General features: G+C 43.4%; 4 protein-coding genes across 4 annotated transcripts; 3 read left to right on the top strand and 1 right to left on the bottom strand.

Moving 5' to 3' along the window:
• Nucleotides 1-9,027: 9,027 nt before the first annotated feature.
• LOC128437178 (nephronectin) lies at nucleotides 9,028-15,493 on the top strand. The gene is made up of 7 exons (XM_053419228.1): nucleotides 9,028-9,246; nucleotides 10,567-10,691; nucleotides 11,653-11,745; nucleotides 11,868-11,990; nucleotides 12,509-12,628; nucleotides 13,835-13,969; nucleotides 14,633-15,493. Exons 1-7 carry the CDS (start codon nucleotides 9,182-9,184, stop codon nucleotides 14,839-14,841), a joined length of 870 nt encoding a protein of 289 aa, XP_053275203.1. The 5' UTR covers nucleotides 9,028-9,181; the 3' UTR covers nucleotides 14,842-15,493.
• A 17,448-nt stretch (nucleotides 15,494-32,941) lies between these two features.
• Nucleotides 32,942-49,460, top strand: smad1 (SMAD family member 1). The gene is made up of 7 exons (XM_053419225.1): nucleotides 32,942-33,043; nucleotides 40,557-41,145; nucleotides 43,593-43,856; nucleotides 43,957-44,073; nucleotides 46,592-46,813; nucleotides 46,970-47,226; nucleotides 47,864-49,460. Exons 2-7 carry the CDS (start codon nucleotides 40,746-40,748, stop codon nucleotides 48,005-48,007), a joined length of 1,404 nt encoding a protein of 467 aa, XP_053275200.1. The 5' UTR covers nucleotides 32,942-33,043; nucleotides 40,557-40,745; the 3' UTR covers nucleotides 48,008-49,460.
• Nucleotides 49,461-50,834: 1,374 nt separating this feature from the next.
• On the top strand, nucleotides 50,835-57,710 carry mmaa (metabolism of cobalamin associated A). Its single transcript, XM_053417949.1, has 7 exons — nucleotides 50,835-50,868; nucleotides 51,370-51,784; nucleotides 52,223-52,345; nucleotides 52,430-52,600; nucleotides 53,309-53,394; nucleotides 54,473-54,622; nucleotides 56,700-57,710. The coding sequence occupies exons 2-7, from the start codon at nucleotides 51,379-51,381 to the stop codon at nucleotides 56,994-56,996; spliced, it is 1,233 nt and encodes a 410-aa protein (XP_053273924.1). The 5' UTR covers nucleotides 50,835-50,868; nucleotides 51,370-51,378; the 3' UTR covers nucleotides 56,997-57,710.
• Nucleotides 57,711-71,336: 13,626 nt separating this feature from the next.
• On the bottom strand, nucleotides 71,337-118,989 carry znf827 (zinc finger protein 827). Its single transcript, XM_053417952.1, has 14 exons — nucleotides 118,935-118,989; nucleotides 113,017-114,282; nucleotides 110,466-110,638; nucleotides 109,719-110,214; nucleotides 102,123-102,401; nucleotides 91,658-91,900; nucleotides 88,098-88,152; nucleotides 87,869-87,969; nucleotides 83,144-83,281; nucleotides 81,341-81,512; nucleotides 80,161-80,327; nucleotides 77,432-77,641; nucleotides 76,602-76,779; nucleotides 71,337-73,536 (listed from the first exon to the last, which is right to left on the bottom strand). The coding sequence occupies exons 1-14, from the start codon at nucleotides 118,987-118,989 to the stop codon at nucleotides 72,531-72,533; spliced, it is 4,539 nt and encodes a 1,512-aa protein (XP_053273927.1). The 3' UTR covers nucleotides 71,337-72,530.
• Nucleotides 118,990-144,179: the final 25,190 nt, after the last annotated feature.

The following is a 144,179-nucleotide window of genomic DNA, read 5'->3' as shown; positions in this document are numbered from 1 at the left end:
TCCGCCGCCTCACTAACCTCTCGGCTTATCGCATAACACAACAAACCGCACTGGGCGACCACCTGGGAGCAGGTTATGGTGGGTGGATGTAGACTGTTGCTTTTAGTCGGCTTTTCTAATTAACGGGGGGGATTTTCTCCTCCCGCTGCCTTCACACCTCCTCGGTTCAGACCTCTGTATTGCTGTATCTCCCCCCCTTCCTGAAGCAGTTCCTCTTCTCCTCTCTACATCAGCTCTGCAATTCATCCTTGTCCTCCTCATCATCCCTCCATCCACTCTTCATTCCATCATCCCCCCCCCCTCTCCTTCCTCAATTTTTCGGCTCCTGGATTCAGAGCTTGTTTACTCTCCCGGACCACAGCACTGACTCGCATCCATGAAATGATGCAATTAAGGTTCCCACTGGGGCTCAATCTGTCATGTTAACACATGCTAAACCCCCACGGAGGGCTGAGAGCAGCAGAGTGTTGGGCGACAGGTAAGACTGATGGGGATGAGGGGTGGTTTATAAAAATAAGAGGTGAGTTTGAGGTCCTGGGCTTCGGAGGGAACAAACTGTAACAGGGAAAATTTGTGGAAAACGGTGCTTACGCGGAATATTTAAAGGAGAACCCTCAGGTGTGTGTGTTAGTGGTTAGTGTGTGTGTGTCAGTAAATGGGTTTCTGAAGGTTTCATGATCTATTTCTTGCTGGTTGGGTTGTGTTCTGTGCTTTTTTTGTGAGGAGACACTGAGGACATGGTCACACATATGCAAATATATCAGTGGTGAACCTTGTCTCCTGCTCGAGCGAGGGCCCGAAATAAAAAACAAATAAAACACACAAATCCGCGGTGGGGCTTCGCGTGGAGTTCAACCTTGGTGAACTTTGACCCGGGACGTCACAGCCTCAAACAAAACCAACCAACCAAAGCGTATGTCCGTCAACTTCTCCTCCTCCTCACCGACAACAACGACAGCATCTCACTCGGCTCTTCACGGCACATTATCTCGCAACCCAGTAGAAAACGCTCGTCCATCATTCATCCAATAACCACGACGTCTGACAGACTACAGACCACACAACTGATTTCTGTGTGTATCTCATCCTCCACATTCAGTGAGGGATGATACGTCATTTTAGATAGATAGATAGATAGATAGAGAGATAGAGAGATAGATAGATATAAATATAGATAGATAGACAAATAGATAGATAGATAGTTAGATAGATAGATGGATAGATAGATGGATGGATGGATAGATAGATAGATAGATAGATAGATAGATAGATAGATAGATAGATGATTGCATGTTACCTCCTGACATAAGTAATTCTTGATCAGTTGTCGTGCTACCCAAAAATGTGTTTAAAAACCAAAACACACGTGAGTTAAAAGCAAAAGTAAATGTAGCTGTGAGTGTATATGAACAGTGGCAGGAAGGTCCATCATCGCATGTGACAACATTGTATCGTACACTTCTGTGTGTTCGATCTATACAAATGTGCGTCGCTCGCTGTCTGCTCCCCGGTGTGTGTGATCCTCAGCAGGGCTAGGTAAACAACTGATGCCGGCGGGAATGGACCACCTAGGTATAAGTTTCCATGTGTGTGTGTGTGTGTGTGTGTCTGTGTGGGGGTGGGGGGGTATCTCCTCAAAGCAAAGCAAGAAAATTTTCCAAAACACTTTAAAAAGAGTTATGCAAATGGTTTACGGCGGCGCTCGTGTGGCTGCATTGTTATATTAATCTGTATACACTGTGGCTCATCTTGGCAGGGCCCTTTGTTTGCCTTCACTCTTAATCTGCAAAGCTCATCTCGAGCTTACATCACTCAGAGTCAACAGAGGGACATCCGCCGCAGCCTCGCCGCTAACACTCGAGCTAACACCGGGGTCAAACAGTGCGTGTGTGTGTTTGTATTAACTATGTTGAATGGGAAAAAACTAGAAAAGGGCCGCACGTTGGTTCAAAGTGCCCACCCATGTAACGGGCACCTGACCACGGCGGCAGATAAAACTTAATCTAATAAATTGAGTAAATTCCAATACAAAATTGTGCCACAGCAATTTTCATCCCCTTTTCGTAGCCAATATTAATTGTGCGTCGACCATGTTCTCAGACATATCTGCTCTAGAAACACCAACTTTCCCCTCAGAATGTTCCTGCCCTACAGTGGCCTTGTTATCGGTGCAGGCACGGCCCCCGTTCTGCTGCGCTGTGTGGGCCAACCGGTTCATCACACAAGAGGTCGACCGTTTGCACAAGTGCTGGCATACACACAAACACACCACAGAGAGGACACATCCATTAACACAAGTGTACGTAGATCATCCAGCATCAAACAACAATCTGCACTCTTCCAACTCGACCAACTCCTTCAACATAAAATATATAAAATCAAGATTCACAGCCTTCTAAGGTCAATTCTCTCTCCTACCTGTGCTATCACCTGAATGTTCACCAAACACGAGCAAAACAAACAAACAATTAGTAGAAACAAACACATGGGCAGGGTCATATGATACATACAATGTTAAGGATATTTAGTTAAGGATATTTATGGCACTTGAGGTTTCTACTTTACAGAGGGACTATATAGCGCCTCCCAGAGCTCAAAGTCTCAAACTGGCTGAGAAGAGGATGGGAGCTCTGCCAGGATTCTCGCTGTCTTCTTTCTGTGTGGGTTTTGTTTATATTTTGGTTTCCATTGACACAATCCCTCTCATTGACTCTAGCACAAATATGAGTTTAATAATTTTGTTTTTTAGTGAAACTATTGAATGCATTGCCTTTATATCAGGTTCTAGTATTTACTAAATGCAAAAAGTCCCAGATGTATAATATATCATTTTTTATTTTTGGACTTATTAGTAAATATCAGCACGCTAACATGCTAAACTAAGATATGAACAATATGTCTGTTTAATATCATTAACATGTGAATAGGCCGACTCCAGTAATGAGCTCAAAGCACCAGTACAGTACAGCCTTGAACAGCACTAACATGTTTCTGCAAGACAAGCAAATGTCTAAGTTTAGGGTTTGAGAAACCATTTTTAATGAGTTAACATTCAAAATAAAAAGAATTGTCCAATAAATCCACGTTTACTGTGAAACAAAAAGCCAAGAACGTCTGGGTAAACTGAAAAAAAGCAGATTTTTATGGCTCAGCGCAGTCAAACCCACACAATCACACAATCACACAATCACAGCCTCACAACTCCACCTCCAGCGCCACAGTGCACTCTACCAAATTAGCCGTAAATAAAGCAAGTCACTGTTATTCCAGAAATGGAAGATTCCTGCGTAAACATTTCCTTTTTTCCCCCTCAGTGAAATATTGAACTGAATTATAAATTTTCCTCATTCCTTCTGTGTAGATATTGGCCACTCATCAGTAGGTAAAAGCACATATGGCTCGGGTGCCTCTGCACGGTGAAGCGTTGTTTGGTGCTGCTGCCTTCGCCGCCTCACAAAGACCTAATCCTCAGTTTGGTACCGACACAGCCTGTGGTGGTTGGTTTGCATCTTAATCTCTGCAAAGCTCTGTGTCTAATGGCTGCACTGCCTCTCCGTACACTGTGTGCTCCCAGTTTAGCTATAACCTAACAGGCATGACAAAGTGGTGACAGGAAGAGGTTGTTACGCAAACAAACTGGGAAGGAGGGATGGAAGGAAGGAATGAAGGAAGGAGGGGATTTTTTGATTACAGAAATTATATAATCATACAGTTCATAACCATAATATCTCATCGTGTAAGACAAAACATTCTCGGTTTTACATGTGTGGTGGTTAATGTTACTGTTGTGACTGTTGTGAATTACTCAGGCATTGTTGTGTAGTCTCCATTATAAAAAGAGCTGTCAATCAATTGCAAGGGTTTAATCCAGTCTTGTGTTGAATGAATTGTGTTGTAATAGGGGTTCACCTTTTTTTAATGATGCAACTATGATAATTATTTATTGGATTTAGTCTTCAAATAATAACCAGTGTGAACTCTTAGGATTAGGGTTGACGCTAGGCTTGAAGTTGGGGTTGAAGTTAGGGGTTAGGGTAGCTGAGCCTTTCTCCTGTGGCAGGAAACAGGAAGTGATCCCTCCTTCCCCAGGATGCTCCCTCCCCCCTGGTCCCAGGTGTGCTGATGGCTCCGCCCCCTGCCATAACACACCTTTGTCCAGGTTAAATTAAAAGTTTGGGGAAAAGGGTTTGACCTTAATTCTTCAAATGTTCAAAATGCCCTGAATCCAAACCAGCGAATCTTGCTTTAAATTATTCTTGATCATTGAATACATTTTAGAAGTCACTCAGAGCTGTGTTGGTTATTGTTGTCACGACCTGTTGGAACATATGAATAACATGAAGACATTGAGTCACATTAATGTCCATGAAATGAACAAATGTAGTTTTTTCTTCCTAGTACATTGAACCATTGAAATTTAAAAAATGTGGAATATTGCCCCCAGTCGTGTTCAATAACCCTGAACTACCCACAGAGCTACTTTACAGAGACTTCAATCACAGATGAGTTTTGTTCATTTCAATGAGGGAATTTAAATGAATGTAATATTAAGGCTTGTCCTGTTAATCCAATAATGAGTCTACTTGTGGTTTGACATGAACCCTCACCGCCTGGATCAGACTGAGGCAGATGATTTCAGATGGTCCATCTGCAGCCATGCAAGTGATCAGCAGCATGGTGATGGATGGCGTGAGGTGTCCACCCGATTTTCTGCCTTCAAATCTGTTACATCGTCCTCGTTCCACATCACTGCTGTCCTCATCAGGCCCTCGCAGGTGTCCCGTCCGCTGACCTCACCCCCCGACCTCCACCCTCTCACCCCTCACACCTGACCTCCAGCAGCTCACCCCTCACACCTGGACGACCCCCCTTCTGCAGACCCCCTCAGAACTCTGACCCCAGACTGTCCATCATTCTGAGGTCACCTGTGAAAAACATTAAGCAAAAAAACGATAGTTGCTCGGTGGTGATGAAAGTCTCGACACAGCTACACCCAAATCTGAGAAACACACCATCCACCCACGATCACCACGGCCAGAGAATTTCTCTTTCTCTAAGTACAAAGATATTCCACTCTCACGACTTCCAGGTTGTGTAGGGGGCGCTCTCTGGGTGGTCCAGAATGAATGGGGGCCTATGGAGCTACAGCCCTAAAACAAATTGGTCTTTATGTTTTCGGTATAATAGAAACAACAGATCTAGTTCATTTAGATTAGATGTGTGCTTTTTCAATCCATTCTATACCGTTCTGGGACATCATGCACCACATGAAACTTAACGAGCCTGTTTTTTACGTGCACGTGGAATATGGTCATTAACGCCAGAGTGCATGACCCATTAGCAGCTGCTACATAACCCCCCGATTTCCATTTGTCTTAACTCCTCATCCTCCTCATCGTCATTTCATTGTGATGTGACTTCACCTCTTGTAGAAATGTTTAATAAAATGTTTGGCTTTTAATCAAGAAGAATGTGTATATGATTCATTTAGTTATTTAGCTCCATTCTCTCCAGTTCATTTAGAACTACCTTCCTCCAGCTGAATTTCAGCCATTAATAGGAAAGGGGACAAACTCTCCATAGATGGGCTCTGATAGGAATGTTACAGGACTTACATCCCCAAAAGGACATCCACCAAGGATTATGGTTATTAATTTATTCATCACCATGTTGTACACCACACTTCCTCCTCAGATCTTAATAAAAAATATGTTGAGTAATATCAGTTTCTTGCATTTCACAAAAAAAGGAGTGAAAGAAAACACGCACATACCAGTATGATCTTTACATATTCATTCTTACATACTGCACATTCATAATGTACATTCATGTATGTGTATTAAAACCAGATGTACTTCTGCACTTTTCCATGTGTGGACTTCTGCTTACAAGCGCATACATGGATAAAGACAAGGAAGTAGTTTACACTATCTGCAGTTTGTTTGTCATGTGAGAGGGATATGAAAAAAGCCTTTTCTACCAGTGTCCTTGTTTATCTCAGGTCTCTCCAGTGGGAATAGACAACCTATACCCACAGTTTTATATGAAGTGGTGGTAAATCTTAAACTTGTAAATTCTATAAGGATACACTGCATTCCCATTTACTTATCAATTAATACATTTTAAGTTTATAATGTTTCACATCTACCTACAACTCCATACACTTCTGTTTGTCTTTCTGTCTGTATGTGGAACTGTTCCTCTCATCAGTTTCAGGGCCTGAGGAGGCTCAGTGCCTGATTTGGTGTATTTCCGCCACACGCTCAGCAGCAACAGCAGCAGTTGGGACTTCTCAATGTAAGAGATGACGATGATCAGGACAACAACAAGTTTATAATGATTGATTCTCCAGTTCGTGGTTCTGCTTTGTTCCCCTGAACTCTCAATGAACAGGTGAACAGCTCTTTGTGCAGCAGCGGTGTTGCAGCTTCAGGGTTTTGTGAACTGGGTCCATGCAGCTGATATATATTTGGCTTGACCCAATCCCCCAATCACTGCAGGTCACTTTCACAGTATTAGACAGAAAGCTGCAACCAGCATCACCACCGGCCAAACTAACCTGGAACTGCCCAAGTGGATTTAAACTTGTATCTTCCTTGGAAAGTGTCAATATTTCAGTGACTCCAACATATAAAGCATTAAAAGGATTAAAGGGGAAGGGAGCAGAGAGTTACTGCCATGTTAATATTTAGCAGCCTCTTGACATTTCAAGTCCAAATAAAGTCATTAGTGTCTGTGTTTAACTCTGAGACGACGGTGAGCAGTTATAACATTAAATTTAATTTGACTTTCCAGTGAGCTGCTGGGTATTTTTCTTTTACTGCTCGGTTACCTCAAGCAAAATTTGCAAATGCATCTGAATTCTCTGAACGTAGTGCAGCCGCCTGCCAGCACCCCATAGGAACAAGTAGAATTTAATGAGAGCAGAAGGGGCTGCCTATATGTGCCGTGTGTGACTGACCACCAACACTGTTCCAGGAATCTTATTTTCACATTGTGTGGGGGGAGGGGGGGATTCACTCCAACCTCATCATTTATGAACGATATGTAATATTCTTTGAGCAGGTGGGGGTGGGTGGGGGGAAGGCCCCTTGAAATGACATCTGATTCCTTTGTGGGGCATCCCTTTTCAATTTGAGGAATCAAAGACCACCAGTGCGTTACACCTCTAATGTGGTCGAAAGGGAGATCTGCAGATTTGGCACGGACACACATTGGAAATCTCAGTCCTCTCCCACCACGTCCATGCTGGCAGACGGTGGAGAGCCCACAGCGCAGCTCTCAGATCAGCAGCCCCTTGCACTTGCCACACACTGCGCTCGCACCGACAACGTTTATCATTCCGTTTTTTACTGTTGACGGCCACTTTCTTTTTCTTTCACTCCGTTTCCCTCGCTCCTTTCCCCTTTGGCAGGCGGGATTAAGTTTAATTGTATCGTTTATGACAGATATGGAGTGAGGTCTGGCTCTAATTCAAGGCAGACCATGCAGAGCTATTTTATGGTTTCTTTCCACCTCGCTCGCTGATGTGTGGTGGTGACACATTTGACAAAAAACAGTCAAGACAGAGGTTTGGGCGGAGGAACAGAGTGTGTGTCTGTGTGTGTGTGGTTGGGGAGAGATACAGAGTTGAAACTGAACTCAGACACACAAGTTTAACACACACACACGTCACCTTTAACAGACACCAGCTCTTGTCGTCCATCCCCTCATACAGTCACGTTTTGATCGGTTGAATCTAAAACCTGGGAGCGCCTCTCCGCTCTGGTCTCCTCTGCAGCGGTGACACCCCGGGGCCACCTACCCCAAAAAAGTAATCTCACAATTAGCTGAGTGGCTTTTGGGAGAAGCTGCCAGAGATCTGCCACTTGTTGTTTTGAGGTCGCACAATTTTCGGCGTCAATTGAGAGCAGAAGAGTCTGGTTTGCTGTAAACTGGTTAAACAGGCAAAATAACATTGGCCCTGGTGTGTAGAGGTCTAATCAGATCCTTCAGTGGCCCTGAAGGGAAGCGAAAGCATGACATCAAGTTCCTAACAGCTGATGTTCATTCATTAGACAGACGCAGCATGGCCCTGTCTGTGTGTGCGTGCGTGTGTGTGTGTGTGTGTGTCTGTGTGGTGAGTGGACCACCAGGCGTCCAGACAAGGACTCCGCCTTTGAGCTTAATACAACTGATTGCACTCTGATCAGAGCTGGTAATGGTTACGGCTTCAAAGGCCCGACCTCTGAGGCTGCCAGCGCTTATTTCCGACCCTGAGACCTCGGCCCCAGTCTTTATAAAACACTTAGTCATCCTCTGTGTTCGTCTTGGAGTCTAAGTATTCCTTTATTGTTTTAATAAAACCTATTTTCATGTAATAAGCAGCAAACAAAAGGAAGAGTGATTGAGTGCGTGATTGAACTTTGGAAAATGTCAGAAAATGTGGACTCCTTTGCTTTTCACATATGAGGATCATACCAGGAGATTCTCCGGGTCAGACACATTCACCACATTGAGGCGAGGGCACCTGGGTGAAGCAAGCAGACGACAGCATGTCTGTCTTTATTACCTAAAGCTCTCAAATGTCTTTGTCTTTACAAGTTGGCATCTTCATCTGTGTCTTCGGCTCTGATTTATGTTCTCACATGCAGCCCCTCAGCACGATGTCCCGGACCTGGAGGTCTAAAAGCAGCTTTGGTCGTGTTTCCGTGTTCTCTGACTATTCAGAAAAGTTTGATAATCACCTCTTTATCTGCATCCGAGTTTCCATTGACACCAGAAGACATGACAGTTACTATTTGTTGGTTCTTGTTGGTGATGGAGAAGTGGACCTTGAGCAGATCATTGTTTCACCATCAGGTTATTTAACTGGTGTTTTCTTTGCATTCTCCAACACATATTCCTCTGAAGTCCTTCTCATCCCCCCCCCCCCCCCCCCTTTGTCCCCCTTTGTTTTGCACACAGGTGAGCTGTCACTCCTCCTTCTCTCAGCACCTTACAATTACACCATGTGACCCCCCCCCCCCCCCCCCCGGAACACACACACCTCAAACACTCACACCGACACAAACCCATCCAAAATTACCTTTTAAACACACACACACACATCAGGAACCGAGCGCCTCTGTGACAGAGCGAAGGTGTCGGAGCAAAGAGGAAGCGAATATGAACTTAAAAGGTTAAAACGTGGTGGAAGAAGATGGTTGAAATAAGCCGGCGGGTCTTTGTGGTGACGGTGCATTTCATCAGCATCTCTGTGGCAAGGTAAGAAAGAAGAATTTTTGACTTTTAACTGTTTTTTAAAGTTATTCAAACAATATGGACTCCTTAAGTTTTCCGGAGATACATATTGCGTGAGGATGATGAGGGTTTGTGTATTTCTCTCTCGGACACACACATGTGAAATAAACCTACTTGGCCTCGGTCGAATCATTTAATAGGCTCTTATAGCTGTGTGGGTGTGAGGAGATTTAACAGCAGCTATGAGTGAAGCCCGTTCAGTGCTTTTGAATGCCATGTAGTTTATTGCACTTTTGTTTATGACAGCAGATTTTAATGATGCAGGAATTATTACTGTTCAGAATTTCTTTCTGTTTTCGGAGAAATTCAATAAGGGAATGAGGAAGGTGTTTCATAATAACAGTGGTTTCCAGTGCACGGATCTGCCAACATCCTGTTATACGTGGTTAGAATATGTGTGTAATCAAAGATGTGAAAGACTGGAATAAACAAATCCTCTGAAGAAAAATTGGAAAACTTGATCTATTCAACATCAACATAATGGATATTGCAGTTGAAATGGGAGCACAAGAAGAAGTTTGACTTTTAATAGGGAGAAAAGTTAGAATGAGTAAATGTGCAAGCGCCCCACACACAGAGGCATGAATCCTCCTGCAGCGGTCGAGGGTTCAATGCCCCCCCCGACCTTTTGCTGTTTGTCTTCTCCCAGCAAAAGGAAGTCACCATTTCATGTTTGTCAATAAAGGGTGAAAAAACTACCAAAAAGGTTTTTGAAGAAGAAGATTTCAAGGTTTCGATCAGGGAAAAAGTTAAATATTTCAATAGTTAAGTCAATAGTTACACAATTCTGGATATAAGTGCAAATGTCCTATATGATGTCAACCTTTTACTGTCGAATGTTTAGAGGAATAAAGCAGAAATGGCCCAAAACTAAGAAATATATTTAATTTGCACTAAATTGCTAGAAACAAATACAAACGATTTAAGTGAACTATCATGTGTTTGTGTTATTTTGCGCAGTGAGTGTAAAATGTATGCACATTATATTGTGCCTTTAATAAAGCCCCACTAAAGAGGTGAATGTAAGTAATCTGACAGCTATCTTACAGTATGTGTGCATCCACCATATTGATCCATTGTACATTTTGCTTTAGATTTATCATCTTTTGTGATTTGCAATCGCTTTTCCTTTTTCAGAGTTACACAACTGCTTCCAAAAACACCAAAAAGTGTCTTCAGACGATTGGGAATGAAATATAAAGTCTTTGTCCAGGAGTCTGAGTTGGGAATGTGAACCCCTGAGGGCGAGACGATGCTTAATGATCTGATAACCTTCTGTCCCAGTGTCCACAGGTCAGTGGAGGATGTGCTGGAGCACAGCGGGGGTCGCGCCCGTCCGGGACTCTGCAGCTATGGTCAAACTACTTCCTGTTGTGTGGGATGGAGGAATGTTAACGGCATTTGTCAGCGTAAGTCGCTCTGCCGATCAGTGACGGCTACAATGACACAGACCCAGAGTTCACAGGTTATCAGTGCAGCATCTCAGCAAAACAACAAAGGAAATGAATGTAAAGGACACAGTTCTTGGCAACTTCCTTCATATAAATTGTTTTACCCTCATGTCGAAGCACCTTTTCCTCTTTATCAGTATCAGCAAATAAGTAAATGTACCTAAAAACTACACTTAGGTATATGTCTTTTTACTTCTACAGCAAACAAGTACATTAAAAACTGCATGTTACATTTGCATCACTAATAATCTATTGTAATGTGATACACTAAAATAATGAAATTCACAAGACAATTTTGCTGTTTCTTTGCCAAGTAGATTTTTTTTATAAATTCAATACTTAATTTATTACATCTACAATTTTGTTATATTGCCAAAGCATCAAATTACTAAATGTAATGAGAACGATGTCAGCTGCCCCCCCCCCCCCCCCCCCCCCGAAGCTCCACAGAGTGTTTTAACATATTTAAGTTTTCTTGTTTTTTACAGAATAAAGATGGACGAAACAACAGTTCCCCAAAAGTAAAGCCTAATTATAATGATCGCCTCCTAGTGGCTGGCTACAGTATAGGTCATAATCCATGTCACCTCTATGTTAGTAGATGAGACATGGAAGAAAGTAAAAATGCATCTGAAATCATTTTAGTTGGTGCTTATCACAGCGATGATATGTATATGTTTGTTTTTCCTGTACGATTGTTTTTAATAAACTATTTAAATCTTGTTTAATGACGTCCAACGTGCAAGATGGCGGCACACCAGGATATTTTTAGCTGGAGAAACCTCCATTGATCAGCATTTAAGTAGACAACTGATTGCCAACGCAGTTACTATATAAACAAAAACATATGTGGCGCTTTAATTATGACATCTATTATCAATATATTTATTTTTTCATATTTGTCCGTTGTCGTCCACAGCTGTGTGCGAGCAGTCGTGCATACATGGAGAATGTGTGATACCAGACAAGTGTTTGTGCTCCAGCGGCTACAAAGGCCCCCTGTGTGATGAAGGTAGAGTATAACCATTATCGGACCTATGGTTTTAATTTCTCCACCATTACCTGTGTTGCTCTGCATCATTTAGCACCAGGACTTCTATACGCTGCTTGAACAATGTTTCCTATTGACTCCAGATGTGAACGAATGCGGTTTGCCGGAGAGGCCGTGTACCCAGCGCTGCATGAACACACACGGTAGCTACCGCTGTTACTGCGAACCTGGATTCACGCTCGGCCCAGATGGATCCACCTGCACCAGTGAGTCATTTCCTCTTTAAACAGAACATTTAAAACTAACAAGCCGGTATTTAAAAAAAAACCACATGAAGGAAATCTCTGAGCTGACGGATGATTTTTCTGACGTTGCATAATTTTCTCCACGAAAAGCCCATCTGCCATCTTTATACCATAATTGGAGATTAAAGTATCCGAGGACTTGGCACCGAGTTTGCACACCTTGCTTAGCTCACGTAAATGTTTAGATATTCACAGTTTATATTATAGAATGTGATATCATAACATAGCTTTGTGGTGAGGTGGTATTTCAAGTGCAGCAATGTAAATGTGTGATTTATGTAAGATGCAGATGTTTGGTCACCATTTTTTGTTCACGGCTTCATTACTGCTCCCAGTGCTGCCGGGCCTGCACTCGTGTGTGTGTGTGTGTGTGTGTGTGTGTGTGTGTGTGTTTGTGTGTGTATGTTGTGTGTGTGTGACATCCAGTGGCCCATTTCTCGGTTGGATCCTCAGCCAGTGTTTCCCTGTTTGTCTTCCAGGAGCGGCCGCATGTTCCTCTCCCCGCTGCCAGTTTGCTTTCCAGATGGAGAGGGGGGGAGAGCCGCGCTGCCTGTGTCCCCCCGGCCTCCACCTGGCCGCTGACAACAAGACCTGTGAAGGTAGAGCCTCTTCTGAAAACACCCCCTCAGCTCATTAGCACGGTGAACCCCTCACAGCTACTGTAGATAGACGCCTCACATGTTTAGATGTGTAACTTCTCACGTTTCTTAGCCTTGGCAGCAGATTCTTCCAGGTTGTATTCCCACCTCCTCTTTTGGGATAGGTTTTCAAAATGTCTTCATTTGCATACACATGTCCTCTACCTGCAGCTGACTCTCCGATGGCACATCCGCAGTGGGACTGTCCACCTACAAAACAAAAAGCCTTTAATTACCTGATGTTAAAAAACAACAGGACCCTGTACTCCCTCCTTTATGACAGAAGTCCCTCTCGATACCTCGGCAGCAGCCGGCGCCTCCTGTCCTGTAATGAACTGATCCTTCCTCAGCCTCTCTCACGGCTGTTAAAGAGACATTCTATCACACAGTGGGGAAGCTCAAGCAGTAATCCACGCTTTTGTCTTTGTCTCGAAAAAGAGATAACCTCATGTAGAAGAGACTATTCTGTTCAAATAATAATAAATAAGGATAATTCACTTAGGTGGTGGTTGAACCGATTTCAGAAAACTGGTGTGAGATTATTTCAAGAGCTGTATCTGTTCATTACTAAGAAATGTACAGTGTGTAAGTCTCGAGGGACACAACACCTCAAGAAAAACATTTGTGCATTTGGGTCACTCCCCTGTTTCTGAACAGCAGTGTGTCTTTCAAAGCTCCAGAACAAAGAGGTGGTTGAAGGTCAGAGTACTAATTTGTGCCCCTCGAGACTTTTTGAAGGTAATTATTGTTTTGAGCAGAGACAAGAAACATTTGGGCACCTTGTCCTTGAGAGGTGAGTGTGTGTGTGTGTGTGTGTATTTGTGTGTTTGTGTGTGTGTGCATTTGTAGGACCTTTTCGAGGATAAACAGCAACCTTGTCAGGACCAGTAGACCTCATGGCGACCAAAGCCCTGTCATAATAGGGCAGGATGTAATTTCTGAGGTCCTGGTTAAGGTTTGGGGTAAGATGAGAGCTGTGGTTGGGTTAAGACATGAACTAGTCGTGGTTGAGGTTAGAGATAATATCTTGGTTAAGCTGTTCACAATGAGAGCCAATGCAAAGTATTGTGTGTTTACAAGGACAGAAAGTTTGTACTGCTCCTCTTCACAATGAAATGAAACAAACCCTGTTTCTGGTGTCGGACACGTGTGTGTGTTTTGTTGCAGATGTGGATGAGTGTCAGCGGGAGACTGACGCGTGTCCACCGCGGCAGAGATGCAGGAACACGTTTGGCAGCTACACGTGTGTGTGTCAGGACGGTTTTGTGACGGGGACGCTCAAGGGCTCGCTGCGATGTCGAGGTAAACGTACCCCCCCTCTGTTTGTTGGTGCAGATGGTTTCTCATCTACACTATGTGAGGACGTGCTTGAATATAAGATGTATGCTCTTTTCATTTTGACATAATTTGCGTCAATAAACACTGAACTTGAGGGGAAGCTCTCCGATGTGTTGCATGTTGAGATGATGTGCTATCCGAACCCCGGACCCGCTCACAGGGACGCCCATGAGCAAGATATTTTTGAAGCCACATTCAGACCGGTTCCATGTCAGCCCTTGCAAACGACTGAATGGATCAGAGCACGGCTCCACATGTTCTCCTCATCTGCCTTAATTGGCAGAGAGGGGGATCAAGTGAAGATGTGCTTTGGCAGCGGAGGATCCACAAACCATGTTTATTTGATGAGCGCTCGCAGATCACCCACTCAGCTGTGGGCTCACACACGAGCTGTTTTCTGTTTTCATCCATGTGATGAGCATTGCAACATTATCTCTCCAGCAGGTTTGAAACAGACGGCTCTGGAAAAAAACCTATTCCCTTCAACACACTGATCTATTGTGACTTTACAATGAAGCAGCTTTGGCTTAAAATCATGCTGCGAAAATAAATAAACAGGATGATTAAATATCTCACAAGCACTAGTCACCTATTCACATTCTAATCTCCTTCTATTCCCCTGCCCAGATAAGGACGAATGTTTAACCGGGTCTCACCGGTGCAGCCGCCACGCTCAGTGTGTCAACACAGATGGTTCCTACACCTGTCAGTGTTTGGGGGACTACTTTGGCAACGGACGCACCTGCTGGCCCAGGAGAGCCCCGCAGTCCAAGGCTCTCATGTACTTCAACTACAAACTCTCCAGAAGGACGAAGACAAGACCACCTCCGTCTTAGAGCCACCGCTCCAACCTTCCATGGCTCAAACCAAAGGGACATTAAACTCAAGAGAATCATTTAAAAACCATTTACGCAACGTTGAGGAGTTTCAGAACATACTGGCTAATCTTTTTTGTCAAGTAATGTTGAAAATGCTTTGAGACAAATGGAAATATTTTGGCCTGTAAACCTGTTATCTCTCTCCCTGTTCAGCAAGGCTTCGTTGTGTTGCCTGTTTGTCTCCTGTTGAAGAAACCCATCATTTAACAAACACACAACAACAGGGACGTACTCTGTACTTTGCTTGTGAGCCCCGAACCAAATGCACTGTGATGACAGAGGGGTCTTTACACTGGCATCACCGGTGTCACAGGAACTTCAACCCTGTTATTGCCGGTGGGACGAACTTTGTAGCCGACAACAACCTGCTGTGCAGAAGATGCAAAACACTGCACGCGCATCATTTGTAATTTATTTAATATTCCAGAAAGTGTGAGTTTTCTTCAGGGTTCAAACGCAGCGCATTCGAATTTGTCAATAAAAGGCTGACCTCTGGTGGCTAGATAAGGAACAATGTCTCTAAACTTAGGAATTTGGGTGAAAAGACACTTACTGTGATTTTGAAATAAAGAATTTGAACAATTGAATAAAACAAAAAGATGGATTGAAAGGTTTTGCAGGCATGTGTTCAACGCTGCTAGCACCCAGACTGATGTTTTCATACCTCACTGTTGATCCTCTGCCCTCTTCCTCTGTTGTGCCACAGGGAATGTTTTCAGACCCACTAAGTCACTACCACACAGCGAGAGAGCGCAGACAGGTCAGACCAACCAAATACCAAGTATCTGTGTCTGTCAGCAGCTGTCTGGAAACCTCTTCCTGTGTTCAGAGAGGGCAAGCCTGGAAATTGAAGTTTGTTTTTGATGTTTTTTCCCCAGGTCAATTTCACATTTCCTTCCGAACGCTTAGGATCGTGACCCCAGGAGAGGCGGAATGGCAATACTTGAAGATAATAACTGTAATGATGGGAGATGGTGGAAAGGAGGGCACTATGTGTCGCCGAGTCAGGGCCTCAGTGGTCGTCGTGCAGGCATTAGAGCGCCGTGAGAGTCGAGCTTTGCAGTGAGAACAAGCAGCTGCTGCCTGCTGAAGGGCCCTGCCACTGACCCTATTCATCCCAACAGCAGGTGTCACACCAAGTCCCCGCCGCGGCCTCGCGCACACACACTCACACATGTGCTCCCCGCTCGCGCACACACACACACGCCCATGTGCAAAATCACCGAGCCCAGCGCACATTAGGGGGGACCTGGAACTACTTACAGAGAACAAAGAGGGAAATCAGACAAAAATGCAGCCTCTTCGAATAAATCTCACCACAATGCTGAGAAAAATCCCCGACCTCACCCCCAGAAATGCAAGAAAAACCTGGTTTCTCCCTTTTCAAAGCAGTCAAAAGTGTCTTACAAAAGCAGAAATAGAAAACATTTTGGATAAAAGGATCCAGGCCCCTTTCTGAAAAGGACCTCACACCAAGTTGTGTGTAATTCCAACCAGAACCTGGTTTATTTACCAAAAAATAATAAGATTTAATGCCAAAGCACTTAGCGCTACAAATAAAGGACAACAAGTGGTGGGCACACTGAAGGGATCGAGGGAGGGGGGAAAAAAAGAAGACGACGCCGGGGTGAAAATGTTCCCTTTTCTTGTGCTTGTTATTTTCTGGTCCTCTGTTTACACGACACACAGGATTTCACATGGAGGCGCTGCAACAGGAGCGGTGGCGCTGGCGCAGAATAGCCTCTGCAACATAAAAGAAAACAGTAAACATGTCAGAGGAATTTGGACGTCTGCAGTGACACGAGCTCTCGCACCGAGGCCACGGCAATTTCACGAATCAAAGCGCTGCTGCCTCGGCTCTCCCCGCATAAAGCAAAATCAACATTTATCCTGAGAAAGTGAGCAATGATGCTGACAAGTGCACAGAGCCAATGGCAACACAATAGCAGAGATGCTAGGAACAACCGTGCCACCCACGATGCTGAAAGAGCGCGCTTTCAGAACGCCACCGCTGAACTGTAAAAACCACTAAAACCCCTGTCCTGCCCATACTGTCCTTTTCACTTTAGCTTGAAATAAGCCAGTCCTTGTTTCCCCGTGCTCCGTCGGAGAAGTCTTTTCCACAGCAAATTCTCTTGTTATGCTCCTATAAGGGAGAAAACAGTGCAGTGTTTCCATGAATGAATTGCAATTAGAAATGCTGACCACTCCCACTCAGGGGTGATTATAAATCTTCTTAGGAAGCCATTTTCCCTCGCTTGCCTTTGCCTACTAGCGGTGTAGAGACTGTGACGGCTCGCTGCCTCCAGCAACCTCCTCAGATTCCTTTTTATACACACAACTGAATGTTGCTAAAATGAGCCGAACTAAATAAAACTGAGCTTATTGGCTCCTTTGCCACATCATTCCCTGTGTTTGTGAATCTCGGCCCAAAATAAAAGAGCTAAATAAAGGAAATAAACGAGGCGCATTTGTTTCAGTTTCTCACCACAGCAGCTTAAACCAACCTTCAACCATGGGGATAATTCCAGCTTCCTGTTATCTTGAAGGCAGCCGTGTCCTCACAGTCACTTTTAAATCACATTATGTAGAGTAATGCATTTGAGTCACGCTCTCCTGCGTGACCCCAGGAGGGAAAAGGCTTCATGTGCATCATGTTTTTTCTTGTAATTCTCTATGTAGTCCTGATAAAAATCCTGATTGTTGTGTGTGTATGTGTGTGTGAGTGTGTGTGTGTGTGTGTGTTTGTATGTGTGTGTGTGTCTGTTTTCCAGGTATTATCATGTTGTGGAGAGCTAAATATGTTCATACAGTCACTTTATCGGGTCATTTCTTTCGTATGGGGACAAAAAACAAGTCCCAATGATATTCATCATTACATTTTAAGGTGAAGACATGTTTTTATGTTTTAATGTTAGGTTAAGGTCAAGTTAAGGTTAGTTTCAGGTAAGGTTTAGGTTTAGGTTAAGGTTAGGGTTAGAGCAAGTAATCACTATGGTTAAGGTAAGTCTCCAGAAAATCAATTCAAGTCAATGTTATGTCTTCTGGAGTCATGGAAACACCACTATGTGTGTGCGTGTGTGGGCCTGTGCGTGCGTGTGTGTGTGTGTGTGTGTGTGTGTGTGTGTGTGTGTGTGTGTGTCAAAGGCTGAAGGAAAACAACCTGATGTGGAAATATCCGTAAGACCTCAAACGTCTTAAAAATGGAACTCCCAGACACCCTTGTTCGAGACACACACACACACACACACACACACACACACACTTCCTCTTTCTTTCAGACAGACTGAGCGTCAGTGTATCACTGACCTTAATTCATGTTTCAAGTCCACGTGATGACTTTGAACTCTGTTTGAACAGTAAAAAAAAACACAGCCCTATTTTTCCTCTCCTCTCTTCTGTCTGCTCATATTCTCCCCACAAGGTCCATATAACAACTGGAACCGCCACGTCGTAACATGAAAGTGGAGACTTGACCTGACCGGAATCCACTGTGCCTAAATCATTCTTAATATGAGAGCCGGGCGGCCTTGTTCGGGGGGGATTATCCTCGATAGGACAGGAACGATTTCCAGCTAATCTATACAGGAATGCCCACTCCGGAGAAGGTGAGGGGAAGTGGGGAGCTGGGACCAAAGAGGCCAACACACTTCATTATTCTTTTGTGCCGCAATTAGAGCCCAACCGCTGAGGAAGGCAATATGTTTCTGTTCTTTTCACATCGTGTGCGTCCTCAAAGGTGCAGAGAGAAGAGTTTTCTTTCTGGTTTAGTGCAACATCAAGTCGATTTGTTGATTTATCATTTGATCAAAAAAACAGTCAATAATTGCCAAGCATTCTGGTTACAGCTCGATTTGCCGCCATTGTCGGGGAAGATTTGATGGGCATTCATCACTTTTCTGAAATTCTACACAAACAATTGGTTGAATTAATAAATTAAACATCAATAAAAATGCTTATGTGATCCATAGACATGTATATAAAGATGGACGACATGGCACCTCCTCAAACGTGAAACGCCAAAGGGTCAAGATCACCACCTGGTGGCTGGTCATAAATCCTGCCTCCCAAATGTTAGTCGATGGAACATGGACCAAATTGAAAAGTGTAAGTACTGGTCAAATATTTTTCTCAAAGACGTTTTTCTATCATTGAAGCTTTCATTCCACTGATGAGAACTAAAATCAATTGTGTGAAAGGTCTTGATTGACAGCTTAGACTGACTTGTGATTGGTCGAGTGCGTGTCTAGATGGGACCATGCTACTGCAGCTTCAGTTCCATCTGGGTTTGTTTCCTGAAAAGCTTAATTTCTGGATGGTAAGAGGAGGTGGAGATGTGTCGTCATGTGATGAACACACAACTCTTCCCTACGACTCTACAGATCCTTTTAGCTTCTTTCAGCTCATTGTTTTGGTTCTATCGCCTGCAGGTTTGTTTTGCCTTGAGGAGATTACAGCTCTCACAGCTCTGAGATCAGACACAGATCTGATGAAACCTCCATACTAAACCTGATCAAAGTTAGCAACTATAGTCGGTGAATACAGTGGAGACTTCAAATGAATTATAATGTTAGTCATTGTCTTCTAAAGATGTCTCATCAACATCAGACGATGATAATATATCATTGTTGTGTTGACAGCCGGTTCTCCTGCCCCCAAACAATCAGTAGAGCAAGCAACAGTGAATTAATTCAACTCAGCTGCTGCGGTGGGAGGGCTGGGATGCATATAGATACGTATAGATGCATGTTAGCATGTATGTGAGTGTTTAAGAGAAAGTTCTGGCTGGAGGAGAGGTGGGCACAGTTTTAATCATCGCTCCTCTGGAAGCTGGAACAGTGGAATCGTTGTGGAAAAGGCCACAACAGCTGCAGTGGCTGTTTGCCGGCTGCCCAACAGAGATCTCACTCCCACCGTGCACCCGTCCAGCTACTTCTCTCTCTTTCTCCTCCACTCCTGTGCTAGTTCAGGTGTCTGGGGCAAGCGAAGGAAGAAGCACTGGGTGGCATCTACCCAGACTGGCCGAGCTGGCAGCGGGGACCATGTTGAGGAATGTATGAGAGGCTTGCTGGCAGGCTCGTCACTTGGCAGGTCATCCCGCAGGGGAATCACTCAGTGAGAGCAGAGTGCGGCCAATTCCCTGTCAGTGGCCGGTGATCTCACAAGGGCAGTCGTCCGGGGAACATAGACCTCGACACAGAGAGCGACTGTAGTCCCGCTGTGTAATACCTTCCCATCCGTCTGCCGCGCCGCCACCACACCCTGTCCCCTGTAGAGACTCACTCTAAGTTCTCACAGTGGAATTGAGAAATTAAAAACTGTGTGTTCTTCTAAAAACATCAGTGGGTGGAAATTGTTTTACTACACCAGAGGCGCTCAGTTTGTGTGTTCGTTGCACTTGATCTGAAGGCCACTGTAACAGTTGTGACAGGAACAGGAGCAGAGCACAACATGATTCATGTGTTTACAGGATTTTGAGGAAGACATAATTTGATGCTGTGTTAATTGCTCATATGGATCTTGGGCCAAAGCAAAGGAGACAAAGTGTTGCTCAATGAAACTTCCCCATTTCCTGATGCATTTCTGAAAGCCTGACGAGCCGGGCCAAACCGAACCTCAGTTTCCACTTAAGCTAAACTTGAGGAGGAACCGACAACCTCAAAACCTCACCTCAACCCGACCGCACTGCAACCATCGCTGGCACTGGGTCCCATCGCGGAGACATTATGAACCATCGGTGGAGATATTGTTTTACTTTAGGCTTCACTCTGTCTACTTTGGCTCCACAGAGATCAACACTGTCATCCACGTTAGCGCCGTGATTTATTGGCAAAATGTTTCAGTTTAAAAAAATAAGTTTGTCTATTTTGACGGAAAAGTTTAAATAGTTTGATGTGGAATGTTTCGTGAAGCAAGAGTCTGATTTTCCATCCAAAAGAACCAATGTTTAGCTTCGACTCACGTGCTGCCAAGAGACTCCTCAAGGCGCCTCTGACACGGCCTCCTGGAGCATGGGAACGGTCCGCAGTGCAACACTGACATCTTATGGACAACTGGCACATGTGCATACAAACATCAACAACTTGTTGATGACGCACCTGGAACTGGTGTTATTATCCTATAAGAAATTACCTTTTCTGGCCAGAATGCTCTTACAGCTCTGCAGCAAGTTTGTGTGTGTTTATACATCCAACACGTCTCTCATGCTTATTTGCACCCTCACCACTGACTTTACTGTATATTTTGTTCATTCTGGCATTAAATATTCTAATATATATATAAAAAAAAACCTTCTTCCTGTGTCTTCCTCTGGTCTGTCATGGCTCTAGAGCAGAGTCTTAACACTCTGCAGCTTCATGAAAATCTGAACAAACACAGTTTAATGTGAGTAAGATTTAGGTCAAATGGAGATACTGGCAGAAAATGTATATATCATTACTATATATCCTAGTAATGTTAATTAGTGTGTTTCCTTTAATTGTGCAAATTCCTGTTTTCATTCCCCTAGAATGGGCCTTTTATATTTAAATACTTTATATTTACTTTAGGAGCGGGTCCTCTCTAAGTTGTGTGTTTTACAGGAGCCCAAACTGGACAAACTAGCTTTTGAGTTTTTATGACAACTGAAGGTCAACACAGCTTATCTCTAATGTTTGCAAGGGGAGGGGGAGGTGAGGGGTATTCAGCTGCAATACGCATATCCACCACTAGATCAAATTGGCGCCCTTCAACATACACGCGCAAACTATCATGCATCCCCAAGGACTTTTGGACTGTAAACAGATGCACACACAGGCAGACAAATTTGTAAGCTATAAAAAAAACAATAAAAATATAATAAAAGATATCAAAAGAGTCCTGTACTGATAGCCTATCATGTCATTTCGACACAAATAAACATGAATGATGTCTACAATCGGGGTGATTCTTACCTCTATATTGTTCTTTCTTCTCCTCCTCTACTTTGCGGTGCTTTCTGAATTGTGCACCTAATAATTTAATATTTTTTTGATTCATCATCCTGCTATGAGGAACTGTTGTGAAGTGAAATGAGACTCCCTTCTTTTTTCTTCTGTTCATGCTGAAATAAAGTGGATTCACTTTGTCCGACGTTTTCGATAACATCTTTATAAAACACCTCATTAGCTTCACACTACAAACCCTATGGTGGTGGTGGGGGGGGGGGGGGGGGGGGGGTTGAGAGAAGATTCCAGATTCATTCACTAGACTGGCACTCAGTAGAGCTCAACAGAGCCGTATAGGTTCATCTCTGATCCATGCAGCTTCCTTCTACCAAGTTGTGTGGTTATTGGTTCAGAAGTTTTTACATAAACCTGTTGACTAACAAATCAGAGATGAAAACATAACCTCCTTAGCAGAGGTAATAAAACCTCTACCCATTTATCAAGGAAACGTCACCAACATTAATAATTATTAGAAACACAACAGGAAATTAAAAGTAGAATGAAATGTTTCGAGAATATCTAAAAAGTTGACGGGTAATTTTCTGTTGGTCGGCTTATCAATTCATTTATTAAAAGCTTATTTTCCCCTGCTACTTAGTCTATAGGGTTTTTATATCGTGTTCTATTTACATTGTATATATTGGTTTATTTTTGCCGTGCACTGATTGCTGGTTGTACATCAAATTGACCTGTGGGAGGATGGAGCTGACAGAAGCAGCATGGAGGTGAACACAGAGGGAAACTACAGGTTCTTCACATGTTCTGCAAAATGTGCTTTCCTCTCCACTAGTTAGTCTTACAAGAATGGTTACTATTTTTGATAATGATATCATTTTAAATAAATAATGAGCAAATAAACACCATTGAGGAGAGTATACAGAGTTTGTAAGAAGATATAATTTACATTTTTTCCTTTCAGTATTTTTGGAGTTCATTTAAGTATCAATAAAATATAAATTGCATAATAGATACTTCCACTAGACAAGGGTGATTATTTGGGTAAATTCCTTCATGTACCATTAAAGCTTGATTCATGTGATTCTGAGAAGCTTGAAGCCTGGAGACAAAATATTGTAATGACCAGACTTGGTCACTAAGTGATGCTCAGAATCTACTTCAACATCCTCTTGTGTATAAGGGTTCAGTTCCATCTGTTCACATAATCATTGTTTGATTTCTGAAAGACACAAATGAATAATGGTAAAGAATGAGTTACATTTTATAACTATGTCAAGCGAATTTAAATCGTCACTATTTAATTTTTAACACTTTATTTGTATATTATCAATACGTGTATTAAATGTATCTCTGGTTCATGCAATTATTTTGATACTGTTTGTATGTATTAGTACAATGTTATAAAATATGCATCTTGTATCCCCCTCAAAATACACACACACACACCTACCTTCAGTACACACACATACCACATTACCTTTACCAATCCACAGTTTTTACTATGAGCAACTCATCGTCATCCTTGTTTGGATTTCTTGCCTTTTTTATTAATGTATTTGTTGATTTCTCAATTTTGATTCTTCATTTCGGTTGTTTGTCTTATTTCGCTTTGTTGTTGTTCTTAATTTTCACAAGTTGTTTGGTTATTGCACAATAACACGAAAATAAATTCTTTAAATTGTTTTTCTCTGCAGGGACACTTACAATCAAACTTACACACTTAAACAAAATTTAAATGATTGAGAAAAATGTTCAATTCAGTCTTGTTGTATTTACATATGTAGGTGAAAGTTAATGCCCCATATATTCATCTAATCATTCCAAGGACTATGTGACTATATCAATCAAAAATTTAGCCATAGAAATGTGTTTATCATTCTTACAAGTTGAACAATGTCTAATACACAAATCCTCACAGTGTTGACGAAGGTGTGTCAGCTGACTGGACAGAGCAGGAGTGAACAATCGATGGGTGATGTCCCCCAGGGGCCAAGTCTTTAAACTGAGGACGGAGGAGAGGAGGAGTCAGGAGATGGAGAAAGCAACTCACACATGAGCGAAATGGTTGAGAGGTGACATTGTCTCGAAGGCAGCAGATGTTCTGTAAAAGTTTGATCCTGTTCAAGTCCCTATTAAACCTCCACACACACACACATAAACAGATTTACACACACACACGTCTGACCTTGTCACATGAATGCTGTAACCGCAGGGATCAATTAATGATTGGTGACATCATCAAAGTGTCTGGGTACGGTTTCTGTCCCCAGGTGCATGATGGGAGGGAATTCCCAGGTCGATCGTGTGTGTGCTTTACTTCATGTTCTGATTTGTGACTCTTTGCTGTTCCTGGTCTCAAGTAAGACCCAGCTCACAAAACATATTTTACAGCCATGTATGTTGCATGGTGGCAACATTCAGTTGATATCATGTCAGACTCAGTGTCCTGTTGCCTTCCCCAAAACATTTTTACCATTTGCTTTTCTATAAATGACCAGTACAATATGTCTATTTGCCTTTTCGAATATGTTTTCATAAGTGAATGTTTAAACGATTGTCTGTAAAATAAGATTCTACAGCAAAACATGCAGTTCTATGAGACAGTCCCGAAGAATACAGACGCTTTAGAGGATAAATCTTTCAAGTGAACGTTTGCATGTCAACATTCAAGTTTTGCAAGCTTTAACCATGGTAAAATGATAAAAGCTCTAAATTTATATATGACTGTACAGAACAGGTTATCGCCATTCACCCATTCCCACACAGTACATCTATCTTGGCACAAGACTGGGAAGCTAGATTGTCATTAGTTTTGCAGGAATATTGCAGGTATACAAAGTTAAAGTCAATCCTGAGGGGGGGACATGGGTATTTATACCAAATTTAATGGTAATCCAATCGTAGCTGTTGAGGCATTTCACTCAAATGTCAACCTCATCATGGTGCAAGAGAAAAAGGCAAAGGTTCATTAGGATTCATCCTTCGGGGCCCATGAACGTCAGTGCGAGGTTTTATGGTCGTCCACAGAGAGAGATCTCACACTGGACCAGAGTGGACCAACCTCAGACCAACATTAGCATCCCTCAAGCCACGACACTGGTGTGGCTGAAAAAGCGATAAAGATAAATAAAGCTTTACTTGGAATAGACATAGAGAGGAACGTTTTCCTTGTGGCATCACTCAGGCTTTCATGTATCGTCGTCCGTTCACAGCTCGTTTCTTTTGACCCTCGACCGTCCGTAAGGTTTCTCCGCTGGCGTAATAATTTCTTTTATTTCCCCGCTAACAATCAGTCATCGGCTTTGTTTGAGGAGCCGTCTATTTTTCGCCCCTGCAGATCTGTCTCTGGAGGCCAAACCAGGAAGAGGTGATGTCATGATGGCTATCACTTACAATGCCTCAGCCAACCCCCCCACCCCCCACCCCCCTCTCCTGAGGTATGACCTCAGCCCGGGTGTGCAGAGGGAACATCTGCTTGATGATCTGGTTAGCAGGATGCAGGTTTGATCTGATGCAAGACATTACACCAGAGAGACGGGCATTGTGTGATATGAGGGGAGATATATTTGTGATTTAAGAGTTCAGAAACAATGAGACAAGTGAAAGGTTTGTGTATCCTTTTGTAATTTATGCTCCTCAGTTGATGGAAATATTTTAAAGGCTTTGTTCCCGACAGCATGGAAATGTTTTGGTAATAGGATGCACCAACATACTTAATGCACTTCTTGAAATATTATTACCCCTACCACTTTGCATTATATTCCTCAATATCCTGCATCTGCACGCCATAAAATGAAACCCCTGTAAGATTGTAACAGGGTTCGTTCTTGACCTTGCAGTTTGACGTAGTGACGATGCAGTAGAAGGTTCAGGGGGAATCACAGAGATTCACAGACACTAAGCAACACATTCCTAAAACTCTTCAAATGCCACAAAGACCCTGAAAACATGCTGTGGTATTTTTTTGTGCGATGATTTCAATGAGTAAAGGAGTAAGATTAGGTCAGAACCTTGTATGTAGCTGAGCTGTTTGCAGTCCATTGAGGACGCATGCATGAACCCCTGGGTCTGGACGTTTTGGGAAGTTTGCCTTTCAAGCAAGCTCTTGAATCTCTTTGTCTTTCCAAGTTGACATCTTCGTTGACATCTTCCATGTGTATGGCACTTCTTTTTCATCCCGTGGTATTCTTAATATTCTGGTTTTGCATCTACTGTGTGTTAGAAATCTCATCATCACACATTCTCACTCACATTTTCTTGCTGACTTGCTCACTCTGACATTCTCTGGGCATGTATTTTTGAAGGGACCTGGCAGGTTCCAAAAAAGTTGTGTTGATATGTGTTTTTTTTTTATTGTTGTATTTTAAACATCCTATTAATCAGCTACAAGAACACTAAGATGGTTACACTGCCTGCGATGACTTAATATGTATTATTTGCCTCAATAAATTTTGAAAGTGCCACAGCCAATGGGCAAACTCCAACACTCGGCCTCGGGGACCAATGGTGTGTCTCAGTCAGTCAGTCGGCAACGGACATTTACGTTTATAGGGCTGTTGTGGTCCAGACAGAAATAGCACGTTGATTTATTTAGACTTAAATTGTATTGAACAATAGGAAGAAAGAAGCCACAATATTCAACACCACAACTGAGTCTAATCCTGTCTGTAGCATTCAATCGTCTGTGTTACAGTGTATTTATACTTCACACACATACACACACACACACACACACACACACACACACACAGACATACACTCACATGTTGGCTAAATCCAGCAGTTTCTACTTTCTGTCCTTGAACACGGCGTTCCTTTGAGATAATATAAGATAGCGCTGCATCTCTTCCAGGAAAGAAAAAAGACTCGCCGCCTAAGAAACGTATTACTCATGCATTCAGAATCTAGTCATGGTAGTTTGCCGAGTAGTTAAAATGAAATCATCGCATTGCAAGGAATCAACTCAACATTCAGAAACAATGATGAGAAACTATTTTGATGATCAGCCTCACACAGTGAACTCAGTGGTCCTTCATGAACATGAAGCACCGGCCTGATGATTCTTAGAAATGTTGTTGTGACGTGTCAGTGGCTCCAGGTGGAGGAATTAGGTCGAAATGAAAACTGTTTCCATGTTCTCTGGTCTCCTGTGTGGTCGTTCTGTTGGCTATAGACGCTAATGGGGGATGAGCATACGTACTTTTGTATTTATTTAAGTATATTCATTCTTAAGTCTTTAAGTGCTTTGGATAAATGTGCTTTACACTGTAAATGCTGCCATATCCCCTTTTTTAAATTTTTTTTATGAAGGTAAACCTGACAAAAAGTTGTCTTTAAAGGAAACGCCTCAAAGGATGTAGGGGGATCTGTCAGTAAAAATACAACATAGGGCTCATAGTTTTCATTCGTCTTCGTAAGAATCTTTGAGTCTTTACTTCCTCTTAACCCTTTGATCTCTACATTACCAGTGGGTCCACTTCTAAGGATTCCCTCATGTTGCACCACCATGTTTCTACAGTAGCACAGAACAGACAAATCAAAGACTCTTGAGAGGGTCTTCTGCATTTTTGCATAACCCCAAGGCCTCTGTAGATTCCCCTGCATGCTTGGACAGGGAGTGTTCGGCGAGGAGTATTCAGTTGGTTGCACTTTCATAGATGCCACTAAACCCTACACACTGAACCGCAAAAATATGCAACCGCTCGCTTATCAGGTACCAGTGAGCCTTCGCTCAGCAGCTGAGCTCAGAGGAATCTTCAAACGTGCAACATGTCAAGCGCAGAATCATCAATCAAAGGGGAGTGGAGGCCAACCCTTTGCGAGGCGGGGCGGAGTACTCTCGGGCAGTTCTGTCTCAAACTTCACTTGACTTACACGTCTTTGTGAAATGAGCGGGAACTCACAGAAACGCAGGTGGTACCTTCAAACAGAGTATGCGGCTGTAACTCAGGAGGTAGAGCTGGTTGTCTGCATGCCGAAGTGTCCTTGGGCCAGACACTGAACCCCACATTGCCCCTGATGGCTGTGCTGACTGTGTGGGAATTGTGAGAGATAAAGCGCAGCATATAGGAGCGCTGTACGAATGTGAGATGTACTATGAAGCCAGTGAAATGCTGTAAGAATGCCGTCCATTTAGCATTTTAGGGTACAAATACAGCCATTTAGTGAATGTATGACAAAGCCTTTAACTGTCCACCTGTATACAGAGGAACAGGTGGCTGAGGTACAGGTGCAGCGCCATGTGTCCGCTCAGAGACGAGCATCCGCAGTTGGTTGAAGTTCAGTGTGTCACAGACCCGCATGCTTTGACTGACAGCTGTGCCGTCCAGGGTTAAATGTCTCATCCAACAAGTGACTGTGACAGCTGCCGTCAGACAAGTCCCCTCTCCAGCACTGGAAGACCCTCTACTCACTAAAACATGGAAGGGGGGGAGCCAGGCAGACACTCTTTGCTGTGGGGGATCAGAGTTGTGTTTGTGGAAGGTGGGGCAATCAATCAAAAGTGTCAGATAAGGCTTATGTCTGCAGAGTAACTTATGAATTTGCCGTCACTGCATGTATGTAGTGGTATAAGACGACAAAGCAGTGCCCTGTCAGGAGCTTCCGTAGCGGCTTCCTCTGATTGGTGCATCCTCTGTCTCCGTGCGGTGGAGGTAGACGAGGTAAACCAACAAGCCCCCTGGAGACAGTATTCAAATATTACCACCCTGACATTATTTCTAGACGAACTTGCTGAAAGCCGTGCCAAAAGAGCCGCCCGTTTGAAATGTGAGCCGCCGCGGTGCACCGCCGCCGCGCCTCACATTGCTGCAGGAAACTTGACGGCCCTGCCAAGAGCCCTCGCATGGCAAAAGGCGAACTGCATGCGTGAAGGAGTGTCACCCTAAACACGCGTGTCAGTCATCATCGGGTATTTCAACCCCGTGCTAATTCATGGAAGTCTCGTGGTGCTAATGTTGTAATCAATCCTAACCCGAGAGTCCGCTCGGCCACAATCTGGTTAGAGACAGGCAACGCGCCAAGGTTTCTGAATGGCTCTGGCTCAGCGTTAGCCCTCATATCTGACTCTAATACTCGCTCATACCTGTATCTGTGTGCTCGGCGTGGCTCGGTGTCAGGCTCGGCCCAAACTGTGCCAGAGTCTCTGGGGACTGAGCCAGTCCAGAACCCCCCCCCCCCCCCCCCCTCCCCGTTTACGGTCTGTCTGTTGAGCTAAACTGAGATAGGGAATTTTCCAAAATGTCAAACTATTTGTTCAGCACTATATTTGTTTGTACTGTATTACCTCCACTTTCCTATGTTTACCTTTGTTATTACCTATGTGTTTGTCGTTTGTCTGTCTGTGAGTTTGCGTGACGATGCAAAAACTACTGGACAAATTAGCGCAAAACTTTGTGGAAGGATGCGGTATGGGTCAGGGAAGAACCCCTTACATTTGGCTGCAGAACCAGATTAGGTGTGGGGGGGGGGGGATCAAGGATCATTATCTTCTCATTTGTTAGCCTCATTTGTATCATGCGTGCAAACTGCAGCAGAACCACACTGCACCTGGACGCCCCTGTTTGGATAAGTAATAAAAGCTAAAGCCTCACACATCCATGTAACGTTTTTAGCTTCATTTTATACTGAACTACCGAAATAGCAATATCAAAAGATTGTGATATCCACTACACCTCTCCATGTCTTTTTTTATGGCTTTTGATTCACACTCACCTCCTTCAGCTACTTATCTCTTTCTCATGAAGTAACTGTGTAATACTGATACTGAAAGTGAGTGTTGGGAAGGAACTGACCCTCTGTCGGCCTTTTCTCTTCCCCATCAGCGGTCGGTGTCTTGCTGTGTGATGGCTCAACAATGGGGGGGTTGTCATCTCAGTGCATCCACTTTCAGTTCTTACTATAACAGAACAAAACTGATCTAAGGATGGGAAATAAAATAAACCTCTGATTCTGTCTGAGCAGAAAACATGTAATTTCTTACCAGGAAGTCATTATTCCATATGGGAGATATAGCCAGTATCAGCCGGTAGAGGTAACACAAGAAAGAAGGTCCCTTTGTTTAAACACATTGTTACACTTTTCATTGCAACACACCAAAAATTGCAAATGATATTTTATATTCTCATTCCATTCATTGGGCTTATTGTATTTATGATTATAAACCCACCAGAATTCAATTCGTCTGTGAGGCTGTGGTTGCATCATCCTTCATAGTTAGTGTTTTACTTTCCGTTTTTCATTTCACTCTCATTCTCATTTTGATCTGATTATATAGACTCAATATATTTGGAGCAAACCTGGGACTTTTGTGTCTGCTGAGTGTCCAGGGCCGCTGGGCAGTTGTTTACTTCCTGCTCAGCTGGTGATCATAAATCAAATTTTAAAGACGATAATGTCCATGTGAATATTGATTGATTGATTGATTGACTGATTTCACTGTTATAATGAGATATGATGCCATACAGCCTGAGGAGCTGCTTCTCAACAGCAATACTGTTGTACTGTAAATGTTTGTGGTCTAATGAATGTGCAGCTGCCTATTATGTGCATGTGTGTGGGTGTGTCTGTGTCTGTGTATGTGTGTGTGTGTGTGTGTCAGAGAGGGGGGATCCTTACAACTAAAAAAATGTTGATCACCATCATCATCATCTTCACCCTCTCTCTCTCTCCTCCTCCCCACCCCCCTCTCTCTTTCTTGCTCTCTCTCTTTCTCCTCCTCGCTCTGTTTTGTCAGATTTATTCACGTGCAGCGCGCTCCCGCTTTGCTCAGACATTCTGTCGCCAGCGGCGTGACGTCACCTGCGCCGGGAGCCTCCTCCGCTCAGAACGGTTTCCCTCCGCCGGTCCTCAAGATAATCTAGTCCCCCTGCACCGCGGCGACCCTGAACTTGACAGACGAACTTAAACACTGCAAACTCTTATTCTTAAATATGTAGGAATACTTCGGGTCAATAATTATATATTTGTCATCATATTTCTTTGATTATGTTAAGTAATTAGAGTATGTCTGAGGTAATGAACACTACTACTACTACTTATACTACAACTATTACAACTACTACTACTACTACTACTACTAATAATAATAATAATGCATGCAATTTAATAACGTTTTTGGGGTATGTAAAATAATGTTATTTGATGCCTCGACAGGCAATTATGTGGCAGCTACTTTGATTTGGCAAAATAAAACAATTTTCGATCTCTTTTTCAAGCAATCATGGGGAAATAAATGCTTTTATGTCCTCTGAAATGTGACGATATTATGTTTTTCTCTGTTCTACATGATAGTAAAGTAAATATCTTCAGGTTTTGGACAGTTGACCGAAAAATAACCCTGATGATTGTCTAAACTCGTCCCAGTGGCTTGTGTATTGTGGGGTGAAAACAATAATTTTTCATTATAATTTTTTTAAATAATTCATTGGTTGATTGATTGATCAGTAAAATAATAGGCTGATTACCTTTGAAGAAAATGATCATTAGTTGCAACCATGTTTGCTTTTTTTTCTGCAGTATCTTTTATTCGTGAAATCAGTTTAACTTTGACTCGATGCTCTGTGATCACTGCTGCTGTGACAGGGAATCCACCTCTTCATTCCTGCTCTGATCAGATATCACAAACTGTTCTGAACTCTTCCAACATGGACTGATTCAACTCACTTCTAAGGGAAACGACACTTCATGTCCTCTGCTGCCGCTGCACCGCCTCACTGCTATTTTAATGCGCTTTCATGCAATATTAATGAGATGATCTGAAGACCTGTTGGAAGTTGCACTTTTGACATTGCAAAAAATTAAACATCCACCAGATGAAAGAGCTGCATCAGTCCCCGTACTTCTACCTTGTTCTTGCAAATGTTTGTTCTCCTGACGTAACATAAATAATAGTGCTTATGGTGTTACAATCAAAGCAGAGGGGGAACTGAGAGGCAGCAGTTCAGGCCTTCACTTCAGATAAACCTCCATCAGTTTAATTTACTGCAGAGCTACTAGCTTGCAGGTTCGAAGAGGAAGAGATGATACATTTTGTGAGAAAAGAGAGAGTAAGAATAAATTCATTTCTCTACAAGGGCCGATTTGTAGCTTATTGATAGGACTGTTTTCTAGTAATTTATGCTCCGTTCCCATTAAAGGTGATTTTATTGTATTTGAAGAGGCCATTGGTCTGAGCGAGTTTAAAATCAGATTATAAAAACTCTGAGATACAGCATGTATCAACTGTTTGATGCATTTTGGTCACATATACCAGATCAAACTAGATTACTGAGCACTAATCATTTTGTTCTCATTCAATTTCAATTTAATTTCCATATATGTACAACTCTGTTACTGGACATATTAGTTTACATGTCTCATATTTAAAAAATATTGTAGATTTGACCTATTTGGAACCTTTGATGACTGTTTTTTTTTTTCACAATCTCCTCAGTAAATCAATAAAAGAATGATCTAATCTTATCTTATCATAATCTTTCCATCTTAATTTGTTTTAAAATGTGATTTAGTTTTGTTAAATTTGAAGAAGTTTAAAAATTAGATTAGGAAAAACAACTGATACCTTATCTTACCTTATCGTGTCTTAACTTATCAAATCTTATCTTGTTTTACTAAAGGTGATTTTTATTGTATTTGATGAGTGTCAGATTAAAAACAGAATAGAAATCACTGATATCGTATGTTTATCTTACCTTGTCTTATTTTGCTTCATATTTTCCTATTAAACTATAATTTCATATTTTGCCCTGGTGTTGTGTGGGAGCCTCTGAGGTGAATTTCTCTCTCTCTCTCTCTCTCTCTCTCTCTCTCTCTCTCTCTCTCTCTCTCTCTCTCTCTCTCTGTCTCTCTCTCAAACGAGCCCATTTTCACCCCCACTTCAATGACCAAGTTTGCAGCAACAAATTAAGACAAGAGAAAAACACTCTTTCCAAACTAACGAGATGAAAATAAAGAGCTGGCATCGTCCCCTCGCTTACATAAACCACTCGCACAGGCTGAGTGAGGAAGATGCTGCATGTGTGAAAAGTAGGTCTTGTTATTGTCGGGGGAGGGCTGGCTGCAGCCCCCGCGGCGTGATACTGGCGCTCGGGCGTAGGGTGAGGCGGCTCCGCGACTCACTGACGCCAGGGAGCGAGAGACAGAGAGAGAGAGAGAAGGAGGGAGGGAGAGAGCTGCAGTGAAAGAAAGAAAAGAAAAGAAAGAAGGAAGAAAGAAAGAAAGAAAGAAAGAAAGAAAAGGTACGTTAAACTTCTGTCTTATAAATGTGCTAAATTTAAAGTTTCTCCGTGTGTGATTCCGCCAAGGGGGATACGCGTTTTGTACAGAAAAGTAGACCCCCCCCCCCCACCCCCCAAACGTTGATCAACCTCCACAGCTTCAAACTTTTTCCTTTCTCTCCTTCTCTCCTCACGATGTCAAACTGTGGCTGTAACGTGTCAAACACATGTCTCTACAAGATGTGAACCAACTTGCGGAAACAACAGAGCTTTAAATGCAGAGCTGCCTTTACAATAACGCATGCTAGGTCACTGTAAATGTAGAATAAACTGCATCCACTGTTCTGGAATCAGCCCAAACCTCATTCAAATACAAGCTTTGTTGAGTTCCTTTGCAGGAAATACACATTCATCTGCTGTTTTTAAAGCCACAGTGTGAAGCTACAGGGCAGTGATTTAATTTGTGTTTATTGATGATTCAATGCTGATTAGATGTGAAAATAGAACAGCACAACCTCCTATGGCTTAATGTGATGTATCCATGTGTCTAAAATAGAGAATATAGAATTGACAATGATAAAAAACAGCAAATCCTCTCGTTTCAGAAGCAAGAAACTGTGTTTGATGCATTCTTGCTTGAAAATGACTTAAATGCTTAAAGAAGTCATCAAATCTGTCAGTGATTAATCAATTAATCGACTTATCCTTTCATTTCTTCTCTATATAAGACAGTAATAGAAGTAAACACATGGTTTTAGATTGTAGCTTCAGGATATGGATGGATGGATGGGTGGGTGGGCTGTTTGTAACATACACTTTAAAATGGTTTATTATTTCATACCACTAGATGAACTTACTGAATAACGAGGAGTATGTGTAGTGTAATACCCCATTAGCCCCCCCCCCACATGCCATGCTTTCATATCTCCTTGTCGTCCTCACTTCTTCCTCTGGCGGCTGCAGACTGGCAGCGCTTCAGACGACATGTGTCCCATGTGTGTTTTTAGTTATGTCAATGTGTTTATGAATGTGTGTGTCTGCCTGTGTGTAAGTGTTTATGTGTGAGAGGCTAGAAGGAGAGAAGGAGAGAGAGAGAGAGAGAGAGAGAGAGAGAGAGAGAGAGAGACAAACAGCAGCTAAGGCTCGATCTCCTGACGTTATTGAAGATGACATATCAGATTACCCAAAGGACAGGAATTTGTCCTTGTCCGTGATTTACTTCCAATTGTTTTATCGTCCTGCGTTTTCTCGAGGTATGCAGCTTCAAACCTGGTTTGGAAATATTTGACAAATTGTGTTTTTATAGGATTGAAATCAGGGTGAAGGCTTTTAAATAAATGGAAAATGCAGATATATGACGGGTTTTATGAGCTTTGTTTCCTTTTTTTTAAATACACAAAACATAGCACGACAATTGTATTTGTTTCATCTATCTATCTATCTATCTATTCATCTATTTATCTATCAATCTATCTATCTATTCATCTATCTATCTATCTATCTATGTATCTATGTATCTATCTATGTATCTATCTATATATCTATCTCTCAGTCATCAGGCAACAAAAAAAACCCACTCGACTACAAGGTGTAAATATAGGTTAGCAGCATTCCTATGTCCTTAGAATCAGTCACAACAGTAGTGAACAATGTCCTCCTGTGTGTCTGTGCCGTCACGACAACACAGCCGGCCATGTGTCGGGGTGAGGTGTCCACCCTAACACAACACTAACCCAACACTGAGTGCCGAGCGTGGTTGAGATAGCTGCTTGAGACCCCATGTGTTTGCTAGTTATGTCTACAGTCATGTGTGGACTAGTGTGACTGGTGCATGGAGAATCTGATCCCAGTTCAGCCCTCCCTCCCACCCCCACCCCTCTCTCCATGTCTTTACCATACTGACCACTGAGTTTTCACCCACTTATGTGATAATGTCATTTTTTACCAGGCCAGAGATGTGTAAGTGTTTGTGAAGATGAGGGATTGCAGTGAGTTTAAGGTCGGTGTCGTGTGTAGTGACTAATAGTAGCAACGCCTCATAACTGTGGTTATTTCAAGCTTTGCTCAGACAAAAGGCAAAGGTCAACTTTATGTGACATCATAATCCTCACGTTTCTGACCATTCGTCAACACTGCAAGAAAGGGCAAAATAGTGATAAGTTCCATTTTACCATGAAGACACTTAATACCATTGGTTGGCAGAGACGTGATACTGAAAGTTGGTCATTTTGTTCAACTGTAAAATGTCTCACTCTGGTTTAAGCACAATTCTTTAATTACTAAATTTAAAGAATCCCACAGATGAATCCCACTGATCTGTCGATAATTTGTCTGAACCATTTCCTACCAAAAATGTCTGAATGAAGAGGAACCAGCTCATCACAGTATTCTAGTGCTCAATGTACAGTAGAGTATTACAGTACTTGATACATTGCGGACAGTTGTGACCTGTAGATCAAACAATTTTTGAAAATTAGTCAAACTAAGGGGTTGGACAAATATTTCAGACCTTTTAACTCTTACTTCTGCATCGTTAGTCAGGTTTTTTTTAACGGGTACAGTTTCCTGTACAGTAGCTGCTTATGTCTGGACTCTTCAGTAAGGCCTTGTCATGATTTGTATTTGTGAAAAAGCACACATTGCATCCTTGTAGTGTCACTATTCACTCGGTAATGACCCTTGAAGGCACTTACTCCAGAAGTGCTCAGTGAAGAGAGCAGATACATGAGTCTCTCTCCAAAACACTCTCCCTGTCTTAGATCTCAAGCTTTGCCGTCACTCTCTCTCTCTCTCTCTCTCTCTCTCTCTCTCTCTCTCTCTCTCTCTCTCTCTCTCTCTCTCTCTCTCTCTCTCTCTCTGCACCATGCCCTCTTTCCTTCCCTCTCTTTCTCTCTCTTTATCTATCACTCTCCCTCTCTTCCTGCACTCCTCTGTTTATAGCCGGTGACTCCATTGAGCGGAGGCTAATGGAGGCCCGATCCAGGACCCTGCTGATAAATAATGTAGCTTCTTTATAATGCCCCGTCCCCAGGGAGGGTCCAGAGAGCATCATTACTGCCTCCTCATCCTACACAGCCCAGACCTAAATTGATTAACAGACACTGGAGCGGTGCAAAATGATCCATGGGGCTGGTGTAGTGGCTAACAGCTCGCACCAGGTGGGCCAAAGCCTCCGCCTGTCAGTGTCGCATGATCCCACTCTGTGCTACCATTAGCCCCAGTCTCTGCCTGATGGGCCAACTGATGGCCATAACAAGCTACCACTAACGCAATAGAGACTCGGCTGTAGGGAATGTCAGAGGGTTTTATGGAGCTCTCGTGTAAATGATGGTGTGTGCAGGCATCTGTGTAACTGCCCGGGTTAGACGCAGGTGATTAGACACAACAACTGATGATTACACAAAGATATTCAATTCCCCCCCCCCCACCAAAAAAACATGTTGATTGTATCTACAACAACTTATAATTAGGGAAGGGAATTTTGTACAAAATCTACAGAAAATGAAACAATAATTTGGATAATTGACTTAAACTGAATATCGATGCTTTTGGACTGTCAGTTGGACTTTCCTTTTTTTTTAAATCATTTTGTAACATGCTTAAGTAAAGTGCTATATAAATCAAGTTTATTATTATATTATTATAAAATTAGATGTTTGAAAAGAGCAACAAAGCAAACAGTTGCTCACCTTGGGCTCTAGGAAGTTGTAAGAGGATTTTTTTTTTCGTGGTTAGAAAGTCTAAGTCATTAACCAAATCTTTCATTTTTGAAGGATTCACATCTGAAAATCAAAGCTTTGTTTATGGGATTGAGAACAAGGATTTCAAAAATCAAGTGCCAGGGAATACCTTCAGTCATAAATAATAGCACAAAAAAAAATATGGCAACAGGAACGGATCAGCACAGGTGCAGTTGAAAGTCAGTTCACAGAAATAACTTTCAATTCAGTGAATTTTTCCTAGACGAATGTGGTGCATGCATGATTTTTGTTTTCATATTTAGAGAAATGAGCTAACAGTGACTCAATATACCACAGGAAATCAGAAGTGAGATAAATGTTTGAGTGTAAAAGTGTGAGTCAGAATGTTTAATGATGAGCTTGTGTTTGATTGAATCTATTCAGCCTTACTTTTGACTGACAAGCATCAAAACAACGTCCATGGGAATCGTTTAGGAAGCTGGTCCCCAAAACCCTGTTCATGTCTGGCCATCATCCCATTCTATACACAGGTATAGGAACAGGGGGTCACAATGGCGCCTTTACATTTTGACTGCCTCAACTCTAAAACTAGCATTGTCCAAAGACGCAGCACAAAGCCACATCAGACCCTTTAAATAAGCATGTGGTCAGGACACCAGTCAGACAGCACTGACTGTCAGTATCCAAGTAATATGGTCTCCAGCTGCAGCTGAACGACAGGAGAGTACTGTGAACCCAACTTTCTGGAGTCTTACATCTGAAACGGATTAAAGTGTCTTTGTGCGGCGAGGCCTGAACTTGTGCTGATAGTGCCGACTGTCAGTGAGAGGCCATCAAAGCCGCTCGGTGGCTGAGAGTGGATCAGAACGACTGCCTCAGTGTGTGGGTGGTGACCCTGGAACAAATCTGGTGTTTTATTGTGATGCTCGGCATTCAGCTCTGAAGTACATGTTTTGCTTTGTGTGAGGTTGTGTTGAGTCACTTTTGCATCAGTTTATAGCGACGCCACTGTGTGGAAATGTTTCTCACTGGGTCGTAAAGTCCGGACGACACTGGTGTTACTGTTTACACTGGGCATTTTACAAGGAAAGATGTGCAGGCCCAATATCTGTACTGTGTTTTTACTCACTAGATGTTTGACATTAGACTTGATTGTTGGCAGCCTAACTCTATTGGTGTGTTTGTAGGCGTGTGTGTGTGTGTGTGTGTACATTAAAAGTGTCACTTCCAGATGCTGCCACCTTCATCAGACATAGTTTGCAGTTTGTCTCGTTAGTCGTTTATCAAATTCACTTCTGGATCAATTCCGGAATATTTCTGACAAGGAGCTTTTGCTTTCGACACCAAATCCTCCATCTTGTCCCTGATCCGATGTGACTTTGCTTTTCTGCTGCACAAAGCAGACACTGTCAGTTTTCAACTTGAACCAATTGGGTTTTATTAAAAATAAAAAAGAAAGCTTCAGTTTACATTGTTGACGAGCTATTAACAAGTTGAACAGACAAACTGTGACATTTATGCCCAATATGAAGTCATCACATCAGGCAACAAGCTAAAAGCTAACTTGGCCTTTGCTATGATGTCCTCCTGAGAGATGGGGATGAAGATGACTTATAAGTGTTGCCTTTATAACCATCCTTAATAAAGGATGAGTCTGAATGAAGCTTCAAGAAACATCACAGATGTTCAGACACTTCAATGACGGAACATTTCTGATTCTCTTCCACAATGAAATTATAAATCTTCTGACTCACCCCACACCTGTTGAAAAACTGCTATGCACAGCAAGAGGAAGTGAGGTCACTGGAGATGACTGATATGAATAAGTTACGTAGCCTGTTTCCTGTGTTTATATGTTTCATGCTTGCACTTAATTTCAAGCACACAAACACACACACACACACACACACACACACACACACACACACACACACACACACACACACACAAGCTGCTTTCAGACATGCACTGGACTTCCTGGAATCTCTGCAGTAGAGCTAATACGTCACTTCCTGTCTCTGTCTGCTGCACCCAGCTGCTCCACCTCTCTCCTGAATAACGCAGAGGATTTGATGCTGTTGTGAACGCGTCTGTGCAGTAAACCTCCCTCTGTGGTGTGCATGTGTAAAAGGCAAACTACGGGTAAACTCCGTAGCCAATTCTTCAGATTCTACCCAGAGGTCATGTCTGAAAACGCCTGTAGACCCACCCTGGTCCACTCATATGTCACCTGAGCTCATATAGTTGTTCAGTTACAGGGGATCAGCCTCTCTTCTGATGAGCCAGTATGATTTGAGTGTCTAATCTAAGTATAGCTGTAACTTGCAGCTTCCAGTCAGTGGGGTTGGGCAGTTGTAAGTGTCCACGCACTCTTTGTAGTCAGCACCTGTGCTCATCAAACTTCCCTGTGTGTCAGTATGATGCACTCTCCTGATACAGTCGCTGACAAAGATAGAAATCTCCGTTCATCCCGTAATCTGAAAGGGCCAAGAATAACTGCAGAGCAGTCTTAATGATGTATTTGTTCCTGCTCATTGGAAATCCAATATACTGCAGGCTTTACTGTCAGAGAGTGATGCATCCTCACCCGTGAGTCATTATGGATAAAAGGTGGTGGATCTCTGACAAGCTGTTTATTCGATTCTGGGACTACATCTGGACATTTATGTGCGGCCAAACCTCAGCCATAACTTTGTTTTGTCTCCCTAATTGATTTAAGAAAAAAAAAACTTGAAAAGATGGTGGAACTGGAAGAGTTCCTGTTTAAAAGCTGGCCTCTGTGCACCTCCTGGCTGCTGAATTGCTCCCGTGGGACCCAAGTGAATGGGCACATTTATCCTGGGCTCTATGTGCACTTCCGTTTTATCGTCCCACACTTTGCCAGATTCCTGCTCATTACCAGTGTTTGTTGGTTGGTGATGTTAAAGCTTCAGAGAACATCTGAAATCTGAAAGACCTTTTCTTATCTCATGTAAGCTTGGACTTCGAGTCGGCATATCAAGTCAAACTTTAAGGATTTAATTCCTTAATCATTGTATAGCAAGTTTTAAATCATAGCATTCAAGTGTATCTATTAAATAATTAAATAATAATAATACAGAATTTGGGGTCACATATTTGATTGTAATTTTAACGCAGAAATATCAAAGATTTGTATCTCAAATTCAATAATTTACTGGTTTGATATCTTTGGATTGATGTTGTCTAAATAAGCATAATATGCATTATATATAAAAATCTGAAGATGTTAATTTGGACTCTCTCTTTTTTCTTACTTCATTTATTGAGAAAGGAAACAGAAGATTTATTGATAATGAAAAAAGCAGCAGCAGGGATGTAGAATTTCTTCAGCTGCTAGTTTATTTGAGCTTCCACTTATGTATTTTAACCCTCAGAGAGTGAATCAGGCGTTAAACCTGCAGGTCTCCTAAGTTATGTCGGCTGCAGACTGGATGTGAAACCTCTTTGCTGTAAATGACCTATCGAGTGGTGGTAATGTGACAAGCCATACGGACAGGAAGCTATCTGCAGAATGTCTGGTCGGGACTGATGTTCACAGGAGGGCGTCTGTTGTGGCTCCTCTGCCATTTTCCCAGAAGCCAATGACTGACGTGGCCGTAACAGCTATAACCAACATCACCGCCTCATCACAGGCTTTTCCGGTGAGACATCAGAGCCGGTGAGGTAAAAGGAGAAGGGGTCGGTGTTCGCCACAGCTGCAGGAACTTTGTGAGAGAAAGGATGCAGCCAGTTGAGTTGGTCTGCAGAGTTTCGAAGGAGATGTTTGCTCATAGACGTTAACTTACCTCTCCTTTTTCTTTTTTTTTTTACAGAAAGTGGATGTGAAGAGGATCTGACCCACGCCTTTGAAGTTGAGGATTATCTGAAACTGCAAAAAAACTAAAGACTCAATTAAAGTAATATATCGTCCCTTGTCTTCTGAGACTGGACTGTCCCCCTTCACTGCTCACACTTCCTTTTGGACTGAAGGGAGGGAGGAGGAGGAGGGCGGCCTGTCCATCATGAACGTCACCTCGCTCTTCTCCTTCACTGGCCCAGCGGTCAAACAGCTGCTGGGTTGGAAGCAGGGAGACGAGGAAGAGAAGTGGGCAGAAAAGGCGGTGGAAGCTCTGGTCAAGAAGCTGAAAAAGAAGAAGGGAGCCATGGAGGAGCTGGAGAGGGCCCTCAGCAGCCCCGGTCAGCCCAGTAACTGTGTGACAATCCCCCGCTCCCTGGACGGACGGCTGCAGGTGTCCCACAGGAAAGGTCTGCCGCATGTCATCTACTGCCGGGTGTGGCGCTGGCCCGACCTGCAGTCCCACCACGAGCTGAAGGCCCTGGAGTGCTGCGAGTACCCATTTGGCTCCAAACAGAAGGACGTGTGCATCAACCCCTACCACTACAAACGAGTGGACAGTCCAGGTGAGCTCTACATTACTGAAAAAAGAAAGGTTGAACCTGTGTCAGTGCTGATCATGACATTAAGCAGATCAGCCATGACAGAACAGATACATCTCAAATACAGATTCTATGACAATGTTAGTGTGATAATACTTTATGCATGACCTCATGCTACCCTACATGAAAATAACTACACATTAAGATATTGTCATTTTAAATTAGGTAAAAAATTGAGTATTAAATCAGACATGTGTACCAGATGATTGAGGTATCAGATTCAGTATCAGGACAGTTTCAGGAGTTCAAGGATCATTTCATTGATGGAAACTCAAACTATTTCAAATTAAACTGAATTAAAAGAAATCCAGATTTTCTTAAAAACAAGACAGCAAATGAAAGGCAACACACAGAAGTCCATCATAAATTCTAATAGATAAAATAACAGAGAGAAATCAATTCTGAAAAAACCCTCAAGGAGAGAATCAGAAAAAGATACTGACCCTTTCGGCCTTATTTCATTGCACAGCCTGTAATGCAAAGATGGTGGATCCTACTATTTGAGAGAAAGTGAAGATGAGCTGACGAGATAGAAACTGCTGTGTGCAGCATGATCAGAAGTGTGTAAAGGAACATGTGTGTGTGTATGTGTGTGTGAGTGTTCGTTCATCTGTGTGTGTGAAGCAGGAAATTCCATCTAGGGCAGAATGAGGGCTTTGTTTTGAACCCCCCCCCCCCCCCTTTTCACTTTTAGGCACACATGTACAGACACACACACACTCTCATACTTGCACCATGTTACTAGAACAAGGACACACGCACGCACACACATTCACACGCGGCTGCATGCACCGTTTCTCTCAGGATGGCTGGAACAGGAAGCCGGCCACCCACACACAATGGGAGGAAAGAGTCGTTGCCTGCCTCGCACACTTTTTGTTTTAGTAGCGGGTGGAAGACAGCGGGGGGGGGGGGGGCTAAGGTGATTCAACCCAGAAGCACCTGTCTGTCCACACTCCCCCTCTTCCCCTTCCCTTTCTTTCTTAATGCCACCCGCCGACGCACACACACACCCACACACACCCACACACACCCACACACACCCACACATCCTGTCAATCTCCCATCACCAGACACCACAGCTGTCCGCCTGCTCCACATATAACCTTTGCAATAAACTGCTTGGTTGATGCACGGGTCCCTTGCAGCACACATGGTCTACCTGCAGCAGCACTGACAGCGAGCGTGGGCCCCCGGTCTAACATTTCTGCACCAGCTTTATTTATCTGCGCAGGTATTTATAGAAACAAGTGGAGCGTATCTCTGTGGTTTGTACTGCACCTGAACAGACCTCACATCAGCCAGGATACTTAACCTGAGTGATGAATTCCTCGCCTCACAGTGTCTTTTCTGAGCAGAAACCGGAGCGTCTGGGCCAAATGCTGCTGGCACCAACTAACAGGCCGGAAGCTGACCTAAAGTAAAAAATGCAGGGACATCTGCACTCAGAATGTTGAGTCAGAAAAAGTGTCAGAAATTGTTTATGACGTTGGATTCAAATAACTAAAATCTTAATGAATTTTTTATGTGAAGGTTTTGCATGTGTCTGATTGTGCACAATTTCTACACTGATGAAAGGATTCATTTTTATTCAGTGGGTCGTTATAGCAAAAGGCTTGTATATTAACTTCTCGGATTGATAATCAATTTAGGCAAAGCTAAAGATGTTAATCCACATAAACAAGGTCTTTATACAACTAAGACATGGAGATTTTCCTTTAAATCAACATTTTACAGCTTGAACATTAATTTGATCCACTAACGTGGAATAGGGAGAGTTGTACTGCTTCCCTTCCAGCTTCTCACCCTGAATGTGTGGTCTTGCTCTGGGTTGTAGCTTTAATTGTCAGAACCAGGCCCTGCAAGTTCAAGAATAGTGCTGAACGATTAATCAGTTGAAAATACTTAATAGTCATTTCAAACAGCGTTTATATCCAATATTAAGTGAGGAGATGTTTAAAATATGAAGACTTCTTGGTGTATTTGTTACAGCGGCTGCTCTTCTGGTTCAGCAAGCTGAGGATCATGGGTAATATCTACTGTAGAGATGTGTTTCAGTCAGGTGATTAGGACTTCACAGTCAGAGCAGCTCAACAGTTAGTGGACAACATAGCCTGCGGTGACCTCACATGCCCTGTGTGGTCAGAGAGACAGCTGGTTTACACAGCATGATGACTGACAAATTTAGATTCAGTATATAAACTGTATATCACCGACACTAATCAGTCTCCTACAGGTTTATTTAGGTACTAGAACAGCTTTAAAAGCCCTCTGTGTCACATGGGTGTTCTGTTTACTTATGAGTCGATACATTTGTAAAGGATTTCTAAATGTAACCCTCCTGCACCCTGGAAATCATATTTCATATATCTTTTTTTAAATATTTGTTTTACGTCTGCCCTTCTCCTCAGTGCTGCCGCCTGTGTTGGTCCCGAGGAACAGCGAGTTCAACGCCAAGCATACGATGCTGCCTCGCTTCCGCAATCCTCTCCAGCAGAATGAGCCGCACATGCCCCAGAATGCCACTTTCCCGGAGTCCTTTGTTCAGGCCAACACGATGACTTTCCCGCAATCGCCGGCTAACAGCTACCCAAACTCCCCGGGAAGCGGCAGCAGCAACACCTTCCCCCATTCCCCATCGAGCTCCGACCCCGGCAGTCCGTTCCAGATGCCAGGTTAGATACAGCAGAAGATTATCCGCTCATCTTCCTCGTCCTCTGTAGTGAAGCTCAACAGAAGCTAATTGTACTTTGTTCTGCCCTCTTCTCGATGCAGAGACTCCGCCTCCGGCCTACATGCCCCCCGAGGAGCAGATGACTCAGGACTGTCCCCAGCCTATGGACACCAACCTCTTGGCTCCGACCTTGCCTGTAGAGAGTAACAACCGGCCAGGTAACCATGGGAGTTACTATCTCTCTCTCGCTCTCTGACTCTCTCTCTCAATCTCACACTAACACACACACACATACCCATCCTTGTGTTCACACATCGCAGACATTAAACTGTCTGCACCTGCTTGCCTTGATCTGCAGGTGCAAATATTTCTGGGAAGTCTGGTTGTTTAAAAAAAAAAAAAAAAGGTTTTCTTATGTGGTCAAACTCCAAATACAAAAAAAAAGAGAGAGAACCCTTCTCTGGGGTTGTTAGAGCCACGTTCTGTCAGATCAGACCTGCACATCGAGTGGAAAAAGATCTCTTTCGTTTACAGCGAGGCTTTGTCTGCGGGTGCAAACCCAGGGGAAGCTCAAAGATTCAGCCAATGAAGCTCGGCCTCAGAGCGGTTTTATGAGACCCATAAAAAGCCAGAGCTTATGTCACCTCTGCTGGTGGTAATGACTCGAAACTCGTTAACGATTAAGAGTCACTAATTACCTCCAACTTCCAGATCTGAAATGTGGTGCAATAATTGCAGCTATCACGACTTTGTGGTTTTACCTTTATGGCATTGGGCAGACACATCTGAGCACTGCGTTCATGAATTTGTAATAGACCATACCATGCACGTGTAATGGGATCCAGACTTTTGATTTGAGGGGAAATTCTGTTGTTTTATAGTTTGGGCCCTAATTTCTATTGGTAATAATAAGAACATACTCCCTAAGTTTATTGCTGAGTCCTGGGAAAATGTGATGGGGGAAGACAAGAGCAGACTGGTTCTAGATAAATCCCCAGGTCAGACAAACAAAGGCTAATGGGATAAGTAGAACTATGGAATGTAAACATCCGTCACACACCAACATTTTGTATTTTGCTCTGTTGTACCATACTTACTGTTCATGGCAGAGACAATCTCCCTTTCCAAAGAGGGAGTGTTGCTGAAATTTCGAGTGCCTTCACTTTTGCTTTTACTCAAAGACTGTATGTGAAGATAGCTGCCATTTTGTCCCGAACACATAGTTTGGAGCCAGAATCTCCACAGTAGTGATCAGGGAAAGGAGTTGTTGTAGCGAGGGTTCACACTCAACCAATCACAAGTCAGTCCGAGCTGTCAATCAGGACGTTTCACTCCTTTTTCATAGCATTAAATAACTAATTAAAACCAAACTCACTATGAAAAACATGAGCGTGGACATACATCAGTTTGATAAGAACTACATAAAAATAAAAATGTATTTCACGTTTACTTTGACTTACGAGTTTGGTCCATGTCCCATCCACGAACATGGAGGAGGCAACTAGCCTTGGCTTCACTTCTTGGAAGCTGTCATGTGGTCCATGTCATGTTTTATGAGGGTCTTCGGTTTTACCTTGATTTAGTTCAGTGGTTCCCACTTTCTGTTTGTTCTGCATTCCAATGTCTGTGAATCTACAAAGTGATTGCAGTGCAACTTTAATGTTGTTTTTAAGCCTGGCAAGGTAAATATACACTGCTTTAATGTAAAGTGTGACATTTTTTCGTGTTACATTTATTTTATACTGTGGTAATTATTTTGGAACCTCTTGTTTGGATCCTTCATGTTGGAGCCCTCTGACTGAAATACTCAGGCTCTGTTGTTGACTTGTTTACAAAATGTCTGATCGTACTGTCTCATGTTTGTTGTGTTGTCAGGCAGCAGTGTCCCAGAGCACAATATTATAGTACATAAAAACAAAACAAAAATGAACAATGGACTAAAGCTAAATAAAAGTATAACAAACCTTCAAAATGTTTAATTGCGGAAGTCAATTTGAAAGCCGGACATTTGTCTGAACCTTTGTTTCCACACCTGACCTACAAAGTGTACTCTCTTTTTATCCCTAATGCTCTGGAGGCCCAGAGTTTCAGCACATGGTGACAACAGTAGCGGGAAGAGCTGTTGAAATGTTTGCTCGAAGTGGGAGTACGGGGAGTTTTTAAGTTCTTTTCCACAAGCTGCATCCTGTACAGAGGAGTTCTTTCGCAGTCCAGTGCTGGGAAGAGAATAGACAAAACACACCTGCTCGCCAGTACCGAGCCACAGAGGAGGTTTGGGAGCAGTATGTGCTTAGATAAACATGATTTATTCCCCTTCTCTGTCAGAGAGGGTGAGGCCAGCTGGCACTGGCTCACCCCGAGATACCAGGCACAGAGAGTAGGCCAGGCCCGTTCTATCGACTGTCAGCCTGCTCAATAAAAGCTGGCATGCACACCACAGACAGTCTGAATGCTTTAGGATGCATCTGCATTGATTTCGGTCAGCGTAAATGTACACAAGTGTAGCCAGTGAGTCCTATTTGTTTATTCAAATTATTGTTACGGGCTACAGGGGATGATTTGGAAGAAATAACAATGCGTAAGATTTACAGCCGAGCCTCTGCTGGGATCAGAGGATCCTGGCGACTCGTCTGCACAGAGGAGTCTTAAAAGCACATTAAATGTGTCTGCGTGTGTCTCTGCATGTACAATGTACTCAGCTCATTCTTTTGACCTGTCAATGTGTTTCCTGCGCAGATGTGCAGCCCGTGGCCTACGAGGAACCCAAGCACTGGTGCTCCATTGTTTACTACGAGCTGAACAATCGTGTCGGGGAGGCGTTCCAGGCTTCCTCCACCAGCGTGCTGGTCGACGGCTTCACAGATCCCTCCAACAACTGCAACCGATTCTGTCTCGGCTTGCTGTCCAACGTCAACCGCAACTCCACCATCGAGAACACCCGGCGGCACATCGGCAAAGGTGCAGTATGCAAACCCCAGCAGTGACGAGACATTACCGACAAAAACAAACATTTTAGTGAATTGATTTCTAGAATGAACACAATGGTGTTTAGGAGACTTTGAATTTGCAGATGACAGCAACACCGACGCATTGTCCTCTCCTGCTTCCTCCCAGGTGTCCATCTTTATTACGTGGGTGGGGAGGTGTACGCAGAATGTCTGAGCGACAGCAGTATCTTCGTCCAGAGTCGTAACTGTAATTTCCACCACGGCTTCCATCCCACGACCGTCTGTAAGATTCCCAGCGGCTGCAGCCTGAAGATTTTCAATAACCAGGAGTTTGCCGAGCTGCTGGCCCAGTCCGTCAACCACGGCTTCGAGGCCGTTTATGAGCTCACGAAGATGTGCACCATTCGCATGAGCTTCGTGAAGGTAAGCGGCTCAGACAAGGAGAGAACGTAAAACATTTTATGATAATATTCAGTTTAATATATAGTGCTAATTATCAGTTGAGATTTATAGTTGTGCAGATTTCTATAGTCAAAAGTATTGACTTGTTGTCATGTGTCCATTCTTGATTAAACAAAAAAAGAATCCGGGAATTGTTGTCCTAGTTTATTTTACATATAAACACATTTTTTATTTAATACATTAACATAAAAGTAGTTTTATCATAAGTAACATTCATGGTGAAAACAATAAGAATTAATCTTTTACTCTCCTGCTGTAAAATTAAAATCAGCAACAACTATGTGTTTTCTCCTCATTAGCTACTTTCTTTTGAATAAAAATGTATAACATAGTTAAGTGTAGTGAGCAGTATATTATAGAAACTAAATATTCATTGACTTGAATGTTTGCACCCATGCAGCTTCTTAGTTGAGTCACCAGCACAAGAGGAACTGTGTTTTAAAAATTCAGATCTTAAATTTTTTTGTGAAAATTCCCACATTCATACTTTAAAGTCCAAATAATGTGAAATGGGAGTTTATTTAAAACATGAGACTGAGTTGTGTGTCCCCCCCCCTTCCCCCCCTCATCCTAAACCGTGTGTCTCCATGATTTCCAGGGCTGGGGAGCAGAGTACCACCGGCAGGACGTGACCAGCACCCCCTGCTGGATTGAGATTCACCTGCACGGTCCCCTGCAGTGGTTGGACAAGGTTCTAACCCAGATGGGCTCCCCCCACAACGATATATCCTCCGTCTCCTAGGCCCCACCGTCCTCGGCCCTGTGGCTGTCTGCACCCCAGCATTTTTGTCTAAGTAGCAAGAAAAGGGGCAAGCTGGTCCCAGACTGGTTTGTCTTTCAGTCAACAAGCGATAGAGGTTTAGACTGAAACACAGGCTGATCTGGGACCTGTCGAGTTGGACGGGTTGTTGAATGGGTTGGTTTGTTCTCTACTTGAAGGACGTCTGAATTGGGCACATTTACAGACTGGGAGAGTAAAGTGAGCGCGATGCAACTGGAAGATACTTGATCTTTGTGACCAACTGTAATAATTAGACCATCACACTCATCATGGCGCAGGTATCGTCCCCGATTCTTGCTCCCACACGTCTCTTTTTGATTGTTCTATTATTCTGAATCATAACTAGTCTACATCTAAATATTCCCACTTGAAAAAAAAACAGATACACGTGTGTAGTTTAAATATATATGGGACATTCCAGGTCACCGAAATTTGCAGTTGGCTGTTATTTCCTGTCTGACTGCAACGAGGAGGAAGGGAAATGTACTTAGAACATGTACAAAGTTTGCAGGGACTTGGAGGACGAGCAGTATGACAAACAAATTTAAATCATCTCCGGACACAGGAATACTGTTTCCTCAAAGTCTCCTCACATATAATAAATGAAATCCCGTATCACAAACCATGTAAAATAGTAGGAGGGCAAATTTTAAAGGGAGCTTGAGAGTTCAGGGTGGGGTTTAGTGTGGGGCGTGGCACTCAAAGGGCATTTCAGACCTAAATGGCTCACGTTTAAATGTTGCTCATCTTGTGTTATACTCGTGTTTCAAATGAATTCTAAGGAATAAAAAGAAAAGTGTTTAGATATATTCACTATTAGAATATGTGCCGTGCAGTCTGGTTTGGCAAAGCATAGTTTGGTTAGTGTAGTGTTACACATTTAAGGCTGGTAGCTGAGCATCACACGAGGCAGAGGTTAGTTTGTCCTTTGCTGTTCGCTCTGCAGCAAATTCACGATGTGTCAAAAATGGAGTCACATTGAGGACATAAATATTTCAGTGGCCGTGCTTCATTCTCTTCTTACATTGACTTAGCAGAACTTGTTTAATGACTGTTATGGGAAAATGTTGAGCATTCAAATTTTAATTGTTGGCCGAGAGGAGGGTTATCGGTTACTGATGTCCCAATATCATTTTATTTTTTTTTATATATAGAAATGGCAGATTTTTGCCATTCAATTCTTTTGTGCTTTCCGCAAAATCCTCTTTGCTATTCAACTGTTATACTCTTAACATTCTTTTTGTATTTTTGAACATGTCTCCTTTTGTTTTTGTGTGTGCACTTTTTTTGTTTTGATTTGTTTTGTTTTTCCTCTTTATGTGTTTGCTCAGTAAAGCTCCCAGAAAAGCAGTTTTATTCCATGAATATCAAGTCTCTACTGGAAGAATCAATAAATTTGTTTCTTTATTTGCAACACGCGTTTGTCTCTTGTATGAACACTGTGTCGGGGCATTTCTTTCTGTCTCTTACATCACAGGCCACACATGCTTAGGACATGCACCATAGTATTGTCAGGGAAACATCAACCACTGTGTGTGTGTGTGTGTGTGTGTGTGTGTGTGTGTGTGTGTGTGTGTGTATGTGTGTGTATGGGAGAAGACCTTAAATTAGGGATGCACAACAATTACAAATGCATCTGAAAACCAAGTGTACTCTTGTTAAGCATGATTGCATTTCCAGTCAATTTCATGGAAACACATTCTGACAGGACTGGAACATTTAGAGCAGTCCTCTAGGAAGATTCCCTAGAAATCACTGACTGAAAGTGTGTTGGTGTGTGTGTGTGTGTGTGTGTGTGTGTGTTCCTGCTGGAGCTTCATTCGACTGCACATGTGGGTGGTATGGTTGCATGGTGGTTAGCGCTGCTGCCTCCCAAGAGTTTGCATGTTTCTACCAAATTCCACAGACGAACACGTCAGATGGAGAATGTGAAAGTCTATGTGTGTCAGTCTGACCTGCACGTCTGAGGCCTGTGATTCATCCAGGGTGTCTCCTTATATCCAGTCTGTTGTAGGGTAGATTTATCTAACCTGTAAACAATCACCAGATTGAGAAATAAATAAAAATATTACTACTGCGTTTAATAACCTAGAAATGTCTTATTCGAAACTCAAAGTTAAATGTGTTGATCATTGTCTAATCTTTAAAACTCTCTTTAAAGGGGATAAAAACTGGGCTACAAGTAAATTAATCAATATATTTTTTAAGACTTACACACATTTGTTTAACAGAATAGTCCAAACACATATATCATGTTACGATCTAGGATTTATTTTTTATATAGAACACAGTTTGAAAGTTGAGGTTTTATTAAAATTCCTTGATTCTGGTATTTAACCTGTTCTACAGGTTTGCCCACTGATTTATAACCTGTTCTGTATTAGTCTTAGGGCTCATAAAAATTATATTCTAAATAAATAAATCCTTTCAGATTATCATGAGCATTGGTTCTATTATTCACCCAAGTAATGTAAACACTGAAGGAATAATAAACCACAGTTTTTATTAAATAAACTCGATTATTATATTTGGCTCAGGTCAAAGAATCTTTCAGATGAACCTCTGCTGCCCTCTGCTGGTTCAACCTGTCAACTGTCACCTTTAGATTCTCGTTTGATTCAATTAGTACTCTTAACAAAATCTCTTTTACACTTTCACTTCTCACAAATTGTTATTTTACACATTTATCCTTGAATGACGTCGTGGAAATACATTTGTGATTCAAACGGAGCGGAACTATTTGTCGGGGGGCTGTGTCGCACGTCAGCGGAACCGGAAGAGAATGAATGGAACACCGGCTGCTGTGGTGCAACTGATTCGAGGTCAGCGTGAATTCCTGTTATGTGTCGTTTGTTTGTTGTTTAAATCTTTTATAACTTTTTATATTTTCACTCTAACTGTATTTATGTTTACTCTATGAGCCCATGTTGCGTTCACGTGTCGTCAAACTGACGCATAGTGGAAAATAAGCGTTTTGTAATGAACAGCTCAGACTTTAATTTGAGGTTAGAAGGTTCTTTAAGAGTCTAAATCATTTCTGTTCAGGTTTCATTCTCACTCTTCACTCTTGGTCGTTTATTTGAGCTTCAAGACATCGAAGCTTATCTTAAAAATAATGATGACAACCTTTGATTACATTTGAAAACACAGTTCCAAGCTGCTGTACAAGTTAAAAATGAAGAATTGAAGGCAACACAACAAACAGCATTAGACAACATTGGAGCAAGATAATAACAGAGTTAAGAAAATGATTAAAAACATTTTTAAATGATGAGAATAGTCTGTATGGCTCATGTGTGATATCCCTATGTTGCTCCTCCTAGATCCCCCACATGTTCCACAAAATGGAGCGGTCTGGTCTCTCCCTCCTCCGCCACATCCTCTCCTCCTCCTCCTCATCCACCAGGACGTGCTGCCTCCACCAGAGGGTCCTCCCAGCCTCCCTCCCCTGTCACCGCATCCCCGTCTCGGTTCCCAGCTGCCAGCACCGCAGGCACGCGAGCACGGCCCTCAGCCAGCACATACAGGACCTGAGCAGCCCCGAGCAGAGACTGCTGACCAAACTATATGAGGGACTGATCGGAGGTCAGCGGGCGTCTCTGGCCGAGTGCATCACTCTGGTGGAGACGCGGCATCCCAGGAAGAGAGAGCTGGCACAGGTGCTGCTGCAGAGGGTGCTGGCCTACAGGACGCAGCAGGAGGCTGGGAATGGAGGGAAGCCCGTGGCCTTCAGAGTAGGTGTGTGTGTGTAGGCTGGGATTTCTGCACAAGGAGGTCAAGTGAAGACAAGATTAAGGGACAGTGTTTCATTCTGATGAGACTCTGGTCAGTGGACTGACATCCTGTCCTGTTAGTCCACAAAGATGTGTCTAAATAAAACCCTTCTATCTAGAGACACATCTGCACACTTTCCCTTTTCTCTTTGCTGAGCCATTGCTGGATAACATGAAACAAAGAATTGACCTTTACTTGAAAGTGACTCAAGTTTGCTGCATTTTAAGATCATCAGGAAGTTGGCCTGGTTATTAAGCTTTAACTTGTGTGGTTTCAAATAGAAGTTCTTACTCATCTAAGGGACATTTTAGGTTTATAGTCTTCAAGCATATCAGGAAAACAAAGCATTTTGGTTAAATTGTTGTTGACCACAACATATTTGTCTCTATCCCGATGTCTCAGGTCTGTCGGGTCCTCCTGGGGCGGGGAAGTCCTCCTTCATCGAGGTGGTGGGGAAGATGTTGACAGAACGTGGACACAAAGTATCAGTGCTGGCGGTGGACCCGTCCTCCTGCACTACAGGAGGTATCCTCCCACACACACTCACACACACACACATCATGATCATATGATTCAGAGGAAAAGTTGCCTCAGTGCCTCTTGTTGCAGGGTCTCTGATGGGGGACAAGACTCGTATGACCGAACTGTCCAGAGACATGAACGCCTTCATCAGGCCGTCCCCGACCTCAGGAACACTGGGTGGAGTCACCAGAACCACCAACGAGGCTGTGGTTCTGTGCGAGGGAGCAGGATATGACCTCGTCCTGGTGGAGACAGTAGGTAAGACGCTGGGTTTTACGTATTTATCACGAAGTTGAGTCAAGCTGAAAATGAGATTTCTCTAACAAACATCAACCTTGTATCTGAGTCTTCCAGTCAAAATCAGGGACCTAATTATAATGCAAAGATACCAAATTAATGAGTCTGTAGATCCTCCTGCCCATTGGTGATCCGATAGCAACTCTAAGTGCATCAGTCCAGTCCACACTAGCTTTTAAAATGTTGTCACAGCTTTATGTGACCCAGGGCGCTTTTTGTTCACTCTGCTTAAAGAATGTGGACAAGTTTTGGAATCAGGAAATATGAGTGAAGTTAAGTATTTAATGTTAGTCTGGGATTTGTTGCATCTCTCAGTTCTTTCCCATCTTGGTGCCACAGAGACAGTTTGGTGGTTACTAAGTGTTGAGGTCTGACACCTGCTCCTCGTCATCAGACACCTTTGTTGTGTCCCCAGAGCCAAGAAGTTATTCACTGTGAGGACTGTAAGAGCTCATGATTAGTCAACAGCTTTTCTGAACAAGCAAAAACTTGATGCTTATCTAGTTTGACTTTTCTCCTTTTCATACACAGTGGAGTGTGGAAACCAGACCTTGGGTTTTGAAACGACACCCTGCTGTGCAGTCGTTGATCTTGTGTGATATTTTTCTGTCTATCAGCTTTACGTTTTGTTGTGATGCTGATGTTAGAATTCCCGGTCTGTGTTTCCAGGTGTGGGCCAGTCGGAGTTTGCAGTGGCTGACATGGTCGACATGTTTGTGCTGCTGATTCCACCAGCAGGGGGCGACGAACTCCAGGTGAGTGAATAACATCCACAGCAGCAGGTTCATGAAGCAAAAGAGGTTTGCTGTTTCGGTTGAATGATGTTCACTATGTTTTACAAGCGACATCATTTGTCACAGTTTTATTAAAGGTTGTTCCGTGCTATTATTTGTCTGCAGTATGTTTAGACACTGATCATGTGACTATAACATTAGAGATTATCTCTTCATTCTTATACCACAGATTCACCAAAATGAATGATAAATATGATTAATTACAAGTACAAGATTAATTGTGTGAATATTAATGTAAATAGATAATCTAATCTACATATTTAATCACCGTGCTGCATTTAAACATTTTCAAATTTAAGTTATTAAGGAGAAACTGGTCACTGTTTCCATGTTAAATGTAAAGATAAGCATGTTGACGACAACTATATGCTAATCAATTTATTAATTAGATAAATGAATTGCTCAATTACCCTCAGCCATTAGGATTAATATTATGGTGATTATGGTCATTAAGCTCTTCGAGTGGCATTTGTTTTAATTATCGTAATTATAGCTAACATGAATCTAAAAACAATGTTATGCGAATTGTAAGTAGAATATTTCACATATCCAGCAGAAGATTAAAACTCTGTGACTCAGACGTTCAGTTGCGTTGAGGTAGAGTGTGACGTGTGTCAGTGAAATAATGACATCCCCTCTAAAGCTTGATACAGAAACCTGAGCTAAACAAGCTGAAACATCAGTGAGGGATGAACAGAGAGAAACACAATGACTTCTTATTGGCTTCTTCTACTAACCCTGCAGCAATAACACAAACAAACAAACAGGACTCCATCCATTACGTTGTGCAGAGATCCCTCTGTGGGATAAGTATCCCGACATCAGATTTATTATTTATTAAAGATGCTTTCAGACATGCACTGAACTCCGAGTAATCTCCTGAAAATTAGAGGGGCTGTATGTGAGAATGCAAATCAGAGTCAGAGGCTCCAGACATTACATGTTTCTTCTGGATTTCATGTTTGTGTGTTTTTTTGCGTTGATGTTTACTGTTGATAATTTGATTACTGCCCTCGCTCACGTCAAAGTCTCTTTCCAGGGCATCAAGAGGGGCATCATCGAGAGGGCCGACCTGGTGGTGGTGACGAAGTCGGATGGAGACCTGGTGGTGCCGGCCAGGAGGATCCAGACCGAATACACCAGCGCTCTCAAGCTGCTCAGGAGGCAGTCCAGATCCTGGAACCCAAAGGTTAGTGTGGAAGAGAATGGCTGTGTGTCTTTGTCTATGTTTGTTTGTTTGTGTGTGTCTTTCTGTGTGTCTTGTGTGTGTGTATCTGTCTGTTTGTGTGTCTGTAGCTGACAGAGTAGTGAGGGAGGAAGCCGCCGGCAGAATGATAAGGCCTAAAGAAAAAAAAAGATAACTGGCAAGTGTTCAACACTGAACCCACTGTGCAGCCACAGCTGCTGTGTGAACCCAACAAGCCGTCCCACTGAGAGGTCAGCTGACCCGAGAGATGGTGGGGGGGGATGATGATGATGGTCATGATGTCATAGCCTCATGGCTGCAGTGTCCTCCTCCTCCCTGCGTGTCTCAGTTCACCTGCCCACCCTCGTCCCATTGTTTTCCCAGCCCGATGCAGCATCTGCCCCCTGAGCAGGCTGTTCCCTCCTCACCCCCACCCTCCCTCACCCCCACCCCTGACTCCCACTTCTCTGAATACTCGGCTGCTGTGTCAGGACAGTAGCTCATTTTAAACCTGCACGTTCATATACAAGCTGAGAAGCTACTCTCACAGCCTCTGTCGCTCTTTACTCTTTCCTTCCTTCCTTCCCTTTGATTTAGTCTCTTGGTTTTTCACCTTCAGCCGTTCTTCTTTAGCTGTCTACGTCTACTCTGCATGAAAACATGTTTGATCATATCTATCAAAACTACTAACAGTAAGGACTGTCACTTATATTTCATATTATCGATAACAGTTTGAATTGATTGATTCATTAAATTCATTATTAGATTCATTAAAGGTCTGAAACCTGGTGAAGAAACATGTTTTCTGTGACTTCAGTTTTACTCGATCAAATCAGATCTCAAGACTTTTTCTAACGATCTAACAATATTTGCTCCTTTATTCTTGTCATCTTCTCTGTAACTCTAACACACTTGTAGCTCTGACTTTATAAAGTGTTGTATTAATGAACTTGTTGACGTCACTTTACACTGGTTTGACTGTAGAGCTTGATCACTGTCTTAGAAGTCCCCCAATGTTATGAAAGTGTAATACTAGGTTATTTTTCCAGATTACCAAAAACATATATTTTTTACTATTGTATCAGAACATCTTTCTATATCAGCAGTTTTTATGGGGACATAATCTTTGACAAGCAGGGACATTGTTTCTGTAAAACCAAAAAATTATAATGCACAACAAACAAAATTCCATTCACTTCCACTGTTCTGGGTTGAAGCAGAAATCTCACAACACGCATTTTCAATCCACAACAAATTAAACCAGAACTATGAGCACGACTGGACAACAGTAGGTTTATTTCTTTAATTCAGGCCATTACAGAAGATAAATGGTGAACACAACATTTTGTTGGTCTCACATTTGATTTCCTGTTCTTCCATCAGACTCCGATCCAGTTCTTGTAAAATGATTAACTTGATGATGTAATTAAAAGACTCCTAAATGGCTGTTGATCACAGGCCTCTGATATTTACCAGCCAGTCACTTTCAGCTTGTCAAATTGCCAGTTGATGTCAAATTATCTCCTGATGATTCATGTAATGTCATTACACTTAAACATTCTGAAGAGAATCTGTGAGGTTTGTCTGACGTTAACACTAAAGTCTGGATTTTACTCCTCCAGCCTCATTTTGTTTATATTCTCTATCACGAGGGTCATTGTCATAGAAGACGTTTAGTGGGTCCTTGTTTTGCTCTGACTGTTTTTGTGTTTCTGTCAAATCGGAGGCACAATCACTTCTGTGTGAGCTTTTTTATTATAACATTAAAAGCAATACATTTTATTTGTAAACTTAAATACATTTTTAGTTGTACTTTTTCCCAAACTTTTACACTTTTAATCATAACATTCACAGTTGTTTTGCATAGTATTTGTTGTGTAAGTTGTTTTTGACTGTTGTGTTTCTATGCTACACGTTGCTGAAAATCCAAGACGGATAGAAAGACGAGTCGCTGTGTCTTTGGCGTCTTCCTCAGGCTGAGCAGTCAAAGAGTCAGAATCACAGCCTGGTTGCTGGAAAAGAAAACGATTTAAATTCACACATGCATCCAACACCCTTCCTCCCCCCACCCCCTCCTCAGGTGGTGCGCTCCTCCTCTTACACCGGTGAGGGCATCCCGGAGCTGTGGGCCACGATAGAGTCGTACAGGGACGCCATGTTAGCCAGCGGTGAGCTGCAGGGCCGAAGGAAGGCCCAGCAGAGGGTTTGGATGTGGAGTCTGATCCAGGAGAACGTCCTCTGCCATTTCCGAAATCACCCCAGTGTCAGGGAGGCTCTGCCCCACCTGGAGGCGGAGGTCACCAAAGGAGCCATCTCTCCAGGCCTGGCTGCTGACCTGCTCCTGAAAGCCTTCTCCTCCTCTTCATCTTCATCGTAAACACTGGGACTGGATGGACGTCATGGTTCATCAGGGTCACACAGTTCCAAAAAGAAACCACCAGGACAGAAAAAGAATATGTGACCTTGACCCTGTGGTTTGCACAAAAAGAAGCAGCAATTTAAAATACCTGAGGCAGAAGTCACCTGTTCCACAGACTCCAAATCAGCAGAGGCCGGGCTGAGCAGACACTTTTCATGCCTCACCTCCAGCTTCAAGACATTTGGAGATCGGAGAGAACCATTTAAAATTGCATATGTGAGAGACAATTTAAAGAAGATTCTCCGACTGTCTTCTTGGATAAGAACACTACAACCTTCAAGAAGAGGTTAAATATGTACACACACATGGAGGATTCTAGAGGAAAACTTGGAAAACAATGCACAATACTGATCACTTGTAAGAACAGTGTCTTTAGAGGGAGGAGATGTGTCGTGTGATGATCTGTGATGAGTTATTGACACACTTGCCCACAGATTGATTATTATTACACAGGTTTTAAAACCCTAAAAGAAACGTGCTTATGAGAGGACACGGTTCAGAACAGTGGGATTTGTACAATCACTTCTGTCTCTTGTTGAAATGCTGTGGAAACGGTTCTAATAATGAAGATGTTTTCTTATTCACTATATTTGGAGTATTGGATTGGAATTCTATATTAAAGAGAGTGATGTGAATCTTACAGAAGTGAATAAGATGGAACCTGAGCTCTGATTTCTTTCTCCATGTGTTTTTTCTTGATATGAAAAAGAAGGGACTGAATAATGTCGCCTCTTTGAATATTACTCCAGCAGTTTGTCCGAGGTGTAAACATGTCTGTGCTCTGGAGCAGGAATGTCCGTGCTTGGTTTCCCTGAATGAATCTGCTGCTCACTTGCTTCTAATTCAGGCTGGACACACTTTCATATTTTTTTGAATTTCCCTCATAAAGCACTGCACTGCTCAACTCCACCAGAGGATAAAAGAGAAGTCACACACTCATAACTTCACGTCAGCTTCTTTATTAGTTTTAAACAGACGCACTGCTTTATTCAGGCTGAAGAGATGGACCTGGGTAGTAGCATTGACTTGTATCATCTATTTAACAGGTATTTTCCACACAAACTTCAACATAACAAGTTCTTAATGTCAGGATCAATACCTCTGTAAAAAATCAATTTCTTCTAAAACCAATTTTAAATTAAACAAAGCCTCTGTAGCACCAAACGGTCATAAGTGGAAACTGCATCTGCACTAACAAACATTTTGTGCTACAGCAAACGCCATCATTAACTGAACTCAACTAAAACTGTATAAATAAATGACTGAAGAAACAAAACAAAAAACTGTTTGACTTGTTGCTGCTTTTATCCAAAAGTTTAATTGATAGAACAGCTAAACAGAATTGATCTCGGAAAACAAGAGTCTGCTCAGTTATAATTAAGCGAATATAGGAACAAATCCCAAACAACAGTTTAATGTGTTAAAAGTTATCAACAGACAATGTTGTGCCATTTTATAAATTGCAGAATATAGAGTTAGCTAAGATTGAATGTAGTTAGTGTCTAAAAACTCAAAATATGCATGTTTTCATTTTGCTCTAACTTTCTTCAGCCACTAGAGGTCTCCCTAATTCCACTCTGCCCTGGCTTCATTATCCTAATGACTGGGCCCTCAGTGCCAATCAGTCTCCCCCTCCATACTGCCCCCCCGCCCCCCGCCTCCTGCCCTCCATCCATTCTTCATTGAGGTTGCCCAGGGTGCCAGGTCAGTTGGAGGTGAGGACATCAGTGGCTGCCTCTCTCCTGGAGCACAGGCTGTACTGTGGTGCTCCTCGCCCTCGGTGCCGAACCCTGCTCGCCTGATTCTCAGTCGTCGCTGAAAAGCACAAAGGAGTGAATCTACAGTACGGTACAGGACGTGATGGTGGTGTGTGTGTGTGTGTGTGGGGGGGGGGGATGATTGTGTGGCTCTATGGCTTTCACCCTCTTAAAAACAGCCAATATTCAAGCGAGGGGGGGAAAAATGAATGTGAATTTGAAACTAATCCACGTTTATCCTCGCTCTGTCTGCTTTGGGAAAACTGAGCCTGAGCCCCCCCCCCACCCCCACCCAACCGCTGGACGGGCTCCCAGGTCGCCGCTCGTTTGCTCCTGCCTGCGAACAAGAGGAAGAATGCCCGTTGAATGCAGATGGATTCATTAGGTCTGAGTAACACCCTTCTCCTCCATCATGCTGACACAAACGCATACACACTGTAACTGCCCGGGCTTTGCAGACTAGAACAGTGAGTTCTGCAGCTCTGGACGCTCTCCATACAAACACACATGCATATATACACACACACACACACACACACACAGACACGCATATACACACATGCATATGCATACACACAGTCGTCTCCAGTGTAAACAACACCATGCGGTTTTCACTAAGGAAGATTAACTCGGATGCTGCTGGATCGTGTTCGGCCATTTTAGCCCAAACACTGAGCCCGTCCACATGTGTTTGGCATTTCACTGGATCTGTCGAATGTAAGCAGAGGACAGAGACTGGCTCTTTGATGAGGTTTATTTCATGTTCAATGGAGGAGCCTACACTGACAGTCGTTCTTTGTGTCAGCAGTCAGAATGCTTTCCTTCAAAAACCTCAGAAGTCAAGCTGAACAATGGAGCCGCTATAAAAGTCGGTAAACAAAAGCGACGTATCGTGGCCCGGGCTCTGCTTCTCGTTCCGTCTGGGCTGGAGCTGGGTTTGTCTTCTGGTCGGATCAGAGTGTGAGGGAGGGCTGACACACGGAGGGATATGTCAGACGGGCCCTCCCACCAGGCGGCTGGGGGGGGGGCTTTGTGTGTACTGCATGTGTTGCAGTGTGACAACCGGTCATGGGCTGCTGATCCACAAAGCCTCTCCCCCCCCCCTGCCATGTTTGCTCTGCTCCTCACATACCAACACACTCACATACATTAACAGGACTCCTGTTCCTCTTACACATCTTGTACACACACACACACACAGACACACACACACACACACACACACACAAGCACAGCGCCTGCCTTGTTGCCCGCCCAGCCGCTCCCCCCCCGGCTGGCTGCACTGCTGTCTCTCTGTAGTGACAGATGAGTGTGTGTGAGGAGTGTGTTCCTCCAGGCTCACTTTCAGGACGCCTGCAAACGACACAAGGAGCCACACACTAATGGGGTTGGAGAGCGGCAGCAAAGAGTGTGTGTCTGTGTGTGAATGCTGCATGTAACACCCCCCCCACTCATTACGCTGCTCTGATGGGTCACCGTGCAGCCTCTCTATGGAAGACCCTTATGGCGACATGTCTTATTATATCAGCTGCTGCAGATGGATGTTATCACCGGGCTGCAGAGTGCGTGCTCTCTCTCCGGTGGAGCGATGAGTCGTGGTTGGTATTCGACGTGCGTCTCATGGCGTGGGTTAATTCTGTTTAACCTGGTGAAGTCTGCTGGATGGTACGGTCAGGACGCCCCCAGGGGACCAGTATGTACCTCTGCTTTATTACCCACCTGAGGAGACCCGCTCTCCCGCACATGCACAGACCACTGTGTTTGCTGTGTGTAATGTACTGGGCAGCCTGTGGGCCAGGCCTCCATCTGCAGGAAAGCGCGAATAGAGCCTTGGCGCCAGTAATTGGACTTTAGAACTGATTGGGGAACTTGATTGACCTCCAGTAATGGATTTGAGTGAATAATTATTTGTAGTTATGGTTGGAAGATGATATCAGGGAGAGAGAGACCAATCCCACCAGTGTGACTCACCCCTGCCGCCAGAGCAGAGCGCTGCCAGCACTCAATTAATGAAATCCAGCTGCTCAGACTCCCCACGTGTAGTGGCTGATCAAACACACACACACAGGGCTCTGGTCAGAAGAAGGGTTATCTTCATCCAACCTTTCCCTTTTGCCCAACTGGCAGCCGGTGGCCCATCACAATAGTGATTATAAAATCTTCTCCACTCCAGGTACAAGACATTAAGGTTGATAATGTCTCCATTATTTTTTTAACTGCCTGTGGCACTGCTCGCCACAGCCCACGGCCGCCATGTTAATGAGACCTCTCAAGATGGCAGGCAGCGCCTCCTCAGGACACAAAATGCAATCACTCTTAATCCGGCACTTTAATTGCTGGCCAAGCTCGCCTAAGTGAATTCAGCTGTTCCATCTCTGCAGGCGAGCGGCTGCACCTCGAGGACGCTCCAGTGCTCCACTCGCTGGGAGAAGCTCGACCACAGAACAAAGGGGAGATGATGCCAGTTGGTGTGTGCTGTGCAAACTGAGGCGTCATTTCTCTGGTTTGAGGTTTTTCTGACAGATGCCGAGGGAAACACGAGCCAGATTCCCTCTCCTCGTCCTCCGCTGCCTTTACGCATAATTCCGAGCTCTCTTCTCTTAATATGCAGAGAGTTCAGCAGCCACCTTCCTCACTTTGCTCTCTTTTATCTTCCTCTCTTTGCTCCTTGATTGACCCACTTGCTCCCACATCATTATCCTCACAGCTCTCCTCAATTTCTCTTTCCTCTCTTCTTCTCCTCACTCTCCTGCTTTCATCCTCCCACCAGTCCTCCTGTCACATGTCCCTGCCCCCCCCCCCCCCTCCCCCCTCCGCCTCCGTGTGACCCCTCATTGCCCTGTTGCCAGTCTCTATTATTTCTGGCTGCCCAGTGGCCTGGTCAAGCTGGTGCTCTGGGGCTCCAGGCAGCCCGAGTTCTGACAGGTAACACTGGGCCACACACTCTCTATGGTAACATGTGGAGGTCAGCTTGTCATACCTGTCCACGGCTCCGCTGTGCACACACACGTGCGCGCGCACACACAAATGCCATGATTTGCAGTGTATGGGTAAGTGCCAGGCGGCCCCCACCATAACCTCGGCTTCAGAAAAAGTGAGTGATGAGGCGCAGTGGAGTAGAACCACACCTTTCTCCATTCTGCTCCTTTGTGAACACAAAACAATGTCTTTTTTTCATGATGTGTTGCCTTCACAGCTTTGGCAACCGGGAGAAATGCTGTAGCTGTTCCTGTTTAGCACCGAGAAGCAGGATTTAAGTGGATAGTGGCTGTTAACTACAGCTAGTCCCCTCTCTCTCCTGGCATGGCCTGCTCCCTGTGTTAATGACCACTCACAGTTGCTGCCCTGAGGGGACTGTGGGACAGAGTCAGCCAACATCAGACCCTCAGCACCTCCAAGACCATCTGCTCACACAAGAGAAAATATGTTCCGCATGTTATTTCTTTTCCGCGTCCATTGTTTTTGGCTCGTGAGAGGAGAGCAAGTTAGTTTCTCTCGTTCATAATTATTTAATGGGATGGGATTGCTTCGGCCCAGGATCCAAGCGCGTTTCCCACATGCATCTCCTGCTCGTGATATCTCTTTCCTATCCAGCCGGCCTCTATCAACTAATGAATAGCCAAGTTCTGTAAGGTTCAGAGGCAGTAATGAGAACAGTGGTCCTCTACCTGACCGAACAAGCTCTACCCACCCTGGACAAGATGGTGGCGCCCCGGCAGTCGATCAGCAGTTTTTGTTACCGTGGCATGTTCCTGGCTCCTCGTCTGTTCCAGGGCGATGCCCCACATTACCGGGCCTGTGAGGGCCAAGGGGCCGGCATGGGTTTGTCACGCCAGGTTGACATTTCGGGGAACCTTGCCAGGACACCACGGCACATTTCGTCCTCCCGGACAAGTGGTGTGGGAGCGAGCGTGTCAACTCGGGCAGATGGGCAGACGTCAGTGCCAACCTCACTGGACCGGACCGGACCGCTGGCCTGGCGACTGTCTGCCGGCCAGCCAGACATAGCACTATCTGGCACGGGGTGGAGGGACAGGTGTCTCCCTCTAGCAGCCGGCTTCAGGAACATGTGTGTCTGTCTCTGTGTGACGCAAATACGTTCTTTGTAACATAAGTATGTAAGAACTGATTGGATAGTGTGGACAAGCATAAAAAGAAGTAATTTAAACAGACGTGCAAATGTAAAACAGACTTGAACTTGAACCAAAGCACTGTCAGTTTATTTTGAAGCAACTTTTTGCCTGTTGTCCACTGAGATCTGGTAATAAACAATTCTTTAGACAGAAAATAATCTTACATGAATATTCGACTGGTGAGACAGAAGGAACCACAACCCAGTTTAACACACATCACAAATAATAATGCATAGTGTATAATAGTGTGTAGATAAATATATATACAATACAACTTTATTAACCCTGGAGGCAAAAGACTAAAACAAGATACAGACAGGCACTGACAAATATCCACAAAACAATACAAGGCTGTTTAGTTCTCATCAGTTAGAATCGAAAAAACTTTACTTAAAAAAATACCCACAACAACCATGGAATTGCAAATACTAGGCAGATGTTTCCTAAATTCCATCTTTTAATCGAGTATTTGATTTGATTCAAGTTTAGGCTGCAGTGAACTGCATTTTTTTAAAAATTATATTGGCAGGAATTCTGCATTTTGAAACATTAAAAATAAAATCTAAAAGTTACATTTCCTTGTACATCGTAAAGCGACACTTCAGTTTGATTACATGAGAGTGTGTGTGTGCTCTGTTTACCTGCGTCGGCTGTAATCATCTGTAAAGCTGATGAACGACTGGGACAATTTAATCTTTCACTTCAGGAGTAACTAGGAAGAAAAACAAGCACAAGAAAACAGGCTGCAGCTTATTAAACATGCTCAGGGATGATTTGTGAGTTTATATATAAACACACGCATGTTTGGATGTGTGCATATATTTCATGCAATTCCATTATCTGCTGCAGCATCCACCTGCGCTGGTGCAGGGATGCAGGGCCGGTGTTTCACTGCTCAGCTCAGCCGGGCCTGCTACCAGGGAGGGCCATTAATCTTCGCTAAATCAAATAAATCAAGTGCACTTTAGAAAAGAGCTGTCAGTGTAATTGTTGCGATAGCCATTCCCCTGCTACTCCAGGGGGAGCGCTATTGAAAATCGTGCCAGGGAATGCACGCTCACCACCGTCCAAAAAGGAAAAAAAACACACAAGGGCTTTGAGGAAGGATGTAGCGGAGGAGGCCGTCCTCTGAATGAGGGATGAGATTGAAGTTTGCGGCCATGTTTTTTTTGCCATTCTGAGTCCATCACAGCGAGACGCTCGGACAAGGCCTCTGCAGCCGAGTGGGCTTCTCCTCTCTGTTTGATCTAATCCGATGTTCAATGTGACCAGAGCAGCCCAGACGCTGTGCTCTGCGGCCGCCGCTGCCGTTTAAGTGATTTTGCCGAAGAGAGAGAGAGAGAGCCACGGTGGAGCTGGAGCCTCAGAACCTAATCTCCAGCTCCACCCTGTGCAGAAAGAGCACAGTTTGGTATTTACATTTAAAAGAATGTGGAGCCCTTTCAAGGAAACCATATTGGTGGCGAGCGGGGATGAGACAGGGGAGATAATGGGGATGGAAAGAGCAGCATGTGAAAAGGCTGCGCTGCCCTCGGCTTCCCTTTCAACCAATGAGGGTTAAATGACTATCTGGGCACCTTGGCAACCATTCCTGTGCTGCTGCTTCCTTCTCTAATTCGACTGTGAACCGGCTGAACAGGGCTGCCTTCATCCGTCAGACATGCCTTTGGTTTTCTGTCAAAAACAACCAGTCTGCTCCCACGGACCCTTGAAGTGTGTGTTTGTGTGTATGAGTTTGTTTGTGTGTGTGTGTCTGTTGATCTCACTGGAGCAATTTGCAGTTCCCCCTGTTTTGGGCAGGGGGCGAGTCATTTTATATTCTTCACTTTTATATTCTTCCTCTGCTACAACTTTATTACAAATATTTCTCTCACGTGTCTGTAAAGGTTCCAGCAGATGGTGCCAAACTGTGTGTGTTTGTGTACACAAGTGGGCGTTGGTGTCTTTAAGTGCTCGTGCCCCCCCCCCCCCTCCCCCCTTCTCGTCACTCACCTTAGCATCCGGCATCGAGAAGGAAAAGGACAAAAGGGTTCCAGATAAAAGACGACACTGTATCTCGACGAGGTCTCGGCAGTGCACAGCGGTTGTTTGTGCAGCTGAAAGGTCAGGCTGGTAGGAGACCTGCATCGTTCCTATTTATAATAAAAGTTAAAAAATATTCAACCACAACCTGTTCTGTCGAGGACACGGCGTACGGAGAGAAACCTCCATCTCAAACCAACCAGGAAGGAGGAGAGGAACCAAAGTAACAGGAAAAGGTTGTGAGAGAAAGAGGAGAAGGACGTGGATGGATGCGATCTCTATTAATTTGTTTGACCCACTCTCTTGACAAATGAGAATGGATGGCGGGATTCCTGACGCCCCTGATTGGAAGATGGATGAGTGTGCAGCTATGGCTTTAATTGATTGAAGACAGGAATTCAGTTAGGGATAATTGAATCATGGAAATCATTAAAAGCTCAAGTGCACGAGATAATTAAGGGGAGCTAACCAGGCTGTAATCAACCCTCGGCACAAATCATCTTTAGGATACACAGGAAAAGGAGCTTATTATCCTGCAGGACTTAAGGTGTCGGGACAGTCGCTGTGGAACTTCTCTCACATTTGGTGAAGCTCCTTTTCCTTTTTTTTTTGTGGGTGATTCACATGTTTATTAATAAATGGCGGCTCCGTTTGAATAATTCTGTTTAATAATTGGTTTCCAGGTCAGTTTTCCCTGCCGCGGATCCACAGGGTCGGCTGGGGGTCACTGTTCTACTCCATTACTCCGTCCACGGGAATGAGGAGGCTGATTAGTTTGGGCTTGACCTTGGAGGAAAATCTCCTCACTTCAAACCTCTGCAGATCCCGACTCACAGAAATCCTTGTTGTGTGTTGTCACGTCAGACTGAGCGCCAGAGATTTCACGCGTGAGATGCTCGGCGATGTCTTCAGGTTCAGAGTCACAGGCGACCGACTGCTACAGTCTTACTTGCTGGCTTGTGTCCGATCTATTTCAAAGACACCATCGTCCTTAAGTCGAGCCGCTCTTCCTCTGAACCGCTACCCTCCCCCTCCTCCTCCTCCTCCTCCTATCCTCCATAATGTGTTTGTCATCCAGTTTGAAGTGGCCAGGCTCTGGCTTTATATTTGCGGGTGCAGCCAGCAGGGGGGTATGATCTGTCCCCCCCCTGCTGGTTCAGACGGCCCTAAGTCTGCATATGCCGGGCCCAGAGACTTGTGGGTAATCCCCCCCCCAACCACCTCCCTTCCCCCCAAAAAACACCCCCCACGGTGCTTCCTGAATCAGATTGCTGCTGACCCCCGCCGAGTGACGTCTCACCCTAGAGAACGGGGAATCGGCGCAGCGGGGGGGCGGGCAGGCAGTGATGCTATGCCCCCCGGGCCGGGCACCAAACATGCATGTAAATACATGTCCCGCCATGCGTGTCCAGCCCAACTCGGAGTGGCGAGTGACACGCCACACGGGCCCGTGGAACTGCTGTTCCCAGAGGCGCACCTCAGCTCTGACATCTTTGTTTCTGCCTCGTGCTTTGCCTCTCCTGACTTCTACAGCTTTTTGGGAACTGAATAAACATTAAATCTCATAGTTACTGATCCATTTCTGTGCCTTTTTGAGTTTTTTTCCGAAGATGAAAAGATTTAGAAATCAGCGAGCAGCCTCAGCGGAGTCTAATTCTCCATTTTAGCCCGTGCCAAATCGATTCCAGAGGTGATTTTCTTCCTTCATTTTCTCCTTCCTGTGAACCACTGGTCCTGCTCCACAGCCCGAACCCAACGGCTGTCCATGGCAGGACTCTGTGTGTTTGTATTCTCTGTTGGAGCAAATAAATAGGAGATCTGTCTCCACTTAACAGAGGCTGGGCTCCCTCACAGGCTAAAAACCTCGAAGGTGCAGGGGCGGAGGGGCGGAGGGGCGGCGAGGAGGAGCAGGAGGAGCAGGAGGAGCAGGAGGAGCAGGAGGAGGAGGAGCGAGGGTGAGACTCTGTGTGATGGAGAGATGAACATGGAGCTGGACAGGGAAGAGATCCAGAGCGAGGTGGATGTGGTGAGCAGCACAGAGAGAAGGAGAGAGAGAGGGAGAGAGGGAGGAGAGAGGAGAGAGGGAGGCCAGGCAGCTGGGAGCTCCCACAGACACGCACTTCTGTCTAAGCAGCTTTCCTCTCAGGGCAGGGTCACGGCGGGTCACGGCGGGATTACACTTTTGGCAAACAAGAGGGAGCTCCTCTCTCACAAAGCCGTGCACGACTCCCCCATGACTCTCAGCAGCTGTAATAAAGCCAAGGCAGCCTGAACCTACAAACAAAAAGCTAACACGCTATCGATCGACAGCGGCCAACTTTGGTGAGGTGGTGTCGAGAGGTCGACATTGTGCAGACAGCTCGGGCCTGGGTGAAGGGCTATTATTGGGATGAGGGAAAACTCCGGCGTTTGGTCTCATCACAGAAATTCCTCACTCAGTCGACGATATCACCAAACCACCGAGCTGGTGTTGTTCTGCTCGGCTAACGAAGAAAAACTGCCCCCGTGTACAGTGTGATATTCCAATCACAAAATCCAAATGAGCTTTTTTTCTATCCTTCCAATCAATAGCCGTCCCCTGCAGTGCCTGCATGTCTCCTCACTTCCTAATCAACACTTCCACTCGCAGGGAGGTCAGCTGAGCCGGCGCGCTGGGCCCCGAGCGCTGCTTTGAACTTAATTAAGCAGCTTTAAACACAGCCGAAAAGATTCATTAATACACAGGCGAGATGAGCAGCGAGATGAAAACACACACGGCCCCTCAACAGGAGCGATCGGGCTCCGGATGGCTGTTGAACCGGCCCGGGTCAACGTGGAGGTCCTGCAGGTTCTGCCAAATCCTTTACATTTGATAAGGCTCCTTTGAAACTGGCTATTTATTTGTTTTCCTGCTGTAACCCACACAAACCCTGCAAATGAGATGTAAACCGAAAAAAAAATAAAAATGAGGAGTGAAATAGAGAGAGGTAAAGATGGAGGCGCTGATGCTGCTGGAAGGCTGCGGCGAGCCACCAGGGTGCTGTGAGGCAGGGCCTGTTAAAGGAGAGCTCCAGACCAAGGTGTTCTATAGCTCGGGGGCTAACGGTGATAAATGAGTCCCTTAATGTCAGCAAACACTTTATCTCTGCTTCATCTGTTTTCATTAGGCAGAGCCAACCTTTGGCTGGGCGAGAACGTGCTGTAACTTTCATTACGACGACCCAGAGAGGAGAGCGAGAGAGAGACCTCCCATCGGTCTAATAAAAACACCAGCTAGACGCCATGACAGATCCTGTTCCTTATTATTATGATGGCTCGCCAGCGCTATGGATTAGACGATGCCGTGTCCCTCAAAGCTGATCAGTGCTTCTGTTTAACTCGTGTCACCGTCTCCCTGCTGAACCACGTCTGCTCTCAAACTCATTTTCTCTGCTGTTATTTTTATGTCTTCTCTCGTTATCGACTAGTTTTTGACTTTTCGTTCCCTTTGTGTTTTTTTTACGAGATGTTTATGGAGGAGTTTAGGTTTGTTTTATTGTTGTCTTCTCTTTCATGTCCTTTTTCAGCAGATGGAGTTTTCACTGATTTGAAGAGGTTTACATTTTCCCTTTCTTCTGAGCCCTTTATTGACTCTTCAGTGTGTTTTATCACAATAAAACTGTGGTTCACTATGTGTTACACAAAAAACCTTCCTGTCTGAAACAAAATTAAGCTAAATATATTATCCAATAATGAACCTTTAGTAGATTGTTTTATCCAACTACTATTCGCCAATAATTAAGTTGGTGCTGCCGAATGAATTTCTCTCTTAATATCATATTAGGAAACTCTGCTTAAGAATGAATTGTGATATCTGGGCTGTTTCTCTCTGTTAGAGCTACAACTGATTTTCTTCCCAACACTGAATTAAATCTGAAATGTCAAAAGTCTTGTCCAGACAGTCCAAAGGACATTAAACTGATATAAAATAAAAGAGCTCTGTCCTGTGTAGCAGCAGAAAAGAAACATGTTCATACTTGACTGGCTGGAATTTTGTGGCGTTCTCTAATTTTCTAATATTTAATCAACAAATTGGTTGATTTATTGGGTTATTTTTGTATGAGGCATTGAGCATCTTACAATAATGAAACTTACATATTTAACACAGTGAAGCTGTGACACCGTTTGAACCAAAATAACAAAGAGAAAGGAGACAACAGGCGTGATATCTGATGTAAGCTTTACTTTCAAATCCTGTTACATTTAGATCTGGCAAGTTGAACATAAAATAATGCCAAACATAAAAAAACAAACAAATACAAAACCAAAAAAAAAGAAAAAAAAGTACAAATGATCTATTTACCAGTTATCGTCACAACCCTGTACAGCCTTAACAATGGAGTAATAAAAAAAAGCTTTATACAGCACATACACATCTTTACCGAGTGCCAAAAGAAAAGAGAGTTGAGCCTTTTCTAATCGTAAAACAGAGCCGAACGTAAAGCTAACTGATTGTAGGACAGTGCAGGCTGATGCTAACTAAATGCAACCGAGGGAGTTAGTTTTAAACACAGTTAAGTGCTGAAGAACAAGAGCGAGGGCAATGTCATGCATACTCTGAAGTGCCGAAAAGGTAGTCAAGCTTCAAAAACAAAAACAAAAAGTCTCTGTGCTGCACACGATCGGGCAAAATAAACAGAATAAGTGCTTAAAAGAATACTGTTATTTTTTAATATTTAAACGGATAAGAGCCGTGTTGCCTTTTGAAACATTACACTCGAACCCGGGGGACATAAAGAAGTGCAGCCATTCATGATTATATTAAAAGGCAGACATTTTTAAAAAGGTGTCAAGAGCGGACACATTCTCGTTTTTTCTCTTCAGCTTCTTTCTTCTCGTGGACCCTGACAATTAGTTTGACTTATTCTCAGAAGTCTCAGGTGGTTTCCTTCCACCAAGTGGCACTAGAGTATAAAAGATAACATAGATAGTACAAGGAGAGAGAGTGTGTGTGTGTGTGTGTGTTGGAGGGATGCTCCTTTCACTCAAGAGACAGCATGCCAGGCATTGACCGAGCAGAAAGGGACAATCAAACAGTGTAAAGAGGGAGACAATCGAAGACATCGCTCCGGAGCAGGACGTGACGGATTCAATCCTAACATCACATCCTGCCGCGACTTACATTTTGGTCTTGACAAGTCATGTTTTCTGTCCAATCAACATTTTTCTGACAAGATTTAAGTAGAAAAATAAAAATAAAAGCAACAATGAGTCATTGTAACAAAACACATGAGCAAAATAGACCAAAATAAAGAGAGGAAATGACAAAGAAAAGAAACAATCCCTTTACAATAAGGGATTTTGGCTTGAAGACAACTTGGAACACAAGCACGATTGATGACGGGTAAAGCTTTTCAAAAAAATAAAACGCTTGTACTACGCTGCCCCACCTCACAAAACACACTCTTCTTGTTGAGCATCAAATGGATAAATACATATTCTCATAATCAAAAAGTGCAGCACTGTGCAAAATTGGCGATCACAATTTAGCCTGGGACTTGAGTTCCCAGGGAGAGCTTAACCTCCACTGTCTAATTCATGCAATTTGTATTAATTTACTTCCTCCGGTTTTCACGGAGGCTATGGGGCCCCCCCCCCCCTCCTCAGGGTCAGCTGAGAAAAAGATAAAAACAGCTTAGCAAACGACAACTTTCCCCTGAAACTCAGAATATAGAATAAAATGTATCCTTAAATCAAGATAAATTGGACTTTGTTGATGGAAGCGACTTTGTAAAATGCTCCATTCCTTATTCTCCGAAGTAAGAAGTCATTTACAGATTAAAATGTTTTTTCCTCGGCTGACTTTAAGGGAGGGGGGGCTCTGTACGGAGGCAGAGAGATGTCTACATGTGAAACTAAGGGAGGTTTTGATTGAGTCATTTCCAGCGATGACTGTCTACTTCACATTATGGTGACGTGGTGGATCTAAGTTTGCACTTAATAAAAGAAGAAAAAAAAGGGAAATAAAAGATTTAAGTGCTTTTGGCTTGAAGTGTAGCTACAGTAAGTGCAATAAAAACTCAAAAGGTCGACAGGAGGGAGGGTATCGAGCAGTACCGAGTCAGCCAGACTAACGGAAGCCGTCTAATGCGGCACGTGTGAACGGCTTCGCTTCAGCGTCGCACCTACAGGAGCTTCTTCTTCTCTCTCATCCCGATAGGTGCGCTATGGATGTTAGTAGAAAACGTTTTATTATGATGTAAAAGGCTCAGTAAAAAAATGTAAAAATGACAAAAACCAAAGAAAAGGACACAGAAGGCCACCAAACACACGACTTCCCCGCCTTGACCTGCACAGAGGACGTCCCTGCTCACACTTCGGCGTCGCTTCTTTTTCCATGTACATAAACCAAAATACATTCATTCAAGTCATTTTGGAACAGATTTTTTTTCTATTTTTTTGTACACAAAAAATTACAAAAAGCTCAAAAAAGCACCATTGAATCGGCCTGTGGTGACCGTGGCTGTGGGCAGCTCGCTGACCCACACCGGTCACCACCACAAAACAGTTATCTCATATATCTCTTCTAAGTACAGGTGCGTGAGACGCAGTTCTGCATAAGAACCTGCGCTGATATCCACTCGGTCTCAGAAGAACATTATGGCGTATTTGTTGTCTGAGGGATTTAACATTTATAATAAGTCTAATTGTTAGAAATAAAAATGTTTCTTTGCGCTGTTGGGTCTTTTTGAATATATTCAATTTACAGATTTGAATACTTACATAATCACAGCTTATTTTCTGTTCTATTAGCTTAGACCAAAAAAAAAAATTAAATGAGCTTGTAACCCTTGAAAATAAGAAATGTTCTGAGACAGAAGTGATATCAGGCAGCAGCTATGCATAATATGGTTTCACCATTATACAAAAGACCAACAGAAATCAAATAGATGGGAGGGGCTACAAAACTTTGTACAAGATTGATAAATAAGGTAAGTGCGTGGTTTGAGGCGTTGCTTTGGAAACGTGCCTTTTCCAATGAAAAGCATGCCGTTTCATTGGTTCGGTCACACCGCTAACACTTCAGGATATCTCGACTTTAGCTTCCTAATGACGTCAAAGCTAGTTGGAACACAGAAACAGGCATGCTATTTCGATGCATATTAGCAATAGACAAAAATGCACTAAAATGTAGCATTTGCAAGTTTTGTTTCTTCTTTTTCGACTTTTTATCTCATCAAACGACTAAAGAAAAAAAGATCTATAAAACTGAGATATGTTAGTTTCCTTAGATAATGCAACTGGGTCCAGGTCATTCAGACTTTTCAAAACAGAAAACAAAAAGGTAATAGAGAGTAGTAGCTGAAGTAGTAATAATTCAATTGATAGAACTGATAAGAAAAGCAGCTTTTTGATATAAATGCATTTTTAGCATGTACAGCCTTATTCTCTTATAAATGTTTTTTTTTCCTCTTTTCTTTAATAAGTTTGTCTGGTCCAGCTTATTCTGCTGGTCTGATTGGAAAAGATGTTGCTCCCGATGCAGTGGTCTAGTGTCATTCACGCCACCGTCCGAGAAGTGAGGGAACGAGCGAGGAGAGGAGAGGAGGAGGTGGGCGAGGTCAAACAGTCTTGGCCCTCTCCATCAGTCCCAGGTAGGCCAGGAAGGAGTGTTTGTGGGAGGTGGGTGAGGGGGGAGAGCGGGAGGGGGAGGCCGAGTTGGAGGAGAAGAGGAGAGGAGTTGTGGCGGGCCGCCATCTGGAGTGGAGGTGCGAGTGGAATGTGAAGCGGCTGTTGTGGGTGAACAGGGTGGTGAGGGGGATCAGGTGCGCCCGGTCGCAGTTCCTGTACTGCTCGAACATGTGGCGGGAGGAGGGGAGGAAGAGGGAGGGGCTGATGCTGCTCGAGCTGCCGGGGTTCCTTGTGGTGTTGACCAAGCGGTGCAGAGGACCTTTGGCGTCCAGGTGTTTGGATTTGCCCAGTGTGAATGACAGGGCAACGGACTGGAGCGCCTGGGATGCTGTCAGACTCATGAGGGGGCTGTTACTCCCACTCCCTCCGCTGCTTCCTCCTCCTCCTCCGCCGAACAGGAACTTCTCGTGACTCTTCTGCAACGACGAGCCCCCCGGCGATGTTCCCTCGAAAGGCAGCTCCTCCTCTCCTGCCTCCTCGTCTTCTTCCTCCTCTCCTCCTAAGCCTTCGTCCAGTCCCCCCGCTCCTCCACTCTGGTGTTTCTTGAGGTGGCGGCTGAAGACAAAAGGGTGAGTCGTGGTGAAAGGGCACTCTTGGCAGCCGAAAGTCTGGCGCGGCGCGTGCTTCAGCTTCTTGTGCAGGTTGAGGTTGTCCTTGCGCTTGCAGCTGTAGGAGCAGCGGTCACAGTGGAAGGGCCGCTCGCCCGTGTGCACACGCACATGCTCGATCAGCTTATTGGCCGTCTTGGACAAGTAGCCACACTGCTCACACTTGTAGTGGTTGCCCAGGCGGTGCCCGCGCATGTGGGCCTCCAATGAAGCCTGGTCGGGCCACAGTCCCTGGCAGATGCGGCAGCGGTACTCCATCTTGCAGTGCGTCTTAAGGTGGCACTCCATGGCCGCTGGACGATTGGTGGAGTAGATGCAGAAAGGGCACCTGGGTAATGCAACAAAAGGGAAGCGGGGCAGGGGGGGGGGACACAACACACACAGAAGCAGAAGACAGTTGTTGGCATAGTGTACGTTTCACAACCACCTAACACGACTTGAAATTGAATAACACAAAATGGTGAAAAGGAGGAGGACAGATAAAGGAAAAGTGTGTATAATGTAGAGTTCTGTGTGCTCATGGTGGTATGTGTGGCAGTTTAATGATGGCAGAATTGAGGTGATCAGCTGTGTGTGTATATGTGTGTGTGTGGGCGGGAGAGGAGGAGGGTTGACAGGCTGGAGAAAGGATCGGAGCAGAAGGACATGAAGGGAAATGAAGGAATGGAGTGGCACTTACATTTAAATAGCACCTTTCATCTGCTCTGGGCCCCAAAGCGCTTCACAAACCCTGCAGAACAGAATCACCTCAGAAAAACCTCGAAAAATGGTCAAGGCCCTCTCTCCCTCTCTACACACTCCTACATATATAAAAACACTTCACATTGCTCAAGTGTATACACGCCAGACTGGGACAAAACATCTTGTTCTGGACTTGAGGTCAGGAAATTTGAGTCAATTTCCTGTTAACGTCCATTAACTTTTACACTTTGGCTAAACCTGCCTGTTGTTTTCAGTAAATATACATGTGGCATTAAAAGACTGTAAAACCAGCCCTATGCAGGATTAAACAATACAGCAGAGACATTGTGTTAAGGCAGATTCCAGATAAAGTTAAATACAAAGAATATCAAAAGGACTCTCTCTCTTTCTCCTCTGTAGAATGAAAATAGCCACAACCTGTTTATCTCCCTTTTTAAAATGCTGCCTTAAAGAAATCAATCTGGCTTCAAAAACATTCACAGCAGACAAAAGAGACATTTAAAACTGTTACAAACCCTCCTTTACATTTATTTATTCACTCACACACTACAGCTAGAAGCGAGTCCTCAAATGAATGACTAAAAGAAGCTGTGTGAATATCTTTGGGGTACGACTGGGCTTCTTGTGTGTTTGCGTCTCTGCTATCTTCAGCATTTGTGTATTTAATAGAAGTGTAACTTTGCTGCATTCCTGGTTAACGCTCAGTGAAATGCTACCGTTTCCACACATGTTGCAAACATCCTAACTCCACCGATGACCGCACAGAAAAAAGATGTGGAACACAGATCTTTGTTTATGACGAGATGAGGCGGTAATCATAATGACATTCGATGGGTCTGCAGATGTACAGATTGGAGTTATGAGAACTCAAACCAAAAAAAGGAAATGGTTGGTGTAACCTGAAATGAATCTTTACAAAATGCTCTACATGTGCGATTTCTTTCTTTAACCTTTTAGGGAAAATGTGTTCATGTATTTTTTTTAATCCAAAACCCCACCCTGAATGTGTGAGAATACATTATTGTTATTGGACTAAGAACATGATCGGTGTGTGTTGTGGGTGTTGAGGTCAACAGATGGGCTTTACGTTCGCTTGACAGGCCTGAAATGGGACATAAACATGTCACAGTACAACAAAGGCTCCTGGGGGACTGGAGAATGGAGAGGGAAGCATGGGAGGGGACAAGAGCTAAAAAAAACAGTCAGTATTGGAAAAATAAGACTGCATTAGGTTATAGAATAATATACCGTGGTTTATATGCAGGTCGATGTATGTCTGTTGTTTATCACTTTTCTTAAAATGGATTGATGGAGCTTCCAGCGGAAAAGCTCATGGCTCTTAATAAAGAAAAAAAATCCTCATGTATCATCTACTTCTTCAATGTGTGCAATTTCATTCAGTTGTGTGTATTAATCTTTTCTTTCTTTACTAGTTGTTACTATTTCTTAACTTTCGATTAGGAAACCACAGCATTCAAACTGACATTCGTGCTGGAAACAATGTAATTTATATAGTTCTGCTTTTCATTTGTCTTGTGTTTGGTCTGAAGAGTGAATCATCAACCACCAATAAGTCGCTGAGATAACGTGAGAGCTATGAGAACTGTCTTAATTTAAGGAACCTGCGAAGATAAAGTGTTTCTGTTATCGTTTTGTCTGCGTTTGATGAAAATCTATCTGAATTTAAATGTGGTTTCATAAAGGGACTATTGGTTCCTCTCCAAGTGCCATTCTGGTTCTATATGGAGAGGCCTTTTTCTAGTCCATTTGGATAATGTATTGAAAAGCTTCTCCCTTTGAGTCTTTTTCAAAAGATGGATTCTGTGCATTTGATGTCTGAGGCTTGATAGCCTGCATTAGTTTTGGAGCGACTTGTGTCTGAGTCCAGTCTATGATGTTACAAATGTAAATCATCTGACATTTGAGTTTAGAGACTGTCTGCAGTCGCTTCCAAATTATTGTTTTCTTCATGTGCCAACACATTTTACATAATACACAGTAGAATATACAGAGGATCTGTATTCGGGGGAAAAAATGACTTTCTGAAATGCAGGTTCCATCAGATATTTTTTCTTTGGCATGGTTGTTAGCTGTGGGCAGTGGAACAACAGACCCTGAGGGGAAGCCAATTTCCATCTCCTTTCCACTCTCCCTTATGTTCAGAGCCGCCACTGCAGGCCCACAGACTACTGTCTAATAAGTTACACTTGCCAAGAGACAAGAGAGAGACAAGAGCACGACTACAGCTTGTATCACTTCTTTTAGCTGGCTGCAGATAATGAACATTAAAGGGAGGTTAACTGATTCAGGAAGCAATGAGAATAATCTTCAAATAGACCATGTTTCTGTGTTTCTACCTTATTAAGGAGCTTAGTTTACCAGCACCAAAAAATAAAGCTCTTGTTAAAAAGAACAATGATAAAATCAGCTGGTTATTTTTTATAAATCCTGTAAGTTATTTTATATTTAAATGGTGCATTTAGGAGAATGCCTGAAACTCCTACATATAACTTTTCTCTTATCGAAATGAAGCCAAATTGAAATATTCTGGGATAGCATACTTCTATCGTGAACGTGCACTTGCTGTCGATTGCTGTGTTTTTGAGTGCGGTGAGTTGAGCGGGTGAAGGGTGAGGGAGGGGGGAGGGATGGGCGGAGTTAGGAACCTCTGTCTGTACTTGCTTTCCTTACTTGAGCCCTCCGGAGGGGACGGTGTGGCACTTCTTGTGCTCCAGCAGCTGCTCGGGCGTCTTGAGGAACTTGTGGCAGACGTCGCACTCGAACATCCGCGTGATGAGGTGGATCTGGAGGTGCCGCTCGTACATGCCGCGCGTCTTGCACACAAAGTTGCAGAAGACGCACTCAAAGCCTGGAGAGAGCAGCAGGAGGATAAGAGGGTGAGTTAAGACAGAGTCAGTTTTTTTTTAGGGTTTGTTATTTTCTTAAGCAGAGTCTGTTTAAACTTAAGACTCTGCAAGACTGATTGTTATTATACATTCGTAGTCTTCCCGGCCGACTCTGGATAACCCCTGAGACCATTTTATCAAGCCGCTTTCAGACATGCGCTGAACTCTGGATAATCTCCTGAAATGTTCTGGGGTGCCAGTATGTGCGTGTGAGTTGCTCCGGAGTTATCCAGAGTTTATTCTGCCAGGCCCTTGATAAAAACTTTGGAGTGGGCACGTTGATCGACAGATGCAAAACTGTATATGTCAGAATGAAAAACAGGTGTCAGACGTGATAAAACCCATCCTGCTCCAGTACATTAGTCTTCCTGAGTAAAAATTGGTGGTGTGCCTCTCTAATGGAACAAGAAACATTATTCAAAACACGCAATTATGATAATGAACTCAACATGTAACGTTCATTTACAATGTTCTGCAGCTCTTCTTGATGAATTGGTATATTTTGTAATGAGTGAAGATGTTTGTTTTCGCCTGACCCCCCATCTTTGTATTATTACCCAGTATGGCTAAGTTTTGTGGAGCTTTAAAATTATAAAGTGAAAAATGGTTTCTTGCCTTTGTCAGACTTGTCCTCAGTTCCTGATCCCGAGTGGCTTCCGGAGCTGGACTGGCTGCCGGTGGAGGAGGGCGGGGCCAGCAGGCTCTTGAGTTCTTCGTTACCGTGGGCGAGGTCTCCACCTTCCGAACTGTTGAGTGAATCGCTGAGGGCCGAGAGGGACGAGGAAGTGCTCTTGGTCTCACTGAGGGGACTTCTTGAATTTAAACCTGGAGACAAAAGGACAGAAAGGTAGAAATCTTTTTTTATTATAATGGAATTGCAATGTTATGGGAAAACTGAATCAGTTCCACAGCTTTAGGATAACCCAGGAGAAAGATATTTTAAAAACACCTGCAGAAATCTCTTTCAAGAGCCTCATCGTTATGTGCACCACACATTGACATTCACACAAACAGAACAGAAGCAGGCAGCCTCGACAGTCATGTGCTCTGTCTGAGGCCCTGCTGCCAGTCCAATCAACATGCAGTGTGCTTTTATTGATCCCCTTCTCTAAGTCTGCAATTCACTGGGAAGAGAGGGAATTAGAAGGGGAGGGGGGCGAGCAAGAGGGGTGAGAAGTGCGGGTCATGGCCGAAGGAGCTAAGATGGCGGGAGCATCTCGGGGCACAGCTCGACAAAGGGCATTCACTCAGGAGGGAGTGAAAGGAGGGAGAAAAGGCTACATGGATCCTGAAATGGTTGACCTATCTTTTTAATACACACACACAAACACGGCTGAGTCTAAAAAATAGAGGATTGCATGCACGCTATGCTCATGATTTTGGATGCAAGGGATTGTTCAGAGGGAGAAGACATGATTAACTGGCTTCAATCAAATCTAAATATACCAGGGTCATTCGCAGCACAGTCTTAGCCGCAGCCTGAATACAGTATTCAACCAGCTTGAGGAAGCTTTTATCTCCACTGCTGCAGTATTTAGCATCTACTTGCCTTTTCTTACTTTATCTAAAAGGTTAATGCCACAGAATGTAAGCAAAAGCAGGAAGAAAAAAAAGACACTGGACCAGTGGGCCTCGACCTTGAAATATACCTTAACTAAAAAGACAGCACGGCAGCATTCACGATATAGGAACGAAAATGAAGAAGCAGAAGTCTCGTCTTCCCGAGAATCCAGGAGCAGATATTAAGGAATACTGTCACATAATCCACCATCTTCTCCCCCCACTGAGAAGGGCACCCAACCAACCCTCACTCCCTGTGCAGACTCCGCACTTCACAGGGGGTCCGCTTGAACCGCAACACCTGCTGAGCTCTGCCATCTCTCGCCTGGGCGTGTCCACGCATTTGACCAGATAACCAGGCTTTTACAGTCTGTCAGGGTTACCTCTAAATGGTGCTGTGTCCACCTGACCCTCCTCAGGTCAGACTCTTTAACAAACTGGGCTGGGCTTTAACAAATCAAAATCCTCACATGCAGAAAATAAAATGCATGTTTGCAAAACAAATTAAGGTGACTATGAGAGACGCTCTAGTGTGTTTGCTGGTGGTGTCCATCTTGTGTGAGACTGATATAAATGCCAAGCCTGGCTGAGAGACTTAAAAGATGGCCACAGTGGCATCGTAAACCCAGATTGTCTCCAAAGGACCCAAGGCCTATTGATTTTTCTCCCCCTCAGGCACGATAAGGGCCAACCTTCTCAGATAAACAAGGCCACTGTGGCCTCTGAAAGACCCCTCAGCTGTCTGCACTGGACAATCCCACCCACCCACACATCCACCAACATGTGCACACATACAGTGAGGAACAGCAAAAGAACAAAACGTCAGCAATAAACCAGACAAAGCTGTTTAGACAAAAACACTCATATCGACCAACAGAGGTTCAGACCGGCAGCTTTAAAAGTCCAGAGAAGGTCGAGTGGAGGAGGAGGCTTGTTTGTGAAACCCAATTCTGCTGTGCGTCTTTCCCTGTGTCCTCTGAACTGATACTGAACTGTGTGTTTATCAAGAGTAAATTACTCTTACATGGTTATGTCTCCACTTCACAGCGTCCTTGCTGATATACTTTCATATCAAGTATTTGAACAGTGAACTTATATTATTATAAATTAATCTCCAAATCCTTTAGTTTCCCCTCAAAGGTCTTTGTGCCCCACATTTTGCCTCCAAAGGCCTGAGTCTGTAAAATCATCATAAAAAACGCAGTGTAACTTCAAACCCTTGAAGCTGAAATCCAGCTTTTTAACCTCCATCATTGTTTAAATTTACACAACGATTGAGTGCAGGGCTAAAACAATAGAAAAATGTGTCACTGTCCTAATAATGCAGTGTATTTCTATTCTGAGCAGCGAACAAGGGCCACAATGTGCGAGCTACCACCTACTCAATCATGTGAGAGTCATTTAACTCACAGGAAATCATTTTTCTGGGGTTTGAATGTATTTGAGAAACCTGCAACATTACACTACAGATAAAATGAGAAGTGGATTTACTGATTTTAATATTTAAGGTTATTATAAATCCTACCATGCTTTAGTGTCAGCTCCTCAGTAGTGCAGAGGATGATACTTTCTTTGTGATATGTAATAAGGAAAAATTTCACCTCGGGGTTGAAGAAATAGCAACTGGCATTTTCCGGGCAATTTACAGACAAAGCAGCTCATTGATTCACTGAAAAAATATGATGAAAAATAACTGGATCTTCTTTTCACTGACAGGATTGATTGACTATTGATGCTGTCACTCGGAACCAGTGGGCTGCCAATCATTATTGAAGAATGTGTACCTGCATGTCCAGTACTAATGTGGCTCTTCATGTCATTCTCTTCCATGCAGACGTAGTCACAGACGCTGCAGCAGAGTGAGAACATCCACTGCTCCTTGTCCACATGGAGCGACATGTGGCTGACAAACTGGGCGTTCAGCTCCGTCTGGAAACCACACACATGGCAGCTGGACAGAAAACAGAGAGGAAAAAGGAAGGAGGATGGTGAGAATGAGAAGGGGGCCAGTCAGCTTTAGTGTGACATTATGTTTGCATTAATTATAAAATGGTTCAGAGCTGATTCGCATCTTTTAAACTGATAAAGTAAAATGAAATATTACAGTTTTCCTGTGGAGATATTTTGGGGAAATACATTTGCAATATTGTCAAGATGTAGATTAGAGGCCTGGTAGTACTCTCTCCATAGAATAGTATATAGAGTGTATGGTATATGACGCTACGGCCAAGAAGCTGTCAAAGTCAAAGAGACTGTTTGCCTGGGTGTGGTCAAAATTTAAAATTAAATCAACAAAAACATCTTAAAGTCACTAAGGAGACATCACTGTGAAGTTTACAATAGAGATGGGTGACATGGCCAAAGACTATCAAAATCAAAAAATGAATTATCATAGTAAATGTCAATTTTGTTATTTATTTTAGCTCCCGAGTGACGCATTTTACAAATATGAGGTAGATCATTAAAACCAATTAGGAGTTTCATATCACCCAGACTTAGTTTCAATGCAATCATTTGTCACAAGAGATAATGTTTAATCGATGAGATTTATAGCTGCATTTACAGGCAGGTATTTTCCCCACTTTTTCAACTTTACAACTGAGCACTGTTAAATGTTTCTCTAACTTTTAATAGTTATGCTAAATAAGCCAACTGTCTCCTGACTGTAGATTCAAATTGAACAAACAGATAATGAGTGGGATATTGAATCAGCTCTGGGACAATAAGCAGATTTCCCAGAATGTCTTTTATGTCTAAATAACTGGCTCACAACAATTGAAAATAGACAAATAAAACAGAGCAGTTGTGGAAAAATTAAATGAAGAAATATATCAGGTCTTAATTGGACATCGAACAGCAGATACAGATTGATCCAAAATGGTGTGATCAAGCTCCATTCTCATCTCCAGTCGCGGTTTGAGACGGGGCAGAGGTCAGAGTGGTGTTTTGCTCTGTTCTTACTACCTGTAGTAGTAGGGGCAGTTCTTGCGCTCAGCAGAGTCGGCTGTGACGGCGCTGACGATCTGCTCAGCGTCCGTGTTGACCAGCTTGACAGAGTGGATGGTCAGGTGCTGATTGAGGTTAGCCCTGCACTTGGCGGCGTAAGGACACAGGTGACACTTGTACTTCCTCTCTTCTGCAACACAACACACACAGACACAGGACCCTGGGTTAGTGAAAACATTACCTGAGATGATATTTCATTAAGTTGCCCTCAGCCACCAAGCCTTTAAAGCAAGCTTAAACCTAATTACTTAATGCCTAACCCTGCCTCACCTTCCCCTGACCCCAGCTGTAACTCTGATCCCGGGAAGAGGAAGACAAAATCAACTTTTCAGAGTCACAAGATGGTAATAACTCGAGACGTGTTTGAACATAATTTCACCTGATTTCGGACCAATATCCGACAAATACATTTTGAAATCTCTGTCTGACTTTCTGTCTTTCTGTCTATCCTTCGATTTTCTCAACAAGCGATTATCCAATCGACTTCAAACATGGTGGCTCTATTTCTAATGATCCCTGGAGATGCAGAGACCAACCAGAACCCTAATCCCTCATTCAGGGACGTCACATGATCACATTGATGATGGGGTAGCATCACAAAATGCTGCTTTGTGCCATTTGTTGAACACCACAAACCAAAAGGTACATTTTGAATGGTTTAATGGTGACTAGTCCAACTATAAATATAGAAATCTCTCTCTGTGTATCCTTCGATTTTCTCAAACAGTTGGTTGACTGAGAAGTGGCGGCTGTGTAAAGATGACACGCACCAACAGGCACATTTTGAGCAGCTTAAAATGCAAATAGAACTAAGCTAAAAAAAAAAATTAAATGCACAAACACAATCTTCCATTTTATCCCAAAACAAATCAACATAATAACACATCTTCTTAATTCCCCATCAAACACACACACACATATACACACACACACACACACCATTTGCCCCAAGGACATGGAGCCAGGCAACCTTTATGTCGCCGGGGAAACCAAAAAGACCATCACACTGACATATGCCCCTGCTTCTGCTCTCTGTGGTGTGGCCAAGCTGTTCACAGCCAACACGCTCAGATGGTGTGTGTGTGTGTATCGTGTGGTGTGTGCACGCAAAATGTGAGAGCATGTCCAATTGTGTGGGGGCATTTTGAACACGAGTCTCCATTTGTGCACTTAGTGATTTGGTCTGCTTCTACCAACTAGGCTGCATTAATTTCTAATCCATCATTAATTTGCTTCAGATAAAATGGTATTCATTAATTTCTCTTCCTAATAAGGAACGAGAGAGGGATTACAGAAGACAGTAATGGGGTAGAATGGATCAATTGGGACCAAAGACAACATAAGTTAGTGAAGCCGGTGTAATAATCAGGACTCGGGAGAGTGTAAAGCTTCATCCTGAGGAGGTCTCCCATGTCTGAGAGGGACCAAATTGTAGCTGCGTTAGAAGTTATGTTTGTGTGTGTGTCTGTGTCTGTGTGTGTGTGTGTGTGTGAGTGATACTCTGGGAGACATCCTTATATCAGGGTAATTAGAAGGGCAGTTTTCCCAGTGAGCCTAATCATGGCAGTAATCTCTTTAAAGTAAGGGTAATCTGGTCTAGTCAACCTTATTTACTTATCGTGGCCAGCAGCAGCTAGCACATGCTCACACACAACATCTATGCCCTTACAAAAACATGCAAATGAATGGCCAGCGCTCGGCAGCGGTGTGCATATAAGATAATGATGGTGTGTGTGTGTGTGTGTGTGTGTGTGTGTTTACCTGTGTGTAGAGACAGATGTCGAGAAAGAGTCTGCTGTCGTCCAAACACCTTGCCACAGACCGGACAGGGAAAGAGCTGTTCATTTAGTCTCCACTGAGCGATCCCGTTCCCTGGCTCACCATCATCCTTTTCTGAATCTGGAAACACACACACACACACAAAAAACACACACTCATCAGTCACTGCTGACACAGTCATCCATTAAAGCATCTGCAGGTGGAAGGAGGGCTGTGAAGTCAAGCTGCTATAAAATAAAGTAACCCAAGTTCAATATGTATTGATGTTGAAACCGTAACACACTGCTGTGGTATGGTCTCACGTACTGACCGACATTAATGTGTAGATTTAGAGTATTGCATTTTTAAAAGTAGACAGAGACATAGAACAGAGGAAGAGAATAAAGGTAACAAAGGTCTGAACCAACTGTGATTACAGTTTATGGTCTGTGTATTAACCACTGGGCCACAGGAACACCCTCATTTCATCCACCCGTAATGAGATTAATCATCAGTTAAACAGCTCAAGTGATACAATCTTTAATTCTTGTTTTCTTCACTCATGTTTCCTAAAGGAATATATAAAAAAAAAAGTAATTCAACAGTGAGAAATGTACAGATTAGCTCTGGAAGAAGATTAATGGAACTGTACTTAGTGTCCTATAAAATGACGCCACAGCCCAGGGTCGTCAAGCAGATAATGACATTAATATTGGAATATTGGTATGAATGTAAACTGTCTCTGTCAGAGTGTCGTCTTCTAAAAGCTGCTTGTTTGGCACCAGAGTTCAGCTGCAATGAAGCTCCAGATTTGTTTCATCAACATGAGTGGCTCCTTCAAACTTTACAAATTGACTCGCTTTTTACTCCAACTAAACGATTATTTTTTTATTTTTTTACTCTTACAAAACACAAGATTCTCCATCAACTTTTCTTCAACGTCGCCATAAAGCAACCTGACTTGTATAACCAGCCGAAGGGCATGTTCATCTCACTATTTCCTTTCATTGCAGGGAGAGAGAAAAACCAGCCATAAGAGTTTTTGTACATCTGAGTTGCTGTTTTTGTATTTATGAATTGTCCTGTGGGCCGTCTGTGCCTCGGAGGCCAGAAGTTCTCCACCCCTGCTCTAAAGCCTGCAGCATATGTGCACCGCTGTAGCTCTTCTCATTCACCTCCTTTTCCCTCACCATCCTACAGTCAAAGAAACACTGCGAGTGAGAGTATTTTCAAATGCTTTGATAGACTCTGAAGAATCGAAGTTCCTGCTTTGAATTAAACCCCAGGATATGAATACAAGGTAGAGTAATTCACGTGAGAAAAAAGAATGCAGTACATTTATCATTGTGCTGTACAACTTGTTCAGATGGAGGCAGGATTTTCCCTTATTGTCTAAATTGTTCAGAGAACACGCTACACAGAACCTTGTCGAAACATTTGTAGATTCAAGGCATTCAAAAACAGGAGAAAAACCTCCGTCAGCTACACAGTTTTATTTTCAATCTACAAAAAAGAATGAAAGAACTTTGCTGCTGTATTAAATCTTAATATTTTTGGGACAGTCAAAGGAAAATTCAACCCTATGACTTTATCTAATTGCTCTACTATATAATGAATAATATTACGTATTTTTCTTAGTAGATGAATGTGCACTACCCATACATAAGGTATCTTTCTTATTTTATCATTTAGGTGAGGTAGGGCTGTGCTATGTGACAAACTGTATCATGTGAAACTTTTATTTCTTAAAATAATTCTGGCATAATACACCACTAACCTCTCTTCCCACCTACGTGAGACTCGTGTCAGAGAGTACGGAGAGAGTATACGAACGGGAGCCACAAAGTACAGTTGAGAGCTCAAAACAAATCCCAAACTCATATGTTGACTCAGACAAAACAATATTTTTTTGGAACTTAACTTTCAGGAGATTCAGCTTGTTTAAACTCCATTTGAAAGATTAATAATTACATGGAATTTTCATAATCTTTTATAGGAACTTTGGTTTCCAACTATGACACAAGAAATGGACCAGAGAAATGTTAAATGAGTGGAGGCAACTGTGGTAGATCACTCTTAACTAACGCTAAAATAATCTGTTGCTTAATCAGTGAGGAGAAAATAAATCGCAGACTATTTTGCTTGTTTTATTATCACATCATTTAAATAGATTACCAAGCAAAAATGTTGAATATTCACAGACTGGAGCGTCTCTGGTGTAAGAATTTCCTGCCTCTGTTAAACATCATTGTAAAATGATTTTCTATGTGCTGTTTTCTGATGTTTCATGCACAAAGAAACAAATCGATTAATAAAGAAAAAAATGTATCACCAAATAAATGAACACCGGATATAAGCGTGAGTTGCGGCACGAGTTTTAACCATTCTGCTGCAACCTAATCAGTTGTCATGTGAGTCCTGTCTGCAGCAGAGCTGTGACGCACCACTGTAACAGGGGTTAGTGAGGGCATGTGTATGTGTGTGTGTGTGTGTGTGTTTGCGTGATGGTAAAGGCACGCAAATAGGCCAGAGTACATCAGCACATGTCTTTAAACTAAATAAGTAATCAGCAGAGGCAATGTGTGTGTTTGAGGCTCTGTCTAAGTGGCAAAGGTGTCATAACGTGAGCCGTGTCAACAAACTTGAGTTCCTCCGACCTCGGTCAACCTGCGGGGCATGAACTTCCTGACCTGCTGCATTAGCAGGGATCTGCCGTGACAGTGGCCTAGTATCTGACTATGACCGACCATTCACACTGTGTTTATTCCATAATCATTGTCTGTGTGCGGCTTATTCTGAGAACCCGAGACCTTACATGGCTTGGATTCTAAGAATGAGCCATAAAAGCATTAACTTGCCCTGATTCACATATGAGAGACTGGGGGACGGCTTGGTCGCCAAAGGTGACAAGAAGCCAAACGGCTGGGACTCCAGGCCACGACCTGGCAAACACACTGATGATTAAGCCAATTAGGGTTTGGTGTGGGCCTCGAAGTGGGTAATGGTTTAATTAGTGTTATTAGAGCTGGAGAGAGAGGGCCACAAACAAGAAATGAAGAATAGATATAAACTCCGGGCTGGAGGGAGAAGATAAAACTCCTCTTGTCACAAGCTCTTACTCGCTTTTTCTGTCTCTCTCAATTAAATGGAAGTGCTCACACTTTTCAACATTAGCCCAACATAGTAGTTGCTGGGCAAATGCTCCGTTTGCCACAATAAGACCAGATTACTTCAGACACTGCAGAAGATCTTCACCAGTTTAGCTACTGGCAGGACAGCACGAACTCAACCAAGATTTTAAAGAGGAAAGATTCTTCTATAATTATACATACATCCACATAGCAATTTAGTCATGACATTTTCAAGGCCTTTCACACAAATTGTTTCACATGTGAAATAATAAATAAATTTAGCAAAACCTTTGGATAATGGGTTCAAAATGTGTCACAGTAAATGTCTCTGGCTTTACCTTATTAACTAATGTGGACTAATGCACAGAAAATCAGTTCAATTAAGTCTGTTACAACTAGAAATGCTGTTTACCAGCATCTGGGACATGGAAAAATTAAAACAAGACAACAGAGACAAGCTGAGGAAAAGAGGAGGTATGGATGGACGCATGTGAGGGAGAGACAGGAATAAAACTGTACAACAGTAAAAGAAAAAGAAGCAGAGGCTTGATCTGAAGCTTAAACACACATGGGAAAAGGGAGGTGGGCTGGGCGAATTAACTTTCAGGACACTCTTGACACCCAGAAGCCAATCAGATTTTCATTAACTGGCAGAGGGACAGGCAAAGCTGGCACAAGCTAATTAACCTCCGGATCTCTCCCTGCCAAAGGAACATGGAGGAAGTTCTGGAATGGCAGCGACGGGGGGAGGAGGGAGAGACAGGGGATGCCCTGGGCAGAGGCCTTCAGGTTGGGGAAATGCGTGAGAGTGCAGATAGGCCGGGTGGAGCTCTTAATATGAAACGGGTGGGGGGAAGGTTTAGCAGAGATGAGGGTGAGACCGTGTAAAGTTGGGGGTGGTTAGTTGTGGCCGTTTACAACAATGTCTTTATTTGTAGTTCGCCCAGCTACAAAGCTTCTGTGTGAGCGGGTGAGATTTAGCGTGTTGAGAGTGTGCAAGGAGGGAGGGTCTGTTAAAGCATGCCCACGTGTGTGCGTGTATAATGAGCATCACTGCATTATAATCAGTTGTTTCTCAGAGCTACAGTGAGACAAAACAGGGATGTTTTGTCTTTGAAGCAGCAGGGTTGATGGTTGGTAGTTAATTATTCCCTTGTTGCTGCAGAAGACTTTGGAACATTAATACAACATAAGCAAATCCACTGAAACATCACCTAACTGCCATCTACTTTCATTATAGATTAGTCTGATTATTGTTTCTCAATTAGTCGCCATCATCAAATATTTTTGAAATGTGTCCGTATATATATTCTTTTCCTTATCGCATATTATAAGAATATAGAATATTTTTCTAAGAGACACTATAAAGATTAACCTGCTAAAACGTATGCACAGTATATCAAAGAATACATTTTCTGTAGACCAGCTAATCTATTTATCAACGATTCAGTGCACCTCTAAAAGACACGATACAAGCTAAACAAGGCCCCTCCATCTCTTGACTTGTACTCTCTTGTTCATGTACCCCTGCTGCCACCCTGGTTCCCAGCCCTGCGTGTGTGTGTTCTTTTACATCAGTGTTTTACATGTGTCTTACCATGGAATACTGCCCTGGTCGAGGAGCTGGCCTCTGCGGGAGAAGAGCTCTTGGAGCGCAGGTTAAAGGGTGATTGTCTGAAGCACTCATCCAAGAACGGACTGAAACACAGAGACATGATAATATTAACACATACAGTAGTTTATTAGAAGAATAAAAAAAGTTACTGATTATAAAAGTGACAAAATTAAGATAGAGAGAAATGACGCATGCAGTTTAACTGACTCACCTGCTTATTCCCACCATGTTACTGTCTCTGTGGTTGTTGGCTTTGCTGACTTTTTCTGAAAAAATAAAAGAATGCCTCATCAGATTTACAATAATGATTATTTACACTTTCTCATAACCAATTAATCAATATATTGTTTTGCAAACCCAACATATGAAGTCATTATGTAGTTTTCATGATTAATTAAGTCACATGAAAACAACTCAACCAACTCCATGAAAACTGCGAAGCTTCTGTTCACTGCTAAAGACTAAGATGTTGATAGCTGAAAAAGCTAAGAAATGGAAAACTTCTTTCGTCCAACGAATATTTCCAAACTCAAGAATAAATGTTCATTCCTGTATATATAATAAGTCATAAATGTCTGTTGGTAAGTTCCCAAAAACCTTCCTACAAGTAGGCCAATATCTGAGATGAATACCAAGACAATGTATGTGGCTGATTTTCTGCATCTCTTTAAGTTAGCTCGGCCAGTAAAGCACAGGTTTGCTAAGCCAGCAGGGGTGCGCTGGCCATCTGGAGTGGTGGGAGTCTCTCCAGTGGGTCTGCCGACCTGTGGGCTGAGAAGTTCGCCCAACAACACTTTCAAAATACGAAAAACATTTTTAAGACCCTGCATTTGACTCCGCAGATGGCACACGTGTGTCTGTGGCTGGTGACGCTCTTGAATGTCAGCGAGAAACAAAACTATTAGAAACACCTAATCTAACACAGCATGACCACTGACTGTGGTGTCAAAAAATGCTGCAGAACTTTATCAGCATATATGATGAAGTTTATAAGCTTGAAAAAGTATTTTACTTGGTTCGATTGTATTATACAGTTTTACACTTTAAAGCTGGGGTTGGTAATCCTGGAAAAAATAGTACAAGCAGGCTACACTTTGAAAATATGCAACCGAAACATCCAAATCCCTTCCAACAGCCATTTTATTTTAATTACGGTCCTGCAAGGGCCACACATATATGCTCTTTTCGCCTATTTTTAGATGACTTTATTTATTAATGGCTATCAGGACGTGAAGAGGATTTCAACAAAAAAGAAGTGTTTCAGAAACAACCCAACCTTTAAGAGGAATGAATAAAATGTGTCCACGCATGGTGATTATTAAACCGACTTCCTGTCATATTTTTCTTACACATCAGCCTGATTGTAATCGTCTGGACTGTTTATTGCTATTTTCTCCTACTTGTTAAAAATGGGTCGGGTTTTCCAGACATTGCAACATGCTGTTCAGATTAATCACATTAAAGTGAACATTATACTGTGATCAATCAGTCACTTGCTGAGGTGAATCACATCCAACCTGACGCTTAACAACATTTCATAATTTTTTTACAATTTCTCCCAACATTAGAGGAGAGGCTCTTTATTTCAGGTTAGCCGGGAAGCCTCCACCATAAAATGCTGCAGTAAATCAAGCAAATAAACATTTAAGTGCCCATATTTTGACCATTTACTGGTTCATAATTTTAATTTGGGGTCCTACTAGAATAGGTTTACATGCCGCAGTGTTCAAAATACAAATTATCTGTCTCATACTGTATACTGCTCCAGCGCCTCATTTCTTTTTTTTTAACCTACTGTCTGAAACGCTCCATTTTAAATCTTGGACAGCTTCCAAGAAGCTTGGTTTGCTCTGATTGGTCATTTGCCCCACTCTTTTGTGATTGGTCAACCGCTTAGAGCGACTGTCAAAAACCCCAACCCCCTTCACCCAGAGGCGTCCTTATCAGCTGTAAACACTGCTGTAGCCACAGTAACAATGGTGCCGGTTCTGTCGTACCATTTCAAACCAAACGAGCCAGTATGCGGACATGTGTATGTTATTTGGTGACGTAGGATAAAAATGCAAACGTTCGATTTGAGGTACTTCAGGAACCGTGTTTCTGTGGGAGGGAAGGACTGAAGCCAAAAGTGTTGATTGCTTGTGTTTTCCAGAAATCTTTGATATTTTTTAGGTTTACGATGCGGGCAATGTTCACACCTGTCTTCCTGGCACCTCAGATCACACCCGTCTTAGGGTCACAGCCACACATTAAGCCGAGGCTGAATTATCCATTAGCGCAAAAGGCAAGTGTGGAAATGGAGCTTGTGTTGCATGCGCCTGTAATGACACGTATGTAAATGGGAAAGGGAGAAGTCCACCACTGTGTGCCAGTGATGGCAGGTGCTAACGCCAAGCAAGTTACCTGAGCTCCAGACAAAACAGCAGACTGTCTTTTACATATCGGACATTTCTGGTCGCTCACAGTGGTTGAGTCTTTAATAAAAATGATTTTAAGAGGTTTCGAAGTGGCAAGTGAAGTGAGAACTGTAAAAACAGCCACTATTACTAATAGTTGGCCAGCTAGTGTTAGTGCAGCCCATTAGATTTCAGTATTCAGTTATAAAGAGCACTAAACAAAATGCCAGAGAATGAAGCTATGTTTGAGTTTCAAGGCGATGTAATGAAGTGAATTTCAAAGCTGCAACCATCTCAGTGTTCAGAGCGACCTTGCCACTGATGTGTCTCTGAGGTCCTACTGCTCTGGGTAATTCATATTGATTGCTCATTGTGTGACAGCAGCCTACTCTGTTCCAGCCCCCCCCCCACCCTCACATTCAGAACCAGTTCTAAGGGGGCAGTTGTCGCTGTTGCCAGGCTGGCGATGCCCTGGCCTCTCCCTGGGTGGGCATATTGTGTAACCCCAGTGCCCTCTCTACCTTTCTTATCCTCTGCCCCCTCGCTACAACCCACTAAACCACCCCCCTACCCTGAACACCCCACTCCGTCACACTGCTCGCCAAGGACAGAGGTCTCTTTCCACGTTGCCATGGAGATGCCGCACAGGAAAAATGTAAAGGGAGGAAGGAGGGGAAGTGCAGGGGGAGAGCGTGTGCAGCCAAGTGTGCTTGAGCCGGCATGTCTGAAAACGAGTCAAGGGAGAGAGAGAGGGAGGGAGAGAGAATGAGAGAAAGGAGGAGACGGTGGAGGGGAGTGGGGGGCATTTGTGCAGACACCACTCCCCAAGGGGCCGTGTGCGAGTGTGTAAGAGTGTGTGGGAAAGAAAGACTGTCAATGTGTGAATCTGTGAATATGTACAGGAGCAAGAGGAGGAAAAAGAGATTTAACATGAGCTTGTTTCTCTATATTGCATTTAAGCAAAGTAATCAGAGGCTGGACAGAGCTGGGGTCACAACCCACGACACACTTGTTCACACACACACAAACACATATCTGGGCATTTTCTCCGGGGGCTCCGATGGATACTCCTCAAAGCTCTGTCTTAATCTAGCAATACAAACAGCTGTCTGCTGCCTCAGTATCACTTTCAGGGCCATACAGGTAAAAAGCAGGATGTCATTACATGTCATATATCCTTGGCTTTACTACAGAGCCACCAGAGGACGGAAATGGAAACATGTAGGTTTTATAGTCCAGAATCACAACCTGTCCAAGGTTTACACTGCGGTGCTGCAGGAGAAAAGATGACATGTTGCTGTGCATGGATGTGTGTGTGTCTGTGCTCAGAGAACAGTATGTGCCCGACAGTGATCTGCGTCATGTAGGGACATACCTGACAATTTGAACAGTAGTTCTGAGGCCATTTTGACCGATATGTCCTGGGAGAAGAGATCTTTCTGGGGACGGGCCAACGTCTCAGGGAGGTTACTCATTGGCTCACTCTTCTCACACGTCCCTAAAGTGCTGAAGGCCAGCAGGTGAGAGACAGGTGAGGTGAGTTCTGCTGGTGGCGGGTCCACCTCCATGGGCTCCACCTTTACTTTCACCCTCTGGTACTGGGAATCTTTGTTGTTTTCTGCAAAATGTGAATGAAGAAGAGAATAATCGCTGGTTAGAGTTTGATCAGAAGCTCCACCAATACACAGATGAGAGGTTAGTGTGAACATTTCAAATGCACAGCCCTGTGTTCACCATTTCAACTTGAGCTTGTGTGCACTACAATGTATACAGATGCTTTACTCAACAAATTTACACCAAACTATTTATTTTTACCCGTTTAATATTGCACATTATTTCCCCCTGTATGGAGGAACAAAAACATGTTATGAAAAATTAATAAAAAGGTAAGATCTATAGTTTGTATTCAAATTCTCTCCAACTTTAAACTGTGCTGTATTTCCCCCTAAAATATTCAACACAAAGCGACAGCAAAGCTTGATCCCAATACATAAAATACGTGTTGCTACATTTACATTTTCTCAGCTGTATGAAATACAGGCACCAGAATCATGCTAATTCTTTTGAATGTAAACTTATGGTTCATCTAATCTCAGAAACTCATTTGGCACGATGGCAAGATGGTTTGAACACAGACGACTGCACTGTACCTGCAAAACAAGTGCAGACTTAAATTTGATGTTTTTCTTACAAATTGCCGACCAGATGTGCAGATCCTGAACAAGTCAAGTTTTATTCATACAGGCCAAAGTCTAAAATACACATTTGCTGCAAATGGCTTTAAAGAAAATATAAGCTTGTGCTCTTGCTGCATAGGGAACGTTGGCATTCACAGCAGTTCAGCATCAAACTTCATCAGAGCCATCTCCAGCCTAGTGAGGAAACACTAGTGTTGACTCGTTTTTATTTTCTCTACGTAGTCGGGAGCGGGTAGCGGTGGAAATAATGGTCACTTGCCAAGGGCTTAAGCCTTCGTTGTGTTAGGGTTAAGACAAGAGGTTAAAATACACCCTCCTGGCACCACTACTTCCTCATCCTCTCTTGTCTGACTCACTATTACAAAGTGGAATTACGAGACGAAGCTGGCAGAGGCTAGTTGGTTAGCATGCTAACTTCAGTACAAGAAAACAATAGGGGGAATTGATGTAGCTGGAAACAGCCCCTTGCAAGTAAAAGGATGACGTTTGATCGAAATTTCATCCTTACATCCTTGATCTGGATTTCTCAATCAGGATAGACAGAAGTGCAGCAGATTGAGGGAGTAAATAAATCATCTTTATCACTCAAGTGTTAAAAGCAAATTCAGTGTACATGTTAAAGAAGTTGTATCAATGGAATTAAACCTAAAAAAGGGAAATCCAAATTACATCCAACACATGAGTGCCTCTAAAGCCGAGCTGAGCCGGTTAGCATCTAGCTGTGTGATTATTAGGGCAAGAGGGCATTGGGAGGTCACACAGTCGCATGGAAAACGCTCCAGCAGCTCATGTAGGTCACTTGAGCAAACAGAAATGATGATGACAACAACACTTTACATGTTAACTAAGCAGCCATCGATCTATGTTTATGATAAGTGGAGTTGTTGGATGTGTAGCGCAGTGTTGCATCCCAGGTAAGTTTTTTTTCCAGCACTTATAAGTAACCGTCTAAAAAGGCTTGAAAACATCTGTTGACTTACTTCGCATAAAAGTTCAAAAGGTGAGCGAGCTAAAAAATTGTTGAGAGGCAGATTGCATCGGTAAGGAATGTCCCGAGCTGATCTCCTGAATCAAACACTTTCATCTCTATATGAAAATCATACACAGGATTAAGGGCCACCGTGAAAATATACTGGAAAGTATTAAAAAGAAAAACTGTGACGCAAGCTATATTTTCTTAATACAGTGAACGACTGAGCTGTCAGGTACTGGTTCTCTTATAGTCTCTAATGGATACATTTTGAAGATTTAAATAAGGGGGTACTTTAGGCTGTGATGTGGGAGAAATAAATAAATCAGATTGTAGAAAGAAAAAACAACTTGGTTGGGATATCCTTAAGCATCTCTATATCCAAGGTAGCTGATCTTTGACTGGAGTGATGGCAGGAGGTAGTGTCTCTGTGGTGACAAGCGGGGGCAAGACAAAGCAGTGCAGTTGATACAGTGCTGCTGACATGGCGACTCAGCACGATTATGGGATATATGAATTTGGCAGGGCATCGGGGGCAGTAGGAGGGACAGGGGGGAGGTTGAAAGAGCTGTAGAAGCGGGAGAGAGAGAGAGAAAGAGAGGGAGGGAGATACAAGACAGTAACCCTGCACTAACCCCGCCGCCCCTCCCCTCGCATTCTCCACTCCTTTGCTCTAAGAAGTCTAGTGTGAAACACTGAGGCGGAACTTCAAATACATCGTGGGCACATGTGAACATGCAGTAGCTACTTCAGCATGAGTGTGCCATGTTTATGTGGATGCATTAAAGAGTAAACCCCCCCGCCCCATCCTCCTCCCCTAGGTGCAGGTGGCTGGTCTGTTGGTAGGAGCCAGCATGTGGGGACACTGACAACCATCAGCCCCACTAATCCCTTAATCAGGTGGCCAGAGTTGGCCAAGAGTAACCTAGAAGAGGCTGATGGAGGGGGAGAGGAGAGTGGGAGGAGGGCGGAGGGGTAGGGGGCACCGCGCTGTAAGGGTCAACCAAGGGACACGCAAGCTTCGATCACTGGATCACCACCCTGAAGACAGAGGATGAGTGGACTGCTGAGCTGCAAAAAAACAGTGCCACACGCAAAAACACATGCACTTACTACAGAGGACACTTTATGTACTTTGAGCTTGCAGTGCAGGGATAGATGCGTACGTCCCAAAGAGCCATTAGGGTGAGATCACATGAGGCAGAGAGAAACTGTTTAATCGTAAACACACGGCTCCATATTAAAAGTATCACTTCGCAGAGGGCCAGATCAAAAGTCTACATGTCACAAAACAATAAATGATAACATGGCCTTACTCTCACGCTCATACTAGATATGGCTTTTTGTTCGAGGTCATGACCTTAATGTTCTGAAGGCATAAAAAGCAGCCTCAATCTGTCTGAATCCAGCTTGTGTGTGTTTGTATGTGTTATTCTGTATGTGTGTGTGTATACGTCAATAACTGTATGGACATAAAACCCCCCCTGGAGCTGAATGCCCCCTCCATCTTTGCGGAAAGGACATAGTTAAAGTTTACTGCAAATAAATTTTTCTGAAATAGATTTTCTGTCATTTTGAAGTTTGATTTTAATTAGTTATTTGATGCTGTAAAAACCAAGTGAGACGACAGCTGAGACTGACAAACCATTGGATGGGCAGAAGTATTGGCAGGACCTTGATAGCCTGAATGCACCTCCTGATAACTGTTGTGCAGATTCTGGCTCCAAAATATGTCCCTAGAGCAAAATGGTAGCACCTGTATCTTGGATATGTCGGGGCAGAGTGAGAACAAAGTACCTGAGAACATGCTCAACTAACAAACTGTTGTTATGCGTTAGATAGTTTCTTATTTTCAAGGTTTTCTTCTGTAAGGCAACAAAACTGCTTGGTTAAGCTAGATCTCAATCATGAGATCTAGCTCATGATTGTAAGGAGAAATATAAATATAGTTTCAGCATTAAAAAAAATAAAAAAATAAATCACATTGCAATCTTTGACATTTTCTTGTCCTGGCTGCAACCACAGTACATTACTGTACACAGTTTTTTGCTCAACTTTTGTACATTGGGGGGAGGTGTAAATACGTCATCTATTTATATATACAGTCACTGGTCTGTGCGGCATTCATTGTCAGTTCCTCTGGTGCAGAAGCCTCTTCAACGGTGCACCAGCTGCCATTAGGCCACTGAATCAGGTCAGGAGGAATGTGTGTCTGTGTGTGTACAAAAGAGCCTGTGCCCTTTCTCAATAAATATCACAGTGTTTCTTTCGTGTCAGTCTTGCTCCAATTCCTCCAACAAAGATTCTCATGAAAGTGAGGAGGTTAAACTGCAGACTATGAAGTTATGCATGTTTTGAGACAAATGCCATAGTACCACTCAAAAATGAAAAATGGAGGTTTATATTATGATGTTAAAAAAACAACAGAGTTAGGGATACGAGCCATTTCCACAATAATATTTGGGAAATATTGATAACCAGAGAGACAACCATGCCATTATAAAAATGTTTATTTTTATTTTACATTTTAACAATGCTGCCTAGATTTAGTAAAGTATAAATCTTGCAGCAGATTGCAAGTCTTCAGCAGAGTTCAGCTGCCTGTTATTGTCTGAGAATAGGAACAACATTGTCCAATCTAACTAGCAGAACTAATACTTATCTTACCAATGTCACTTACAATTTCAACGCCCACAATAGTCTCCTTTGACCATCTGGGGTGTATTGTTCTATTTAAATCCAATTTTTAAAACTTTGAGTGTAAAACTCCTCTGGGCCTTATTCCATATTTTCCCCAAAGGTTTCAGCAGTGAATTGTTTCAACCTTCTGTTAATTTAAGAGCAGGTGTGACGATTAAATACACATGCACACATCTTTGTTCTCCTGGCAGTCGGCGTCGCTATTGTGGTAAATAAACTGTGAACTTATGGCTTTAGTTGGGTTTGCTTTATTGCTTAAGCTTCACGTATCCGCTTAAACAAATGCTTGTGGATCCCATTTCTGTAGCACAGCATGAGCGTCAGTAATAATAACAAATGTTAGATCTGTTTGGATTAACTTGGTTAAATCTTTTGACCAAATTTGACCCTTAACCGAATGCGTTAAATAGTTTCCAACAAAATCTCCTTTGAGCTCCATTAGGCACGTAATGGCAACCATGTTGCACACCTTTACTAGATTTGCTAATGTGAGCTTTTTGCAGAGTTTCTCTAAATGCACTACTCATAACTTCAGATGCAACACTACTCCAGATCTGTGTCAAAACGAAACTGACTGGGTTTCGTGCAATGTTCCATTTTTAGTGATCAGTTTCACGACCTCAAGTGTCTACTTGAATCTGTGTGGATGTGTCGCTGAGAATATACAGTAGGAGTTTTGCATTTTTGGAACGATTTGCAACTATACTACAGACACATACCATTTGTAATTTAATGCATGCTACGTCAATATGTTGCTCTGGTTTGAGGCATCGACCGCACAGGAGCAAAAACTTGGGCAGACAGGTAGTGAGGGAGGCTGACGGAGGGAGAGGCAAAGAGGAAGGGTAAAGAGAGGGAAAAAAATGTCAAACAGTGCCAGAAAAGAACACCCGAGGGAAAGAGAGGAAAGAAGAAAGCGGGATGAGAGTGATGAGCTGGAGGAGGACAGAAGGATGAGGAATGGCTAGAGCCTAAATGACAACCTCTCCACCTCCTGTTATCCTAGTCTACCCTTCTCACTGCTCTGTTATTCTACATCTCTGTCCCAGCCCCCATCTTCTCTCTCTCTCCCTCTCTCTCTCACACTCCCTCCCTCTCTCTCTCTCTCTCTCTCTCTCAATCTCTCTATTCTCCTGCTCTCTAGTCGACCTGCTCAGACAGGGGTGAAGAGTTCAGGCGCTTCAAAGGCTGCAGTGTGGAGACTGCATGTCATGTGGGAGCCACAGCAGCCTTGCCTGCAGACTTCACAGACAGCTGCTGCTACAATTGATCCTCGACCAGCCTGCTCTCAGTAGTTCAGCCTTCCAACGGTTGCAAACTGCAGCTACATCCGACTTCAGAGTGACGCGCTTGATAAACAGCCCATAAGGAGCCAGATATGGCCCTTATAAAGCAGTCCTAAACAAAACACACTTGGCACAAGCCAGGGCAGATCCAAGGCTACAAAAACTTTATCATATAAGGTCAGGGACAAAAGACAGCAAGTGATTCCGTCAACCATCCCTCATATATAAATTTAAAAAAAAAGTACCCAGGAAACAAACATATATAGTAAAAGGGTGATAACAGAATCAATTCTGCATTTCTGTAAATAGAACCATAGGCTGTGATGAAGAGCCAGTGAGACAGAATATGGAGGTAGGGAGGGTGGGAGTAAGAGAGGTCAGCGAGCGGCCACACTGAGGGGGCACGGTGAGGACACTCTCAGAGCTGTGTGGAGCTTAACATAAAGTAAGGCTGTACAGTAATACCAGTGTTGTGAATTAGAATAATGAACAGCTTGGACAGTATGCAGCGATAAGCTATTCTGGGTAAATAGTGAATCATTTTAAGTGAATGTAACATGGCAATTGAACATCCCATTCTGTTACAAACTTAAAAGGGAAAAGGCTATATATATATATATATATATATATATACACACACACACACACACAACTATTATTTTGGGGCTTTCTTTATTTAGTTGTTTTTAAGTATTATCTCATGAAGTCAAGGTAAGCTACACAGATCATTCTAAAAGAAAGATTAATATAACAAATAATGTAGAGCACAACCATTTCTACCACCAACCATATTTTCTTTACCTTCAACCTTACTTACTGTTATGGTACAAAAGCAGGAGTAGTAGAGAAATAGCATGTAAGAACAAACTATTAAAAGGCAGGATGCTGCTGTTTGGTGATAACTGGCTGTTTGAAATTAGTTGGGAACATGTTGGTTTTAATGAACCATAATTGGGATAAAAAGGTTTTGTGGGAATATAGTAGGCTTTAAAAAACTCTGAAACCACTTTCCCATTCAATAGGGACGTGGCAATTACATTTAGTAATAATACTGAATAATGTAAATACAATAAGTGGAAAAAAGTATAACAAGTATAATATAATAGTTTTTTTTAAAGAAGAATACCAACATCAATAAGCTGTATCAGTCATCCTAAACTGGTTTTGAACCTTCTGTTGACTGAATCCTGAAGGCAGTAGGCGGTGTAAACTGTATAATCTACCTGTAGCTAGTAAACCTCAGAGCCACCATGAACCATGATTCATTGTGGTTATCTTGAGGAAATCGTGCATGGCTTAACAGGCTGCTGATGCAAAACGAAAGAAATCCAGCTGCAGCATAGTGTCGCTGTACATCCTGCCACTTTATCTGTTGTGTTTTACTGATGATTTAATGCGTATTATAGCAATTTGAAGTATTATAGCAGAATAAGGACAACAATTAATCCTTTAGTTGGATTTTGAAGTTAAGTTATAAGGGAAAATATAATCACATTTTGCTTTGCCACACTGATATAAACAAAACAGTTATATTACCACCATATAATACATATATTAATAAAACGATAAAGATCCTCTATCATGAGATATGATAATCCATACTAGGAATAAACTATGAGCTAAGATCAAACCTACATTTGAATGGCATTCAGAAATGTTGCTCTGCTTCCTTGTAAGTAGGTTGTTGTTTTTTGTGATATCAAGATAAAGATCCTCATAAGATAAAAATGTGTAATTGTTGGTTTGGTTCCAGGTCATTTCGGCTCCTCAGTAGTCGAAATAGTTTGATACAACTTTTATTATCTACAATGAGCACTGCAGAGGGGAGGGGGCCCGTAAAATGTCCTCAGAGATGGAAGGCCTGTTCCCTTAGAAATGAGTAACGAGTTAAACAAGTAAGAAGTGTGATTTCACACCTATAGCGAGGGTGGTTGGATGGTGAGTGGGTGGCGCGGCTGTTACCCACACGATGCCAGTCTGCCAGGGCACCACCTAGGGCCCTGCACCTCCCCTCCCCCCTCCCTTCCTGTGACGCCATGTTCCCCTTGCCCTGCAACACCAGTGCCCATCTGCTAGGACACGTTAGCCGCTGGCGCCAGGGACTATTTAGCCTGGCGTAATTAGCCCCCAGACACCAGCAGCCTGGTTTTAAACAGATGTGGGGGAGGTAGCGTTAGCAAGGCGACTCTACACGACCAACCAATGTTTGATAAGGAAGAGAGGAGAGAGAGGGAGACGCAAAGAAGAAGAAGTGACCTAGTTAAAGGGATGATGCAACTCATGTTACAGCACAATGGGCAGTAATGATGACGACCCCACTTGCTCCGACTGTCCAATGCCATGGTTGGGGAAAAATGAGCAGCAGAAATTTAATTAGGTTCTGTCCATGTGCTGTACCGACAAGCAAGAATGACGAAATACACAGTGGAGTGATGTTTTTAACAAAGAAAATGCATGGGCTGCACTCCTGTATGATTTCCCTATTTAAGCATCCTTCCTGGGTTATAGTATTCTGGGTCTGACCTTTAACAAGAGACGGAGTGAGGTTACAGTGTAGATGCCCTTGAACCTCATGACCGTAATCACACGTGACCGTAACGGCACTGACCTTTCCCTGGCTCTCCCTCCTTTCCTCCTCACCCTCTTTTTGTCCTTCCCTTCCCCCCCAGGGTCATTTGAGGGTCCAGACTCTTGTCAAGGCTGTCACTCTAGACAGCCCTCTCCATCTACCGCCCCCGTTGTTGCCATGGCAATTGACGGCACTGCGCTCCAAGGACTGTGTGAGGGGGCAGAGGGAGCCAGCGGATGGATGAACGCTGCAGCATCTTTCCCTAACATAGGTCAACCTTGCAGAGTTAGTGTAAGTGATGGGAGGGGATAAATGCTGGCCATGCTGCTTGAGGACCAAATGAACTGGCAGGGTAATGTCAGTGCACGGATGGGAAATGGCGGGAAAAAAAGTACAAGACTGAAGTATGACAGTGATGAAACAAAGAAAATAGGTAGAGGTAGTACAGCAGAGGAATTATGCACTGCCCACATCATTCTCTCAATTCCTCTTTTCTACAGAGGCCAATGTCTTGTTTTGTGGTGTTCTAAAGTAGTAATCATGTCAGTTTTGTCTTCGTCAGACATTCACACACACACACACAAAAGCATGTGCACACACACAGGGAAACGTGACCTGGGGGCAGGCAGTGGAGCAGCACACGTGTAGTACCACAGCGCTCACAGCTAGCATGAGTCACTCTGAACACCAGTCGACCCAGAGAGAACAATGGCAAACGGTGTGTGAGGTGTCTGTGAGGCAGGCACGCACACACACAAAACACACACACACACTGGCACAGAATGAAGAGCTGAGGATAGAGCAACACCCCCTGCGCCACAAGCAGACTCTCACTTGTGGTTTAAATACGGCAGATGCATAGTGTCCCATTATAAATTGTATGTCTGCACAATTCTAGCGTAGTAACTGTCTAAACTAAAATCTCTATTTATTTCATAAGTTCCCAAAATATTAAAAATATTTGTATGTATTTATATTAATAGATATACCAGGAAAACCTTTTTCCATAAAATCCAGCTCTTTTTGGGCATAGCGATGCCCACTTCAGAAAATATCATCTTGATAGAGATACACTTCAGCAGCCCACAGTGGACCAACAGCAGTGTGTCCATAACATACTTGAACTACACCTGGCACTCAATAGTGGTTTTGATTGTAGGCTAAAATACGCAGTAGCTTTAAACTTTATGTAGCAGTGACACAAAGTGTTTTGTAATTGTAAAGCAATAGTTGCGATCTACATAATGCACGCCAAATGTGCTACGAATTTAAATGTGAAGCTGGAGTCAGAGCCTGGGGACTTTTACCAGCATTCTTGTTGAGCTCAATCTAGGAGCAGCACAAGACTAAACCGTGACGCACAAGATGATGTCAGAGTGGTCCGAACAGGTTGAGACACGGTGAGAGTCAAAAATCGTCATGCAGCTACAGTATTTTATCTGCCAGTTGTCCATCTTGTTTTGTGAAGGAACTTAAGAGAAAACAACGACAAAAAAAAACACCCTTCGTTCTCTAAAGTTGAAATAACTTGATGCAGACAAGGGTAGAGAGAAAATGAAGGGTCAAGACAAGTGACCCGAATATCATCACATGAGTTACAAAGTCTTTGCAGCCACCTTCTAGAGCAGAGGGAGCAGAAAATCTATTCCACCATATTAGTTTTTTCCTACACAGGTACACTTTGCTCACCTTTTAGAAGCCCCCAATTTTAGCTTGGTTAGGTAGACAAAGGTAGAAAACAACAGAACCCTTTACATGGCAGTCTGGGACATAACCTTTGGCCTATAGCCAACCTCCCGAGCTAGTACTGGCCTATCTGAAACTCATAACAGCCAACCAAAACATTTCAAATAACAGGGCATGCATGGCCAACTCTTTACAAGAAATGTTTCTGTATATGTTGACAGTTTCGACACATTCAAGTACGTTCGCGAACGGTTTCACAAGAACTAAGGAAATAAAGACACAATCAAATTTCAAGAGAAATGATTTTTTCTTTTGCTCTATTTAAATTAATTAAATAATTATGTAGACGTATGTCTGGACCTACAAAGCTTATTTGTATTTCCCCTTTATAGCAGAAATATTATGAATCCACAGATAAGTAGGCGGCCTACCTGAAAGCTTCATCAGCAGCTCAGAGGCCACCTTGATGTTGATGTCCTGGCTCAGCAAGCTGTTTTTAGCCATTGGGCTTCCTTCCCTTGGTTTCAGCAGCCCTGGGCGTTCTATGACTGTTGAAACCCCGGTCAATCCATCCTGGCAAAAAGACGCAGGGAAGCTTGGCTGGACCTGGCTCTTGGACCGGGAGGACGGTCTGGGGCTCAGCGCTTCTTCTACCTTGGGCTCTTCCTTCAGGTAGAATGGAGACTTGAGCGTCTCCCTCTGGTTGGCCGCTACATTGGGAAAGATGTAAAAGAAAGAATTGTAATGATAGAATGATTTGAAGAGAAAAGATTGGAGGGAGGGCGGGAGAAGAAAAATCACTGAAACAAGGTTAAGCTGAAATGTGTAAAAGGTTATGTCCAAAATGACAAGAGCCCATGTGGAGGATTTTCATTGTTTCCCTGTGTTATAATACTACTGCTCCTTCAAATTGTAAGAAAATATAAATGTATTATTGTGGTAACTGAAAGAACAACATTAACATCTTAACTTTAATGCCAAGAGTCCACATAATATCAGTGAAAATAACATTACGCATGACACATGAAAACATTTATTTAATGGAACAAAGTAAGCCACTGTAGGTTTTCATAGCATTTCACTGCAACCGATGCAACTTTGGCCCAATGCAGGGTGCAGCCGTATTGCCGGCCTTCTCTCTGATTCTTTAGGGCGACAAATTCCCAAGTCCTCTTTTTTTTATTTGTGTCCTTTACACTGGGTTTCTCCCCATTCCCTTCATTGAACTTTATTCTTCCTTTCTTTCCTCTGACATCTTCCAAATCCTTTTCAGACAGAAGGACATGAAATTATTCCAGCACACCTCTTGGACGCACTAGCAATTACCTGAAGCCTTATCTGCCATCGCTACAGTGTGTAGCCTGGGTTAGGGAGTGAACTGTCACATGTATCCCCCTGCTCAACAGCCATCTTCAAGAGAAACTGGGCCACATCTAATCCGCCTTAGATGAATAATTAATAATTAGACATGGAGCAACTTCCGATAGCCGCCAAGAAAAGAACAGCAGGGCAAGCGCGAGTCTTTGTGTTTCTCAGCACGTTCCACTACACCCTGTGCTAAAATTATGGTTTACACAGGCTGTAGCTTAATAGTGAAAATAGTAAATGGTACAATAGTTTAAAAAATGCAGGTTTTATGACAATTTTGATTATTATCTTCTTTTGAAGAATGGGCATAGAGAAGAAGGGTTTTTGTGTGTATATGTGTGTGTGTGTGTGTGTAAAATCCCAAATGTTATCCCATGTGAGATATAGATGCAACTGTATCTGCAGGAGTGACGTGATTTGGACTCTTCCACACGAGAATCAAGAAGCAGGTCCTTACTGCTATGGCAAAGTTTAACAAGCAGGACCATCACATGATACTGAAAAAGCCTTCCACAGCCACCCATCGGGAAGTAGAGCGGGTTGTACGCTAACCAGAAGGTCGGCGGTTCGATCCCAAGTATCTTCAGTCTGAATTCCGAAGTGTCCATGGTGTGTTTGAATGGTGTGTGATAGAAAAAGTGTTGTCTATAGAAGCGTTGTGTAAATGTGTAGAAGCATTGAGTGAATATGAGAATGAGACTTTAAAACACTTTGAATGGTCAACAAGACTGTCAAAGAGGGTATAAATACAATCTATTTGCCATATAATAATAATAATAATAATAATATCTGCACTTCTGGGCTATTTTTCTTGAAATAAGAATACATTATCATGTCATTTAAAATGTGGTGGTCATGCTGATCATCTGAAATAAGAAACATTTGCATTTGCTGATGTTCCAACAGACATCACAGGCGAGGAGGTTCTAAAGAGCTGTGCAGTTATAACATAATACAAAATAGCTCAAACTAATTTAATAGAATTAAAACTAATATAAGTTTACTGTGGCACCAACACACATGTCTTCTGACACAACTTTTGACACTTCAAACAATTTGTACCCTCTAGCATGTACACTCTGTCTTACACACTCACATAGACACACAGGGCATGGATATGAGAGGCTATCACTCTTGGGCGGACTGCTGTCCAGTCTCCTCTTGCCCCAGCAGAGAACTACTCGGCTCCTCACCCCGACGTCTCACCTAACATCTCTAACCGCCACAGGCCTGCCACCCCCTGCTCGCATCATCAATCTGTGCCGACTCTGGCCCCTCTGATTAATGATGATCTATGCCGGAGGGATAGAGGCCTCGGGGACAGGGGATACAGGGCACGAAAAGGGGACAGGTGCTTGTGTTTTGACCACCCATGCGGTGCCATGATGCCGCAGTGCCACTCCATGGCAGGTCGGGGCTGTAGTTCAAGAGGGGGAGAAGGAAGCGGATGAGAGGTGGCGAGGAGGAGGGGGCGGGGGGGCGAGCGGGCAGTGACCTTCAAGTTCAGGGGCAGTGGCGCAGGGTCGCACAAGGCACCAGCTGGAAATGTCACACCGTCAGATGTCAGCGGGCAGGCTAAGTATAACCTGGTCAGCACCTGGAAGGACGTCCTCTAATTAGAAGCGTGTTGGGCCATGTCGGATCAGACAGGGACAGCACACTTGGTCACCGTCTTACAAACACACATAAAAACACACTGCCCACACAGACACAAGCATATCCACTGACTTAGGCAGAATCCTGACTTCGTGCGGCCACAGACAACAGTTCACAAGCTGCATTCACATCATACATGAATCCTGGGCTGCGCCACTGATACATACGGACTCCACACAGGTTCTCAGTTTCTTCTTCTTCTCTGTAGCCTAACGAGGACAAAAACAACCCCGGGCCGTGCACTCGCACACAAAGTCACAACACTCCGTGACCTTTTGGATTGTCGCTATAAATAGAGCGTATTTCCACTCAGAATCTATGTTACAGAGCTCAATGAATTATTTAGTAGGCTAATCCAATGGGCACGTTTTTTTTATTTTTTATTTCTCCAAGCTGATGGCTCAATAACAAAAAGCAAGAGCACAGTATCAAGGGGGAAAGATCAGCCTACATTGCCAAGCTTATTCTTGAGTCTTGTTTCTGCCAGAATTTTACAATCACAACAGCATCCTGAGCATTCAGTCTCTGGCAGTTCATCTTGTGTAGTGAACACACATCTGAGGAGGAGATGGGCATCTCTGGGTGACTGGGCTTCGCTTCTCTGAGCTTCCTGCCTGTGCCGAGTACGTACCCAGGCCGATGTCTGCTCCTTGTTCATGATACTGTAAAGCCGCTTCTAGCTCAGGGTTGACGATGCTATCAGTTTGTCTCCATGTTACAACACCCTTCTGACATCTGCCACCAACGCTACTTCTATCAGCATTCTCTTCCCCCGTTTCTCTCCCCTTCGCCGCGCTTCTCTCTCGCGCCTCATCCGTCTCGCTGCCAGGTGCTTGTCCACTCCGCCTCACCTCTCACTCCGTGGCCAGGGCTGCCGTCAAATAACTTCATTAGCTTTCCACCTCTGTCACGCTGGCCTGCTCACCCTCTGACAATTGGCTGCTGTTTTCTCCCAGAGAAAAAAAAAATGCACAGGACTACGTGGGGCAGGTTGAGAACCCAACAATAGCTGACAGTGTGCTAGACACTGGACAATGATACTGATGGCTGCAGTAGGGTTGTATGTACCAGAGGTCACACATAAAAGGCCTGTCTGTGTCTGCTCATGCAGAGCTGGAGGGCGAGGGACATAAGATTACAGATTCAATCTAGATGTTCAAAAAGCGACAAAACTAAAGCATCAGCATCCAAAGTACTCAGTGTCAACTTAGAGATGAAACTCAAGCCAATGTATTTCAACATGCAATAGCTGAAACTACGGTGTTTTCAAATACAGCATCATGTCAGATAATGACATGATAATGGAGGGAAATACACATGTTCTCTTAAAAGCCGTTTTTCCATGTACAGTATTAAAATTCCACCAGTGCCTCATCTCACTGCATCAAAGCATGGCATGCAAGATACTCTCCTAGGACAAAGATAAATAAGACAACTGCAGACGCATCATGACAGATGCAACACCTCCCACAACCCCCTGCATGCCAATTATTCACACCCAGCCAGGGTCAAGCTCGTTGTGCCTGTGTCACCGCAGCGGGGGGGGGGTTGGCGTTTGGAGGGTGAACAGTGCCCACTGTCATTATTAACTCAGGGTCCACTGGGCACAGGGTAGGGGCTGTGCATTTCAAAGTGTCTCTGTGGCTTTCATCTCTGAATCAAAATGTGGATCACACTGGATAGCTAACGGTTGTGTCAGCGTGCAAGGATAAAAATCAAAGGCTATCAGTATAACACACAGTGGAAAGCAGGGCAGCCCAAAAAATGATATGCTTATTATGTCAGAGGTCGGGAAGAGTTCAGTGGCTTTTTATGCCTGGGGATCTCCATGCAACTCCCTCTTTACCTCTTTTCCCCTCTCCCTCACTTGCTGTCACATTATCTGTATCTTTTTTTTTCATCTTTCCCTCTCCGGCTTTTTGTACAACCCCCCTTCTCCTTCTCCTCCTCATAGGCCTTGTGGGATTGAGGCACTGAGACAGCAGTGTAAAAGCAGGAGGGATGAGCTGCTCGTGTACACACTCAATCTGGGTTGGCAGGGAGGTCAAAAGAAATAGAGTCTAGAGGTCCCAGGAGGAACTTCCTCACCTCTCCCTCCCATGCTGCTCTGTGGCATGGGTAAGTCTCGCCAAGATCTGAGGCCAGTTCTTACCAGCTTCATAACCCTCTGTCTTTAACTCCGCCCCACCCAACAAAGGGAAAACTTTGTGATCAAAGCAGCTGCATTCATTAAAACCCATCATCATGCATTCAAGTTCAACATCCTCTCATCCTGTCTTTTTATATCCTCCCTCATTGTCCTTGAATGATGCCCTGACTAAGATGTCCGCCACTTGACACTGGACTGACATTGTGAGGAGCCATCTTGGCTCCTTTGGGAGTTACCCGGGCTTGATTTTGCAGTCTGTGAGTGAAGTGCAACTGGCACCCAGGGGGCATCCATGTGGCGCCGGGGCGTGCAAGATCGAGGGGGAGTTAACTAAGCCGGCCCAATCCCTGTGCATCCTGGTGGGGTCACAGGATGGCGCTGAGGGCGCTAATCATTTCAAATTATGAATTCCTTTTTAATTATGAATTATGCATACATTTTTAATTAATCTAATGTTCCCAGGGTTTTTTCCTCCCATCCTCACTCAAGATCTCAATCTAATTACACAGCATTAAGTGGAAGAGTGGCAGCCGTAGCCTCGACCCCGGCGCTGAACCTCAGTCAACCTTTTTCCATCAATCTTGCCGTTCTCCAGGTTTACACTCCGATATTTTGCAACATGGTGGAATGCATCTAAACACAGTTTGAACCTAGAAAACCTTGGAGCAGCATGTTTGTAAAGTTTGTTTCGTTAAAGATATTCTGCATCATTATGTTTTAAAGCTAAAAAAATATCCACGTCATATGACAACTTTTTTCATCACATAGAGGTTCAGAGAGACGTACTTTGACAACAAATTGGATAATAACTAGGCATCCTGAAGTAAGTAAATTAAATATACAGTTCAAACCAGAGTATTTATTGACAACTATGTAAATGCTTCATTTTTAGGTCATGACTTGTGTAATGCTCATTGGTACTTGAGATGATTATTTTATGTGCATTTTCTATTCTGCCTCTGTCAATCATGGTGGTGGAAGCATTCATACACCGTTTCAGCCTAAGATGCACTTAAACTGATGAATACCAAAAATATCATCCCCTGTTGACCTCTGGCAAAGCGACGTTTAGGAAGCATGAAGCCACTGAAGCCTAAGTTTGTATAAGTCAGAAGAAGAACTCAGGATCAGAAGTTTCCAAGGCCTCTCAGTCATTCATAGAATGATTGGAATTTTTTATTACGCTAAAAATGTCTCATCTTTGTTGCTTATTCCAAACACACAAACAACATATTTGTGTTCAAAGTGACATGTCACAAGACGGGTGACAATAAATCAGTCGATTGTGTTTGGGGATGTTACTGGAATATTTCAATTTACTAAAGCCTTGCTATCTGAGACACACACACACACACACATGCTGGTGCAAACAAAGACCAACTATTTCTGAATATGATTCACTTTAACTGCTGAATACTACTTAGTCCTTCTCTAATGTTTTGGGTTTTAATCTTGCTGTATCTTCCTGACAAACCAGTCAGTCCTTCATTGTTTCTCATCTTTTTGTTCATCATTCCGACAGCGCATATAATACAAGTCCTGCCCAACAGAACTGTATAATGCATCAGAGGGTGTAGTGAACTATTTGTTCCCTCACTGTCTTTGTATAGTCAGAGGGTTATAAATTAATGACAAAAGTTAAAGCACATGCAGAAATTGTTTGCATGAATTTTCCGTTTTTGCTGACCTTGACTTTTTTTTTACCTTGGGCAGTTTACCACTGACCTTTGTACCAGTCAAGGTTATTCAGTTCACTTGAACTGATTCAATTTAAATGAAAAATGAGGGTGTTCTAAAACTTTTGTCCGCTGTGTGCGTGTGTATGCACTTATGTAGGTGGCACTAGGAACACAATAGAAAAGAACAGTATATTCTTATATACTGTATATGTTACACTGATAAAGGGTCAACTTTCGTGTCTGTGCAAACTTTCAATGCTGTTGTTGTAAACCCATCCACTAAATACTATGTTATTGTTTTATAGAATACTTGCAGGCTCAATAAGTAGAGCATATCAATTTAGTCATATTTACTTGTTGTAAGTGCACGACATCGGGTTCTTCCATGCCTCAGATTTAATAGAAAGATATAAAAAGTCTAAATATTGTTTAATTTCTTTTGATTCAATTCACTGTTTAAACAATAACACAAGTGGGATGTGGAATTGTTTCTTATGTTAATGTCCATGAAAAGTTTAAACATTTTAATATATTAACCACTGTCAGGACCTTAAACTGTCTGTTTACTACAGTTTTGAGCCAACTCCCAGACATTTTAGTCTCCAATTGTTTTAAAAAACCATTAAAAAACACCTCAGAGACAAACTTCAGCCTTGACCCAAGACGATAAACATAAAACTGTTTACACTTCTTAAGAATGTTATTTCTGGTGACAGCAATACAAAAAAATCAAAACAAAACATAAGGCAAAGGCGAGACAGCGTCAGATCAGCACAGATGTCTTCACAGACAAGTTTTGAAGACGTGAAAACTTATGATGAAAGCGCTACTGCACTGACTCGAGTTCCAAAGTCAAGTTGAGAAAACGGTACAATAAACAAAACAATTAAGTGTTAGAAGAGTCAAGCTATCAGTGTGTCTCTGAAAGCGGTTTATCCATGCTTTATTTAAACTGTATTACTGGTAAGAAAAATAAGTAATTTATCAGAACTCAATTATTTTTTGCTATTTGCTGATATCCTATAAACCAAAGGATTAACAAATAATAAAAATAATAATAACAACAAACAATGATTAATCAATCATTAAAATAAAGGCTAAATACTGAGAGTTAATCGAATTTCATAATATGTAAATATAAATATTCTAATACGCATTATAAAATGGATGCTAACCTGATAGCTTCATAAGCAGGTCAGTTGCTGTCTTGGTGGAGATGTCAGGGCTGAAGAGGGAGGCCGTGGTTAGACCACTGGGACTTGATCTGACCCCGACTCCGACCCCAACTCCAGGTAGGTCCAGGGAGTTGGCACTACTGCTGGGACGTTCCCTGCAGATGCTAAAGGGGGAGAGCACGGACAGGTCTCTCTCCAGCGGCTCTTCCTTGATGTGGACATGATTGGAGGACACCTCGGCCGGAGGAGACGTCTGCTGCTGAGAGTCTGAGTGCACCGGGGATGCCTCCATGCCTCCCAGGTCCACCGAGCCGCTGTCACCCATCAGGGAGCCCTCGCCCTCCGTGTCGGTGGTGAGCTCCTCTTTCACCTTGACATCTGTGCGGGGAAAGTGCTGGTGGCAGCGCATGTGAAGCTTCAGGCTGAAGTGACGGGAGGAGGTGAAGGGGCAAAGTTCGCACTGAAATGTCTCACCCCGGTCCTGGTGCTGATGTACCTGGAAAAACAGGTTTATGTGTAGAATCACTTCATCTCTCTCTGTGCGATCAGTGAGATTATACAACAAATATGCAGCAGTGTTTAATTATGCCGTGGAGAGGACATGTTAAAAGTTTAACGAATGCATGGATATCTTTTAATGTTAGCAATTATTTTTCAAGAGTCATAATAAGCCCTGATTGAAGATGGTGTGTGTGGGTATGACAAGGGGTGCATGGTCACAAATGAAGAATATAAATGTGATCTCACCTTCATGTGGGACTTGAGATTGTCTTTGCGAGCACAGCGGAAGGGACACAGGGGACACTGGTGGCTTTTTAAGCCTGTGTGGATGACCATGTGTCTCTTCCAGTAGCTCTTGCGTTTGATGACCAGGCCACACACCGGACACTGGAACGGTTTTCCCCCATCCTCAGGAGAACCTTGAAGGCACCACAGGTCAACGTTACTATTTACAGACAGTCTGAAAGGTTTTTCAGCGGCTTTCAATTCAGAGTTGAGTTTGAGACCTTGATTTCATTTGTCATTGTGCTACATTTTAATTCTCAATTATTAATGTTTGTTTTATTGCTTTGGTGTTTTTTATATATTCCCTTTTTTTTATGCCATTTCAGAGCATGGAAAAATGTATTAAGTTGCAGAAATATACCTCCTTTACCCAAAATAAATAAACATAACTTTAGTATTTACAGAGGTGGAAGAGACAAATCCCCAACACCTAATGGTGAAAGCTATCAGGGGAAATGCCAGCTGGAAGCAATAGAACAATGGAAGTAAAAACTCAAGCATGTTTTAGTATCTCGATTATTGTTGTTGGCTTCATATCCGGCATCCATTACTGTTTAATTGGTCTTATTAGAAAGAGGCATGATTGCATTACAAATTCTACAAGGGCCTGTCAGGATGGCTTCATAAGTATTCCAGCACCGTTCCTTGAAAAACATCTGGTAATCAGTGTTTGGTGAAATTACTGTGCTCAGCCATTCATTGACCTGAGGTGTAAAACCTCGAGACTGCCTATTTGCAACAATAAACTGCCATCTGCGGCCCAACCTCTCCAAGCACAGCAGAGATCACAATGCAGAAATGACTTCTGCTTACACCAAGTCGAGGCATGTGGAGCAGAAATAAAGCCGGGGAGTGCAAATCTGTGTTTGAAACCTTTATCTTCGCACTTAAAATGCCTGTTTCCTATGTAATCAAAGCCATTCCTTGTATATGCAAAGAGCAGTGCAACCCAGTTTTATAGTGGAATTGGCCAGGGACAACAATAAAACAAGACACGACAGTCAATAATCAAGGTCACATTTTTCAGTCTGGCGACCAAACAACTACCTGCATTTTTACAGCGCGGGCCGACCTTGACAGCTCACGGGTTAGAGCAGACCCCCTTCTTAGCATGCACATCACAGAATATTACATCAACTACCTCATCTGTCTGAAGTCAATTTGATCCAGCCATTTTAGATTTGGCGGGGTTGCGACACAATCCCTCAAAAGTGCCCATCCATCTCTCTGAAATCATTCTGTTCTCCCTAAAGGCTACTTAGTTAGAGCCTGCACTTTGAAGCTTTCTCTCTCCCTGTGAAAGACTTGCGTGCGCCCTTGTTTGGGTTATATGTCTGCATCTGCGTACACACTTACAGAATATACTGCATGTCCATTTGTGTGTAATAGAGAGAGAGCGAGCATAAGAGGGAGAGAGAACGTGTGTGTGTGTGTGTGTGTGTGTGTGTGTGTGTGTGTGTGTGTGTGTGTGTGTGTGTGTGTGTGTGTGTGTGTGTGTACACATCTGTATCCAGTCAGTGGAAAGTATGATGTGTTTGGCCTTAAGTCTGCTGTGCTGATCGGTGCAGAGGGCCATGGTGAGTGGGGGCTGAAGCCAGGAGGAGGCTGCCGAGATGGATATGGACTCCAGGGCTCCCCACTGTGCCGAGCACACACTGACGGCCCCCTTTTGGCAGCACGCACATCCGAGCACAAACGAGCTGGTATGGGAAGGCAGTGAGGTCTCAGTCGGAACCCCCCGTCGAGCCCACAGACCATTTCCCAGACTAGAAGGCCAGCCAGGGCTGTTTTCTTTCAGCTACGCTCTCTGCTCGGCTGACAGTTAAGCTGAAGTTACACTACTCGCTACTTCAGCGCCAGTGAGGTGAGAACAAAACTATTACAAACTGGAGAAAACATGCCATGGTAGTGTTCTCTCTGTGAAAGCATTTTGGTGACAAGTAAACCTGCTGCTCTCAAGACTGTGACAGCGAAGACACCTCATCTATTGGAGCTGCTACAATTACACGATTAGTTAAAATGTATTGGCATTAACAGCGTTGGATAATATTTCATGACATCGATGGTGTTATGTCTCTGGTAAATGAAGAATTGGAATATTTATAATGATTATAAAATGATATGTTACTTGAACTTCGGGTAAATTTGCACAATTATTTAAAAAAAGAAAAGGACAACACCAAGGAGGACGGAAACTTTCCATAAAGGCATCTGAATTGATCTTGAAACGTCATCGTCATCTCTCTCTTACATACAAACATAAGGTCATTTGGTTTTTCATAAGCTTACAGCCTGTGTATAACACAAGGCAATAATTTATTGTACTTAAGTGTTTTGTAACTGTGTCACTGAAGAAACATTTTATCTGTGATTTTTTTTTATATATAGGACAGCTGAGCTTGACTCGAATTGTCTGTACTAGTCTGAGTATTATTATGATTAGTGTATTCATGTTACATAATAGTATGAAAATATGCATAAACGTTATTCCTTTATTGTTCATTAAGATTACCTGCTTGGCTGCTGGGTTTTCCTCTGCCCTTTGGAGTCGAAGGCAACAGCAACTCTAGGCTCTGAGTAGGTGTAGATGGCGTGGGGGCCTTCTGGTTCTTGTCCAGCAGGGGCTTGACATCCTCTTGGAGGATCCCAGATGTCGCCAAAGGGGAACCTTCCTTCTTCTCTGCCAGCAGGTTTCCCGCTGCCCTGGCTGCCACCTCTTTAAGCAAGGCAGCAGAGGAGGTCATTGACACGAGTGAGAGAAAAGAACTTGCTGAGCCTTGGTGGTCAGTAGCAGCACTTGCCGTCGACGAGGCTTGGCTTCGCTCACTGACTTTCTTGGAAAGTGCAGCGAGGGTCGAGCTAGCTGACTGTGGGCTGAACGGAGAGTTGAAGGCATCAAAGCGCACCACATCGTCTCCTCGACCACCCCCTCCAAGGGCTGGCACTGCGGATGAGGCCGAGGTGGAAGAGGACGTTGTTGACGAGGCGGCCACGGCATTTTTGTCTTGAAGTACAGCATTTGCTGCTGCTTTTAACTTCTGGATAGCAGAGTCCGGAGATAGGCTAGAGCTGCACGGTGTGGTGCAGCTGGCCGGCGGCCATTTATCTGCAACACCTGCCCATACAAAGCCACTGCCATTGCTAGGGGTGACCGAGTTAAAGGGGTCATGAGGCTCCTGCTTAATGTTGGTGACTGAGGGTGCCAATGAGGCTGGTGAGGCTGAGCCACTGTTGTTATTGTTATTGGCCAGTTTTCGGGCAAGAGCACTTAACTGGTGGGCATGGTGGGAAGATGGGGAGAGGGTCAATGGTGGGGCGAGACCAATTGGAGGAGAATCCCCTCCAGCACCTCCCCTGGATGAGCGACTCAGGAGCTCCCCAGTGTCAAGTTTCAGTGACCCGGCCTCTAGGAGGCGACGAAGGTTACTGCTGAGGGGTTTTCCCAGAGCACGAGACGCTGCTTCACCGTACAGTGATGATACCACAGAGGATAGCGTGTCATGGGCCGAGAACGCACTTCCATCCAGTCCAAGAAGTTTTAAAGAGGCACGATGGACAGGTGTGGAACAACCCACCGAGCTCTCGCCTCCACAGGTATCATGGTCCCCAGTGCTGACTCCGGGTCCTTCATCAGGAGAAGAGCCCCTGGGTGGGAGGAGTTCATCCTGGGTGTCTCCATAGGATGACGACTCTGAACGCGAGTCAGAAGCATTCCCAAACCAGGCCTCCTCCTCCACAGGACTGCCGTCTGGCCCTCCTTCATCATTGCTGTCCACATCTGGAAGAGGAAAAAAAGCATACAATTTAGAGCAAAGGCACAGAAATTAAAGATATGCTAGTATTAAAACAAAGATATCACAATGGTTCCCCTTGAGCATTTGGACTAGGCATTAGCTTTTCGCTAAGTAAAAACATGAGATATTATGAATAAGAATTGCAAACATCAAACACTTACTACAGAGAGTTAAGTAAAGGGCACAGTCACCGCCTCTGGCAAACTGTTAACAGCTTTTAACATTGAAAATTATTATTTACGATTCACTTTTATTATTTCCCATGCTTGCTCGTCTGATCTTTCAGGGCAATTAGTGATCCGTTCCATGTAGAAGCTTAGCTGGAGCTACTTTTTTGAACATTCATTGCACATTTACCTGCTCAACTCAAGTCATACAAAAGACATTTAAAGTATAAATACACACTTCAGTGCTCATGCGAGGAGACCACTAAATCGACCACAAGCACAAATTCACCCTCTCTCTTATATAATGGCAGCTTTCCACAAGGCTCATCCAGGATGTTTGCGTAATTTAGAATTTTCAGGCTTTTTTAAAATCATATTTTTCCCACCCTTGGACTGGAAGAGTCTAGTAAAGAGGTTACCATGACAACAGGTCCTTCTGGGAGGCTAGACAGCAAAGATTAGGGTAATGGAGGTTACAGAACTAGATTAATATTCATGAGCCTGCAGATACCACCGGGGAGCCAATAAGGATAGGGTTAGGGTCACCGAGGGTCATTAATATACACTTCATGTATCAATATTCATAAGCAAAACATTACAGCTTGCCAGACAAGGGCGAACAAAGAAAAGTGAATATTCCTGATACATATTAACAAACCTCCATAAGAACATGTCAAAAGCACTAAGCCTGAGCAAAACAAAATGTCAAAATTGACTTTTTTCCTTTCTCCTCTTTGGGTTACTGTACACAACCTCACAAAGCATCTGTTAAAAAGTAGCTGGCAGAGATTTCTGAAAATACTAAGCACTCGCACAGTTGCAAAAACATGAGGCTGTGAAATAATTATTTAAAATGTCTCACACACAAACATACGTCTTCACCCTCATAACCCTGACAGAGCATAGTTGGTCTTCTCTTACTGTTTACAGGAAAAGTCAAAACGGTTTCCAGGCAACTCTTCCCAGCAACCTGTTGGGATCATTAGAGTTGGCTGACATCTGGCCAACGTGGCTCACCATGGTCCACAAAGGTGACCACAATCACAACCCACTATGACCGCTACTCTCCTGCAGCAACAGATATCAAACTAGGTTCACATACTTCCCAACACCTTCTCATCCCCAACACAAACACTTTTCCATCTCAGATTGTACACTAAACAAACATTGACAGAAAATGTCAAATGCCCCCCCAAAAAATGCAGCAGATTGTGTCCTAATATTAGTCTTATGGCATTTAAAACAGTTTAATCTATGTCTAATAGATAGCATATAGATACATAAAGCAGGATGAGTATACCCAGCAGGCAGGACCCTTCTCATTCTCAATAATTTTCTAAAGGCGATGAAAACGTCAAAATATGCATACATTGTGATCCCAATTTCCATGCTCCTTGAAGCCATTTTACCACCTGAGAAGGGTTTACAGGAATGAAAGAGAGGGAGAGGCAGAAGGAGCCAATGAGTCATGCAGGGCAGGGCTTGACCCATTTCCATGTGACATACAAAAAGCAGCAAGAACTACTAATGGCTGTAATGTGGTTAGAGGGAAAAACACTAGATTGCTGACCCAAGGTCTTGGCCTTGAGGCTGAATTCTCCTGCTTCCTAGGTTCACTCTTAAACCTGAGGGTTAGGTGCAGCCAGACGCTACACTCCACCACTACAGTGGACTGCTGCACTCCACTACCAGGGTTTTTTGTGTCACAGGCAAGCCACCCACTTGGGCGTAATGACATTTCCCAAGGTCACGGTCTCCGGCCCAAGCTCTAAGGGGGATTCGTCTGAGAGCTGTGCTTGTGACTTCTGCTGTATGCTCATTACACGCATGGGGACAAACATATGCACGTGAATACATGTTTATACTGCAAATACTCTGCCAAGAATGTGATTTAAAGTACTCCCCCACTGCATTTTTTTTCTGACACACATTCTACTGCTTTTCCTCCGGTGCGGTGAAAGCTCAGCGACAGTAACGGCAACCCCCCCCCACACACACACAACCCCCGAGTGATGGAGGCATGAAGATCCGGGCCGAGGCGGCAAGCGTCTGCCACTGAAAGGGAACCATTTAGCGGTGTAATGGCGGGGATGACTTGCATGTTGAGACAAACAGCTGCAGGGTGCTCAGCAGTCTGGATCTGTTATCACTCACACACGGGTGATTCAGTGGTGCAGCGGCGGGGGATTTTCTCTCTGGTCCACAGAGATGTATAGTGCCACCAAATTATAAACAAAGAGGGAGCCATAACAAGTCAAAGTGTAGACCGAGGCTGCATAGAGAGGAGGCCAAAGGGCATCAAGACATGCCAGAGAACATTGTCTTGAGCTTGACCAGACATGTAAACAGACCGGACGGAAAAAAAATTATGTAGCACCCCTGTAACTTACAGTGTTTGCAAATCTATTTGTTTTGTTAACGTGCCACAAAAAATAGACAGACAGCTCACAGCCTGTAACTACAGGGAAAAACAGTTTGAGATTTCAGGTAGTGGACTTGTTCATTGTTTCACCATGTAGTGCTGTCAACAATCTCCATTTGTGAACTTGGCAGGATTATTTTGGACACAGCTTTTCTAGGTCAGAGAGGGGTGCATGCATGCGTGTGTGTGTGTGCGCACATACAAGCTCACTACAGGAGTCAGTGATATTTCAACTAACCTTGTCACACAGAATGATTGCTGGTAAAGGGAATAGTGTGAGTTAGAGAAAGTAGAGAAGGACAAGGGTATGGAGTAAAGGTAGGTCAGGAGGTCACCCACCACATGACTTGTGTGATGCTACTGCCTAAAAAAAAAAATTAACACACACACACACACACACACACACACACACACACACACACACACACACACACAGCTAGTCTGTGACTTAGCCAGGCATGAAAATTGGCCTCACTGACCCCAGGCCTGAACAGGGTAGGGGGAGAGGAGATGGCAGGGCGAAGGAAGCGAGGGACAGATAGAGGGATGGTTAAGGGAGGGGTTGATTTGGCTCGGCAGGAAAGAAGAGGAAGCCATTAGCCGATTAAGGCTGGACCGGGGGTGCATCAATGCTGCGCCGATGTCAAAAAGGAGAGTCATGCCCATGAGCTAATATAGCAATGAAAGAGAGGGAGCAGGAAACAGAGAGCGGTAGTGCGGGTCAGGGAATCACTAAAATCGCAAAGATTGCTGACCACAAAGCCATAAAAAAAAAACTAGATAACATAAATAAAAGATTGCCAGAACATGCCAAGACTAAAGCCATCACATCTACATCACCAAAATAATTAGCCTTACATCCTTTCCGGCTGGGGAGTAAGTGATGGCAGCCTGTGTGTTTGGGGGTGGGTTAAGGAGGCAGGGCTGTGTTGCGGACATAGGAAGGAAGGCGTTGAGTATGGATGTAGTGAAGAAGGAACCGTGGCGGTAATTAAGTGTCCGGCTGGGCCCTGGCGGAGGTTGCCACGGCCGCGGGCTATGCTAATGAGCACGCCCGGCGGTCAGCGCTGCCTTATTAGCACTCGCTGGACAATATGGTGGGAGAGACGCTGAACTGGCGGGCTCACGTCTCTGCAAATGACTAACCTCCCGAGGAGTAAGGTAATTCCATTAATTGGGACACACCGGATCAGGGTCGCCTCCCTTCCTTTTTCCATAATCTCGCACTTGCTTGATCTTTTTCACACCAACATGCTCTCTTTACGTCTTGAGCATTTGTCTCCCTTCATGTCGTTCCCTCTTTCTCCCATACAAATGTCATAAAAAAATAAATAATTAAAAGACAGATGCTCTAAATAAATCCAGCAGGATGTGTGGGAGCCAGCAGACACTTCTCCCCTTCATATGAAATGATGTGCCATCAATCTGTTAGATGCTGTTGTTCTTTCGCTGCAGCAACATGACTACAGCTCCAAAGTTTAGCCATCACATTTCCATTAGGAAGTTGATGAAACACGACAACCAACAAGGTAATGGACAAGACATGTGATCGCTGAGGTGATATGTCATACAATGGAGCATGTAGGATGCGGGGAAGAAACACCACTTTCCATTAAATAAACTCAGTTATTTCAATCTTCCATATACAGTATATGCGTACTTGTATTGTATTTACTCAGTTATAAAGTGGTTGTAAAAGACTATCAATGACGATTCTATGTATCTATTTTTTTTCATGTAACAGTGAGCTAAATCATGTAAATCAAATATTAAATATGTTGAAACCATGTGTTGGGCCGAGGTAGTAAAAATCCTCGATGTATTGAAGGCTCATTTTACACAATCAAACATTACAAATCCAACCCTGTATTCCAACTCTTGATATTTCTATTATCCTGTCCAACTTGTAGTCTGTGACAAAGACACAAACAGCCCATCTTTTAGTTGGAATCCGAGGTGAGCCGATACTCTCAGTGGGGATCAGGGTTCAGGCAGCAGGGCTATATATAATGGCGGTTGAGTCGTATTGAAATGTAGTGCAAATTACCATCTGTGTATTTTCGGCCTTGGCCTCCGTGGTTTGTGGGTACTTTGGGCAGCATGCCAGAGGTGAAACAGGAAGGAGAAGTGTTCTTGGAAGAGAATGAGACAACTGAGAGCCCCAGACCTCTGAAATTCCTCATTGCAGATGAAGTGCACTTTACCCCTGGTATATTTTTCTCTTCCATTTTTAGCTTCTCATGTAAAAAAAATAAATAAAAAATCTTGCTCATAACCTAAGATGTGTCATCAAAGCTATGGACCTAAACTACAGGAGGGAGAGACGAGGTATGTCTATTACATCTTCACTACATAAACTGACACATTTCTAATGAAGTTTTAGTCCCTTTATTGTCCTACTCTGACATAAATCAACCCGGACTTGAGGTTAGTGTGCCACTCACGTCTCTGAATATGTAGTGCATGTGCTTGTATTATGGTATTCCATTACTTGAAATTAATTTACTATGTGCCTGTATGGTCTCACTGTATGCGACAGCTCAACATGGGTGTTATAAATAATACTGTATTTAAAATGAGTAAAAGTTGGGACAGCAGTGAAAATTGCCTGGGGTCGGCTGATTCTCAGGAATACACTGAGGATGTCTCAACAGCAAGCATGCAGTATTTTCAGAGTAATACAGTTATGGAGGCATATAAAGTAGAAGAAACATACAAAGTGAATAAATAATAATCCTTCATTTTAAATGCAAATTTACTCCACTGAATCAACAGACTTGTTTTCATAAAAGTTAAATTTGTTGCCAAATAGGACAGGATATGAATCCAATTCAGTCCCAGTGAGTTGTGTAGTTAATGTGGTTCCTGCAGTTGTGATTAAAATTTTGAGATTTTGCCAAATTTTTCAACAGATAAAGTCAACTGCGTACTGCGTAGGCAACATCATGCTGCAAATGCGTGACTATGGTGTGAGACCATTACAGGAAAGACTGAACAGCTCATCAGCTAGAAAAAGACATAATATAATGTCTAGTAACACTTTTTACTTTTACTTTTCCCTACTTTCATTCATAGACATAAACAGACCATCACACTAAAGGTCGCAGATTATCATTCCAGGACTAATTTGCAGCTCAGGTGTGAAATTAAACAGCAAATCCTCTATAATGATAGACTGATGAGCAACAACTGGCCGATGTTGTCTGTCACTGTCCTTAGATCAAATTGTTTGAAACATCCGCTTCACATTAGAGTTTCAAATACCATCTCAGTCTAACAATGTCCATTTGGACAGAGTGGTCAATTTCTAGTCTAGTAAGGGTGTTTGTGTATTTAGTATTTATCTTTTTCAGAAGTGGACAGCAGAAAACCAGTGAACAGCAGAGAGGAGGAGGTTCAGGGAGAACCTCCAGGTGAACCAGGGAGGGTTGATTGGCAGAGCTGAGATCAGTTGGCCAATTAACTCTTACTGGATTTAAGCGGCAGCGACAGGGCTGCCACAGTGAAGAGGGAGAGACGCATGAAGAAAGAGACACTGAGGGACGGAGCTGAGCCGTGGAGAAACTGCTGGCAAGTTTAAGTTGAGTTTTGAATTCATGTTTGCTCCGTTACTTAAATAAAAAGAGGTTAAAAAGTGAACGGTTCGTCTCTTGCTGCTGTTGGGAGACCCCGTCGGCATCGGTCTAATGCGACAAGCAGAATGATGAAGAGTCCACTAGAATGTGTTTTCATGCACCATCATACATCCCAATTTCCTTTATAAGCTTGTAGGCAAACATAGAATAGCCTTCAGGTAATGTAAAAACATGAAAGGCCTTCTCTAGAGCCGGTGTTAGGGTTTGTCCATTGTGTACTACTCTAGAAGCATGGAGGGCAAAATGGAGGATAACCTGCACTAATGTAGATATAAAAATAATCTTTCTAAGGTAGCACAAACACAACCATTGTTGGTGTCAGGTGAGTCATAGTGATGAAAACATAAGTGTGTTTTACCTTGCATCTCTTCTGTTCTCAATCAGTATGTGTTTGTAATAATGTGCAGAAGTTCTTTCTTATCCTGTCTATAGTTTATTTCAGTTGTGAATGCAAGATGCAAACACTAACTGCCAATCAGAGCGGTGACTGAGGCAGCTGCTGTGTATGGTGACATGAAGGACATCACCTTCATAATGATGAGCTCACACATAGCCAACTGTTATCAAACCTGTCACTCGCCATCAGCAATCAGTCAATCAACTCAATATTAATCCATAAATATAAGAAAAAATGTTCTTGGTTAATCCAGTAATTCAATACCTGAAATTTCTTATATTGTGTTTCATATTGACACAGTGCATTCAATATTGCTATACATATTGCTCTTTGGTTCACAAGAGTGGCCATAATCATCATGCTATCACTCACTCGTACATGAAGGCAATGAGTTGGAGCCTCTTAGACACCTAATCTCTGACCAGCTCTGAACTTGCAAATTACAATATAAGAAATACTAAAACCCTCGTACTTGTATTTCCCATCACTCTGGTTTGGACACTAATTGGCCTGGGTCAACTGCTTACTGGCCCTGGGCCACTGAATAATATATGCTGTCACAATCTGCCAAAAGTTAGATTTAATTATGAAAGACTTACTGACTGCTTGCAGTGTTTTACGTTATGGTGAGTCAATTGTTTTTATTTTTTTAAATCTGCTTTACAATGCTGGTAAACAATCGGAGTTGTGAAATTGTGAAAAGAAGATCTATTTCAAAACACCTTCTCTTATCTCTGAAAGACAACTTGCTAGAGAATTTGGCTGAAATTCCAGTCTGAAACCATGAATCATCAGGCTACTTCATATACTGCATATACTACAAAGTTGATAGCTATATCTTTTTACGATTCAAAGACATTTTTTTTTTTTAAATGAAATATGAAAAGATCAAATACAAGAGTCTCCCACTCACTGGACATCATTTATTGGTCTGTTGGTAAAGGTGCAGGCTGAGATAATTTTACACAATGCTCATATATGTATTTGAAGATGACATTTTCATTTTCAAAGAGCAGTGTTTCCCCTGCATGCATTACGCAGCTGCTAAATCTCCATCCTAGGTGAAACACTGAAGAGTTTTAGGAAAATAACCCCAGATAGATGAGTAAATTGGAGTCTTTAAAAGCAAGGTTTTAGAAAGAGGTTTTATTCCATCAGCATAAATCTCGTCACAGCATTTAAAATTGCTGACCAGCCAAAAGTTTTGGTTACAGGAGTATGCAATGAGTTTCATTAGATTGTATCTACCCTAATTTCCATTACTTTAGTCTCCTTTTAGGTTCTGTGATATGGGCTTTTTTACGCTCTTAAATTACTTTATTGTACCATTGCATGTGAACTGAAGATACAACACAATATCGAATAAATAAATTGAGAAATCTCCATTTGATGTTCTCTCTCTCTATCCGTCTCTTCTGATCGACTTCAAATTGTGTGACGGCCTTTCTAAGAACCCCAGGAAGGGCAGTGTCGACTGTGAGGTGGGTTCAACTCTAACCCCATCTTCAGAGACAACAAAAGAGGAACCTGAATTGATCTGTCCAAATCTCCAAGACTCTCCCTACCCTGTCTAGTGCCCCTGAGCAAGGCACCTTACTCCCCCAACATCTGCTCCCCGAGCGCCGTACATGGTCGCTCACTGCTCTGTGTGTCCTGCACCAGATGGGTCAAAAGCAGAAGGTAAATTTCCCTACCTGCATGAGTGTGCCTTTGCATGTCTGTGCATGTGTTTGGGACTAATAAATGCATCTTAATCTTAATTATTACTTGGTGATGGGTTATCAAAAGAGTGTTGATGTGTGAGTTTTTAGCTAAAAACCCATTTTAATAACCCAGCAATTTTTTTTCTACATACCACACACAAACAGGCCCATTTAGAAAAGGCACAACTGTTACTTGTTCCACTATAAATGGAGAAATCTGTCTTTCTGTATGTTCTCTGATTTTCTCAACAACCTCTTAACAAATCGACTTCTAACTTGGTGGGTGATTTGCTGAGGACTCCTTGAGGTGAATACTTTGAAGTTTTTTTTGGATGAGCCATAGTCGAGGCTCTTCATTTATTTAAAAATAAACTTGGTGTGCGGTGTTTATTGGAAAACAGAACAAATTGTCACGAGGCAATATTTTGTAACACATTTTTTTACCATCTAAAAACAGTTACTCACTGCTGAATGTAAATACAAACATGGTCTCCCATTATTGTTGATAAGCCAGATGCCAAGCCATTGTGAAGCCAGCCAAAACACAATCCTTTCATTTTAGCAAAAGGCAGATGGGTAGTCAGGAGAATGCTGTAGAGGTGGTATGTTAACACTAAATGACAGATGCTAAGACTTATAGTAAAGTAATTACTGAAGTTATACTTTATGTTCACATTGATTTACAATGTAGACTTAAGAAATACAGCAGCTGATGTACACGATGCATCGATCGGCACATATACGAATAGCAAACACTTTAAGAAGTGAATGTGAGAAACTGAGTAATGTGAGAAAAATATAATTGCGTTCTGTAAATGTCCAGTTAATTAGTTAAATCCAGTTAAAGAAAAATCAATCATGGGCTCATTGATAAATAGGTCAGATTGGCAGCGTAATGTCACTTGACATTGCAGACCAATTTCAAACTGTGAAAAGAGCTAGTCATATCCATAAGAGCCTCGCCCATTCTGTCTTATAACAGGCATGTGTGGGTAGCCACCTTCTTTCTTTTTTTAAGATAATTGTTTTTGTAAATCACTACCTATGCTATAGTGTTTATCAATATTTTTTATAACTCAAACAAAAAAATGCAACTCAACTGGAAATATTAACATAATAAGTCAAAGGTGTTAGCTCTGAATTGTTTTTTATTTCATGTTTCTATCTGCTTCTGAGGCTTTTCACAACTCTCAGCTTTTAAGCGGCTGAATTCAAACAAGTAGTCGAAAGCTTATATAGAGGACGCCTGAGGTCAAGTACAGCAAATATCTAAATACTGTATCGTAAAAATGTGGCTTAAAACCGGATAAAAAGTCAGTCAAGGGTAGGCAACTATAAAGTTAACACAATGTGTAAAGGGGCCTAAAGTATTTGGCAGGCAACCAACTGAAACTGCCTGTTACCTTGATTAAAAACTGAGAATTTCTCCAAGTATGAAAATTGAAATGTTACTCAACATAATATGTAACATAAGGTGAATCATAATTTGTAGCCAAAAAAGGAAAAGTTAAAGAAAATATTTGTGACTTAAAACCCCCATATATATATTTGGCAAATATGTAATGAATAAAGCTTAATTACCATTTGGTTTGGAAAGTTACTTATCATAAGCCACTGGTCATTTTTTCTTCGAGCCGACAACCTGAACTAATTCAACTGAGACATGGACGTCGCACCAACATTCTCAAAAAGACAGGCTACATTCTTTGAAGCAAGTGCAAAAAGAACAGGCCATCACCCTGCTGCGTAGCTCTCCAGCAGACAGAAGCTCCTCACAGAGGTGATTGTGTGGCTGTGGAAGAGAAGTGAGAGAGAGAGTGGGAGGGTGGAAGGTGGGTGTCTGTATAGTGCCCATGTATTGTTTGTAAATTACCCTACTGGCAAAAGCGGCACTTGGTTCTATAGCAGCCAGTCCACCCAGGGACACAAAGCAAGGTCCAGTGGGAGGTGGGCAGAGAATGAGAGGTAATTCTATATGTGCATGTATGTATGTGAGGGGACAGTGTGTTCGAGCGATGGAGGCAGTGTCTGTTCGAGACACTCGGAGAGGACAGCAGGGGAGAATGAGCAGGGGCGCGAGGAAGACGAAAGCGGGAGGGAATCTTGAGAATTGAGGAGGAGGTGGTGGTGGTGCATGGAGAGAGAGAGAGAGAGAGTGTGTGTGGGGGGGGGGGGGGGGGGGGTACCTTTTTTATGGTGGTATTGGTTTGACGGCTGTTTGGCAGAGGCGCCCAAGGCAGTGCCTGCTTGGATTTTAGCCTGTCACTTAGGACAGGGACACTAATCAGGATTGGTCCCGGTCTCTACCCAAGGAAAGGGGGAGCACTTTCAGGCCATTATTGAAAAAAAAGGAAAGAGGGAGCAAGAGAGGGAGAAGAATTGCTGTGGCACAGCAGGAAATGCTAACCACTAACCTCATTTACATGCAGGTCCAGGGAGAATGGGGGGAGAGCTTATTCCGTTTCCAATCTCCATGTTAAATGCTGGCCAGGGCAGCTGATGGGAAGGAGAGGCATTGTTCGCCCCATGCTGCTCTTTCCCTCTCTGCTATATCAATACCTGCCTCGCTTTCTTCAAGATTTAAAAAGAGACATTCCCTCAATGATTTCAAACTGAAATCTATATGAACCTGACATGCGATGTATGTGACTGTTTACTTTGTGCATACAGTTGTTTGCAACCAACCCTCAAAGGTCTATTTGTTCCGTCATAACCAGGTTGTGACCTGAGGCTGCCGCATTCAAAGCCATCCTTCACCCACTGAGTCTGTTCTGTGGCATAATGATTGCTATGACAACCATCACTTAAAGCCATGGGTAGGTGGAGGAGAGATGTCAGCTTCTCGTCTACTCTTCTGATGATCTCATTTCTGGCTGGCAGGTATAACAAGGTCAAACCACTGAAACTGGAAAAGTGGCTGCTTGCAACATGCAAATGACAGAACCTAGTTTCCAAACAATTACACTGCCCTGTCCAAATCGACATGGGGGCTAAAGCTCTGAGAACCAAAAGGTGGGGGATGAAAAAAAAAAAATCAGGGGAGTCAGAGAGAATGAGATGTAGAGGGAGGGATGTCTGTCTTTGGCCAGCTATGAGCACAAAGTCTAGCTGTGCGTGCCAAATGAGGTTTTTAAACGTTTTTTCAGGGAGGATTTGTGCTAATCTAGAAAACCTTCTGGAGGAAGTGCAAATACATCTGCCACTGACCACTCCTCTATAGAGTATGAGGGATTAATGACATGGCAATCTGAACCAACATGGACCCCCATTCAAAACACTGGCGGGGACTGGGAACATACAGGCAATAATCAGCCGAGTCTGAGCTTATTTGTCCGGCTTCATTCGTTTCTACTTATGGTTATGGTTCTTACAGGTAACATAAGCTACAGGGATCCTCACACAACATATCCAGTGATTAGCAAATCTAATTTGTATCACAAGGGTGAAATCTACTGACCACATTTCCAATTACCCTTGGTAAACATTAAAAGGATGAAAACCTGAGTCATATTGTTCTTTTAATGCTACAACCACATTGAACAAATAGGGAGGCCTCGTGAATTAGTCAATCAGAATCATAAATAACCTCACACCCCACTGACAATGGCTTTCTCAGAGATGACATCACATCAATGATTTTAACTTCTCAGGATTTTTGTCCCGCAGCCAAACACTTCCACTCGCCTTTTAGAGGTGATATATTGTTTCCCTAGAGAGCTGTCACTGCCTTATGGTCCTACTATCCTCTGTCTGTAACAGCCCCCCTCCTTCTCTTTACTTTTAATCTCCCTATAAAACTGATCCGACATCCCAGAAATCTGCAGACACACAGCTGTTGGCCTGGCTAGTTAAAGACATTAGCCGGTCCCTTGCTCTTGACCGCCTAAATGTGCAATGTGGAAACACTTCCGCACCACGAGAGTGAGAGGTTAGCCTGACTAGTGCTTTGAGGCTAACTAGAGCACGGCTTTGCTTGAGAGATGAAGTCTGTGAGCATGTGTAAGAGGCCTCCTGCCCTCCTCTACCCACATAGGAAGTGAGGTCATCTCATAGCACTGTGCTGTGTAGAGTGCATTCAGCGAGGGCGACAAAGATCGACGTGTTGGCCAGGAGCCATTTTAAGCCCTCTAGCTAAATATGCTTACACTGATGGCCTAATCTGATTTACTGTGTTCCATGTTACAGTATAACGTCCTAAAACAATGTGTTTATAGGGATGGTCAAAATACAGTCCATGGCCAAAACAATTTTAATTTAGATGCCACCTTGTGCTAAAAAACGTCCAAGTTTCATTTACAGATGTACCACACCAATTTCTTGACAGCCCGCAGCCAAACATCTTCTTCTAAGTCAATTGAGGAAGTTCTTTATCTCTCTACAATGTAATTTTAGTGTCTTTCTAGGAGTGAAACGTGAGATAGAGTCCAGCAATAAATCACATCCCTGTTTAGAGCGGGCGTCTGGCACGACTGGCCGGCTTCAGCTCCCCAGACCACCACCACCTCCTCCACCGCCACCGCCTCCTCCTCCTCCTCTCCTCTCCTCTCATGCTCTCCATCCCTCATGCCTGTTAAAGGCTTGTCCTGCAGGGCCTGGATGCACTTGTATGGTACAACAACAGAGAAACCGCCCAAAGCTCTTAACAGCTCTTCCTCTCCACTTCCTCCCTCCCTCCATCTCCACTGCTACCACCACCAGCTCCTCTCTCCCTCTCCACTGTGCTCTGTCTTTCCCAGCTGCACCGGCGAGCTGTTCCGTATGAACTGCTGCCAGCTGAAAGCCTGCTACTCCTGTGAGATTGCTATTACTCAGTGCAAGCAGGGCTCTGTGTAGCCAAAGGGCTGCTCTCCGAGCTGTAGATCTCCATGTTGTGACTTGTCAACACGGGAAAAATCGTTACCAAGGCTGAGGCACTTCCATTCCACACAGAGAGGGTTCTGATTGAGACCAGGCAGACAGGCAGGTACTGTACTGTGGTGGAGGCATCTGCTGTTAGCTGACTTTGTGCTGCAGAGGATTCTCTGCTAAGGGAGGGCACTTTGAAATCATTAGATAAACACACATCTAAAAGAAAGAAAAAAACACAGTTTCGCAATGAATTTCCGCTGAAGATATTGATATTGAATTAAGCAATTTGTAATCAGACACAGAAGATGAATCAGAAGTTCTCCTCTGTGACTTAACATTTTAAAATGTGACCTTTTCAGGGCGTTTTAAGTCACAATTTGATCTAAACTGAAGTGTAGAGAATCAGAGTGTATTTATAAAGGATCCCACCGGAAAACGAATAAATCAAAGACAGTTTTTTTATGTTCTGCAGAAAGTACTTGTGATGAATTAGGTTGGCTGTGCCACAGGCGGTAGAGCAGGTTGTCCACTAATGTGAGGATCAGTGATTCGACTCCCAGGTCATGCCAGCAGTGTGAGGATGGAATCTATGACCGGTAGCTAGATATGTATTGCTTGTATAGCAAGTGCTGGAGGAAAGTAAATGTGAATACTGGGAACAGATGAAGACCTGTCTAAAACAGTATACAGTTAACAGAGGATTTTAAATAAAAGCGGTAAAACTACACCTAGATCTCCCTGGCACATTTTTGTTGTTTTACCACAAAAAAAGTTAAAGGTTTAAAAACGTTGGGTAAGTTACTTTAGACACACAACTTGTCTCTTGCAGGCACTTAAAAAAACATATAAAATCTATTTTTTACTTGACATCAAGGCTTGTCTTGTTTCAAAGTGGAATTTTTGGAAGGCATGTGGAAGAAAAATGTACTTGAATTGCTGGACAAGATTAGTCATAAACAAAACAAAAACCTAAGTCTTCACATGAGGTGCCGCTCATTCATGGCCAAAAACCACAGTTGAGGTCGCCAAGGTCTGGACCTACATCATTGTAGAAACAGGGGCCTATGCACTAGTTTTACACTCACTCCCACAATTATCCATTAAATGTTATATTCTCTAATGAATATAAAACACTCATATGCAACCATCACACACAGCTATGGCTATTTATCACCCCAGTAATATATCAATCATCATTAAACATCAGAAGGTGGTTAAATCTATAGAATTAATATTGTAACAATTCAGGATCAAATGAAAAGGTCCTTAACAGGGAAGTAACACTCAAATATAAATAAAAAGAATAATAGAATTCATCATTGTTCCTTATTCACACCAATAAACACTGACATTTGTTATTATGGCTATGCTCAAATGTGCAGCAGGATTTGGCTTAAACACCACAGGGAGAAAGACTTAAACCAGTTAATCTGAGTCGAGTTAGTAGGTTTGATACAGCTATCTGATGAGACAATTTTCACTGACTTCACTGAGTTCAACAATGTGGAGACGTTTTGTCTGGTCCACTACTTGTTGCCCAGGGTTAAATTACTATGAATTCACAGTGCACCTAGACAGGGGATTTTAATAATAAGTGATGGTCTGCAACCTTGTGTTCAAGATTAAACTAGCTAATCACCAAACTGACAAGCATACTTTAGTTAACAGTCATCAATCAACACAATAAAAATACTTCCCTTGTGGAATTAGCACTTTTGAATTAATGTCTGGCATGTGCATAGCAAGTACTATTACTAGCCCGACAAATACGATCTACTCTACATCCTATGAAAGCATCTCACATTGCAAACTTGTCAAATAAGAAACATCAAGTCTGTCAGTGAAGAGAATTTACCAGGTTAAATATTCCCAATGTTAGTTTATGGACTTGTGAGGATGCTGTGGAATTAGAAGGCCTCTGAACTGAAGGATGGACGGTGAAAAGGTGTCTAGTGATGTGACTCTGTTCAACAGGTCCCCATTGAAAAATGTGACCCAAACTAACCAAAGGTGGATGTCATATAGTGAAATGGGGACATTTTATAACATAAAAGCATCTGCACTGGTATTCGTAAATTACATATTTCATGCATTTGTATTTCAAATACTGCATAGAACAGAGAGGTACACAAATTTAAATGAATTCATTCAATGGAAATGAGAATGAAGAGATTTTGAGAAGATATTTATTTGACATGGGTGGCAGGATGATACAGTGGTTAGCACTGTTATCTCATCAAGGCTGCTGGTTTGAATCACAGTCTGTCTGTCTAGACTTTGCATGCTCTCCCTGTGTTGGGTATGCTGGCATCTCCTCAAGTCCAAAGACTGTTAGGTTAAGAAAGAGAATACAACTGTGGTAATGTTAATTGAAGACTGTAAACTGACAGTAGGTGAGCGTAGATGGCTGTTTATCTCTGTATATTGGACCTACGCCTATTGGCATAACATGTTATTCTAAGGTAACATACAGACCCACAACAAGTTGACTCTTCTTCTTCTCTCCTCATTTATTTTGTGAATGTATAAGGCCAGAAACAAATCACTGCCATGACAATAAACCACCGTGCTGCCTCTGTGCCTGGCCAATCATATTAAGTATTAAACAAAGTTAACTTTTGTGTGGAAGTATTTTTCCACACCCCGAGGGATAGCTACTTCTGTGACCAACTCACTGTTTATTCACACCAGTCTTAGTTTTTTTCTGTCAAACACAAAAGGCTGAGTCCCGTCTGTCCACTGAATATGAATGTTCATTTGAAGCTGGTATCCATGCTCTCCGTGACGGTGTACTATAAGCGAGGTATTCACCACCTTTCTCCTGCCCTTTAATTCATTTCTAAGTTAAAGCCTGTGTATCATTATTCGCTTGAGCTCCACTCGCCCGACACTGCCAGAGCACCCAAGCCACATCAACTTGAAGGGGGGACGTGGCGTGGTGGTGAGGTGAGGGATTCTTGGCAGAAATTCCCCACAAATTTAATGCCAAGAGCGAAATTGAAACCTCCTCTCATTTTCCTTTCCCCTTCATCCAATGTTTTCAAGCCCCAGCCCCACCAAGGTCATTATAATCATAGCAAGTGGAAGAGAGCCAGTGACCCGCCGTTACAGTAAGGTAGCGAGCCACCCAGTCAGTCAGCTATTGGCTGATGAAGAGGAGCAGATTTCTGTCAAGAAATGTTTCAGATCCCTCCATTTCAAATGTAGACGTTGCCACGAGAGGAGGGAGCAGAACACAGCGGCTCGTCCCAATGCACTTATGGTCTGTGCTCTTTATGATATGGACTCTCACTCTGTCTTTATTTTTAACATATACTCAATGTAAGGTTACTCATCCACTTTCATTAAAAAAAATTGATTTACAGATAATGCCTGGCAGAGAAACGTTATGGGGTCTTGTTCGATCTAATGATATCTATAATACGCATGTTTTGGCTGAGTATTGGGTAAAAGTATACTTAATATTTAAGACTGACCTAGTGTCATTTTGGAAATACAAAGTCACATACAAATACTAGAACTTTCAAGTACTTTAACAAACCCCAACTTTTAATAGTGTTTAATAGGGAAGCAAATTTACACAAACAGTAACTCACTGCAAGGTCATAGAGAATGGCAGTTTTCATCGTGCCACCAAAGGTCATGTTTACTTGTCAAAGTGAAGGCGCCATACTGTACTGTGACCTCCATAGCCGCCTTATGTACCCAAAGACACACAAACAGACACGTAAACACACACACACACACAAAAGGGTTACGTGTCCACTTTCACATGTGCGTGCCGTGCACACACCCTTAAAGAATAGTCTCATCTCACAAGCTGTGCCACAGACAATAGGAGAGTTCACACTGGGCTACACAACCCATATATCTGGGTCTGTGCTAAGATAAAGCACCTCCCGTATTAAAGCCAGTGTATTAGCTTGGCCTTTTTCACCACAGATGAAGAGATTTGAAGCTCGATATTGTGCTTGTTGGCTGGCACACCACCAGGGTGTTGTTGGCTGAATAATGAAAACACACAGACTGACAGCGAATGGCATTAGGTGACACTTCCATTCTTGAGTGGGAAGATCCAAAACAAGGCGCAAAAAGGCTTCTGACAAATTCATACTTTTTTTTGACAGTTTGTTGACTGAGGAGGAAACAACTCCTGAATCAGAAAAGGCTTTCATTTAAACCCAGGAACACAGGCACAGCAGCGCTCCAGTACAGTGCATGATTTCAGATACGTGGGTGAAAAGTATTTTTGTTGCATGCCATTTACGAAGCGACTTAATTGAAAGGTTGACACGGGCAACTTTGATATTCATGTCCAAAAAGAAAGGAAAATATTGGACTTCATGTGAGACACTACACGACTGTATTATAATGATGCCATGCCAAACACAGCTTTCACCCCTAAGCCGTGGATCTTTTGAAAAACAAGTTATCCAAAAAATCAGAACGCCTTCGCAAACACAACTTTGTGCATTTTCATTGTCAGATCTTACAATTGTTCAGTCCCCCACTTTTATAATAATGGGGAGGAAATCATCCAAGTGTGCCCTTAAATATTTTTGTCATTATTACGCAGAGCCTGTCTTTTAAAAGATAATCCTAGTCGTGGAAATTAATCTCCAGGGTACAGTTGGAGGTTGTAATGGATAATCAATTGTTATTTCCCTAGGTAGGCAACAAGGTGCTAAAACATGTTTATATCTGCACACAGAAAAAGAGAAAGAAAAAAACAGCTGGTTGGGTTGACTGGACATATTGAGGATTGTAGACAACTTATCAAAGTATGAGGATATTGTACTCTGAACTTTAGTTACAATCTAACTCTATACAAGAGAAATAAGATGCTGGGAATAGTTTTGAAGAATATCTTAAATAGAGTGGTTGAACCTCACTAACAAAGAGGAAATCCAAGAGAACGCAACTTGTTTCTAGTAGTCAGATAAAATGCAAATACAAGAATTTCATGATTTCATTCCAAACTAAATCCATTTAACATAGATTTTGGTAAATGATGAGGAAAACACACTGGGTACAAGTGTACTGCAGACGTAGAGTGTAAGTGAAAGGGCTGCAATGAGTTATACTCGGTTATATTATCATGACCCTGCTCTGTGCAGTCCAACCATGTGGCTTACATATTCTTTATGCAGCATATCAGTGAGGACTCGCTGTCCAAACATGCCCCTGTGTCTCTCTCTCACTCACACACACACAGATACAGTCACTCACTGCACCTCCTGTCACCCAGTCTCCACCTCTATGCCTCCCAGCCAACCGCTGCAATTTCCCAAGTTCAACCCTAGGTCAAACCCCTGATCAGTCGATCAGAGAATATTAACACCGGAAAAGTACAAAATTTGAAAAAGGCCATTTGTGTTTATTGTGCGGCGCTACAGGAATTCCTCTGATGCACATTTGTGTCAGAGATGTTGAAAGACTGGTGACACGTGCCGGAGATCACCCATTCCCCTAAAAAACCCTCGGACGTCCGAATGGAACTAGACGTCGGCGGACCGAACTGGAAGACCCAAGTCGCAGCATCTTCTGAAATAACTGAGCAGCTGGCAAGGTCTGACATTTAAGAAAAGGAGAGGAGAAGTGTCACAAGATAAATGCATCAAGCCGCCGTTGATTGAAAAGATGAATCACCCTGATTATTCATCACATTTGCATAGCAGAGTGACAAACTGAGATGTTTGTCCACGCATGTAAAGAGCAGTCGATGATCGAGTGCGAAAAAGAAACATGTGAATCTTGGATAAATCCTTTTAATAACCCAAATCATTGCCCACTATCAAATGAGGCAATCCTCTAGCGGCGGGAGTGTGTCACTGCAGCTTTTCATGATCTGGAATGATAAACGGCACAAATACGAACATCCAAGATCTGCAGGGTCAGAAATAAGGAAACGTGCAGAGACCCTACGGCTAAAACGAACGTTAAGGCAGGTTCCCCGCTGAGGAACCACCGTGTTTGTGAGGCGCACATGTGTCGTTCCCCCGTTTCTAACCGCGTTATTGATCGTAGTCTGTCTGCAATGAATGGCTGCAAAGGGACGGGGGGAAAACCCTGAACTTCAGGTGACCGGCCATGGCTCTCACACAGCCTGCGTGCAGACTGGGAGGGGTAGGAGGGAGAAAAGGGACATGGGCTTCGAGGGGGAGAAGGGTTAGCGAGAAACAACAACTTCGATCCACACACACTTTTGTTTTAAAGTCGACGACGACAAACAAGCGCGGACGAATCCGGCTCCGGGGCAAGCGGACCAAAACTGCGAGGTGAAAGTTGGACGTTTAAACACACGGAGGAAATGGAAGTTCAGCTAGGTAGCGGCTGGATGCTAACTCGGAGCACCGGGGGTGACGGGCAGTCTGCCTCGGCTGATCCGACTGACCCTTCGTTTTATTGCGGCCAGACTCCCAGATCCTCCCCTTTCTAACCGAAAAGCGACCTAGCGGAGGCGAACCCCCCGTAACCGACAACCGCTGTTCTCCCTCTCTCGCACACACGCACAACCGACACATATGCCCCACTGACCGCAACCTTTTCCCCCTTTTTTTTAAGCTGGAACCGGACCTCCGCCGGTTCGGCTCTTTTTCCTAATAAAGCCACGTATCGTTTATCCACGCACTGCCCAAGCTAACGTTGCCCGTCGCCAACAACATGGCTGCCTCGCTCGGACCTAAAAAAAAAAGAGAAAAGAAGAAGGGGAGAAATAACCTCCGCCGAGTCTTTTGTCTGCTTCACCTCTTTAACCCGAAAACTACTGCGCAAAAGACGCGAGGAGCCGTTAAAATGGCACCGAACGAGCGGGCGACTTACGTGAAGGCAGGCGCTTGGGTTGCTCCTGCTTCCTCCTTGGCATTTTCCCCCGTTTTTAATCACATTCTCGTCCTTGTGTGGGGATAAGAAGAAAGAAGGTTTCTCCCATTGAGACCGGAGGCGCCCGTGATGGCAGGGACTCGGTCGTGCACCTGGCTTTGCTCCGTTTAAAGTGTATTGTTGGGGGGGAACACGGGCGGAGGAGGCGCCGCTGTTGTTGTTGCCGTGTCTTGACTATGGCTGCTCTCGGTGCAAGTGTGTGTCTGCGAGCCCCTAACTAACACTAATGCAGGGATCAAAGGGCAGCAACAGCAGAGCACACACACACACTCTGACGCGCGCTCACTAACACACACACACTCACACACACACATTCACACTAACTCTCTTTCTCACACACACTCTATTGCGTGCACGCACACAACCGAGGAGCTCGCCCCCGAGAGCAGCGCACGGACAAGGTGCCCCCGAGCTTTCAGGGTGTTCTGCCGGAGAGAAAATGAATTTAGCAGAGAGGGTGTAATTCCGCACGGAGACCGGACTGATGGAGCCGAGCGACGCGATTTAATTCAACTTCCCCATCACTGAGGGTAATTTATGCGAGGGATGCACGTCTCAGCGGTGACCACACGCACAAAGCACAGGAATGCACAACGTGAATTTTAGCCCACAAACACAAACACATCATGTATTTTAGCAGCTCAGCTCTTGTGTTTAGGTTTCATGGAAAATATTTAATTATCCCCAAAAACTGCAGTGTGATGGAAAGTAAAAGGTGGAAAATAAAAATATGATTTATTATTGACTATTACAGAAATGTTAGACATTCAACATATTCCTCTGAATGGATGGATGGATGAATAGATAGATAGATAGATAGATGTCTTGCACAATCAAGTCTCCAGGGTTTACTTACAACATATTGCACAATCCCACCCTGGTGCTTACAGTATGTCTTAATTTGTGTAGCCTATTTTTATATTTGTTATATTTATACCTGCACAATTACACCACAGCGATTTCCCAATAAAACCCAATTCTGCTTAGATAGATGGGTGGATGATAGGTATGTATGCAAGGTTGAAAGATGAGTAAGATTTATTGTGTTACTTCATTTTAATACCAGTACTTAGTTTGAATTGGATTATTCATATATTACTTTTAATAATATCATAGCACATCCAATTCCTTTGTGTATTTATGAAGCGTTAGATAGATAGATAGATAGTTTAAAGTCTTAAATATTGCAACATACCAGTTGATAAGGATTTATTAACCATACAAAAGTTGAATGAAGACACAATTAATATCAACAAAAGAGAATCACATATGTTTGATACGTTAAGTCTCCATTTGGTTTATTTTCATCACCGTCTCCTCCCACCCCCCTCGTTTCTAGCACACAGGCTTTATCCATGTTAAGCCACTAATTTAAAACTGCCTGCTGAGTTATACCTATTTGTCTATTAAAAGAATGGTGCAGAAAATATGTGTGGGAACCAGTATTTTTAGTCAGGTGGGGGCTAATAACAGGTGTCAGTGTCAGAAAAGTGTCCAGAGACTATATCCAACCCAATGTAGTCATCTCCTCATCAAAGTTGAAGGAGCAGAACTGGCCGGAGCTGAGTCCTCCTCCTTCTCAGCTGGGTGTTGGGGCTTTTTCACAGCGCAGGCTGTCCCCCACTCCCTGCTGTTGGACTCCTCCAGGCTGCGTTCTGTTGGCCCGCCGCGTTCTTTCACACCTCGGCCCGTGTGTGAGGAGAGCTGTGTCTTCATCCCTCCATCCTTCCATCCTCCATCCTCCGTCCTCCTCCTGCCATGCCTTCCACCCACCCCCAGCGGAGGCGCAGGAGGCTCGTTACCGTGGCAATTAGTGAAAAGCCCAAATTAGCGCTCTTGGCTGTCCACAGGTGACAAAGACACTTTGCATTTCTGCTAATTAGGAAACAGAACAACATGATTAAATGGGGCCTATCAGGAGGAGAGTGGACAAACACGCTCCACAAATAGAAAGGAGTTATATATCATCGCATCTCCTGCATGAAATGATTAAGACATCCCATTAGGTCCTTCAGTTGAGGAGAGGGGGGTGTCGGCTGGTGATTTACATTGCAATGTTTACTAGACTTGTGTGAGTGTGCTCATGTGTAGACAGCTGTGTATCTCACCTGCACCTGCATATGGACTGGTGCTTTGACCTGAGCGCAGATAAGAGGAGAGTAGGCTATATCCAACATATATATGTTTGTTATTCTGTGCCGAAGACAGAAAAACTATAAACAAAAAACATAAAAATCTGATTTGAATATAGATATTTCTGGTTCTTATCAGTTATGATGTCTATAAAATACAATGCAGTGCTAACAAATCTTTTAGACTTTCACTAATGCATCATGTCTGGTTACAGCTTGATGAAATCCTGAATAAGTTTATTTGTTCGGTGGGTTTCCAGATTTGTTAGATAGTTATACTTACACATTTTGAATTAACAACCCAAATGTGCAGCTGAGATTCTCCTCTTTGTTTTTTCTTGTCAGGCTGGGCGATTTAGTCAGCGCTAAATCTTCCACTCTTTGCTTATTACACCACATTAGCAGCAATTAGTGACAGTAAACTTCATGCAAAATATCAAACTCAACTCAACAGGCAAACTTAATCCGGACATAAATCATCAGAAACTTCCACGACGTTCACAACACATCCACAGTGAATAAGCTCCAGTGGAGTTTCTCTCCGTGGTGCTGTTGCTCCCTGTTGAGTTTGATCACCGCGGGGAGGTCACAGCCTGTTCCCCGACCCCGACCATGCCAGGCAGCTGAGGTAATGCTGGCAACAGGACAGTCTGCTGATAGTCGCCATGGCAACACTGACATTACCTGAATCGGGGTCGAACCTAAAGGTCACTCCTCATTGCCCCAGGGATGAGGGCTCCAGCTATATCACCGGTGACAGTTCTCAAATTTCCCAGCTGGAACATACACTAATGCAGGCGGGCTTTCACCGAGTAGCCCCCAAGAATAGCTACCACAATAAGTGCTGTGCATCTGCAAGTGCTTTTTTTTAACTAAGCCAAGAACGTACTCAGATCAATTAGAATTGTTTTGTTTCACTTCGCAATAACTGGTGCGGCCTCCCTGCTTGGAAAACAGCTCATATTGTCAGTCGGCATTATTACTACTTATTAAAATGGTTCCCCGTAGTGGCACAACTGTTAGCGGGGGCTAAATGAGTTTCAGGTGCTTCAGTGGAGAATGGAGCAGACTGCAGAGAAATGAGCTAACTTGCTTATCCGCCTTGGGGGCAAACTGAACATCCTCCAGTTTCCTCCTCCGTCTCTTTTTCTCCATCTTCCTCTATCCTCGCAGGCCCTGTCCTGTGCAGGCTACAGTCGGGTTGGACTGGCGTTAGGCTCGGCCAGTCAGATGTTGCCCTGGGGTAAACAGAAACATCTGTCCTCTGCCCAGCCGTGACTGTCGCTGAGTGATAAATCCTGGGACGGCTTGTGCCAGCGCTGTCCGGCGTGCCACCTGTCCTCCCCCCCCTTCCTATGCAATATCCCCAACCCAACCCCTACACATACACCCACACTTCACCCTGTTTGCACTCGTCCGCCTTCATCCTGACAGTGTGACAGAAGCAGGTGGTTCACTCCCCTTTTGCCCTCTGGCCTTCTATGCACTCGTCCCCGGTTGGCACATTTATGCAGGGAGCGAGAAGGGTTGTCGCCTACAGCAAACGCCAATGGAGAGCTCCCTGCACCAGGTTATTCAGCGTTGGTCGTAGGGAACTCAGAACGCTTACAGCAGTCATTTCCTTTACTCCTTCAGTCATTTCCTTTAACCAGACATGACGTCTGCAAATCAGATAAACTAAGTTTCACATACTTAAATAAAAAAACATGAGCAGGAGAGTTTCGAGGATGTGAGTTAAATGACAATGATTTATACTGGTTTAAGGATTTTGACTGGCCCTCTTGTACATTCTGTCAGAGAGAAGCATGAACACAGCCTTACTGTATTCACTCATACCTCCTGTCCGACATGTCTTACTCTCCTGCTTCTGCTTCCTGTCTCTGCTCGACTTCTTTTACTAGTGACAGAGGCAGGTGGCCAACTTCCTGCCCTCTGACCTTCAACAGTTACCCGCAGTAAGGAGACAGTGCAAACACACACAAAGCCTCACACGCACACACACACATACACAGAGGAGGAGCCTAGGTTGCCCTGGGTGAACTGGGCCAGAGGTCTTGCAAAAGGCCCTGGAGGGAAGTGAAGGTCCTGAGACTCAGGGACAAGAGTTATTTTAGCTCGCAGTGCCAAACCTGACAAGCTGAGTGATCATCCCTGCAGTGCCAACGCTGCACGTCAGATTGAGAGAGACGCACAATGTATAACTTAGCTTGAGCCCTGTCTGACTAAAAACGGAGTAAAGACTGAAAAGGAAGCAGCGACCGGTGACATTACCTCTGCTAACACGGCTCTAATAACAACAATGTGCCCTTTTATCATTTCAAGCAGGTTTCATACTGAACTACAGAATGTTTTTCACACAATGTCACAGAGCGCCACCACAGTAACACAATCACCTGCCTCTAATTCTATTGCAGGAGGTGGGTGAGCTAAAATAATTACAATAAGTGTTATGGACAGCTATTCATTTGTCTACCTCGCTGCCCTTGGCCGCCTGACTGTCTTTTTCTCTTTAGAATATGTTTGAATTTGTCTCGCAAAAGGCCAGAGTTACATTTCTCCACCATTAAAATTCTATCCATACAGAGCACTTCAACATTTGAATATGTTTGGCTTTTGGGCTGTACTTTTCGGGCCTGTGTGTGTCTGTCTGTGTGTCTGTATGTTTGTTTTATGCCTCAGTGTGTGTGTGTGTGTGTGTGTGTGTGTGTGTGTGTGTGTGTGTGTCTGTGTGTGTGTGTGTCTAAGAGGGCCCCTGCTGATTAATGTCACTTCATATTGTAATGGAGCGTGCTGAGCATGTTCTGATATCTGTAATGTGCTACCAGCCTCAGCTTGATTTTATTGCCATGGTCTAATAGGATATCGCCACTATCACAATTTGGATTAACTTCCATATCACTGCTGCGACACCGAGTGAGGTTTTGTATGTGTGTTTGCTGCTTGCACACAAACGACAGTGAAGTGGGTACGTCTATCAGGGTGGGCTGCTCCGCTCGATTAATTTCACATGCAGCACCTCTTTCATAATGCACCTCCTCTATTCGTCACCACAATAGTTTTCATTATGAGCAGCTACAGCAGCTGCTTTTCCACGCATTGATTCCGTGTCGAGGGGGGAAAGGGGTTTTGACCCTGCGTAAAATAAGACCCCTGCTGTCTGAATTCCTTTAAGGGGATCCTGCACCGGGCAAAATGCTGTCTTTCTTTGACCGGTCTTATGTGATTGGCTTGCCTCTGAGGCACACGCAGGTATAACGAATGCACATGAAGAGGTCTGGCAGCCTTTTGTACAAACATTTTTTGTCAGCGGGGAACTGTATGCAGAGGAGGCTGCCCTTGCTCAGTGAGTCCTTTGTCTCCCTACATCCCCAAGCTCCACCTCTCCCTCCGCCAGCCCTCCAATGGGAGAGCCTTCAGGTGTTGACCTTATCGGGTGGAGGTCAAAGCCAGGTCAGGGATCTGTTGCTAGGCTACCATCAGATAAGTGGCTGGGGTAGGCGGCAGCGGGTATCTCTGTCATTCAGTGCTTGTCATGTAATCTTGTTCATTTGCAGACAATTGTCGAGGACGTCAGAAAGGCTATCTGGCCCATACTGTTGTAATGAAACACATTAAAATATTAAAACCGGCCATGCTGAGAACTGGCAGCTCCACTTGGCACATGCTTTTTTTTACAGCCATGCCAACTGTCATGCAGTAACATGAACCCCTTAAATGCGCTTGTGTGGTTGGCTGTGTGGAAATCGTTGTGGAGGGAAGGGTGGAATTTATTTGCGTTTTAATGTTGTCCTACATCGTTTGATTTGAGTTTTGGTTTTAGAAAAATACAGATATTTTAAAATGCTCAGATTACCACATTGTGATACCATGTCATAATCTAATTGTACTGCAATGTAACTAGAGGCCAAGCTCTGTCTGTGTCTGTGTGCATGTTTATAGGTCATTACTGAATTATATAATATAAACATATACACTGGTTAAATGGGCTATTGTTCTGTTAGCTGACGTTGAGTAATATTAATTAATTACTGTGGTAGACGATGAATAATTTATAAATCTGTAATTAACACCTCTACGTTGATAGGAAAAACAACTGCACGCTCCTATTGATCTGTATGTTGGTGTTTTCTTGCTAAAACTGTACATAAATAAACTGATGAATTCATTTATGGCTCATGACTCATTTAGGGGTACAGGTGGGAAGGAATCTTATTGTTTTCTAACCTACAACCTTTAAATAGAGTACAAAGAGTGCTACAGCAGTTTGCTTGAAGAACGGTGAGGGAGGGAGGGAGGGAGGGAGAGAGAAAGGGAGAAAAAAAAAAGAGAGAGATAGTTGTTGCATCTTCACACAAACATGGTCTGTTCTCCCACTCTGCCTTTCCACCACCTGGACCGAACTCCCTGGGAGGCTGCACGGCGCCGTGATGAACGACACCAGAACAGGACAGTTTCTGTTCACACTGTGGGTCATGCGGAGTGAGACGGGTGGACACAGCGTCTGTGTCATATCACAGGTTCCTCCTCGGTGACACCTGCATTTTGTCAATGTCATCCGCTCAGCCGTTCAGGTTAACTGGCAGGTCTGGGAGGAGGTGGCCTTCGCAGGCCGTGTGAGGAGCAGGACCTCAGACAGTCAGACATAAAGAGACCCAGATACGGCACGTGGCAATTTATCCATGCCAGTCCTTGTACTGTAGCTCCAACATGGGATCTCGTCTGTTGGATTGGCGCATTGTGAAAAGAGGTTCTCAGTGTCTGGGCGCTTGCCAGCTGACATTCCATGGAGACAAATTGAGAGAGAGGCTCCGGCAGATTTATCGGGCCATTGGCTCGCCTCAGGAATTCTCTTGTAACATGGCACTCCTGTGAAAGGGATAAAGAAATTAGTGTAAAACAGCCCCCCACGCCCCCTCTCACAGCACCCGTTTGGATATCTAGTGCTCACTTACTACAACCCCCCCTCCCCTCGACACACACATGCACTTTTTATATAAATGTGGACCGATACAAGATGGAAGGGTCTGAGCTTCGGTCCTCTGATTTCTATGAATATTCAAGAGGGCGGGCAAGAGAACGCTGCTGTATTCTGGCTGTTGAGTCACAGGTCCTCAGTGGCAGGAAGCACTGCTGGTCAAATGACAGAAAGAGAGAGAGTGAGAGTGAGACGTGGAGGGGAGAGAGAGGGGGGAGAGAGATATGCGTGTGTGTGTGGGATTTGAAAGGAACTGCTCCTGGCTGTCTTGGATATTTATTCCTTTCTAAAGCAATGAGGTGTTTGGAGAAGGAGGCCAGCTATGTTCTCGCTGCTACAGTTAGAACAGGGAGCATTCTTCTGCACTTACTCTACTATGGTCTGTTAAAGTGAGAACATGTCCTCACCCTGACCCGCTGTTTAACAATAGGGGAAATCTGATTGACTTTTCTTAAGACTGTCTGAAAACCAAGATTGTGAAAATGCAAAGTGTAACCTTCTTTTAAAACACTAATAACACCCTACATCATAAAATAATAAGGACCTAATATTAATTACTTGTATGCGCATCACTGAAGGAAAATTGCATCCTGCTTTTGCATACAATAGAGGCCTAATGCCACCCCCCATATCATCTGTCAGCATCTAGAGGTTATCTGCCAAGTTGATGAACAGAGAGATTGGCCATGAAACACAAGGTGTGACAGTATGGCAATATGTTATAGTATGCAGGCAGAGCTCATCAGGAAAGAGAGGACGAGGGGCTTTGTTCCAAATGTCACGATGCATATTTATGGGCGCACTGGAGTGGCTCCTTGTATAAGCACCATTCACCATCTATCAAGCAAAACCACTACAGTGTCTCTTTGACAACTTGGTACGGTGGTGTTGTGTGACAAAACTGAGTAATTTGCTCATGGCCTGAGCCCAATTTCCTTGTGAAATTGACATTTAGACAAAAAAGGTATGCTCAGGTTAACAAAGTGTAATTATTAGTTACTGTGCACATAATTATTCTAATGGCAGGGCGCTTCTAAGGACAAATCTATCCACATAAGCCACAAGCTTGCCATATTGTTAAAAATTGTTTATTGTAAGTAGTCTTCCTTATTTTGAGAAAAGGGACACTGGATTTAAAATGCTTCCTCTGCTTGCCTCAGATTGAGGTATTAAAGGGAAGCGGAACAGGGAAAGGTGACATGGGAGGGTGTCAGACAGACAGACAGCCAGATACAGACGGAGCCCCTCAGCATAAGCTCCACTGAGCTCTCTTTCCACTAAGGACGTTCTCAGGAGAGTTGTGTGCTCGCTGGCTGGCTGTGCATGGGCCACACAGCACAGGACGAGCAGCCTGTCTGTCGGCAGAGCCTCTCCTTGGGGAGAGAACATGGCTCCAGGGCTGTAACTGATTTGAGATGGTCCCAACACTAACCCCTGGGGGACGCCGACCGGGCAGAATTGGTTCTCTGAACCTCTCCTTTTTGAGGCTGTTGCGAGCAGTGGAGCTCGGTGGCTGTGGAGAGTCAGAACAAGAGGAGGGCTTTCATCTCGACTGTGAACAGCTCAGTGGATTTCCTCCAAATTACAGGGAGTGATTACATCCCACCTCGTCTACCGTGCGCCACCCCCTTCCCTCAGCATGGGGGCCCCAGGCCAGCCAACTGCTGTCAACTGTCAGTGCTCACAACTGAGTCATTAAGTGGAAGATATCATTGGCAAGGAAATAATAGGGAGCAGAACCCAAAGCACAGGGACACTTGTTGCGCTCCCCGTGTGGGTAATTCACCAAAGCTTATACATTTTCATTCTTAAATTTGCAGTTTCAGGTTATGACAAAGGAATTCAGAACTCATACACAGGACATAGAGTGGATTTGAAGACCACACCACCTGTCTTGGAAAGCACCTTTGCTGCTGCACAGTGACATGAGCAGAGGGCAGGGATGAAAAGAGTCACGAGAGCTTTGAACAAGTGAGCCATCTAAAACAACCCTCGTTGCTGCAAAGGCCACAGATCCAAGCATGAAGCCGTGCAGCTGAGGTCTCCTGGCCCCTTTTTGGTGAGAGAAAGGTTTCCCATCACTTCCAAGCTATTACCTCCATACAGTTAGGGATTACATAGAAGCAAGACCAGGGATACTCTGTCTACCAATCTGTTTTTTTTATTTGAAAACTCCCCCAAGCTTTTCCATTATCTTCTCCATATCAAGCTTGACCTGAAGAGAAAACCTGGCTTCAGAAGGGTCAATGCAGTCTAGACTCTCCCCTCATCCTGCACCGCCGACCCCCACCTCCACCCCCAGCCTGCATATTGCTTTTGGATTCAAGAGGGATGCGCCTGCTCCTTCTCAATCCCTCTCACCTTGAGCCCCTTCCTCCTTTGGTCCAGTTCCCCATTTCCCATCTACAATAGCATCTCTCGTCCCCATAATCTGTCTATTTCACTAGCACGCCCCTGGGGGTTAAGGGGTCAGAAGATGGATACAGGATTTGTCTCTCAATTGACAGCGCTACTGTTTTTGACCACTCTTGTACTGGAAGGTCAGAGCATTTTAGAAGGAGAGTCCCTCACTGTATGTCCAGACATTGACAGACTGGATTATTTTGATGTTTTAAATGTGTCGGAAAGGCAAACTGAACTAAGAGAAATGGAATTAAAACTGATTGCTGATATTGATAATTACTATATAATTGAAGTGTGTGTGCATAACAATATAAGGG

This window comes from Pleuronectes platessa, chromosome 3, assembly GCF_947347685.1.
Source record: "Pleuronectes platessa chromosome 3, fPlePla1.1, whole genome shotgun sequence".
NCBI lineage: Eukaryota > Metazoa > Chordata > Actinopteri > Pleuronectiformes > Pleuronectidae > Pleuronectes > Pleuronectes platessa.
This window is presented reverse-complemented; position numbering and strand designations above follow the sequence as displayed.

What these genes read in the sequence shown, in the direction of transcription:
- smad1 (XM_053419225.1), top strand. Translation starts at nt 40,746, where the DNA reads ATGAACGTCACCTCGCTCTTCTCCTTCACTGGCCCAGCGGTCAAACAG. An exon ending in CAGTCCGTTCCAGATGCCAG is followed by an intron (nt 43,857 to 43,956) that starts GTTAGATACAGC and finishes TTCTCGATGCAG; the next exon opens with AGACTCCGCCTCCGGCCTAC. An exon ending in TTCGCATGAGCTTCGTGAAG is followed by an intron (nt 47,227 to 47,863) that starts GTAAGCGGCTCA and finishes CATGATTTCCAG; the next exon opens with GGCTGGGGAGCAGAGTACCA.
- znf827 (XM_053417952.1), bottom strand. Translation starts at nt 118,989, where the DNA reads ATGCTGCCCAAAGTACCCACAAACCACGGAGGCCAAGGCCGAAAATAC. An exon ending in AAAACCCAGCAGCCAAGCAG is followed by an intron (nt 110,639 to 113,016) that starts GTAATCTTAATG and finishes GGTGCCTTCAAG; the next exon opens with GTTCTCCTGAGGATGGGGGA. An exon ending in ACATCTGTCTCTACACACAG is followed by an intron (nt 81,513 to 83,143) that starts GTAAACACACAC and finishes GTTGTGTTGCAG; the next exon opens with AAGAGAGGAAGTACAAGTGT.
- mmaa (XM_053417949.1), top strand. Translation starts at nt 51,379, where the DNA reads ATGTTCCACAAAATGGAGCGGTCTGGTCTCTCCCTCCTCCGCCACATC. An exon ending in GCCCGTGGCCTTCAGAGTAG is followed by an intron (nt 51,785 to 52,222) that starts GTGTGTGTGTGT and finishes CCGATGTCTCAG; the next exon opens with GTCTGTCGGGTCCTCCTGGG. An exon ending in CAGGGGGCGACGAACTCCAG is followed by an intron (nt 53,395 to 54,472) that starts GTGAGTGAATAA and finishes GTCTCTTTCCAG; the next exon opens with GGCATCAAGAGGGGCATCAT.
- LOC128437178 (XM_053419228.1), top strand. Translation starts at nt 9,182, where the DNA reads ATGGTTGAAATAAGCCGGCGGGTCTTTGTGGTGACGGTGCATTTCATC. An exon ending in TGTTAACGGCATTTGTCAGC is followed by an intron (nt 10,692 to 11,652) that starts GTAAGTCGCTCT and finishes TGTCGTCCACAG; the next exon opens with CTGTGTGCGAGCAGTCGTGC. An exon ending in AGGCCCCCTGTGTGATGAAG is followed by an intron (nt 11,746 to 11,867) that starts GTAGAGTATAAC and finishes TATTGACTCCAG; the next exon opens with ATGTGAACGAATGCGGTTTG.